At 39.1% G+C, this 144,179-nt stretch overlaps 5 protein-coding genes across 7 annotated transcripts; all 5 read right to left on the bottom strand.

Moving 5' to 3' along the window:
• Positions 1–8,619: 8,619 nt before the first annotated feature.
• On the bottom strand, positions 8,620–36,762 carry LOC143030372 (uncharacterized). Its single transcript, XM_076193522.1, has 6 exons — positions 36,595–36,762; positions 34,872–34,889; positions 28,994–29,141; positions 28,393–28,589; positions 21,160–21,257; positions 8,620–11,445 (listed from the first exon to the last, which is right to left on the bottom strand). Exons 1-6 carry the CDS (start codon positions 36,760–36,762, stop codon positions 10,233–10,235), a joined length of 1,842 nt encoding a protein of 613 aa, XP_076049637.1. The 3' UTR covers positions 8,620–10,232.
• Positions 36,763–45,399: 8,637 nt separating this feature from the next.
• LOC143031672 (uncharacterized) lies at positions 45,400–57,617 on the bottom strand. Its single transcript, XM_076195794.1, has 2 exons — positions 57,513–57,617; positions 45,400–49,998 (listed from the first exon to the last, which is right to left on the bottom strand). The coding sequence occupies exon 2, from the start codon at positions 49,893–49,895 to the stop codon at positions 48,783–48,785; it is 1,113 nt and encodes a 370-aa protein (XP_076051909.1). The 5' UTR covers positions 49,896–49,998; positions 57,513–57,617; the 3' UTR covers positions 45,400–48,782.
• Positions 57,618–70,311: 12,694 nt separating this feature from the next.
• On the bottom strand, positions 70,312–85,891 carry LOC143031669 (uncharacterized). 2 transcript variants are annotated; one of them, XM_076195790.1, is made up of 2 exons: positions 85,271–85,891; positions 70,312–73,517 (listed from the first exon to the last, which is right to left on the bottom strand). In XM_076195790.1, exon 2 carries the CDS (start codon positions 73,382–73,384, stop codon positions 71,939–71,941), a length of 1,446 nt encoding a protein of 481 aa, XP_076051905.1. In that variant the 5' UTR covers positions 73,385–73,517; positions 85,271–85,891; the 3' UTR covers positions 70,312–71,938. The 2 variants fall into 2 exon arrangements, with proteins under 2 accessions (XP_076051905.1, XP_076051904.1); XM_076195789.1 differs by having other exon boundaries at positions 85,317–85,891.
• A 16,923-nt stretch (positions 85,892–102,814) lies between these two features.
• On the bottom strand, positions 102,815–104,537 carry LOC143031670 (uncharacterized). Of its 2 annotated transcripts, XM_076195792.1 has the most exons (3): positions 104,406–104,537; positions 104,224–104,266; positions 102,815–103,944 (listed from the first exon to the last, which is right to left on the bottom strand). In XM_076195792.1, exons 1-3 carry the CDS (start codon positions 104,497–104,499, stop codon positions 103,824–103,826), a joined length of 258 nt encoding a protein of 85 aa, XP_076051907.1. In that variant the 5' UTR covers positions 104,500–104,537; the 3' UTR covers positions 102,815–103,823. The 2 variants fall into 2 exon arrangements, with proteins under 2 accessions (XP_076051907.1, XP_076051906.1); XM_076195791.1 differs by having other exon boundaries at positions 102,815–104,266; positions 104,406–104,509.
• Positions 104,538–105,452: 915 nt separating this feature from the next.
• LOC143031671 (uncharacterized) lies at positions 105,453–115,418 on the bottom strand. Its single transcript, XM_076195793.1, has 2 exons — positions 114,603–115,418; positions 105,453–105,582 (listed from the first exon to the last, which is right to left on the bottom strand). The coding sequence occupies exons 1-2, from the start codon at positions 115,220–115,222 to the stop codon at positions 105,555–105,557; spliced, it is 648 nt and encodes a 215-aa protein (XP_076051908.1). The 5' UTR covers positions 115,223–115,418; the 3' UTR covers positions 105,453–105,554.
• Positions 115,419–144,179: the final 28,761 nt, after the last annotated feature.

The following is a 144,179-nucleotide window of genomic DNA, read 5'->3' as shown; positions in this document are numbered from 1 at the left end:
CCCGACCCAGACACACAACCCCTTTCATGTCTATCTGGCTTAAATAACCCCTCTCCAACTAAGAGCTACTCATTCCGTCCACCACCTTATGTCACCTCAAAAGCACTGATGTCTAACACAGTCATCATACCCCCTAGACATTCAATAACAGTTCCACTATACATACCCGGAGCAATAGAACATCAGGATGTCATAATTGACCCAGATACGTCAAGAATAAATAACATAACCCTAGAATCTTCATGGGATGTAGTGTCAGAAAATAAACACACCCTAGCTATGTTAACGAATCTCTCAGACCAACACCGCAAAATTAAAGAGAACACATACATTTGTTCAGTCCACCTCCATAATTCCCCAATCCAGGAACCACTCCCTCAACACATCAACACTGTAAGACAAACACAAACCCTCACCCCTATCCACCCCAACCAAATAACAACATCAGCCAACGGAGAGATGCGTGACAAGCTACTAAACCTCCTACAAAGGAATAGATCGGCTATCGCCTTAGAAGGCGAACTTCTAGGCAAATGTGATATAACTAAACACCACATCCAAATCCCCCCCAACACCCCCCCCCTCATACACCCCCGCTTACCGCATACCCCACAGTAGGAAAACGCAGGTAAACAACAGTGTACATGATATGTTACACCAAGGTGTAATTTCTCACTCAGATTCCCCTTGGAACAGTCCCCTCTTCCTAGTCCCTAAGAAAGACGGAACCCTACGCCCTGTTGTAGATTTTAGGAAAGTAAATCACCTAACTCAATCTGACCCACACCCACTCCCTGCCATGCAGGATGTCTTACAATCTATAGGTAACGGAAACGCAGTATTTTCCACAATTGACCTTAAGTCAGCCTTCTGGCAAGTGGAATTGACTGATGAATCAAAACCCGTAACTGCATTCTCCACAGATAAGGGACATTTCCACTTCGAGCGCATGCCCTTTGGCCTTAAGAATGCCCCCTCAACCCAACAGAGATTAATGAATCGCATTTTCAGCGATATGATAGGAATCTCATTATTCGTCTACTTAGACGACCTCATCATCTATAGCCCCACACAAATTGACCACCTCCATGTACTAGAGATTGTCCTAAAAAGACTCAAAAACACCGGATTGAAAATCCAAATAGGAAAGTGTAAATTTCTACAGACAGAACTCACCTTCCTAGGCCATAAGGTCGATGCCCGAGGCATCCACACAACCACAGACAAAATAAACACAATAACCAATTTCCCAACCCCCAGAAACGCAGATGAAACAAGAAGTTTCGTAGGACTAGCATCATACTATAGACACTTCATAAGAAATTTTGCACACATAGCATCCCCTCTCACCAAATTCACAAGGAAAGGCGAGACCTTTAAATGGTCTGAAGCGGAACAGCAAAGCTTCGACACACTTAAACATGCTCTTACCACAGCCCCTGTCCTAGCCTTTCCTGACATGAAGAAAGAATTCCTTCTTTACACCGACGCCTCCTCTAAAGGAATAGGCGCAGTCTTACAGCAGAAAGACGAAAACGGGAAAGAGCACCCCATAGCCTACGCAAGTAGAGTACTGAATAAGCCTGAAAGTAACTATTCAACTACCCACAAAGAAGGACTTGCATTGGTATGGGGCTTGAAACATTTCAAATATCTTATACTAGGATATAAGATAAATGTTTTCACAGACCACCAACCCTTAGTCTACCTCTTTAATTCAAAAGATCTACATGGCAGAATAGCTAGGTGGAAAACCACCTTATTAATATTTGACCCCAAGATCGCATACTTAGCTGGGAAAGCTAACGTTTTTGCAGACTCACTAAGCAGACAAACTCACGTGTCAACCCTAGCAAAAACAACCTGTATCCCTATGCAAGACCTTAGAGAGGAAACAGACAAAGACCCGACATGGTCTAAAGTAAAACAACATCTACTTTCAAGAACACCCTTACAGTCCCGACCACCTGTCCCTATAGAGGAACTCAAACTGGTCGACGGAATCATAAGGAGAACCACTAACGACAGAGAAGTTACTGTCATCCCCAAAGCCCCAGTTCCCAAGGTCCTACACATATTGCACGACAGCGCAATGGGAGGCCACTCGGGCAGGGATAAGACACTGAATACTGCTAGGCATTCATATTTTTGGATAAATATGAAAAAAGACATAACCACACATATAGACCAATGTTTAATTTGCAGCCAATTCAGAGGACCTGACCCCAAACAACTCAATATCAAAGACATCCCACTCCCTGCTGAACCATGGGAAACACTTGGCATTGACCTACTTAAAATGCCAACGAGCCATCAAGGTTCCAATTATGTACTCACGGCAGTCGACTATCTGTCAAAGTACACAATCCTAGTTCCACTACAGGACAAAACAGCAGAGACTGTGGCCAAAGCATTGGTTAACAACATATTCTGTAGATACAACATCCCCAGGCGAATGCTGTCTGACAATGGTTCAGAGTTCAAGAACGAGGTAATGCGCGAAATAGCACATCTATACAACATAGATCAAACCTTCGCCACTGCCTACCACCCACAAGGGAATGGACTAACAGAACGCACTAATAGAAAAGTGCTCGAAATCCTCAGACCTTTCCAACGATCTTACGGACAGTTGGTACAAGCCAGTTTCAACAGCACAGTCAACTCCGCAACAAAGATGTCCCCATGAGATCGGCCAAAGAATGCGGCTACCCTACCAAATCTTCAACCAGCCACCACCACCCTTATACAACCTAGATAACCTTACCCAATGCTTAAAAAGAGGCATGCAAAGTATATACAAACAAGTCAGAGAAAACCTCAAAGCAGCTCAAGAAAGAACAAAAACAACACAAACGATCATCTCCAGTCATGGTCAGAGATTCTAATAGAACTAACATACTCAAAACCAAGTTCTTTGGCCCCTTCACAGTCACAACCTCACTCCCCAACAATGTTTTCCTACTAACGGACCCTTCCGATCACACAACCGTAACCATACACGGAGAGAAATTGAGGAAAGTTAAACTTAACCTCAACCCAACCCCACCTCCTAACCAGAACCCACCTACCGGACTAACAAATAACACAACCAAGCGCAATTCTCTTATATGATAGTTGAAAATATATATAAATACTGGTGAAACACAACCTTATTCCCCATTTAGAGACACAACATCACATACCCATTATTTCTTGTTCAACATGTCCTCTTGGGACCCTTATAATCAATTCAACCTCACCCCCCCCCTTCTCCACGTATAACCACCTAAAGATTTTGTGTCTCTGACTATATACCTATATATATATATATATATATTATATTTGTTAACCATGTATCATTAGTTACCGGGTGCCACCTAACCCCAGGGGGAGGGCGATGTGTATACATCACTATAACCACATCACCATTTCCACAAATCATGTGAGCGGTGTCACAATCATCACCCAGACATCCTGTCGCCAGACACGTCCGCCCTAACAAGCTGACCTAGCACTTATCGCAGGAAAGCTGACCTAACAGTAATCGAGCACTCGGAACCAAGATACACACACAGACATACGAACGCACACATAAATGCGGTCGATCGCCAATTCCGAATAACACACGATAACACAGTAGTAATCAACCCTTGCCCCCTGGATATATTATACATTATAAAAAGGGATATAAGAGATAATTTATGAACTAACAACAACCATGTAAAGGGCCGGATTTTCCTATTAAAATTGTTTTCAAGGTGACTAAAAAGCACCTCAGAATTCTACAGAGACAGCACTTCCGCCCCACAAAAAGGGAGTGCACAGCTCCAAGAGGGTCGGTCTGAGAGACATGCCCTGTGTAAAGTAGTGTACTGCAAACTCTGTGAAAAACTATGTATAATACTATACTGGAAACTCTGTGAAAAACTATGTATAAGACTATACTGCAAACTCTATGTAAATAAAAGTGTAGTGAACTCCCCTTAGAATTGTGTAATAAAGTGAAGAAACTCAAGATCGTATCTGTAATTCCAAGAAGATATGTAAATAGCTACGAAGGGTAGCTATACGATAGCAACGAGGTGTGTCAGCTCCAATAAAGTTATAGTTACGACTGGTTAAAGAAACGGAAATGGTTACAGAAACGTAATACAATGAATTTAAAAGGGAAACGTAATACGATGAATTGAGAAAACAATGAAATGAAACGAAGAAAATGTAAAATTGAAGGGGGAAACTAAAGAAGATTGTGCTGTCCGGTCTTTATATACACGGCTTACATCATGACCCGTGTTCTTAATTAGCGAGAAGTTAAAGTCGATGGGTAAGTCAGATCCATAATGTTCTTATGCTACTGAGTCACCAAACATAGGCGTGCGTTCCTCAGTGAATCTATTGTCCGTCTCATGTGATCAGGTGAGGCGCTGGTTGAGTCATCGCTGGGACCAATGCTGGTACTGCATGTTAATTCCTCAAGGAAGCTTTGTCTCTCCCGTGGGCCTCAAGGAAACCTTGGTCGATCCGACGCAGCCGGGTGGTGGCAAGGTCGTGGGACGGGCCAGTAGAAGAGGTGAGGAAAGGAGGAAAGAGGATAATCTTCCTAATACTCAAAACCAAGCCCCTATTTGGATTTTACACCATTTATGGTGACCCGCTGTTTTCTATCACTGATCCAAACTCTCATCCATTCAAACACTTTTCCTCCTATGCCATAGGCTTTTACTTTATTTAGTAGTCTCTGGTGGAGCACCTTGTCAAATGTTTTGCTAAAGTCATGGTAAAACATTGTAACTATCATTGTTTTCTGATGACTTGTAGACATTAGTGTAAAAAGATAGATTAGTCACACATGACTTACCCTTGGAGAACCCATGCTATGAGTCACAAATCAAATTTTGTCTTTTGATGTGATCTCTGATTCTATTAGCTATTACTGATTCAAGTATTTTATTTATAGCTGATGTCAAACTGAATGGTCTATAGTTGCATATAGACAATTAATCTCTATATCCAGAATCCCTAGATGTAACCCACCTGGGTTTCATCTAGAGGAGCTTAGGAATGATAAGTGATTCCAGGAGTATGCAGTAGCAATCTCTAATCAGTTTGGAATACTTGACACTCTTGAGAACTCTGATGAACTAGGCTCATCAGAGTTCTCAAGAGTGTCAAGTATTCCAAACTGATTGGAGATTGCTACTGCATACTCCTGGAATCACTTATCATTCCTAAGCTCCTCCAGATGAAAACCAGGTGGGTTACATCTAGGGATTCTGGATATAGAGATCAATTTTCTATATGCAACTATAGACCAATCAGTTTGACATCAGTTAAAATTAAAATCTGAAACCCGCTGAGGAGTGCAGTGAAGAGCACCCAAGATTGAGGTGTGGTGTGGTGTTTCGGGAGAGACTAGGGAGTATAGAGCTCAGCAATGATGCCAGAATGGCTAGGGATCTGGAGTAATACAGGGCTCAGATATGATAGACAAGAGCATTCATGAGGATGGATGAGGAAAGGGATGTCAGGGGAATCACTAAGGATGTCGATGTGTACCCATTATGTATCATAAGATTCTTCTCCTGCATTCCTCTCTGAGCTCTATATGTTATTAAAATATTACTATTCTCCAACTCTTTTCTCCTATTCTTTTCATCCCAATTATGTATTTTCCTCTATTATTATTTCTTCATTTTCATATTTTATAAATTGATATTACTCAGCACAATCTACAACTACAGACTGGTCTCCATTCCAAGCACAATAGCAAAAATTTGTAAAAGAGTTATTAAATGTAGGTGGGTTAAACATCTGGAAGAAAAAATATACTGAATCCAAAACAATTTGAATTTAGATAAGGAAGATCATGTAACAAAAACTTGATTTGCTTCTACTCGAGACTAATAGAAATAATACAAGGAAGGGATGGATGGGTGGACTGTGTTTTTCTAGATCTATAAAAAGCATTTGAGAAAGTATCACAAAAAACTAATATGAAAATTGGAATCAATAGGTAGTATTAAAGGAAAACTATTGGAATGGATGGAAGACTTCTAGATTGGGAGAAAAATGAGGGTAGTAATTAGAGACAAATACTCGACCTGGGGAGATATAAGTGGTGTCCCGCAAGGTTTGGTATTGGCTCCAATCATGTTTGCCATATATATAAATGACATAGATGAAGGTGTGGAATGTTATATGAACTTCGCAGATGATGCAAAAATACTAAAGTACAGAGGAAGATTGTGAATCACTACAGAAAGACCTAGATAAAATCTGGAAATAGTCAAAAGTGGGAAGTGAACTTTATCAATAAAATAGAGAAACCTTCAGCTTACTAAGGTCAATTAGAGGCTTTTGACTAGTTGGATGAGGAAATGGTCAAGAAAATATTAGCTACGCTGATAAGACCAAAATTGGAGTAAGCTGCAACACTATGGATACCCAGTACTAAAAAGAATATAAAGAAATTAGAAAGAATACAAAGAGCAATGACAAAGATGGCACCAACACTCTCCAAATTGACATACAAACAAAGATTGTCCAAACTGAAATGACCAACTCTGGAACAAAGAAAAGAAAGAGGAGATCTACCGACTATTTATAGAATCATGAAAGGAATGAAAATCCTAGAGATGATTTATTAAAGTGGGGCAAGAGAAAAACAAGAGGACATGAAAAGAAACTCAAAAAAGATAATTATAGAAGATATCTGAAAAAGAATAGCTTCCCACACAGAGTGGTGGATATCTGGAATAGATTAGATATGGCAAATTTGTGCAAATACTATTCAAGAATTTTGGAACAAACTTGATGCTGAAAGATACAATGACGGGTCACTACAAGTATAGCTCCTTTCCCGTATAATACAACTAGGTAAATGTAATGGAAATGCATGAAGAATAAACAAAATTTATTATTTTACTGCGGAGTTGCAGGTACCACAGGTTTCAGGAAAATGGCTGAAGCAGATGATGTTTGGGAATACATACATATACTAAGGCCTTTCTCCCCCTTATAAGGGAGGTAGCCAAAGTCAAAAGGCATAATTCCACTCCCACCCATTTCATCACCACTCACTCCACTCCCATCATCACCCTTCCTCTTTTCTTGGCTCCTGAATGACTGGTCATCCCTGCATCTCACCCATTACCCTGGGTCAAGAGCAATGCAGGAAGACACAGGACATCCACAACAAGGTTCCATTTAATTAGTAACTCCCCTCTCCATCCCCTTATACAGAAAAAGAGAAGACGGGGAGAAATTCCTTTGGACTGTGTCAAAATATCATTCACATATTAACCACTCTACCCCCCCCTTTCATACACCTACTTCACTTCATGTATCACAGCATAATCCATACAAAACCATTCTCCACCCATCCCTATCTTCTCCCTTCCTTCCTCGACAGACCTTCAATGCCTCTTTTACCCTATCCATCAATTTCATCCTTGGTTACCCCCTCCTTTTCATTCTATCTACCTCTGCTTTCCAACTTATTCTACATAAAAAAAAATTCTTCACTTATTCATTCCATGTGTCCAAACCATCCCAATATTCTTTCATCAACTTCCAACTCCTTTGCTACCCCACTCTTCTCCCCAACTCCTTGTTTCTCACTCTATCCAGCCTAGTAACCCCTACCATACTTTTCAGGCATTTCATCTCAAACACATTTAGACTCTTCCTCTCTTATGTTCCATGTTTCTGCCCCATACAGTGCTGTCAGCACAATCACCCCTTTATACAATCTCGTCTTAGCATCCATTCCCAAATGTCTATTTTTCATTATACTTTTTAATCCCCCAAGACATTTTCTTGCTTCTCTCAATCTACAATCTACCTCCACCTCCACACTTCCCTTTACCACTATAGGCACCCCCAAGCATCTAAAGCCATCCACTTCTTCCACCCTCTCTACTTTAATACTTCCAAATTGCTGCCATTCTCTCCTCTTGTACATCTCATTGCTTTACTTTTACCTTCAACTTTCTTCTCATACACCTTCCCAAACTCTGTCACTAACTTCTTTAATCCCTCCTCTGATTCTGCTACAAGTGCAGTTTCATCAACAAACAACAACTGTCTTATCTCCCATTTTTCTACATTTTCCTTAAACATCCCCAATCCCTGGCCCACTACCCTTGCATTTACCTCCTGTACCACCCCATCCATTTACACATTGAACAGCCATAGTGACATGACACATCCCTGGTGAAGTCCCATCTTGATCTCAAACCACTCACTCTCTCCATTTTTAAATCTAGCACAGGCTCTACTACTCTCATAAAAATTTTTGACTGATGTTAACAGCTTTCCTCCTACTCCATACATCTTCAAGACCTCCCACAGTGCTTTCCTGTCTACCCTGTCATAAGCCTTTTCCAAATCCATGAAGGCCCAAAAATCACCCTTACCCTTTGCTAAAGCTTTCTCACATATCTGTCTTACCACAAAAATCTGATCTGCGCAACCCCTACCTTTCCTAAACCCACTCTGTTCCTCTCCAGTTACTCCGTTAGTAATTTCAAATTGCAATAGATAAAAAGCAAAAGGATTTTTGTCCAATTCACTTAGCTATAATTGATTTTGGGAGGTACTAAAAACTAATTCCTGTAAAATTTGACACCTTTTATTTACAAAATGGTTACTTTTTAAACATAAAAATGTTATGTATAAATCAGCTATTAAATCAATATATGGAAATACACAAACCAAATATTTGTTACATAAGGTAAAACCATGGCATCTGTTCTGCATAATCTAAAAAAACCATGAGTACAAATAACCCAACTATATTTCCAATTTATCTACAAATACTGTACATGGAAAATGTGCTGACACCTTCAATCTTAATCTAATTAAAACTATAATTTGACCTCATTCATAAATGAACATATATGATGCTAAATTTGCTGATGTAACTCTGCTTCTATGCATGCCATCATCTAGATAGGAGACAGGGGTCAGCATTACAACTTTGATTACTATGTCATAACTAGCAATTGTATCTCAATACATCATAACCCAAGCCATAGCCATTTTATCTCACTCCATCTAGTTATCTCAATCTATATCCTACAGCACAAATAACCACCTCTGCCCAAAGCCTACAGCATCCACAGCTGTCACCACCTATAGCCTACATATGACATACACATTCATTGTGCCTTTTTGACTACAATTGTTTCCATCATAATCAGGGACAAAGCTAATGAGCTTTATTATCTTGTTCTTACTTATCCTACACTACAGTGAATGAAACAGTCACTGTATGAAACAAAACGGATTAGGACAGAAGGGTTTTGGAACATGAATGAAGCACATCCCATCTTATCTCCATGATTGTCATTGAACTGACAATAAGGTAATGATCAAAATCATCAACTTCAGATAAACTTTGGAAATTAAACTTCAGAATGATGTGTCATTCTACAATAAAATAGAATATCTAAAGATATACAGAAAGCAAATGAATTAATGTTATACTTTCTGGCACATCACTACAAATCATCAAACCAAACTACTTCAATTGTTTATCAACAATTTTGCCAGAGTACCTATTACATAAACTATGATACATTCCCAGTACAACCTTTGTGTTGGAAAAAAAAAATAGCAGGTATAAACACAGCTAAAAATAAAACTTTTCTTGAATATGTCACATTTACTTTTGCCTCAAATGTTGTGACTCAAAAAGAGTTTGAATCCAATAACTACATATCTGCTGCTCTTTATCTATGTAGACTGAGCACACAGGGCAATGGTGACCTCTGTTGCAGCTAAACACCTCCTGGTGTAAACACCTTGCCTCACCTTCTTTTCATGTGCCTGTAGAAACAGATAAGGAACCACAATACTTTTTTGAGTTACAACACTTTAACTGTATAACTTCTAAATGTGGAAACATAGTTCAATTTTCTATTACCATATAGCTCTCATGTCTCTAGTATCATATTACCCTTTTGTAAGACAGTGTCACCACACATGTCACAATGCAATGACTCTCTCTTGAGAAACCTTCATCACAAGGGTCAGTGACAAAAATTCTCTCCACTATGGGTCAATACTTGATAGCTGAGAGTAACCTTATCTAGAAAATTTGCATTGTACAGATCATGAAGGAGAGGCCTTTAGAGTAAATAGCATTACACAGATCACCCTTGAATGGATTCTTATAAATGTGGGTAATCATAAGATGTTCGAGATCATTCTTTTGTTAAGAAAGATGCATCAGATAGATTACAATGTTAAGATTCCTCTCCTGTGTGAGTTACTAAATGTTTTTTGAGATTACCTGTTTGCGTGAAAGCTGCATCACATATCCGACAATGAAAAGGCTTCTCCCCAGTGTGGGTCATCACATGATTTTTAAGAGTGCTCATGTGCGAGAAAGCAGTGTCACAAACACCACAATGGTAAGGTTTCTCTCCTGTGTGGGTCCTTAAATGGGTTTTGAGGTTACCCTTTCGTGCAAAAACCGCATCACACAGATCACACTGGAAAGGCTTCTCTCCAGTGTGGCTAACCATGTGTATTTTGAGATAACTTTTTTGTGAGAAAGCTGCAAAACAGAGTTCACATTGGATAGGCTTCTCTCCAGTATGGGTAACCATGTGACGTTTGAGGGCACTCCCATGAGCAAAAGCTGCAATGCACTGGTCACACTGGAAAGGCTTCACTCTAGTGTGGGTCTTTACATGATATTTGAGAGAACCCTTTCCTGAGAAACCTGCGCCACACACGTCACAATGGTAAGGCTTTTCTTCAGAATGGGTCATCATATGTCTCTTTAGAGTAGCCTTTATTGTGAAAGCCGCATTGCACTGGTCACAATGGTACGGCTTCTCTCCCGTGTGGGTCATCATGTGATGTCGAAGAGTACTTTTTCGTGAGAAGCTTGTACTGCACACATTACAATCGTAAGGCTTCTCTCCTGTGTGGATCCTTACGTGGAGTTTGAGAGCACACTTTTGTGAGAAAGCTTTATCACACAGGTCACACTGGAAAGGCTTCTCTCCAGTGTGGCAAACCATATGTCCTTTTAGATCATACTTTCGTGAGAAAGCTGCATTGCAATGATTGCACTGGAAAGGCTTCTCTCCAGTGTGGGTAAACATGTGCGCTCTCAGATTCTGTTTTCGTGCAAAAGCTGCATTGCAATGGTCACACTGGAAAGGCTTCTCCCCACTGTGGGTGACCATGTGCATTCTCAGACAACGTTTTTGTGAGAAAGCTGCATTGCACTGGTCACACTGGAAGGGCTTCTCTCCATTGTCGGTCATCATGCGATAAGGTGACTTGTGAGAAAGTTGCACCACATTACTCACACTGGAAAGATTAACTTCTACATTATTCATTGTCTGGAACAAGGTATTACACCAAACTAGATTCTCTTCACTATTCAATATGTGCACAGCTTCTACAGATAGTCCTTCAAAGGAAATATTGGTTACCTTTGTTCTGGAAAAAAAAAAGTATTACCATTAACTTTATGAAAACATGTAACAACAAGTGTGTAAGCATATAGTCAAATAATTTCATGCAGAGACCATCTTGTACTTACATATGACACTTCTAACATACAGCAATTAACCTGTAAATTAGGGAAGGAACTAACAGCCATATTACTGCAATGAAAGGTTAGAGAACAGCTGAAAATCACCCAGTAGCTATATAATGCTTTGGTATATTCACACCATCACAACAAATGACTCAAAATTTGTTCCAAGATATCATATTTGTTCATGAATGTAACTCAGCATGTGTGACATCTTGTCACATGCATACCAAAATATTACATTCATTTTCTTCTAACTACTACATATGCTCAAGTTCCAAGCTGAGGCACCTTACACTGAAGAAATAATTAATTTCTTAATCATTCTCATTTTCACTGGGATAGGAAAGCATCTTTGTTACTTAAGTGTGTAAACTGAATGAATGAAAGTTTCTGGGGTCATCAAAAATACAGGAAAAACTGTCACTTTCAAATAGTGGGGGAATGGGCCTACTGGTTGCAGTGGCCACATCTTAACCTAACTCTAAAACATTCCACTGGTAGACTTGTAAGACCTAAATCTAAAGATCTCCTGACATAGCAATGTGTTTACCATCCCTACAAACTCAAATTATATGGGAAACCATGTGAGTTCTATCACTTCATCACTTCCCAATAAAGGTAATCATAGAACTGGAAGAAAAAATACAACACATAATAAAGAGAACATTTATAAACTACTAAAAAGCTTACAAGCAAAAGAACTCAGAAGTTATAGAGCTAGAATACTTTGAAATAGACAAATCTCCATCCCTGGAGAAAGCGGTAAATAAAATAGTAACTACCATAAAGAAGGCAAGAAATACATTCCCACAGGCTACAGAAAAATGTAACCCCACCTATCGGACAAATTTTCATAGAATGGAGCAATACTATAGAAAAACGCTATAGGCCACTAAAAATTAAACTAAGAACTCAAATGATAGCTGAAGAAGTACTATCAAAAGGTGAAAGCAAAAAGATGACAAATGAAGATACTAACAAAAAAGAGGCTTTGAAAAGAGAAGTAGAACAACAAATAAAAGCAGTGACTGAGAAAGTTGGTATAGCATAAAGGAGACACATCTTCAAGAAATCAAAAACCAATGAAAGGTGGATCAGGAAAACCAAAAAATAGCTTTTGAAGAAACTGTACAATGACAAGTGGAAGAAAATGCAAAGGAAACAGTTATCAGTAATCAAAGATAAAGAAAATTGAGTCAGGGTCAAAGTAGATAAAAAAAAAGTGTATAGTAGTATATGGTATTAAAGAAAAACAATGTAGCTACTTAAGAGAAAAAGAAGAGAAAGAAATAGTAAAAGAAATTCTGAAAGATATACAAGAGGAGGGGCAAGAGATGGAAAAAGAATTAGAAGTGCATAGAATGGGACTGTACTCTAAAGAAAGAAATAGACCTCTAAAAATCAAATTAAGGTCACAAATGAAAGTGGAGGAAGTATTAGCAAAAACAGCAAAGTCAGAAAAAAGTGAAAGCTACAATAATATATGGATAAAAAAGGAAATGAGCAATGAGGAAGAGGGAGAAAAGACACTAAAAAATGATGCTAATGAAAAAAAAAAAAAACAAGAGACGAATGGAGACTGAAAAGAATGAGTTTTTTCGGAGAGTGCTGGACTTCAGGTTGAGAAAATGCTATATCAAAAGAAAGGAAACACAGGAAACAGAAAACAAGGAGAAAAAAATAAATAAAAGTAACATATACCAGCATAGATGGTCTGATTTCAGGATTAGACAAATATAATGATTGTCTGGTGGAAGAAAAACCAGATATGATGGGAATTGTGGAGACAAAATTAAAAGGACCACTACCACCAAATTGTGTTGGACAATCACTGGATAAAAAATAGAGCGGAAAAACAGGGTGGGGTCATTATTTTGACTAAGAAGGGCTTAAATGTGATGAAGATCACAGGAGATAATAATGTGGAATTGATCATGATAAAAGTTGAAAATAGTGACATGAAAAATAGAAAATTTGTGGTGGTGAAATATGTGCCCCTCAAAAACACATTCTTGGAAAGAGAGTGACCATTCCAAAATGTTGGAAGACACAAGGCATACATTAAATGAAATGCTGAAAGGAGGAAATCTAGTAATCATGGGTGATTATAACTCTAAAGAAATACATTGAGAGATGACAATGAAGGGTGAAAAGAACCTTTGGGGAAATAGACTACTGGACATGACCATTGAATACACAATGATTTAATGGGTAAAACAGAATACCAGATATATAAATAATGAAGAACTGTCAAGAATAGATTTAATATTTACATCAGAGCCTGAAATTGTGGATAAAATGGAATACAAGACACCAATTGGGAAGAGTGACCACATACTACTTGAGCTCGAACTAAAAGAGGGAATAAACTTGGGGAGAAACAAGAAACACAGAAAAGGAAGACTGATGTATAGCAAAACGGATTTTGGGAAACTCAGAAAATTCTTTCAAGAAGCGAGTTGGGAAAAATTCTTTAATAAAGAAACATGGGTGGAAGAGAAATGGATATTATTAAAAGAAATCTATAATGAAGGAGTGGATAAATATATACCAAAACAAAAAACAGGAAAAGGTATTCATTAAGTGCTGGTATAACAAAAAATGTAGAGGCAAAAGATAAGAGACAAAGCTTGGAAAAAATAGAAGAAAAAAAAACCTGGAAAGTGCCAAATATATATCAAACTAAGGAATGAATATGTAAAAATGTGCAGGGAAGAAAAAAGAAACTTAAGAAAAAGACATAACAGACAAATGTAAAGATCAACTTAAATTATTCAATAGATATGTAAATGGTACACTAAAAAGTAAATAGGAAATAGTAAAACTATGTTAAGGGAACATAAAATACACAGAGGATGTAGAAATGGAGGAAATTATGAACAAATATTTCAAATTTGTATTCACAAAAGGAAACATATGCAATTGGGATGAAGAAAGGGGAGAAAAATCTCCAATGAGAGAAATAATTGTGAAGCAGAAAGAACTGTATAGTTTTAGGTACTTGGATGCGAATGTGGCAGGAAAGGGAGGAATGGGGGTGGAGGTAAAATGTAGATTGAGAGAAGCGAGTAAGTGCCTTGGGGGATTAAAAAGTGTAATGAGAAATAGACATCTGGGAATGGATGCTAAGAGGAGGTTATATGAAGGAGTGATTGTGCCAACAGCAATGTACAGGGCAGAAACATGGAACATGAGAGAGGAAGAGAGAAGGAGTTTGAATGTGTTTGAGATGAAATGCCTGAGAAGTATGATAGGGGGTACTAGGTTCGATAGAGTGAGAAATGAGGAGGTGAGGAGGAGAACAGGGGGGAAAGGGAGTTGGGAGATAGGGTTGATGAAAGAGTATTGGGATGGTTTGGACACATGGAAAGAATGAGTGAAGAAAGATTAGTAAAAGAGGTGTGGAAGGCAGAGGTGGAAGGAGTGAACATGAGGGGTCGACCTAGGATGAGATGGATGGATAGGGTAAAAGGGGCATTGGGAAAGAGGGGAATGTCTGTTGAGGAAGGAAAGGCGAGGACAGAAGATAGGGTGAATGGAGAATGGTTGTGTATGGAGGATGATGTGATGCATGAGGTGGAGTGGGTGGGGGATGGGGGGGTGAGGGAGTATGTATGAGAAATAAATTTACGCAGCCTGAAGGGATTTATCCCCATCTCCTTTTATGCATGAGGGGATGGAGAGGGGGGTCACCAAATTAATGAAGCAGCCTTGCTGTGGATGTGCTGTATCTTGCGACACTACTTCTGACACAGGGCAGTGGACAAGATGCAGGGATGACCCGTCATCCAGGTGTCAAGATAAGAGGGAGGGAAGAGGGTAGAGGGGAGCGGAGTATGTAGGGGATGGAATGGGTGGGAATGGTTTCTATGCCTTTGTCTTTTGACTACCTCCCTTGTATGGGGGGAAAAAGCCTTTGGTACATGTATGTATTACGTAGTTGTATTTTACGGTAAGGGGAGCTATGTTCGTGGTGTCCCGCCTTTGTATCTCGCAGTGTCAAGTTTGCTCTTCAATTCGTAAATGTTTTTTGCACACACTACTGTTTCGTCCAGTTTGTTCCAAGTGTCCACCACTCTGTGTGGAAAACTGTTCTTCTTCAGATCTATTTTATAACTATCATTTTTGAGCTTCTTTCCATGTCCTCTTGTGTTTCTCTTGTCCCAATTTAACAAGTCCTCTCTATTGATAATTTCTGTGCCCTTCATGATTCTATAGATGGTCTGTACATTATCTCTCTCTTCTTTGCTCCAAAGTTGATAACTGCAATTTAGCCAGTCTCTCTTCATATGACAATTTTGAAAGTGCTGGAGCCATTTTTGTGGTTGCTCTCTGGATTCTTTCTATTTTCTTTGTATTCTTTTTGGTACTGGGTGACCACAATGTTGCCGCACATATTCCAGTCTAGGCCTTATCAGTGTGACTAATAATATTTTTTTTTTTATAATTTCTTCGTCCAAATGGGTAAATGCCACTTTATTGATCTTAGCAAGTTATAAGATTCTCTGACAATTTTGTTTATTTGTTTATCAGAGGACAAGTTGTTTGAGATAATTACTCCCAGATCTTTTTCAGATCCCACTTTCTTTACCTCCTTAGTTCCAATTTTATATTGTCCTGATATTCTATTTTCACTTTTTCCAAACTCCATTATGCTACACTTCATAATGTTGAAGTCCACTTCCCATTTCTGACTCCACTTCCAACTTTTATTCAGGCCTTCCTGTAGTGATTCGCAATCCATTTCAGTTTTTACTTTCCTCAACAATTTAGCATCCATGTCATTCACATAAATAGCAAACATTATTGGAGCTAATACAGATCCTTGTAGAATTCCACTAATCACCTCCTTACAACCTGAATATTTTTCTCTGAGTACTACTCTCATCTTTCTACCATTTAGGAAGTCCTTCATCCAGTTTAGCAGGTTACCTTGTATCTCTCCTATATTTTCCAATTTTTTTTAAATAATTTTATGCGTGGTGCATTGTCAAAAGCTTTTTGTAAGTCCAAGAAAGCACAATTAGCCTATCCATCCCTTTCTTGTATTATATCTACTAGTCTTGAGTAAAAACAGATTAAATTTATGGTACACAATCTTCCCTGTCTGAACCCAAATTGTCTTGGAATTATATTATTTTCTTCCAGGTGTTTTACCCATCTGTACTTGATCCTTTTCTCACAAATTTTGGCTACAGTGCTTGTTAGTGAGACTGATCTATAATTAGTTGGCTCTTCCTTGTTTCCTCCTTTATATATTGGTACAATGTTGGCATTTTTCCAATCTTTTAGTATTTTTCCTTATTTAAGTAAGCAACTTGTTGTTATATATTTTGTCCATTAATTCTTCTTTGCATTCTTTTAGTATCCAATTTGCAATTCCATCTGGGCCGTGCAATTTCCTAATTTCAAGGTTTGTTAAATGCTCTATTATTTATTTTATTTCATTTATTTATTTATTTATATTTTGCTCATAGGGGGAGATCACACTTCACTTCCTTCATCCCAATACTGTACCTTCTCTCTAGTAAAAACCGGCCTGAAGTGATTATTCATGACTTCGGCCATTTCTAGATCTTTTGTGTACAGTATTCGGTATTTCCTTGGCATAGTTTCACCATTTCCTGTTCATTTTTCAGTTTACCATTCACATATCTATTGAATAGTTTGGGTTACTCTGCATTTTTCTATAATGTCTTTTTCATAGTTCCTTTTTTCCTCTCTTCACAATTTTATATACTCATTCCTATAGTTTATATATATTTGTGTGTGTGTGTGCTGTTGATATAGAGACAAGATATTTGTTTGTGTTCTTTTGTTCAGTTGGTGGGAAGTGTTGTTGTAGATTTGGCTGGGGCAATTTTGAGTTTGTAATGAACCATGAGTTGAGTGTATCAAGGTATTATGGTTGTATCATTTCTGCAGCTTTGTCTGTGTTACAATGTGTGCATGTGATTGTTATGTCGTCTGTGTAGGAGGAGATTTGTATTTCTGAGGTGCCTGGTGTGGGTATATCACCCATGTATAGATTAAAGAGTGTGGAGGATAGAAGTGAGCCCTGTGGTGCTTCATTCTTAATGTTTCTGGTGTTTCTGGGATTGTTTGCAATGCAGATGAATGGAGACTCTTCATTGACAGCTCCGCCAAAATCCTGAAAGCTGTCCTTCTGCACAATGGAAACAAGTATTCATCTCTGCCTCTTGCTCATTCTGTGCATCTTAAGGAGGACTACAGCAGTGTAAAGCTCCTACTGGAAAATTTAAAATACAAAAAGTATGGCTGGGAAGTTATTGAAAACTTCAAGATGGCATTTTTTTATGGGACTGCAAGGAGGTTTTACCAAGAATCCCTGTTTTCTTTGCCTTTGCAACAGTAGAGATAGAGCAGCACATTACCAGAGAAAGCACTGGCCTCCAAGGACCAACACTACAGTGGGAGAATACAATATCAAACATGAGCCATTTGTGAATCCTCAAAATATTTTGTTTCCTCCACTACACGTTGGGCTTCATGAAACAGTTTGTTACAGCTCTTGGTAAGGAGTCTTCAAATATCCTCATGACTTCTTTCCTAAGCTTTCAGAGGCAAATGTGAAAGCTGGTACCTTCATTGGAACACAAGTAAGGGAAATTATGGAGTGCTCAGATTTTATACACAAGCTCACAGTAAAGGAGCAAAAAGCTTGGGAGTGTTTCATTGCTGTACACGGATTTCTTGGTAACACGGCTGATAAATATATGGAACTGGATGAAGCTTAAGTGAAAAGCTATGGTGAGTTGGGCTGCAGAACGTCCTTGAAGGTTCATATCCTAGATGCCCACCTTAACAACTTCAAGGAGAATATGGAAGCATATTCAGAGGAACAAAGGGAGTGCTTACACCAAGATATAATAAACTTTAAACAATGATATCTGGGATCCTTCAATGAAAACATGATGGAACACTAAATTTGGGGGCTCATATGGGAGTGATTTATAGTATTCATGCAAATCAAGAAAAATTGTTCATTTTCAATCCTAAAATTTAGTTTCAGAAATTTCATAATAATTTTTTGTCATTTAATTTTTTCTTTCTTTTTTTTTCTGTACAACAATAGTGAAAATTGTGAGATTTAGTAATCTTAGGGAAAAAAAATCCTTCTAAAAGCCACAAAAACAAAGTTTGACAGGAGTAATGGGAATTTTCTGCTATTTTGTAATGAAAAGAGTTGGAAAATAACACTTACTTGTCAAAGACAAAAATCATGTTACATAGTGTGCAATCTAACACTGAAAACTAATAAGAAAATAAGCATCCTAAAATAACTCACATGTATGGACTTTGGACACCAGTAGGAAACTAATCAATCTGTAAACAGTTCTTGAGAATCACAATAATAAGGAATAGAAACAGAAACACTATACAAATTACAGAATGAAGTGTTGGGAACAATAACAGAGCCCACCAAAACCACTCCAATAATACACACACAAACCAAAACCCTATCCAAAAAACATTACATGAGGATGATAGATATACATTTCTATACAAGAACCCTCAACCTTTTCCACCAATCTCATTACATCTCACAAGTGCAACCAATTGTATAAAAAAAAAGCAACATCACTCAATAATCTAAAATTTTCAATCTACACCACATAACATACAAAAACATATTTATTCACACTAGAAAACAGGCACCCCAAGAAACATTTCCAAATATTAGCCCCACAGACAGATCCCTCCAAATAGAAACAAGAATCACCTGCATGAGAGCATTCAGGTCACCATCCAGCACTAAGTTAATACCAGCACATAAAAGGCCTGCCATAGAGAAACCGCTCCAGATCCAACCTTCATACAGAGCATGCACAATGCCTTATATTATAATGCCTTGCCCTAGCTTTGGCAAAACAACACAATATTTGAGTAAAAGCAGCAATGACTGCAACAGCTCTGTAGGGAAGAGGCCAAACGCAGAGTATGGGAGTCCAATATATTTGACGTTTCGCCCAGCAGGGCTTCTTCAGAAATAACATCGATGAAAAACATTTTACTCCTTACATAGCCCGAGCCTTGCGGGGAGAAACAAATTCAGAATAGTGGATTTTTTACAATAAACAAACCATTGGCAATTTTAATTACAAGTAACAAGCAATTTGTGCAAATTTTGTGTACACCATTTTAATGTTTGTTTCTCCCCACAAGGCTCGGGCTATATAAGGAGTAAAATGATTTTCATTGATGTTATTTCTGAAGAAGCCCTGCTGGGCGAAACGTCAAATATATTGGACTCCCATACTCTGCGTTTGGCCTCTTCTCAACACAATATTTCTTCTTTGAGTAACTCATGGGCCAATCTGGAAGATGTTGTTGGTTACCTAGGAGCTGTGAGTCCCCTACAAAAGAGACTTGGGTTAATGGAATGAAGGAAATATTCCCCCTATTTTACTACTCAATGCCTTACATCTATGACCTGCATGTCAGGTACTGGTAAAGGTCTTGAGGGTGCATTCCAGGTCTTAGAACCCACTCTCATCAAACTGACACTGATTGGACTGGACAGATAACACAAACATAGCATCTGGAATCTCTTGTTGCAGCTCTATTCAGTAGTGTATTTTTAGATGTTGTTTTTTCTGCCAAGAAACACATATATCATTTTGATGTATTTTAATTTACCAAAATCAATATTCAATTTTGTATTGATATATTATGTTGGTGTGTACCACCTGAATAATACCATGGAACATTTTGGAAATACCCAATATTCAACTGAAGTTATCATAATCTAACCTAATCTGACATGATCAAAACACCACTTAATCATAACCTACCCCTAAACCATCAAATTCAGTTATACATGATAATAATGTGGTGCAATACAATCACCACATGGTGAGGCAACCAGCACTTCAAATATTTTGCAATTTGTGTAACAAGGAATTAATCCCCACCCCCCCTTTCCTGGAGGAATTCCTGACAGTACCCTGACCAATATGTAAAAAAAATATAACTTAAAAAAGATAATTTAGGTTAGGTTAGTGTGAATTAAGGTCATCATACCTAAGTAGGGCAGATAGGTTTCCTGTAGCCTAATCAAATGCAACACTACCGTATTTCTGAAACTTGTAATATATTTCCTAATATTTTGGGGGTGTAGATATTGAGAAACTAGGTTTGTATCGTATTTTGAGCATTCCAGCTCCTACACCCACCCCCATTTCCATGTGCAAATAACCTTTCTAACCCATGAATATAGTGGGCTTAGGGACGTCACGATGTGATCAATAAATTGGTGGTTGTATGCATTCTATGAGAATTTGTAACACATATAAAGATTATTCCATTAAAAGAACCTTTTTGTTCACTCAAATGCTTTAATCAGGCATTATTCTATGCAGCTGGAACTCGTACAAAACTAGTCAAAATAAAACAAGATATTGATATAGCTTTTGTTAATCTTGAGGACCACAATAGAAATAAGCTTACAAGCTTTTTTTGTGTTATCCTCGGCAATTACAATTGTTATTTCAAACTATGTGTTCTTGTCATTATCTGCACCTCATGTATATTGATTCTTTGCCAAATAAACATTATTATTATTATTATAAATTCACGTGGTTGAGGAATACCTAAGCTTAACGCCTCCTGTTTGGGGTTGCCAGATTCTGAACACAACATTACCGTTCAGGGATCTCAAAATTATTGGTTTCACGACAAAATGATTGTACTGTTATTAGAGAAATATCGTACTATTTATCGTACATTTTGAGGTCTAATGTCTATCCTTGAGATAAATAGAATGTACACACTGCATCGTTTCTAAATTTTATTAATATTGAGAAATTCAAATAAATGATCTTTCACAAATTAGTTGTCCCGAAATGCCTGGACAGTGGAAAGAGGAGGGGGTGGTTGAGGGGCATGAGAATTCTCTTACATTGGGAAATTGGCGAAGGAGGATAGCTGCAATAGGAGCCAATGTCCAGGAAATTTGGGACGCAGTCACGCAGGCCGGGACCGCGCACTCTCCTTTCAAATTCGTGCATGTAATCAAGGAGGGGAGCAAACTCACGTAAATCACTGCCCTAGGCTGATTAAACAGAACATACTACACTGATTTCATTATGATTCAAATTAATTTCACAGTCAATGGCATGCAACTGAGTCATACGTTTTATCTTCAATATTATGAACCTTTACAATAATTCACTAATCAACTAACTAGGCAAGATACACACTTATGCATTTGTTTATCCCACCTGGCTAGCCCTGCGCGTTCTAATTCCTATCTAAATGAAACAAAAATACCTTCAGTTATCTATATGGCCTCTCCGTTAATAGTGCACTGACTGGTAATGTCTTCAAATGAGTGGATGTCCTCGGTTGCACAGGATGCTACCGATATTAGCGGATCCACGCGTTGTGCGGAAGGCGGCGGGAACCATGCCTATCCTTTGTCGTTGGCACTTCACGTGGTGGGGGGGGGGAAGTTTCCTTTCCCCTGTCTTCCCCTTCACGCTCTAACTGTTCCTGAATACGAATTGAATCAATGGAGTGGGGGTTCGGCAATGAACTCCGATTGAACTTATACAGTAGATGCTGATTTCAGGGCATGTCACGAAACACCTTTGTGGGCACTGATGCATGATTAGCGGTGACCAAACGAGTCATTATGAAAAGAAAGTTCCTCGGTAGCACGCTGATGCCACATTCTTATCTAGCTTATTTTTGAACTGACGTAAAAGGATGTTTTCAATATATTATTAGTATATTATTTAAATAAAGTATATTGTATACATTTAAGTAATCGATACAATCATATTTATATTCTAAAACTCAAAATGCATTAGTTAATAGATTAGATTTGTCACTGCTGCATTCAATGAAGCGACGCCCCCAAAGGACTCCTTACGCTGGTTTGACTATAGCAGTAGCAGCAAGGTAAACGCGTCTCGGCTTGGTGGTACTGACGGGCCCAGTGTCCCGCTAATTTACCGGTAAACTTTTACCATTATGCGAGTATGTACCGCTGAGGTCTCGGCAAATGCTTCACCACTCTCGCTGTCCCGACACCGACAGTCACATATACGTACAGCTTACACTTGGATTTTTTTTTTTATTTTTTATTTTTTATTTTTTTTTTGTCTTGCCTATGGCGCCAGGAAGCACCAGTTATTGTTCAGTTTTAGATATGTGAAGAAGCCATGCTCCATGTTAACTAGTTCCCATTTAAAACCGTTTTTTCGGCACTTTCTTTAATTTCTAAAAAAAAAAATCATGTTATTTCTGTAATCCGCATACGAAACTATATTAATTGTGAAAGATTCATCGAAAAGTTCCGTGTGTCGCCAAACGGAAAAGACACACACACATATATATATATATATATATATATATATATATATATATATATATATTCACGAAGAACCAGTTTTTTATACAGAAATTCGGTTGCAGCATGGGTTCTAATCTATCTCCTGTTCTGGCCAACTTGTACATGGAGTACTTCGAGTGCACTCTGTTACCCACCATCAAACCACCTGAGATGATTTGGTTCCGTTGCGTGGATGACATTTTCTCAGCGTGGGATGATAGGTGGTATAGGGGTATCTCTGGACAAGTTAAACCATTTATCCCCAAACATCAAATTCAAGACAGAATGGGAAGAATGTCATCGGATCCCTTTCCTAGACATTTTAATTAGAAGGATTGAAGGAGAATTATTTCTTAAAGTCTATAGAAAACCCACCCATTCAGGTAGTTATCTTCACCTTTTTAGCAACCATCCCGACAAAGTCAAGAAGAGCGTTGCCTCCGGCCTTTTCTTGAGAGCTCATATGATTTGCAGTCCTAGTTTTCTTGGACCAGGAAATCAAGCTCATCAAAAGGCAACTTTTGAATTTGACATACCCGTCCTGGTTCTTGGATCAAGCCCTCAGCAAGGCTAGAGCCAGCCACTTTAAAAATTCAGTTCCCACCACACAACCCTCTTTCAAAGATGTTTTAAAAATTCCATATTGTAACTCCATCAGTTCTTCTTTTAGATTAATTCCCAACAAGCGTCTCACAGTTGCCTATCATTATCCTAACACGGTTCACAAACAAATTGTTAATGTTCATCAAAGGTTGAAGGGAAATGAGTCCCCAGGAGTGTATAGCCTTCCTTGTAAAGATTGTGATTTGATGTACCTTGGTCAGACCGGAAGGGATCTTAACACCAGGTTAATGGAGCACAAAAGATCCATTAGGTATGCCCAAGAAAATTCCGCCGTGTTCCAACACGTCAGTACCAAAAATCACAGTCTTGACTGGGACAAGGCCAAAATTCTGTTCAAGTCCAACTGCAGTTTTAGAAGAAAAATTGTTGAATCAGCCTTAATCGAAGAATGTCCGAACTTGAACATCTCCAAAGGTCAATGGTCCCCGGACATTATCTCACGGCTAGCTGTGAGCCGCTTGGTGAAGAAGTATCACCCTCCTCACTCTTCTTCCCGCCCTTTCCCATGACCTCACACCTCCACCCACACATCCCCTCACCTCTGACTCCGCCCTGCGTGACGGGTCATCCTGTTTTAACTCTGCGTGTTCCCCTTCTTCTCATACTCGTATCTCATTGTACTTATGTCTCTACAAAATCTTGTAATCTGTATTTTCCTGAAGAGGGCCATATAACAGCTATTAGCCGAAATATAGAAGTTACACATTCTTCTAAAGTTTCCTTTTTATTCCGACTGTGGGTTCTTCGTGAATATTAATTACATATGTGCCGCAACATTTTGTCAAAGTGATATATATATATATATATATATATATATATATATATATATATATATATATATATATATATATACACACACACATATATATATATAATGAAAACGACAATACGAAATGAATATTGCTGGTAAATCCAGTGAATCCCAAAGAATTATATAGTTACATTAGAGATAAAAAGGTTATTAGGAATCATATCGACCCACTATCATCTGTTGACGGTCAACTTGAATATTCAAATAAAGGAATGTGTGATATTTTAAACAACTGTTTTAGCTCAGTATTCGTAAACGAAACCAAACTGAAACCTGTGAAAAGTCTAATGAGAAAATTTACAATGGTATGTATGATAAAAGAAAAAATTAAAAGGTGATAAAAACTCAAAGTCAATCAAACACCATGGCCTGGCGGTTGACATCGAAGAATCTTAAAGGAAATTAAAAATGAGATTGCTTCATTACATTTTATTTTCAAGCAATCAGTCATATCTGGAGATGTCCCAAGAGGATGAAAGCTAGCTAACGTTATTCCCATATTTAAAAAAGGTGACGAAAAGAAACCAAATAACTACAGGCCTATAAGCTTGACTTCAATCGTAGCAAAAATTTATGGAAACTATCACCAGAGAGGCCATCGAACATCATTTAGAGCCAGCTTGGATACAGACGGAAACGTTCTTGCGTGACTAACTTACTCGAATTCTACAACACAGTCATCTCGAATTATGACAAAAGAAATAATATAGATTTAATATATCTAGACTTTGCAAAAGATTTTGATACCGTCCCTCATGAAAGACTACTTACTAAATTAGCTTCACACGGAGTAAGTGGTAGCCTATTAAGTTGGACTAGTAATTGGTTGAATGATCGAAAACAGAGTTGTTCTAAATGGCAAAACTTCTAGATGGAAAAATGTTACGAGTGGAGTTCCTCAGGGTTCCGTTCTTGATCCACTTCTATTCATATTATATATAAATGATGTAGACCACGGACTAAAATCTATTGTCTCCAAATTTGCTGATGATACACAACTGTGTGGAATGGCAAATGATCACTTCAATCAATTAGATATTCAAGAAGATTTAGATAAACTACACCAATGGTCTGAATACTGGCTAATCAAATTTAACACAAGTAAATGCAAGATTATGCACATAGGTAAAATAACAGTAAGTACAATTACAAGTTATTTGGAAATTCGTTAACAAAAGTGGATGATGAAAAGGATCTCGGGGTAATTATCAGTAACGATCTCAATCCATCTACGTAGTGTATTTCAGCCTCTGAGAAAGCAAATAAGATTCTAAGACTAATTGCGCGATCTTTTTATTTCAAAAGTCTATCTCATTAACAAGCTATATAAATCGTTAGTTCGTCCACATTTGGAATATTTTGTTTCCGTATGGTCACCGAATCTCATTAAAGACATTGACAGATTAGAAAAAGTACAACGGCGAGCCACAAAACTGATTCCAAATATCAAAAATAAATCATACGAAAATCGAATAAAACATATGAATCTGTTTTCTAAAAAAAAAAAAAAAATGTGGTGAATGTGGCGCGCAGAAGGGTGAATGCAGGCGCAACGGTATGTGTGGCAGTACATAGCCAAGCCTACGGATGTGCGGATATGTGTGTGTGCGTGGGGGAACGAGGGAAACCCACAAAGGGGGTTGTGTTAGAAGTTGGACGGTAGGGAAACTAGTATAAGGATCGTGCTGTGTATATCAGAGGAGGGTTAAAGGCTGACCGAGAAGCAACCCCACGGACGGGATTTCAGCGGAAAAACAAGTAAGCAAAGCACCTTTCCCAAGCACAAAAGCGTAGACTCAGAGGTGACTTGATACAGGTCTTTAAGATTCTAAAGGGAATTGACAACATCAAAAGTGACAACATTTTCACACTGAATGAGAATCCGACAAGAAATAATGGTCTCAAACTGTCCGGAAATAGATTCGATTTGGAAGTGGGTAGTTATAGTTATAATATAACAACTTCGCCAACCGTGTACTTTATGAATGAAATAAACTTCCTGCAGAGGCAGTGCTTTAAGATTCGTTTAGATAAACACCTAAGCATGATGCTGTAATGCCTGCCATTTATTTTATATTATTTGTTTATTTGTTTGTTATTATTTGTCTGTTTATTATTACTTGCTTGATTTTCATTTATGAATATTTATCTGTCAATTTATTATTATTTGTTATTTACCTGTTTGTTTATTTAACTATACGTATGTATTTACTTATTTTATTTTTTATTTATTTATTTATTTATTTATTTATTTATTTATGTATTCATTAATTTATTTATTCATTTATCATTGTTATGATTTTTTCGCATCCGACCTAGTTATGGACCAAAAGGTCTCCTGTCGGCATGCTCCACCTTTGTTTGTAATTCTGTATTCGAATGGGGTAGGCTAAGAACAGAGAGTGCAAACTGTGAAAGGTCGGTTAAGTTTGGTTTATCATGCAGCCCATAACTTATCACTGTCCTCTGTATTCAAGGCTTAGTTGTCACACTCCAGTGGCAATATTTGCCATTGATTACCCAGTCTTTGCAATAATGAGCGGTCTTCTGGAGGTACAAGAAGGGGCAATGCAGTTACTAAGGGTACCAAAAAAGGAACTGACTTCCTAAAACTCAATGATAAAGCATTAGTTGGAGTCAGACAATTCAGTTTTGAGATGACATTGTCGCTGAAATCATACATAAGAACATAAGAATGAAGGAGACTGCAAGAGACCATAAAGCTTACACTAGGCAGCTCTGTATCCATCACCACTTGTCATCCCAATCCATAAAGTTGTCTAATCGTTTCTTAAAACAAATGATAGTTTCAGCGCTTACTACATGGTTACTAAGTTTATTCCATTCGTCGACCACCCTATTAGTAAACCATTCTTGCCTATTTCCTTCTTAAATCTAATTTTGATCAGTTTAAATCCATTACTGCGAGTCCTGCCCTGTTGTTTTAATATGATAACCTTGTCTGCATCACCCTCGTTAAAGCCTTTGATCCACTTGAACACCTCAATTAGATCACCCCACATTCTGCGTCTTTCCAGAGAGTGTAAGTTAAGGTGCCTAAGCCTCTCTTCGTAAGGCAAATTTCTGAGTCCATGCATCTTTTTAATTTCACAGCAAGAGACAGACATAAAGTTGCGGCAGCGGTGGAAAAAATCCTGCAACTCAGATTTTCTTGCTGTTACACAGGAGTCTTGCAGTTCCTGTAACACTTTTACACCTAGATATATTTCTGTGTCACTGAGATGTTTATCGTTTCTATTTTGATCTATCAAACAAAGTTCTTTTTTCTTTACAAAGGATTATAAAGGATTACAAAGGCGGAGCATGCCGACAGGAGACCTTTTGATCCATATCTAGGTCGGATGCAAAAAAACAAAAACAAAAAAAAACAAAAAAAATCATATTAGTAATACAATAATAAATAAAAACTATAATAATGTAAATATCAAATAAAATACATAAATAAATGCATAGGTATAGTTAAAATGATAAACAAACAGGTAAATACTCTCTCCATGAATGAAAGAAGAATATCCTTAAAAAGAACACTTACTTTTTCATGGAACACTTATCACTGGCTTATCTGACTGAAAATACTTATTAAAAGTAGTGAACTTTGGCAAAATCGAATCTAGGAAGTAGTAGTACAACTTAATGAAAGGGTCATGTAGAGAGTTGAAAATTAGCTCAGGAGCAACTAGCTTCTCAGACAACCACATCTCTGAGAAAAACACCCGAAGAGCTTCCCATTGTTCCAAGATCCTCTGAACAACAGTAACCAATGACAACCACCTCGTCTGGGATGGGTGTAGCATCTTGTGGGGGCTTCAAGTGAGGGAAAGACTAGAATTGTACAAACTCACTCTGGCGCTTGCTACTACACTTAAAGAAATCGTACACCTCTCTTGTCAAATCCTCACACCTTCTAGGTAAAGTCTTACAAGCCTCGCTGGCACAGAGGTGAGAGGAAAGGCAAAAACGTTTGATTACAAAAAGACCAGGGCATTCATTACGGAAGCGACTTGCAACTGAATTGTGAGCCCCCATCATTACACTACACCCATCAGCCCCAAAACCTATCCTTTGTGTAACTGGGATTTCATGTTTCTCAAATGTTTTCACCACTCCCTCATAGAGATTACTAGCAGTGGCTCCTTTTCCGACACTTTCAGGGTTGGCTGTATTGTAAACTTCACACAGCTCCCAGAATTGACTCTCAGCACACTCAGTATCATGATCAAAGAATCTTACTATAACACAAGATGTTTTTATGGAACCAACGTCAGTAGATTCGTCCGTAAGAACGCTGAATTTTGTTTCTCTTAGTTTGTGAGCAAGTTGTTATTTGTGGGACTTTTCTATGGCATTAATTACAACTGCAGTTACTTTAGTTCTTTTCATAGCAAATTTGCTATCTTGGAGTCACTGAAAATATATCTCAAGACCTCTGACAAGTGATCCATTACCTTAAAGGGTACTTTATTTGCAGCCAGAACACTTGCCAGCTTTATATATTTTTTTTTTTTAAAGAAGGTTTATACGGGCACCTGCTTGTCCATTGTTCCCTTGAAATATGAACAGTGTTTTTTGCATTTTGCATGATTTTTTTTTAGCACTGTTAGCTCTGCAATCATAGTAACGTTACAAATTTTACACCTAGTTTTATACTGTTCAGGTGTTTCCTGTAGCCACGGCTTGAATGCAGGGTCTGTTTCCCATCCCTCCCTTCCTATATCGTTGCTGACGTTGAGACTGAGAGCCTGAGGTAGATGCCTCAGCCTGTCTAGAAGGGCCAGCAGGTGCTGCCTGAGTAGAGTATTATACACATATGTCGTATTTCATTGCTTGAACTCACGATGCTACAAATAATAACATTTCCCTCTTTTAAATGAACACTCTAAGTTATCACTCACTTTACTAATCTTAAATAGCCACTATGATATCTAACATTTCTGTCTGATATAACCTTGCCTAGTTGCCTCTTCTCATTAGCTACACAGAAACAGAAGTACAGTCATGAAATTATTTTGTAACCAGTTTCTCTTTTTGGATCCTGAAGATGAGACCATACTGAATGAAGGTTCATCTATTATAGTCAGCGCAACGAGAAGTGACCGTTAAGGCGGGGTTAGGAGATTTCGCGGTGTTACCACATCTCCACAGATAACACGGCCCGCACGGCTCACACTGAATGCAGTGTGAGGGGGGCGGGGCTAGAGAATAGATGTTGCGGCAACGTCGCTCTCTAGTGCTCATATGTCATGTCTGACTCGAGGAAACGAAAACTTTGTATAGAAAACATTGCTTTGATTTTTACCTCAGTGGTGGTGTGTGACAAAAAATTATAATATAATTATATTTGTCAACATTATGAAAATATAAAATAAGATTATAAAATAAAATAGAATTATAGGATAAATATATGTGGCAACACAGGGGGACTCCCAGTGCTCCGCCCTAACGGCCATTTCTCAATGCAATGAGTATAGCTGGTGCTGGGCTGTGGGTCATCTGGGTCAGCTCTTGGTGTGGTGGGAGGAGGAGGAGGGGTAACGGTCGGTGTTGTAGGTCGGTTGGTACTAAGGTGGCAGCAGCAGGGGCAATGGTGGGAGTGACTGGTAGAGTTGTGCGTTTCATGAACATTGTAAACTTCGTTTGGATTGATTGTTTTTTTCTTTTCTTTTTTTCCTCATCATAAGTTTCACAATATGGATGCACTGCATCGTTTATCATCGTTTCAATCCTTGTAAAGCGTTTCGAAGTTGGGGTCAATTTCTTCCAACTGTTTAAGGAATCAATTCATTGTAGCGAAGCTCTCTGATAATCCCATTGTGGTGATTTTCCTTACTGGCAACTATTCTTCTTCTTCCTCTCTCTTCAGCCACTTGTTCCTCTTCCAATTAGTTCACCATATAAGCACAGATTCTTAACACTTGTTCCAGTTCCAATTAGTTCACCATATAAGCACCAATTCTTAACACGCATTACCTCACCAGATGGCAGCACTGTGTGCGTACCGACCCCAGCGTTTGGATTTTCCCTGCAACCAGCTGCATGGTTGTGTGCATCATTGTGTGCCTTGGCTCCGAAGCGGGTATGGTACCAGCAGGAGGCAGTATCCTGTCGTGGAGCGGGGCTACGTGGTGGTTGATGCCTTCCCTTCTCGGCTAAAAACTGGTTGAGCAAAGTCTTCTTGTCGGCGACTTCCTGCCGTAGCTGCTCCACACTTTGGTTGAGCAGCGATTGATAGATAAAGAAAAATATTAAACAACTAATAAATGATAAAATAATAATGATGAAAAAATTCAAATAACTAAGAACAAAGAGAAAGAGAGGAAGAAAAGAAGGAGAAATAATTAATTTTGAATTTTAGGTTAATCGTTGGTCGTCCTTGGGTTTGTTGTCTTTTGCGCATGCGTCATGACGTCATGGGCAGAGACTGATAGATAAAAAATAAAAACAAATAAAAAAATATAAAAATATAAAAAAAAAATAATGAAAGAATTAGTTAATTTTGAAATTTGAATCGTTTATCGTCTTCGGGTTTGTTGCTGTTGTCTTTTGCGCATGCAACGTGACGTCGTGTGCAGCGATTGATAAATAATTTAATAAATAATAAAATAACAAAAATAAATAACAAAACGACAAACAAAGAGAGAAGGAGAGAAAAAAATAAAGGGAAAGAATTAATTTTGAATTTTATAATCGTCTTTGGGTTTGCTGTCTTTTGCGCATGCGCCGTGACGTCATGGGCAGGGACTGGTAGATAAAAAAAATAGATAACGAAAAAGAGAGAAAGAAATATAAAGGAAAGTAGAAAGGAAGGGGAAAGAAATCTATGTTGATTTTAAATTTAACTTTAAATTTTTGGTTAATCGTTGGTCGTCTTCGGGTTTGTTGTCTTTTGCGCATGCGATGTGACGTCATGAGCAGCGGCTGATTCATATATACAGTATATATATTTTTTTAATAATGAAAAATCAAAGAACTAAGAAAAGTGAGAAAGAAAAGAAGGAGAAATGTTTATTTTTGAATTTTAGGTCAATCGTTGGTCGTCTTTGGGTTTAAAAAATAAAGATAATAAAAAGATAAGATAAAAAAATAATGAAAAAAAGAAAGACGGAGAGAAAAAGAATTAGTTAATTTTGAATTTTTAAATCGTTTGTCGTCTTCGGTTTGTTGTTGTTGTCTTTTGCGCATGCAACGTGACGTCACGGGCAGCGATTGATAGATAAAAACGATAAATAAATAAATAGATAATAAAATAACAAAAATAAATAACAAAATAACAAACAAAGAGAGAAAGAGAAGAAGAAAGAAGGAGAAAGAATTAATTTTGAATTTTATAATCGTCTTCGGGTTTGTTGTCTTTCGTGCATGCGCCGTGACGTCATGGGCAGACACTGGTAGATAAAAAAAAAAGAAAAACAAATTAAATAACGAAAAAAGAGAAAAATAAATTTAAAGGAAAGTAGAAAGAAAGGAGAAAGAAATTTAAATTTGAAACAATGTTATTTTTAAATTTTTGGCTAATCGTTGGTCGTCTGCGGGTTTGTTGTCTTTTGCGCATGCAATGTGACGTCATGAGCAGCGGCTGATAGATAAAACAATATCAAACAACTAATTGAAAATAATGAAAAATCAAATAACTAAGAAAAGAGAGAAAGTGAGAAGGAAAAGAAGGAGAAATGATTAATTTTGAATTTTAGGTTACTCATTGGTCGTCTTTGGGTTTGTTGTCTTTTGCGCATGCGTCATGACGTCATGGGCAGAGATTGATAGATAAAAAAATAAAAATAAATAAAAAAGATAAAAAGATAAATAATGAATAATAAATAATGAAGAAAAGAGAAAGACAGAAAGAGAAACCAGAAAAATATGACGTCATCAGTCCTCCTCGAGGAGGACTGATGACGTCATATTTTTCTGGTGCTGTTTGATCATCAAACATTTTGTTGTTTTATTATGATTTTTTGTTTTATTTGACCAAATGACAAGACATCTTGTCATCGGAGTTGAATGGGTTAACGAACTTTGAACCCCTGGTAACCTTTCGGCCAGTAAAGCTGCACACTTGCTGCCTACAAGTGGCATATGTGCGGCGGCTATGGAATACCCTTGGCTGAGCGGAACAATAGACTCTACGTATGGTCTTGGCATTGGCAGCAAATGAAGAAGATGACATAGATAATAATCCATTCGGGAAGAGGAAAGAACGGCAACAAGAACGAAGCAAGGATGGCTTCCAACCGGAGGAGAATACTATTGAAAGTTATGGGTACATGAGAGCTTAGAAAAACACTTAACTGTTTATTGTCCTTCAAAGGTACAATGCACATGACACACATAAGTTTATGTTAAGAAAAAAGAAAAAAAATTGTTAAGAACAGTTTTGGCAAATCCAGATTGATTGATGAAGATTTTATCATTATTTTGTGCAATTTTTACACCTAGAAAGTAGCTCAATTCTCCTAAGTCCTTCATCAAGTATCGCTCACAAGGCGAATTCTTAGTCTCAGTAATAATATCAAAGGACTTACAAGCTAAAATGACATCATCAAGATATATGGCAATGGGACCTTTCGCAGTGAGCAAATTGATACCAGACACCGCCAGATTTTGTCATTCTTGCCGGAAAATATACATATTTTTTGGCAAGTTTTATAAGCTTACAGAGGTGTATCGTTGTACATTATTGTGTCTGAAATTTAAGTCAATTAATTTCATGATTGCAAACGGCATATAGCATTGTTTAAGCCTCTATTTATAATCACAGATGATATTCGTAAAACAGCCTATAATTGTATCAAGCCAAACAATTTGTCATTTTCTACTGACTTCAATGGACGTATACTGATATATACTTTCATTTGAATGCACCAAGCAGTAGGCAAATCCATGTAATGTATTGAAAATATAATTTTGCATCGAAGACTTAATTTTTTCGGTACGATAAACTTTGTCTTAAGTTATATATATTTTTTAATCTGACGTGCAGTTTGCCACGGCACACGTAAAATTAGTCATATTTGTTTGAAAATAGCTTCCAGCAGATCTAAGAGGCTATTCTTTACAAAAATGTCGTTAACTTCGTACGTCCGCCACCACTGTTTTATTTTTTATATCACTGATTATCTTCATATACAGGACGTGACAGTGATATCCATTATTTTTCAAAACTCTCAGATAAAATGCACAAACCGAAATCAACATCATCTTATTTTTACTGCTCATAGTTACTTCAGTAAAAATAATGACCTATTTTCAGTTTTACCTTATAATTAAATTTAAAAAAAGCCTTATCACACACCAGTAAGTAAAAATTATAACATTTGAGTCATGTTTTTAATTTTAAATACATTTATGCAGCAATTTATGGCGTATCTTTTTTTTAAATATCGGTTTCCAAATGAGCTAAATCACCCCTTTGCCTCTTGAAATCCGAGACAATTGAAAATTCTAGCGCTAATAGGAATCTACGAGCCTGACTGCGAAAGGTCCCATTATACACAAATCATTATCATACATGCGAGTGTGAACACGTGAATCACTAGGACTTTGTCCAAAATGCAAGTCTTTAAGAAATTTGTCAAAATTTTCATTCCAACATTTGAGGCCGCAAATGGCCTTGTTTAGTTTGCATACTAACTCTTCTTTTCCAGACTCATGGAAAGATTCGGATTGAGTTAAGTAAATATCTTCACGCAGTTCTCCATTGACATATAGGAGGCATATAAGGGAACCTACTAAAATGGATGGAGGACTTCCTGATTGGTAGAAAGATGAGAGTAGTACTCAGAGAAAAATATTCAGGTTGGAAAGAGCTGATCAGTGGAGTTCCCCAAGGATCTGTATTGGCTCCAATAATGTTTGCTATTTATGTGAATGACATGGATGACGATGTGCAATGTTACATGAGCTTCTTTGCAGACAATGCTAAATTGTCAAGGACAGCAAAAACCGAAACGGATTGCGAATCACTACAGGAAGACCTGAATAAGGCATAGAACTGGAGTCAGAAATGGGAAATGGACTTCGATATTAAGAAGTGTAGCATAATGGAGTTTGGAAAAAAGTAAAAATAGAATATCAGGACAATACGAAATTGGAACTAAGGAGGTAAAGAAAGTGGGATCTGAAAAAAGATTTGCGAGTAATTATCTATAACGACCTACAAATAAAAAAAATTGTCGGAGAATCCTATAACTTGCTATGATCAATAAGAGTGGCAGTTACATATTTGGACGAAGAAATTATTAAGAAATATTAGTCACACTGATAAGGTCTAGACTAGAATATGCGGCGACATTGTGGTCACCCAGTACCAAAAAGAATATAGAGAAAATCGAAAGAATCCAGAGAGCAGCCACAAAAATGGCTCCTGCACTTTCAAACTTGTCATATAAGGAGAGACTGGCTAAATTGGAGTTACCTACTCTGGGCTAAAGAAGAGAGAGAGAGGTGACCTACTGACCATCTATAGAATCATGAAGGGCACGAAAGAAACACAAGACATGGCTATTACCACTTACTTTGGAGCCACAGGTTTTCTGTAAGAAAGAGCATGGGCAAGAAATAATTTACTGCATTCAAGCTTGTATTACAAATCCCCAACAATAGTACTCTTTAGTCCTGAACCTTACGTATTAAAGAGTAACCACCAAACCTAGGTACAAGTTTGCATTTCTTTTATGGAACATTATTTTCATGAGAGCCATGCTGAAAACAAATATCTTATCACAAATTTTAGAGACTTTTTGAAGAAAATATTTGTCTGCTAAATTGCATTCTCAAATACATCTTACAGTGCTATTTCTTTATATTAGTTAGAACATAAAAACATAAGATGATTGCTAAAGCCTAGACTACCTCCCACTTTTACGTTGGTCATTACTAGTTAAAAGTCCAGAGTATTTTCTCCCCTCGTAGGATCGGTAATCACTTGTTTTAGGAAATTATCCTGCACCACATCTAGGAATTTCTTCGTTTCCTGATCTCCTATTAAAGTTTCCCAGTCAATGTTTCTATAATTAAAATCTCCCATGATTACAACGTTTTCGTACTGGGACGCTCTGTGAATTTCATGAATCAGGGGATCAGTCTGCTCAATGCTGAGGTCGGGTCTATACAAGATGTCAATAATAACTTTCTTATTCTTGCCTATAATCTCTAGCCAAATAGATTCCGCACAGTCCTCTTCCTTAATCGAATTGTTGACAATACAGTTTATTGTATTTTTTACGAAAAGTGCTACACCTCCCCCACTCCTGCCAACCTATCCTTGTGAAAAAATGTATATCCTTCTATTTCGATTTCCGGAAGGAAATGTTTATCAGCCATATTGATCCAGGATTCAGTAAAAGCTATTATATCGAAATTGTCTACGCGTGCTTTACCGCGCAGCAAATCAATTTTGTTAATTATGTTTCTGCTATTTGTAAACTTTATGTTTATCTTCCCTCCACCTGCTTTGGCGATTCTTTTCACAGTCCCTCTCTAAGTTGTTTCTATTGCCTAAACTATATTCCGATACCCCCCACCCCCCTCCTACATCCACGTAACCTTTCCGAAAAAACCCTGTAGGATGCCTCCCTCTCGCTCAAGGGATTCAGCAAGGAACCGAAATCCTTTGGGCGACAAGTGCACCCCGTCCCTTGTATATAGATGATTCTTACTGTAAAAGCTTTCCCAGTTGTCAACAAATGCCCATCCATTGGCCTTATAATGTTTTGCCAGCCTGCAATTCATTGCAATAGCCCTGGAATGCCACATGCCTCCAACTCTATGCCTCAGAAGGATTCCACATACAACAGGAACACCTCTCTTATTTCTAATCTTGTCTAGCACATCCCGGAACCACGCAAACAATTCCTCGCCAGGGAAAAACACCCTGCATCCTATGTTTCCTATCTTTATTGCAGAAAGCCGTAAGTACCTCACTTGACTGTCTCCTACATCCAAAATCTTACCTGTGGGCAGGGATCCAGCGTCTGCCCTTCCCTTCGTCTCTTGAATTTCATTTGTTTCTTCTTCCTGCAGATACGCTAGTGCGTGAAACGAGTTTTTGCAATCAAGCGGGGCTGGTGAGGAATTTTTTCCACTTTTCCGCGTATTATTTTTTGCCTTTTTCCATCCAGGCTCATAGCTAGTTTTGTCTTCCGTATTTTGGGCTTTCGAGCGGAGAACTCGATTCTCCTCTTTAAGGCACTTTACAGCATCCTCCAAGGCTTCAATTCTACTAAGTAGAGATTGTACCTCATTGGTGCTGAAGACGGTAACACAACCATTCGCCATATCATTAATTGAAGCAGCTACTCGGTTGACCTGACCTGAGTGACGACTACTGCTCAACATGACTTGTATACTAAGACAAGTGTCCAGAAGCAAAACAGACAATGCCTTCAGCAATATTGAGTTTTTCATTGTCTTTTGAGAGTTGTCTTAACTTCCTAAATATCTCTGATTACAGGCAAGATGTGTGGACAGACTGCATAGTTATGGGCTATCAATTTGAACTGGAATATCTCTTTGCAGAAGCTTTCATATTGGTTCTGCAATGCTGTCTCTGAGCACTCAAAAAATCAGGGGTATGTGACACATTCAATATTTCTACAATGTGCTACACAAAATCATGCAGCACATTTACACTACACCTCCTGGATTCAACAAGTTTTGTGGTACTCCCCCAGGTAGGCGTAGCTCCTCCTTGGGGATCGGTGCCATCTGCGTAGAGCTGATGGCCAGGGGTGGTTGCTGCTGATTGGCCCCCAACTCTTGGGGTTGGGGGGTGGTCCCACGACGTAGACGTTGCAGCTCCAGGACCTTGTATACACAGACTCAATTCGACTCATTGACTATCATGAACAACACGCATAATCATACACATATCCCATACCAAGCCCTCTACACTCCCTCCTCTCCTGATATCACCTTTTGCTCCCCCTGCCTAACCCCAACAACATCATGGAGAGTGGTCGGAGCCCTTGGCTCTGACCACCTTCCAATCATCATCACCACCAAAACAAGATGCACCCCAGCTGGCCACAGACACACTTACACCAATTACAAGAGAGCTAACTGGGAAGCCTTTACTGAAGAGACAGAACAACATTTTGAAACACTTAACAGTACACCAATCACAAACATAAACAATGCTGTGCACGCTTTTAATACAATCATACAGAATGCAGACAAGAGATACATCCCTAGAGGCAACAGAAAATCACACAACCCCAACTTCACACCAGAAATCCAAGGCCTCATCAGACAACGTGACACACTTAAACACGATACCCCCACACCTATCCCTCAAAACATAGCAGACCAAATACAAACACTAAACACTGTGATTGCCAATAAAATACATGAACAAAAAACACAAAATTGGCAAAACTTTATCAATACACTTGATCACAAAACAAACACCAGCAAATTGTACAAAACACTCAACAGCATCACACTATCCAACACTAACACTACACGCTCTCACGCAGCAATAATCACAACAACAGATAATCTACCCTCAAACAGACAACAAGCAAACGCACTCATACGTCATTTTGCACAGACGAGCCATCTTACATCTCACCCTGACGACCGACGCACCATTCGACGTAAGAAAGACTTCCCCACAGACTCAGACTATACACCCTTCATAGACAGTCAGACAAAACTCATAATGCATAATCTCAAGCACTCATCTGCCTGTGGCCCTGATAACATAAGCAACATCCACCTAAAACACATTGGACCACAAGGTATACACGCACTCACAAACATTGCAAACTACAGCTATTCACGCAACACTATACCCGACATCTGGAAGCATGGTAAAATAATCACCATTCCAAAACCGAACGAAGACCCAACAATCCCAACATCGCACCGCCCAATCACACTTCTCTGCACCCCCTCTAAAGTCATTGAACGCCTAATACTTAAACTTGTCACACCATATATTCCCCTTGCTGACTCACAACACGGTTTTAGGCCACTACACTCCACAAACACTCTTCTGACAAACCTCACACAAAGAATTTTAGATGGCATCAATTCAGATAGGCCCCACCACAGAACATATCTTATAACATTGGACATTAGTAAAGCTTTTGATGCTATCCCCCGCCACAACCTAACAAATAAAATATATAACACAGACATGCACAATAACACCAAAAGATGGCTGGCCAATTATCTGGCAGGCAGGAATGCTCATGTGTCATATAATGGCCAATCATCGCACATCAGAAACATTAAGAACGGAGTACCACAGGGCTCAGTTCTATCCCCCACATTATTTAATCTATACATGCATGACTTACCCACGCCAGACACCTCAGAAATACAAATCTCTTCCTACGCAGACGACATAACAATCACATGCACACATCGTAACACAGACAAAGCTGCAGAAATAATCCAGCCTTACCTTGACACACTCAACACATGGTTCATCACAAACAGACTCAAAATAGCTCCAACCAAATCTACAGCAACACTTCTCACCAACTGGACAAAAGAACACAAATACATACCTCATCTCTACATCAACAACACTCTAATACCACACACAAACACACCGAAAATTCTTGGTGTAACATACGATACATCCATGTCTTTCGAACAACACCTCACAAACATAAAAAACAAATGCACACCTAGACTTAACACACTTAAGTCAATCACTGGAACAACATTTGGACAAAACAAAGAAACTAATATAACAATATACAAACAATGCATACGCTCAGTGATGAATTATGCGAGTCCTGCATGGGCTCCTAATCTCAGTGAGACACACCACAACACCCTTCAAATCATACAAAACAAAGCCCTAAAAACAATTACAGGCTGCACAAATACATCACCTACAGACCATTTACACCATGAAACAAAAATCCTCAAAGTCAAGGACCACCTCGACATGAGAGGCACACAAACACTTGCTGCAGCCACCACAAACACATCACACCCGCTACACTACATAGCAGAACACCCACACACACCAAGAAACATTAAAACTACACCCAAAGACCTTTATTATGCACAGATACTCTCTTCTCTTCCTCCACAACCACCAAATACCAGCCTCCGGAAACATATTCATAATCATATCACTCACCGCTCCATTAACACACTGAAAGACAACACACTGCTGCATGCCAGACCCCCTGATATCCACCCTTCTGAATCCTCTCTCCCACGAAAGGACTGAGTCCACTTGGCCAGACTGCGATGCGGTCACCACCCAGCACTTCTAAGCTACCAGAAGAGGCTGGACGACCGTGTTGTGAACAGCTGCCCAGGATGTAACACTTCACCCCATACCATACAACACATAATGGAAGACTGCATTATACACAATCATGCACGCAAACAACACAACATACACTCTATAAAGGATTTGTGGGAAAACCCAGTTTCGGCTGTGGCCTTCCTTGGGGAGACGGGACTGCTCGGACAGACAGTCTAGGGAACGACAACAACAACAACAACAAGTTTTGTAAACAATGATTTCTACAATGTAATCCACTGGGGTCTCAAAATTAGACAGGGTTAGAACTGTTTTCAAGGTGTCAAAAATCACCCTATCCCTGTTGAATTTTAAAACCCTAGGGTATAGATATTTTCTAATCTTAGCCCTAGTGTGCCTGTAAAAAGGTTATGGTGATTTGTTTCTACCAGATTTTTTTTTACACAAGTTACATTATTTTAGTTTTTTACAATGTTTAAAAAACGAATGCTTAACTACAAGTAATCCAATTTGTTCCAGCAAATGACAAGAGTTTTTTGCATGTATTTCTGTACTGCACACCTCTATTTAGCCAGATACTAAAATGTGATTATAAAGAGCACATCATAAAACTGAAATTAAGTTCCAGTATAGGTCTATTAAAAAAAATGCTTCTATATATTGTTTAATAAGTACCATTTCTCTGAATTCAGAAAAATCATTTATGCAGTTTAAAAAATTAGAATGTTAAACTATTCATGTCTGTCTGTACAAGAAGTTTGTTTTATGTAACTTGAATTACATGATTATCAGTAATGCCAAAAGCCCTGATTTTGTTGATGCATTGACCTTGTTCCAACACCCTGGCTTCCTATGTAATCTACTTTGGTTTGCTTTTATTTTTCCTATTGTTATACTTATTCTATGTAATTTCTGTTATTCACTTATCATTTCTCTTGGTTTTATTTTCCTAAGCTTCTCTGATAAGTTTAATCCAGATTTCCAAATTAACTTGCTTTGCACATGTTTAAAAAACAGGTAATTAAGTTTTTTTTCTAAGAGACTCTAGCTCCATCATTTAGCTCCCCATGTATGTTCTGTATGTGAATAGGATTGTTGCTGGGCAGTTATCATAAGTTTCTTTTCCTGCCTTCCTGAGTTCTATATGTTATTAATATACAGTATTACTATTCTCCTACTCTTTTCTATTCTGTTCATCCCAATTATGCATTATCCTCAATAATCATTTCTTCATTTTCATATTTCCTAAATTTGATATTAGCACAATCACCATTCATCAAACACAAGGAAGAGGAAATGGTGAAGAAAACACTAGTTACACTGATAAGACTACAATTAGAGTATGCAGTATCGCTATGGACACCCAGTACAAAAAAAGAAAAAACATAAAGAAACTAGAAAAAATTCAAAGAGCACTAACAAAGATGGCACCAACACTTAGCATGATGACATACAAACAAAGATTGATCAAACTAAACCTATTAATATTAAAGCAAAGAAGAGAAAGAGATGACTTGATAACCATCAATAGAATTATGAAAGGGATGGAAATCCTTGACAGGGATGATCTACTTAAATGGGACAGAAGAAATACAAGGGGACACAAGAAGAAACTTATGAAGGATAGTTAGAGAAGAGATCTGAAAAAGAATAGCTTTCCACACAGAGTGATAGATACATGGAATAAATTGAAAGAGAAAACAGTGAGTGCTAAAGCTATACATGACTTTAACAAAGAACTGGATGCGGAAAGATGCAACTGTGGGTCTCTATGAGCATAGCTCTTCTTCCACAAAATACAACTAGGGAAATACATACAATGGAGTTCAGAAAAAGTAAAAATAAAATATCAGAATACAAAATTGGAACTAAGGAGGTAAAGAAAGTGGGATCTGACAAAAATCTGGAAGTAATTAAATTATCTCAAATGACTTGTCCTATGATAAATAAACAAAATTGTTGGAGAATCCTATAATTTGCTAAGCTCAATAAAAGTGGATGAAGAAATTATTTAAAAAACATCAATCACACTAATAAGGCCTAGACTGGAATATGTGGCAACATTATGGTCACCCAGTACCACAAAAAATATAAAGAAAATTGAAAGAATCCAGAGCAACCACAAAAATGGCTCCAGCACTTTCAAACTTGTCATATGAAGAGAGATTGGCTAAATTGGAGTTACCGACTTAGAAGCAAAGAAGAAAGGCAACCTACTGACCATCTATAGAATCATGAAGGGCATGGAAATACTCAATAGAGAGGACTTGTTAAATTGGGACAAGGGAAACACAAGAGGACATGGAAAGAAACTAAAAAAAGATAGTTATAGAAGAGACCAGAAGAAGAACAGTTTTCCACACAGATCAGTGGACGCTTGGAATAAACTGGATGAAACAATAGTGTGTGCAAAAACCATACATGAATTTAAGAGCAAACTAGACACTGCGAGATACAAAGACAGAACACCATGAGTGTCGCTCCCCTTCCTGTAAGATAAAACTAGATAGATACAACTAGGTAGATGCAATGGCAATGCATGAAGAAAAAACAAAAATTATTATGTCACTGTGGAATTGCAGATGTCACAGGTAGGTTTTAGGAAAATGGCTTAAGCAGATGTTTGCGAATACATACATAGATTAACTAAGGCCCTTCTCCCCCTTATAAGAGAGGTAGCCAAAGTCAAAATGCATAATTACGCTCCCACCCACTCCACCACCATTCACTACCCTCCCTCTTTTCTTGGCTCCTAAATGATGGGACATCCCTGCATCTTGCCCAGTACCCTGGGTCAGGAGCAATGCAGGAAGACACAGTACATCCACAGCAAGGTCATTCCACTTGATTGGCAACCCCCCTTTCCTTCCCCTCATATATAGAAAGAGAATACGGGGAGAAATCCCTCTGGGCTGTGTCGCAATATCATTCACACATAATCATGCCTTAACCCCCCTTCCCAAACCTACTCCCTTCCATGCACTCACAGCATCATCCATACACAACCATTCTCCACTCATCCCTATCTTCTGTTTTTTCAATGCCCTTTTTACCCTATTAATTTCATCCTTGGTTGCCCCCTCCTATTCATTCTATCCACCTCTGCCTTCCACACTTCTTCTACATATCTTTCTTCACCCATTCTTTCCAGACCATCTCAATACTCTTTCATCAATCCCTCCAAACTCCTTTTCCACCCCCACTCCTTGTTTCTCACTCTATCCAGCCTAGTAACCCCTACCATACTTCTCAGACATTTCATCTCAAACACATTTAAACTCTCCCTTTCTTATGTTCCATGTTTCTGCCCCATACAGTGTTGTCAGCACAATCACCCCTTTATACAATCTCCTCTTAGCATACACTCCCAAATGACTAGTTTCAATTACACTCTTTAATACCCCAAGACATTTTCTTGCTTCTCTCAATCTACAATCTACCTCAACTCTTCCCTTTACCACCACATGCACCCCCAAGTATCTAAAGCCACCCACTTCATCCTCTCTTCTTTCATACTCACTTCCAAATTGCTGCCATTCTCTCCCTTTGTACACCTCATTGTCTTAATTTTACCCACAATTATTTTCAACTTTCTCCTCTCATACACCTTCCCAAACTCTGTCACTAACTTCTTTAATCCCTCCTCTGATCCAAAACAACTGGCTTATCTCCCATTTTTCTCAATTTTCTTTAACCATCTCCAATCTCTGGCCCATTACCCTAGCATTTACCTCCTGCACCACCCCATCCATTTACATATTGAACAGCCACAACATGACACATTCCTGGCAAAATCCCATCTTTACCTCAAACCACTCACTCTCTCCATTTTTAAATCTAACACAGGCTCTACTACTCTCATGAAAAATCTTGACTGCTAACAGTTTTCCTCCTACTCCATACATCTTCAAAACCTCCCACAGTGCCTTCCTGTATACCTTGTCATAAGCCTTTTTGAAATCCATAACGGCCCAAAAAACATCCTTACCTTTTGCTAAAGCTTTCTCACATATTTGTCATACCACAAAAATCTGACCTGCACAAACCCTACCTTTCCTTAAGGCACTCTGTTCCCCACTAATTACTCTCTCTGTTAGTCATTTCAAATTGCAATAGATAAAAAGCAAAAGGGTTTTTGTGTAATTTATTTAGCTTTAATTGACTTTGGGAAGTACTAAAAACTAATTCCAGTAAAATTAGTCACCTTTTATTTACAAAATGGTTACTTTTCAAACACAAAAATATTTTGTATACATCCACTATTAAATCAATACATGGAAATACACAAACCAAATATTTGTTACATAAGGTAAAAACCATGGCATCTGTTTTGCATAAGCTAAAACCATGAGTACAAATAACCTAACTATATTTCCAACTGATCTACAAATACTCTACCACATGGAAAATGTACTGACACCTTTGATCTTAATCTAATTAAAACTATGATTTGACCTCATTCATAAATGAACACATATGATCTACATTTGCTTATGTAACTTTGCTTCTATGCATGCCACCATCTAGAAAGGAGACAGAGGTCAGCATTACAATTTTGATTACTATGTCATAGATAGCAGTTTCATCTCAATAACACAAACATGAACCACTGTCTGGAACGGATGTCTAGAATGAGCTCTGGAGTACAGTGCTTTTTTGCTAAATTGGTGGAAATTCCTAGTCTGGTATTGTATGGGAATGGGGGAGAGGTTCGCTTAACGAGTGCCCGGAATTATTTATCAGAGTAAATTCACTGAGTGGAAAAGAATTTAAAATGGAGGATGGTGAAGGCAGACAAATATATGGTGAACCAACTAAAAGAAGACTAGATGTGAGCAGGGTTGAATCACTGTTAGGTATCATAAAAAAAAGGTGTAATATTGAAACACCACTACATAACCAAAGGTATGATGATGAGAATATTGGTTTTTCCAGGTTTGCAAAAGAAGGTAGAAGACTAGGTAAAGGTATAGATTTAAAAAGGGAGATAGGGTATAAAAATATTCCATGAAATCAAGAGATTATAGAACTAATGAATGAAATTATATATCTAAAGCAGAATGCAGGGCAATGTACTGTATAGAGAAATGAACGAGTTAAAAAGACAGAATGCTAAGACCAACAGAGAGCTTAATGATCTAAAAAAAAATTAAACATAGTTAAAAATGAAAAGGAAAGGATGAAAAATGAGATACTATCAAAGATGAGGCTTTGAAAAGAGAAGTAAAAGAACAAATACAAGCCGTGACCGAGAAAGTTAAAGATACCATAATGGAGACAGATCTTCAAGAAATAAAAAATCAATGGAAAGTAGATCAGGAAAACCAAAACATAGCTTTTAAAGAAATTGCACAAGTGGAAGAAAATGAAAATGAAACAGTTATTAAAGTAATTAAAAGGAAATTGGGTCAGGGATACAGTAGATAACAAAAGTGTATAGTAGTATATGATATTAAAGAAAAACACAATGTAGCCAGATACTTAAGAGAAAAAGAGAGAAATAGCAAAACTTCTGAAAGAGATACAAGAGGAGGGGCAAGAGATGGAAAAAAAAATAGGGAAAGTGCATAGAATAGGACTATACTCTAAAGAAAGATATAGACCTCTAAAAATTAAACCAAGGTCTCAAATGATGGTGGAAGAAGTAATAACAAAAACAGCAAAGTTGGCAAACAGTGAAAATTACAAAAATATGTGGATCTAAAAGGAAATGAGTGATGAGGAAAAAGAGAAGACATTAAAAATGAAGCTGAAAAAAAAAAAATAAATAAATAAATAAATAATGGAGACCAATAAGAACATTTATTTTTTAGTGGACTGGAGGCTCAGAAAATGGTACAATAAAGGAAACAGAAACAAGGAGGACAAAATAAAATAAAAGTAACATATACCAACATAGATGGCATGATTTCAGGATTAAATGAATTAAATGATTATCTGGAGGAAGAAAAACCAGATATAATGGGAATTGTGGAGACTAAATCAAAAGATCCATTACCACCAAATATTGTTGGACAAGGTTTATATAATCACTGGATTATAAATAGAAAGGAAGAACAGGGTGGAGGAGTCATGTTTTTGACTATGAAAGGCTTAAATGTGACAAAGATTACAGAAGGAAATAATGTGGAACTAATTATGATAAAAGTTGAAAATAGTGACATGAAAGGTAGAAAACTTGTGGTGATATATGTGCCTGCAAAAACACATTCTTCAAGAGTGACCATTCCAAAATGTTGGAAGACACAAGGCATACATTAAATGAAATAATGAAAGGAGGAAACTTAGTAATTATGGGTGACTTTATCACTAAAGAATTTTTTTGGGAGATGACAATTAAAGGTGGAGAGGACCTTTGGGGAAATATACTACTGGACATGACCATTGAATACACAATGACTCAATGGGTAAAAGAGAACACCAGATATAGAAATAATGAAGAACTATCAAGACTAGACTTAATATTTATGTCAGAGCCTGAAATTGTGGATAAAATGGAGTACAAGACACCAATTGGGAAGAGTGACCACATACTACTTAAGCTCAAACTAAAAGAGGAAATATATCTCAGAAGAAATGAGAAACACAGAAAAGGAAGATTGATGTATAACAAAACAGATTTTGAGAAACTCAGAAAATTCTTTCAAAAAGCGAGTTGGGAAAACTTTTTTAATGAAGAAACACAAGTGGAAGAGAAATGGATGATATTAATTGAAATCTATAAAAAAAAAGTGGATAAATACATACCAAAATAAAAACAGGAAAAGGTGTACATTAAGTGCTGGTACAACAAAAAATGTAGTGAGGCAAAATATAATAGAGAGAAATCTTGGAAAAGATAGAAAAAAAAATAAAATGGGTAAGTGGCAAATATATATCAAACTAAGGAAACTAAAATGTAAAAATACACAGGGAAGAAAAAAGAAACCATGAAAAAAAACATAACAGACAAATGCAAAGATCAACCTAAATTATTCTACAGATATGTAAATGGTAAATTGAATAATAAAAACGAAATAGTGAAACTACATCAAGGGAATATGAAATATATAGAAGATATTGAATTATGATACATGAACTTCTTTGCAGACGACACAAAACTACTAAAGAAAGTACAGAAAAAGACTGAATCGCTACAAAGAGACCTGGACAAAATCTGGGAATGGAGTCAAAAGTGAGAAGTGAACTTCAACATTAAGAAATGTAGTATAATGGAATTTGGAGAAAAAGCATACAAATAAAGAATACCAAGACAATATAAAATTGGTCCAAAGTAAAGAAAGTTGGTTCCAAAAAGGACCTAGGAGTAATTATCACCAGAGACATGTCCCCAGACAAGCATATATACAAAATAGTCAGAGAAACCTACAATTTACTAAAATCAATAAAGGTGGCTTTTAATTTCTTGGATGAGGTAATGGTAAAAAAAAAAAAAAATACTAGTCACACTGATAAGACCAAAATTAGAGTACACTGCAACACTATGGACACCCAGTATAAAAAAGAATATAAGGAAAATAGAAAGAATTCAAAGAGCAATGACAAAGATGGCCCCAACACTTTCAAAATTGACATATGAACAAAGATTATCTAAACTGGAACTACCAACCCTGGAACAAAGAAGAGAAAGAGGCTATCTATTGGCCATTTACAAAATCATGAAAGGCATGGATGTCCTTGACAAAGAAGACTTATTAAGGTGGTATAAAAGAAAAACAAGGGGACATGAAAAGAAACTCAAAAATGATAGCTACAGAAGGGATCTGAAACACAGAGTGGTGGATGTCTGGAACAAATTGGACAAAACAGTATGTGCAAACAACATACAAGAATTTAAGAACTAGATGTTGCAAGATACAGACAGGTCACTACAAGTATAGCTTCCCTTCCCATATAATACAACTAGGTAAATATATCATTATGCAAGCCATAGCCATTTTATCCCACTCCATCTAGTCATCTCAACCTATATCATACAGCATAAATTAACATCTCCACCCAAAGCCTGCAGCATCCACAGCTGTTACCACCTATAGCCTACATGTGACATGCACATTCATTTTGCCTTGTTACCTACAACTGTTTCTTTCCATCATAATCAGGGTCAAAGCTAATAAACTTTATTACCTTGTTCTTACCTATCCTACACTACAGTGAATGAAATAAACTCTGTATGAATCAAAATGGACTGGGACAGAAGGGTTTTGGAATTCAAATGAAGCACATCCCATCTTATTTCCATGATTGTCCCAGAACTGGCAATAAGATAATGATCAAAATCATCAACTTCAGATAAACTTTGTAAATTAGATTTCAGAATGATGTGTCATTCTAAAGTAAAATAGAATCTTTTAAGATATACATAAGGCAAATGAATTAATGTTATATTTCCTGGTGCATCCCTATAAATCATCAAATGCAACTACTTCAATTGTCTATCAACAATTTTATCCGAGTACCTATTACATAAAATATGATACATTCCCAGTACAACCTTTGTGCTGAAAAAACAAAAAACAAAAAAACAGTAGAAGGTATAAAAACAGCTCAAAAGAAAACTTTTTGAATATGTCAAATTTATCTTTGCCTCAAATGGTGACTCAGAAGAGTTTGAACCAATAACTACATATCTGCTGCTCTTTATCTCTGTAGACTGAGCACACAGGGCAATGGTGACCTCTGTTGCAGCAAAACACCTCCTGGTGTAAGCACTTTGCCTCACCTTTTCATGTGCTTATAGAAACAGACAAGGAACCACAATACTTTTTTGAGTTACAACACATTAATTGTATGACTTCTAAATGTGGACACATAGTTTAATTTTTACAACACATTAATTGTATGACTTCTAAATGTGGACACATAGTTTAATTTTCTATACAGTGTTACCACACATGTCACAATGCAATGACTCTCTCCTGTGTGGGTCATCATATGCCATTTGATATCAATCTTTCTTGAGAAACCTTCATCACAAGGGTCAGTGACAAAAATTCTCTCCACTGTGGGTCAATACCTGATAGTTGAGAATAACCTTATCTAGAAAATTTGTATTGTACAGATCATAAAGGGCCAATTGAGTAAACAGTAGTACACAGATCACCCTTGATTGGATTCTTTTAAATGTAGGTAGGCTAACCATGTGATGTTGGAGATCATTCTTTTGTTAAGATGTATCAGATACATTACATTATTCAGATTCCTCTCCTGTGTGAGTTATTAAATGTTTTTTGAGCTGACCTTTTTGTATAAAAGCTGCATCACACATTTGACAATGAAAAGGCTTCTCCCCAGTGTGGGTCATGACGTGATCTTTGAGAGTACCCACGTGTGAGAAAGCAGTGTCACAAAGACCACAATGGTAAGGTTTCTCTCCTGTGTGGGTCCTTAAATGGGTTTTGAGCTGATCCTTTCGTGCAAAAGCCGCATCACACAGGTCACACTGGAAAGGCTTCTCCCCAGTGTGGCTAACCATGTGCATTTTGAGATGACTCTTTTGCGAGAAAGCTGCATCACAGAGTTCACATTGGAAAGGCTTCTCTCCAGTATGGGTAACCATGTGACGTTTGAGAGCACTCTTTTGTGCAAAAGCTCCATTGCACTGCTCACACTGGAAAGGCAAATCTCCGGTGTGGGTCTTCACATGATATTTGAGAGCACCCTTTCCTGAGAAAGCTGCACCACACACATCACAATGGTAAGGCTTTTCTTCAGAATGGGTCATCACGTGTCTCTTTAGAGTACCCTTTTGTGAGAAAGCTGCACTGCACTGGTCACACTGGTAAGGCTTCTCTCCTGTGTGGGTCATCATGTGACGCCTGAGAAGACTTTTTCGTGAGAAACTTGTATTGCACATATTACAATGGTAAGGTCTCTCTCCTGTGTGGGTCCTTACATGGATTTTGAGATAACTCTTTCGTGAGAAAGCTGCATCACACAGGTCACACTGGAAAGGCTTCTCTCCAGTGTGGCAAACCATATGTATTTTTAGATAATAGTTTCGTGAGAAAGTTGCATTGCAATGGTCACACTGGAAAGGTTTCTCCCCACTGTGGGTAACCATGTGCACTCTCAGATATTGTTTTCGTGAGAAAGTTGCATTGCAATGGTCGCACTGGAAAGGCTTCTCTCCACTGTGGGTGACCATGTGCATTCTCAGAGAACGTTTTTGTGAGAAAGCTGCATTGCACTGGTCACACTGGAAGGGCTTCTCTTCATTGTCGGTCATCATGCGATAAGGTGACTTGCGAGAAAGTTGCACCACATTACTCACACTGGAAAGATTAACTTCTACATTATTCATTGTCTGGAACAAGGTATTACACCAAACTAGATTCTCTTCACTATTCAATATATGCACAGCTTCTACAGATAGTCCTTCAAAGGAAATATTGGTTACCTTTGTTCTGGAAAAAAAAAAAAATATTCCCATTAATTTGATGAGAACATGTCACAACAAGTGTAAGCATATAGTCAAATAATTTCATGCAGAGATCATCTTATACCTACATAAGACACTTCTAACATACACTTAACCTGTAAATTAGGGAACAAACTAACAGCCATATTACTGCAATGAAATGTTAGAGAACAGCTGAAAATCACCCAGTAGCTATAAAATGCTTTGGTATATTCACACCATCACAACAAATGACTTCAAATTTGTTCCAAGATATCTGTTCATGAGTGTAACTCAGCATGTTTGACATCTTGTCACGTGTACACCATAATATTACACTCATTTTCTTCTAACTGCTACATATGGTCAAGTTCCAAGCTGAGGCCTCCTCACACTGTGAAGAAATAATCAATTTCTTAATATTTCTCTTCTTCACTGGGAAAGGAAAGCATCTTTGTTACTGAAGTATGTAAATTGAATATATGAAAAATTCTGGGGTCATCATCCTACGGGTGTGATTTCTGAATTGTGATGTTCTATTGGGATGGTTGTAGTGCATCTTGCTATTATTTTCAAAAGTTTATTTCATACTGTTTTTAAAATGTCTTTGTTCTGCTGATTGTTAGGAACCAAGCTGAGGAGGTGTAATCAAGTGTGGTTTAAACTGTTTATAGACTGATTATAGTCCATCAACAACACAAACAAAATTTCACTTTTGTCTTGTCTTTGGCCCCAAACCATAATCTTAGTTATTTCCATCCAAACAAAATAGAAAAAAGTTATTTTGATCCTAAAGCTTTGCTTTGATGGTTAGAACAATGAATTTACAATTTTGCCTTATTTCATTATAGTATGGGTTACTATTGGTTTTCATGTCAAGTAAAGACCTTTGCAAAATCTCAATTGCTAATCTCATTGCTTTTGAAATATTGCAAATAAGTTAAAACAATTAAAGAAAGAATAGAAACTGTTCTAAAGATCTTTAATTTTAACAAGATCATTCTTGAACTGACCAAATCTAGCAAGAAATATCTCATATTTAAAAGAATTTGCTCACACTTCAGAAATCTCAAATGTTCCAGAATGTTATACTTTTTTCAGAAGTTTCTAGAAAATCTTAAGAACATTCTATTGAATGTAATAATTTCCAGAATATTCTAGAAATTTCTAAAATAGTAGAAATATGTAGAATACTCAACAATTTTCTAGAATCTACAATTATTTTCTAGAATTTTTCACAATATTCTAAAGTAGGTTCAAGAATATTCTAGAGATTGAGAACATTCTGGAACACATTGTATGAGGGTTGTTCCAAAAGTAATGCCTCCTATTTTTATATTCTGCCCGAAGGGATCCAAGAGGATTGTAAATTGCATTGTTATGATGACTGAACTTATGCACTCATGACCTGAAAGTTTCATCTCTCTGTTGCAGATATTGATGGTGTGACACTCTTTCTCTTGGTTTGAAATTTGATACAGGTATTAAAAAGTACAACTATGTGGAACAAGTGTGCCATAATTACAGATGGACTGACAAAGACAAAGAGAAAGATTTTATTCAAGGTGTGGTAGCGTGTTGCCTAGCAGCAGCAGACCTAGTGATCACACAAGCGCTCAAAGGTGAGGGAATTGTCGTTATGGATAAAACCAATTATAACAGGAAAATGTTAGATCTACTCAAAGATGAGGATACTTACAAAAAACAAGATAATAGATTTGCAAAAGAAAAGGTGATGGAATTTAATAAGGCAGTGAGGTGCATCTTAAACAAAACTACAAAAGGTAAGAAATTAATAAGCTTGTTAAAAGAAACACTGCGACCCCCCCACACATGGGAGGCCTACCCAAAACACACAAACCATAACATTGGGAATAGGATCAGCTCCACATGGACTTGCCAAAATATTAGCGAAACCCCTTACGAAAACATTAGGTACCATCAGTGATGCACATCTTAAAAACTCCCCTGATTTATTAAGTAGACTTAGAGGTATGGACCTGACAAAAAAATAGCCAGCTTTGATATTCAAGATTTATTTACAAATGTATCCACAAAAGAAGCATTAAAGGCAGTTAAAAAAGTTGTTAAAAATCTGAGTGAAAATGAGCTGCCAATAGCCAAGAAAGACTTCATCGATTTGGTTTCTCTATGTGTCAACTTCGGCCCCGTCATGTTCAATGGCATAGAATATTTTCAGCATAGTGGATCCTCATCTACAAGCTGAAGCCACATGTGGTCATGACCCTCCTGCCCTGGCTGCCAGTGTATATCCTCTTCATGTTCATCTGTCACACAGACCACATCAATGACGGCAAGAAGGTGCAATCCCTATTGAACAACACAGTCAACGTGACCAAGTGGATCATCAAGAAGAAACACGAGGACCTCGATTCAATGGTGCTATGGCTCTCCAAGACCCTCAGGGTCCTCCACAACCTGAAGCAGTACTCAGAGAATAAGGCCTTCCAGGCTGAGAACACCCTCAAGCAGAACAAACAAAGCCTCAAGAACACTGACCTCTCCAAGTACAGACAGGTCCTCTCCAACATCGGTATCTGGATATACAATGGTGTCATTAAACTGATGGAGTAGAAGGTGCAGCCACTAATTGTGCCACTGATGCTGAGGCACAGTGCCATCGCAGGACTCTCAGGCAACAAGCCAGGAGGCATGAGAGGTCATGCTGAGAGTGTGGTGGGTAAGCATGAGTCTCCAGTGGAGCCACAAAAGGCACTGTACCCCCAGCAGTTCAACATGGTCATCCAATACATCAAGGGAAGTGTAAATATTGGAACTGACCTGATGTCATGACTGCTCGAGAAAGACATGCAAAGTGTGTTGACTGTATTTATTGCTGTGTGATGGTGAGGAACAGTGTGGATTTAGGACGGGTAGAGGTTGTGTAGATCAGATCTTTGTGGTAAGACAGATATGTGAGAAAGCTATAGGAAAGGGGAAGGATGTTTTTTGGGCTTTTATGGATCTGGAAAAGGCTTATGATAGGGTAGACAGAAAGGCACTGTGGGAGGTTATGCAGATATATGGGATAGGAGGAAAGCTTTTGGGAGCTGTCAAGAGTTTTTATGAGAGTAGTAGAGCATGTGTTAGGATTAGAAATGGAGAGAGTGAGTGGTTTGAAGTAAAGGTGGGACTTCGTCAAGGATGCGTTATGTCGCCCTGGCTGTTCAACTTATACATGGATGGGGTGGTGCGAGAGGTGAATGCTAGGGTAGTGAGTCAGGGATTGGAGATGGTTAAAGAAAATGGAGAAAAGTGGGAGGTGAGCCAGCTGTTGTTTGCGGACGACACTGCGCTTGTGGCAGGGTCAGAGGAGGGATTGAGGAAACTGGTGGCAGAGTTTGGGAGAGTATGTGATAGAAGAAAGCTAAAGATAAATGTGGGTAAAAGTAAGGTGATGAGATGTACAAGGGGTGAAAGTGGCAGTAGACTGGAAGTGAACATTAAGGGAGAGCGACTGGAGGAAGTGGATAGTTTTAGATACTTGGGTGCAAGTGTAGCAGGAAAAGGTGGAGTGAAGGTGGAGGTAGAATGTAGATTGAGAGAAGCGAGTAAATGCCTTGGTGGTTTAAAGAGTGTAATGAGGAATAGACATTTGGGAATGGATGCGAAGAGGAGACTGTATGAAGGAGTGATTGTGCCAACAGCACTGTATGGGGCAGAAACGTGGAACATAAGAGAAGAAGAGAGAAGGAGTTTGAATGTGTTTGAGATGAGGTGTCTGAGAAGTATGGTGGGGGTTACTAGGCTGGATAGAGTGAGAAATGAGGAGGTGAGGAGGAGAACAGGGGTGAAAAAGGATTTGGGAGATAGGGTTGATGAAAGAATATTAGGATGGTTTGGACACATGGAAAGAATGAGTGAAGAAAGACTAGTAAAAGAGGTATGGAAGGCAGATGTGGAGGGAGTGAACATGAGGGGACGTCCTAGGATGAGGTGGATGGATGGGGTGAAGGGGGCTTTGGGGAAGAGGGGAATGTCTGTTGAGGAAGGAAGGGAGAGGACGGAAGACAGAGGTGAGTGGAGAATGGTTGTATATGGATGATGTTGTGACTGCATGAGGAGGAATGGGCGGGGGGGTGGGGGGTGGGGTAGTATGTGTGAGTAAATTTGACGCAGCCCGAAGGGATTTCTCCCCGTCCTCGCCTTATATGCAAAGGGGGACGGAGAGGGGGGGTCGCCGATTAAATGAAGCGGCCTTGCTGTGGATGTACTGTGTCTTGCGACACTGCTTCTGACCCAGGGCGGTGGGCAGGGTGCAGGGATGACCCGTCATCCAGGAGGTGCTCAGATGAGAGGAAGGGTGGGAGGGGTGTGGAGTGTATTTAGGGATGAAATGGGTGGGAGTGTTTTTATGCCTTTCCCTTTTTGGCTACCTCCCTTGGAAGGGGGAAAAAGCCTTGGTATATGTATGTATGTATGTAATGTTATATATTGTGTAATTAAATTCAAATTAAATTACATATACTATAGTGTCTGTATGCATTTATTATTGAGGTAATTGGTTAGACATTGTGTGGAGCAATATCTGTGAGGGTGAATGTTACAGGTTCACTTGTGACTCATTTTTTTTTTTTTTGTGGCAGATATTGCAATGGAATTATGTTTATATAATTGATAAACGGTTGGTTAATTGATCAATTAGTTATACTTGGAGAGAGCCAAGTGCATTGGAAAAGTATTTTTGACTTGCGAATTTTCAAGCTCGAAACTCTGAAATTTCAAAACTCTGAAGCACAAGGAGTGAAGGAGGAGAGAAAAAACACATGGACTAGTCGACACACAGAGCTGGAAGAGGTCAAAATAGCTGGAGCTGGAACACATCCTAGCCAGCATATCACTATATCACCCCCGTATAATCTTGACATGCGACACCACAGGACATCTAATTCGTTAGTAGTACACGCTACACAACACGGACATATGCCTAATTGGAACAACACCAAAATCCTACACACCGGTATGAAAAAGACAACAAGAAAAACTATTGAAGCTGCATATATTAATACTTTTAAATCAACCAATCATAGAGAAGGATTTGTAAATTTGGCACACACAACAGCAAGATTAATCATCGAGGGGGCACAAACGGCAGACTCTATCCCAAGGCGACCTGTGAGATGACCTGCTTAGTATATAGACAATGTATTCCAATTTACCTGTACTATTATCTCTCTGAAGAAGACCCTGTCGAAACGTTAGAGAATAAAATACTTCTGCTCCTTCCTGGAATTTACCTATACCACTCTTACCATACATTTGTCTTTTCTCTTAAAAAAAAAAATATATATATTATATATGTATATATATTTATATACATATATACATATATAGATATGTATATCTATATATATATATATATATATATATATATATATGTATATATATATATATATATGTATATTTATATATATGTATACATATATGTATATATATATATATATATATATATATATATATATATGTATATATATAAGCATACGTATATACGCATATTATATATATGTATATATATATATCATATATATATGTGTATATATATACATATATATATATGTATATATATATGTATGTATATATGTAAATATATATATGTATATATATATGTATATATATATATATGTGTGTGTGTAATATATATATATATATATATATATATAGATATAATATATATATATACATACATATGTATATATATGTATAAATACATATATATACACAGACACACACACACACACACACATATATATATATATACATTCATATATATATATATATATCTATATCTATATATATATATATATATACATATGTATATATAATATATACACATATACACATATATATAAAATGCAACATCACTCAATAATCTAAAAAAATTCATCTCCACCACATAACATATCCATACAAAAACATATTTATTCAAACCATAAAACAGGTACTCCAAGAAACATTTCCAAATATTAGCCCCACAGACAAATCCCTCCCAAAAGATACAAGAACCAATTGCATGATGGCATTCAGATCACCACCCAGCATTAAAATATCAGCACACAATAGGTGTAGCCATAGAAACTGCTCCAGATGCAACCTTCATACAGAGCATGCAGAATGCCTTAGCAAAACAACACATTAGTTCTTGCTTGAGTGACTCATGGGCCATTCTGGAAGATGTTGTTGGCTACCTAGGTGCTGCGAGTCCCTTACAAAAGAGACGTGGGCTAATGGAATGAATGATATATTCCCCCTATCTTACTACTCAATGCCTTAGATCTATGACCTGCATGCGAGATACTGGCAAAGGTCTTGAGGGTGTATTCCAGGTCTCAGCACTTACTCTTGTCAAACTGACATTGACAGGACTGCACAGACAACACAAACATAGCATTTGGAATCTCTTGTTGCAGCTCTGTTCAGTAGTGTATTTGCTTTGTTTTTTCTGCCAAGAAAAACATATATTACACTGATGTATTTTAATTTTCCAATTTGATATAAATTTTGTATTGATATATTGTGTTGGTGTGCACAACTTGAATAATATGATGGAACATTCTGGAAATATCCAATATTCGACTAAAGCTATCATAATCTAACCTAATCTGATATGATCAACATACCACTTAATTTTATCCTACCCCTAAACCATTACATTCAGTTGTATCATTATAATAATGTACTACAATACAGTCACCACATGGTGAAGCTATCAGCACTTAAAATATTTTGCAATAAAATTTATGGCAAGGAATTCATTCATTCCCCCCCCACCCCCTTCCTGGATGAATTCCTGACAGTACCCTGACCATTATATAAAAAATAGTTTAAAAAGATAATTTAGGTTAGGTTATTGTGAATTAAGGTCATCATACCTAAGTAGGGCAGACAGGTTTCCTGTAGCCTAATCATGCAACACTATTTCTTTTTGGAACTTGTTATATATTTCCTAATATTTGGGGGGCTATGAATATTGAAAAACTAGGTTTTCATTGTATTTTGAGCATTCCTACCCTTATACCCCCCCCCTTTCCATATGCAAATGACCTTTCTAACCCATGAATATAGGGGGCTTAAGGATGTGATCAATAACTACTGTAGTTGGTTGTATGCATTCTATGAGAATATGTAACACTGAACAAGCGATTTCCATAACAATAACCTTATTTTTTTTTCATTCAAATGCTTTAGTCAGGTTTTGTTCTATATAACTGGTACTCGTATAAACAAGACAAAATAAAACACAGATATTAATATAGCTTATGTGAAACCATATATTCTAGTAGTTGGTTTATGAATACCTAAATTTAACGCCTCCTGTTCAATATTTGTGATTCGTGCACTTACAATTTTCATTACACTTCCTGATTTCATATATGTTCCAAAACTTTCAGTCTCGCTACTACAGCAAGAAAATTTTCCTTCAAAAAATGTTTTCCTTGTGTTTACTCCTGGTCTACAATCTATTAGGAAGCAAATATACAGTATAGTGTATTAAGCTGTCACCTTTCCGAATTTCTTTGTTGCACGAACAATACTTGATTGACTGCTGATTTTTCCTACTGGCGTCCAGAGAGAGAACGCCTATGCTTCTCCAAGAGAGAAGATACATCATAACTGAAATTGTCTTTTTCGATGCTGCATTGAGTGAGAGGTACCGTGAGGAACCAGCCTAATTCGGTGGGGGGATATCAAACGAAGTGCCATTTTATTCGTGTCCATCGTTTGCTATGTTGATGAGAGAAACAATTGATCATCTGGATTTTTTATACACACGTATTGCAATGCCCGCAGTATTACGAATAACTTTCAGCAAGTTCAGGCACGGAAGATATCTGTGGTTGAAGCCAACACTGTGGGACCATTTGAAAATAAGCTAGATAAAATTTGGAGTAATCAACATTTATTGTATGACTACAAAGCCAAAATTGATCATGATAATTTGATCGCCACCACATGAAATGTAACGAACAGCTAGAGCTGGATTCACAGGCATGCCTTTTTCAGTATATAGTACAAATAGCATTTATCACGAAAACTCTCTATTATGCCGTTTTGAATTGTAGTAACAATGTTATTGAACAGAGTGTGCTGCAGTTCTACATGTATTATTTATGTCAAAAGATATGCAACATCTCTATTGTGTGATTCGCACTGTTTACAATGCAAGAAATTTGTAAAAATGGCACTATATTAGGCATGGGGTGGAGGGGAAGACAGCTAAACACACGACAAATACTCATTTTAATGGGAGTGCCATCTACATAAGTTTCTATGTGCGACTGGCTAGGGGTAAGGCCATCCCGTTAGAATTCTTGCTCGCCCGTGCTACCGGTGAGCAAGATAAGACGGGCGAAGGTACCTCAACCAGTCCCAAGTGAGCTTGTGGGTGTGGGGTCCCACGGGGTCACTATTGCAAACGGCGAGTTTACTGGCAGTGAGCCGGGGGTCCTTTGGCGAGTCTTCTGGCCAGTGGGTGCGGCGGGCGATCTGTGGCAGTAGTACTAGGCGAGTGAGCGTGCGGCTAATGGTCATCAGTCGCCACGGCGTCTCCAACTGGGGTGTCGTCGCGCAGATCCTCGTTGGGGACTCCGGGAGATCCACGGTCGGCGCTATAGATGATGTCTTGAAGAAGATAGGTCTGGTCTGGCGGTACAGGACTTATAGACAGAGGGCTTTGGGTCTGGCCCGGCAGCAGCACAGGACTTATAGACAGGGAAGGAGAGGTCAGGCCTGGCGGGAGCTCGTGGACTCACTCACCCAGAGAGGGGGTGTGGGGAGAAGTTGCACGTTGCACGCTCTGAGTCGGGCGCTGATGCTGCGGTCACACAACTGACCCGCACGTCTGCTAGATGAATCATCACTCCGTCACCGTACAGGCACAACTGGAAATGTAGAGGAAAATGTACTACTCTTATAGTTTACAAAAAAAAAAAAAGGAAACCATATATCATTATTGTTCAGGCATAACTTAATAAAATGTGTACACTACACTTCACTACACTGATCACCAGCTATGTTTGTATTAGGTAATACTTTGTATAGGCTGTCATATCTCTCAATATGTCAATCAACCTGCCGTTACGAGTCCATTTGTGAACACGATGGCTTCTCACGGACCATTCCATAATTCAGACAACTGCGCCAACCTCTGCCAAGTAATTCCTGCAAACTTCTCTATCTCTTCTCTCCTTCCTGGTCTCCATTTTCCATGTCTCCTATCTCCGTGTTCATCTTGTAATATGCTTCTGTTTGGATGTACGGCCGGACAAGCCAAAGAAATGGAACTAAGGCACACAAGATGTAATGTATACATGAATTAAATGTATACTACAGGGCTAGAAGGTCCGGGGTGAGAGCCTATGGGTGTCGTGGGCTAGGAGCGAAGGACCACTTGAAGCCTGGAAATATTGTGCCCGAGGCGATTTACTGGAGAACTGTCTCGGCAAGGCGCTGTCCTTTTAAAGGAGGCTGTCGACTCAGAGAGGTCCCCGGAGAGCTTTCCCGAGTTTCTGATTGGCTGCTGGCTGGGGCTAGTCGAGACGTCTTGCTAACTTCGGCGAGTATATAGGCCTAGCTCGAGTTGTGTGACGGCCAGTCTGGTTTTGACCAGCGCCGCGTCACCACAATACTCCCCCCCCCTTTTCTTAGGGAGCGAGCGACGCGGAGGGTAGGGCGAGACGCGAGTGATGTAGCAGAATCGGGCCGGCCTTTTAAACACCCGACCGGAACGGGTGATTGCGCCGTCAGATGGCATCTCCGGAGAGGACGGCCTGAATGATGGAGAATACGGCGGCAGCGTGCTGTAGGCGTAGTCGCTGTGTTGACGAGGGGGGCCTGGCTGAGCATGGAGCTGTGGAGATATACGGTTAGGTGAGAATGGTTGCAGTGAAGGGGAGAGTGTGTTCGGGGGCGGGGGGGGGGGGCTGGGGGAACACTTGTGGTGGGATGCAGGGGCCTGGGTTAAGGAGGAGACGGGTGCGGCGTACTCGTAGGCGTGGTCGATGTCTGGCGAGGATCTTGACTGAGCCTGGCGGTGTGGGTTTGGGTGATCAGGTGGGAAGGGTTAGCCTGAAGAGACGAGTGGTCCAGGGGGAGGGGTAGGGTCTTGAGGTTCGGGGGGAACACTCGATATGGGGTGCAGAGGTTGCATAGATTGACGTTGCCCAGTGGTGGGGATGAGGTCAGGGCCATGTTGTAAGAGGAATTGGAGGGGATGGGGAGGGTTGGTAGGGGAAGAAAGGGGAAGGTAAGCTGGTTTGGATGAATCTATGATAATAATTGACGATCCTTAGGAATTGGCGCAGCATTTTGACGGATGTTGGCTGTGGGAAGTCTATGATGGTGTCCATCTTTTGAGGGAGAGGGTACAGGCCTGCTGTTGAGATGTGATGTCCAAGGAAGTCGAGCGATGACACTCCTAGGAGGCACTTAGACGGGTGGATCCGGAGGCCACAATCTTGCATTCGGCGGAAGAGAAGCCGGAGGTGTTGGCGGTGTTGGTCGTGGTTGTCAGAGGCCACCAATATATCGTCGATGTAGGTGGTGACGAAGTCGAAGCCTCTGAGGACGTGGTCCATAAACCGCTGGAATATTTGGGCAGCATTACGCAGGCTAAACATAATTTTCCACACGAAAAGGCTGAACAGAGTGACGATGGCTGTCTTCTGGATGTCCTCTGGTGCCACAGGAATCTGGCGGAATGCTCTAACAAGGTAAATATTGGAGAAAACTTGCTTCCCGTAGAGCTTGAAATGGAAGTCTTGGGAGCGCGAGATGAGGTAGCAGTCAGCCTTGGTGATGCGGTTAAGTTGGCGATAGTCACCGTAGGCCCGCCACTGGTTGGGTGGTGGAGATGTTTTGGGGACCATGTGGAGCGGCGATGCCCAAGCACTCTCCGATGGGCGGATGATGTCTTGGTCAAAAAGTTATTGAAATTCTTATTTGACGACGGCCAACTTCTCTGGGGAGAGGCGCAGACCGGCGGGCCAGTTGCTTGGATGTGATGCACATTGTTGTGGGGGCGGGTAGTGGTGGCCTTGTATGGAGACGTCAGCTAGGGAAGATCTTGCAGGATGCGTGTGTATTCGTCAGTTGGGTGAAGGGAAGATACTCTAGGAGAAGTGGCGTTGGTGGTAGTTCCTGGTATGCGTCTTGTTGCATGGTACAAGTAGTTATCCTTGGCGCTGACTGCCGTTTTGTAAAATTGCAGGAAGTCGTAGCCAAGAATGGGTTGACGGACATCTGTGATAACAAAGGTCCAAGGGAACTTGCCATTCTGGAAGTCCAGGATGCTGTAGTGGCTGCCGTGGGTGGCGATGGGTGTACCGTTGGCTGCAAGCAGGTCGGACGACAGAAAGCCTGTACCTTGGCTCGGGTCTTCTGTCGGAGGCATGATGCTGACAGCTGAGCCCGTATCCACCAAGAAGAATAGTCCAGTATGGTTATCACGCACTAAGAGGAGGGTGTGGGCGTGGTTAGCGGGGGTGGTAGTGCTTACCGAACCCGGCGTCTGGAGTTTCCCCGACCAGCTGCAAGGTTGTGTACACTTGAGCGCTTTGTTGCCGAAACGGGTATGGTACCAGCAGTGGCCACCATCCTGTCCCAGAACAGAGCTTCGTGGTGTTTGATGGCGTTCCTTCTCCCCCAAAAACTGACTCAGCAATTTCTTCATGTCGGTGATTTCCTTTCGTAGCTGCTGCACACTTTGATCCTTGGCAGTGTACGACGAAAGAGTGGTTTTGCTCACTGCACTAATGTCTGAGGAACAGCTGGTTGGGGGGGGGGGGGTTGTAACCGTGAATCCCGCGATCACTAACACCTAGGTTCTTACTGCACACGATGTTCCTTGCAGAGAGCGTGGTGTGTGTCGAAGCTTGTAAGGACCTATGGCGCTAGTACATCCTGTCGGCGATGGAGCAGTAGGTGTCGTCATCCTTGTCGGCAGCTAGGGCTTCCAGATTTAACTGGAGGGCGTCCGGCATCTTGGCGAGGTGTAATGACTGGAGAAGTTCCTTGGGCAACTTCACCTTTGCCGTGCGTTAAGAGTGGCAATTCTCCAAAAGAGTTGTGATGGTCGGTCGTCTCCGAATTCGCTGTGCTGGATTTCCTTGTGCAGCTCGTTATTGGGCGTGGCGTAGTGTTTCCTCAAGGCAGTCTTGAGGGCGGCACACTTGTTTTCCCTCGGTGGTGAACTGACGACGTCACGGACGAGAGCAATGACGCCCGTCGGTAGTGCGGCAATATACGCTTCGAAGGCTTGGTGGTCCGGCACGTCACTCCGGAGTCACCAAGTCGGCGTGAACTAGCCAGCTCTCCAAGTCATGGGAAAAATTGGGAAGTTTAACCTGTGAGCCTGCCATCTTCCTGGCTGTGGATGTACGGCCGAACAAGCCAGGGAAATTAAACTAAGGCACAAGATATAATGTATACATGAATTAAATGTATATAGGGCTAGAAGATCTGGGGTGACAGCCTATGAGTTTCGTGGGCTGGGAGCAAAAGGCCACTTGAAGCCTGGAGATGTCGCGCCCGAGGCGACTTGCTGGAGAACTGACTGTCTCGGCAAGGCGCTGTCCTTTTAAAGGAGGCTGTCGGCTCAGAGAGGTCCACGGAGATCTTTCCCGAGTTTATGATTGGCTGCTGGCCGGCGCTAGTTGAGACGTCTTGCTAACTTCGGCGAGTATATAGGCCTAGCTCGAGTTGTGTGACGGTCAGTCTGGTTTTGACCAGCGCCGCGTCACCACACTTCGTCGCCCATTCTTTAGCGCCAACTTCCCAATACAATTCCACTTCCTCACTTTTACCACCTCCACAATATTTTCACGCCAGTCTGCTCTCTCACCCAACTTGCACTTTTTTTTTTAATTTTTCAACGATATTCCCAACACTGATCCCATTCTTCTCTGTGCGCTACTTATATTTGTCTCCATCGTCTTTATCAATTTCCAAGTCTCATATACTTGAATTACACTGGCCAGCAAAATTATTTTTTTATCCCCAAAAATAAAGTGAATTTAATGGTATTTATTGTGTGAAATTTAAACACGTTTTCAGAATTTGTCTATTAGGCATGTTTTTTTTTGTGATATAGTTTAATCTTGTAACATATGTATGTCTTTAATGGGACCTTGGCAGTCAGGCTCGTAGATTCCTATTAGCGCTAGAATTTTCAATTGTCTCGGATTTCACTTGGCAAAGGGGTGACTTAGCTAATTTGGAAACCGATATTAAAAAAAAAAAGTCATAAATTGCTGCATAAGTGTATTCAAAATTAAAAGCATGACTCTTAATGTAATAACTTTTACTTACTGGTGTGATAAGGCTTTGTTGATTTAATTAGAAGATAAAACTAAAAATAGGTAATTATTTTTACTGAAGTAAGTATGGGCAGTAAAAATAAGAGGATGTTGATTTCGGTTTGTGCATTTTATCTGGGTGTTGAAAAATAATGGATATCACTGTCACGTCCTGTATATGAAGATAATCAGTGAGATAAAAAATAACAACAGTGGTGGCAGACGTACGAAGTGAGCGACGTTTGTGTAAACAATAGCCTCTTAGATCTGCTGGGAGCTATTTTTAAACAAATATGACTAATTTTACGTGTGCCGTGGCAGACTGCACGTCAGATTCAAGAAAAAGTAGGAGAACGACAAACCGTAATCATACCGGAAAAATTGTGTCTTCGATGCAAAATTATATTTTCTATACATTACATGGATTTGCCTATTGCTTGGTGCCTTCAAATGAAAGTATATATCAGTATACGTCCATTGAAGTCGGTAGAAAATAACAAATTGCTTGGCTTGATACAATTATAGACTGTTTTACGAATATCTTCTGTAATTATAAATAGAGGCTCAAACAATGCTATATGCCGTTTGTAATCATGAAATTAATTGACTTAAATTTCAGACACAATAATGTACAACGATACACCTCTGTAAGCTTATAAAACTTGCCCGAAAAAGTATTTATTTTCCTGCAAGAATTACAAAATCTGGCGGTGTCTGGTATCAAATCGCTCACTGCGAAAGGTCCCATTAATATATCAGATTGATCATACTAATGTACTAACCTTTTAAATGTAGCGATATTAGCTTTACGGCTGTATTTGGCTTCTGGAACGTTTCTTCTAAATGTTCAACAGTAATCAGCTAGCAAAGAAGGGTTCCACTTTCCATAGCACCGATTTTCCATATTCAAAATGTCCTGGTGAAATCTTTCGCCGTGCTTGTCAATTGACTGCACCAAGTGAAAGTCCAAGAAGTGGATTTATAGGCTCATATTATATCCCGGGTTTTTGTATGAAGTTTATGCTTTTTTTTTTTTAAATGATAGCTATGCAGCCTTTTCGACATCAGTAAACACTTCATCGAACTTTTGATCTTACATCAGTTACCTAATCTGTAGCCCTATGAAAATACTTTCTTTGATTTTGGCGTCACTTACTGTGGGGAATATATTTCTCAAATATTTGAATCCCCTGCCAGTTTTATCTATACCTTTGATAAAACTTTTTCATTAACCTCAGCTTGATATACAAAGGCAGATTATTTTTTCTCAGAATCAACAAGTGGAGTACTAATGACATGTTTCTTTTATGGAATCAGTTATAACTTTGGCCGCACTTTCTGGCTGTTCCACTCACAAAGAAAGCAACAAAACTTAGTGTAACCATCTGCACTCCAAGTAAAAGTACCAATACCTTTGGTCAACAGATATTCCATTTTAATTCTTCATACTATATTTTATATTTGTTGTTGTTGTTGTTATTATTATTATTATTATTATTATCCTTATTATTATTATTATTATTATTATTATTATTATTATTGTTATCATTATTATTATCATTATTACTATTATTAATATTACTATCATTATTACTATCATTATTATTATTATTATTATTAATTATTATTATTATTATTATTATCACTATTATTCTTATTTATTTATTTTTGCAAAGCTTCATACTCTTATGTTTCCTTCCTATTAGCTGCATTAGTCCGAGGAACAGAGGGAAACTTCTTTCCATTAGTAGGACTGCCTTCAAGCTTAATTTGGAAGAGTCAATAAACAAGTGCCACTCAATTGTGTTATACTCACGATCAAGGTCTTCCATAAAGACTGGGCATCATTGCAGAATAGCAGACCATCCTCAAGTGAGAAAATTTCTTGGAAACACAATGATCACAATAGAAAACATTAAAGAGGTGTACTGGAACACACACACACAAAAAAGTAATAATAATAATAATAATAAATAAAAACTACACTGATCAACAAAGAATTTGTCTCAAAAGGGCTCCTCTTTTCCATGTATTTCCGCATTCTAAATTCAAAAAAATTCAATTTTTTTCCAATACACTTTAATCTTTTTTATTGTGATCATCATTGTGTCTCCAAACCATCCTCAATTTGGGATTTTTTAAACACAATGATGATCACAATAGAAAAAAATTAAAGAAATGTGTTGGAACTCAAAACACTTTGGGTGATAAAACTTTTTTTTATTAATGTTTTGGATTTAGAATGCGAAAATACCTGGAAAAGAGGTAACCCCCCCCCTCTCTTAGGATAAATTCTTTGTTGACCAGTCATTGTAAACTTTGCATTTCAAACATAGCTTCTCATTATCTTATATTCAACAAACATTTCCAGCCAATTATGACACGCTTTTTCATTTCACTCTGCATGAAATTGCCAGTTGCCGACATGTCTGTCAAAGCAAACACCATGTGAGGCCGGAACCTTTATTAGAGTGACTTTTTTTTTCTTTTTCTTCCTTACTTTGCGGGGCTAGTACCCTCTCGGTCCTCAATCTTGCAGATGGCTCGGAACAGTTCATATACAATATTTGTCCATGCGATGCCACTGTTAACGCGATACCATTGTTATTATCATGGGCACTCTGATCTCAAGGGATGGGAGGGGGTACCCCTTAGCCACAGGCGGCGCATGGGGGAGGGTGTGTCCACAACAAGCTGAGGGTTGTCTCGGAAGGGGAGATGGTGAAGTGCCGTACCACCCTTGCCGCTGTGAGTGGCGGGCTGAGTCCTGGGTGATGGGTGCCCCGTGGCTCTACTCTCTAGCAGGCAGTGGTGGAGGGGCTGTTGTACCTCGGCCCCACAGACTTTGCAGTGCTCGTGATTGTCTCTTCCCGCGCGTAGCACTTGCCACCCACAGTGATATCTTAGGCGGACCCTGTGGGCGGTAGATTTCACCCTTCTACAATGAGGCAGGTGGTCTGCCTCGTACCTGGTAACGAGGTTGTACCACAGCACTGATTCTGAAGTATGAAAGTGACTGCTGTGGTTTGTCCTGGTCATTAGTCTGGCCTTCTTGATGGTGACGCCCTTGATCTGTGTGATCGTGGGTGCCAGGAGCAGAGTGATTTTCCTGAACCTCGCCACTGCTTTGACAGTATCATCCGCAATATTGTTCCCTGGAATCCCGGTGTGACTGGGGATCCAGTGATATGTTGCGACCTTCCATGCTGGTCCGAAGGTGTAGCAAGTATTGGACTGATGTCGCTAAGTAGACGTCATCCGTTGTTTATGCGGACCTGATGACGTCAATAACGCCCCTTGAGTCTGTGTGGATCACGACTGCTCCCTGCCCAGCAGAAAGAGCGTGGTCCAGGGCCTCGGAGATGGTAGCAAGCTCCGTATGAAGAGCAAAGTTTCTGTCACTCATTCTCCATAGCGCAGTCACTCCCATCAGCTGTTGTAAAAGCAGCGCCACACCTTTCCGGGAGGGGGTCCATAGAGCCGCCCGTGTAGTACGACAAACTCGCTGGGCGGGGGTGGGGTATGTGATAGGCCTTATGGCCTCAAGGATCGTGGGTCACAGCCTTGCCGGGTCGTAGTCTGCCTTCCTTCCACAGAAGTGAAAGAGTTGAAAGTTGGCGCAGAGAGATTGCCATGGGGAAAGGGGGACAAAATCTGGATCGGGGTCGTCTAGAGCATGTCGCCGAACCAATTCCCCGAGTTTAAAGGCGCGGACCACATGGAGTGACAGGTGGGGTCTCCCTCGGGTTCTAGGTCACTCGTTTCGCTTGTTACAACTTTATCAATTACATGGTCGTGATATACATAACTGATACCACATCGATTTTTTTTCCAGTCCACAGTTTTCCAAGATGGATTGATGAATGCCAGTCCTGCCAGCTTCCCAGCTGGTCTTGTACGGGTACCATGTAACCTATTACTACCTGCCGCATGGTCGCATTGCTGGCGACTAAACTGGCTCCCCCATTGGTCACCAACCAGTGAGAAAGGTGCGATGGACACGAAAATGGAGGGGAAATAAAACAATAAAAAAAGTAGATGAACTCTTTGGGTCAACGGCCACCCAACCCCGTTATGGATCACTAACTCACGTGTTTGCCGTGTGTGGCATCTCTGCTGGGATTGGAGACGGTATTCCTTGAAGCTGGTTCATGTCCCAGTGCTATTGTTGTACTGAGGTGTCACCTTGGGACTAGAGACACTCATCGGTCCTCTATTCAAGCCAGGTTGGGTGGCTCCTCTTGCCCCAGGCTGGGCTGCCTGACTTCAGTCTTTAGTTTAGGCTGTCAATGACTACCGTCTAGGCTGACATCGCACGGACCGTGGCCGTCTCCACCTAATGTCAAGGTAATAGGTATCTATACTTTCCCATGACCCCTAGGACTTTCTTTCTCACCTTTCTCACCAGACGCCAGGTAGTTGATTTCAACTGTTAGTCGTCGGCCTCGTCATCAGATGCCTCCACTCATCTCGATCCTCGTAAATTTCTTGTTCGTTTACTTCTTCCAACGTTAAATTTCTTCCTTCCAAGTTCTTTTTCACACAATCCATCCACCCTTTCCTGGGTCTTCCAACCGGCCTCCTTCCTCTAGGCTGCCATTCCAAATACTTCTTTGGATATCTACTTTCCTCCATTCTCTTCATATGACCAAACCATCTCAAGTTGTTTCTTTCTATGATTCCCACAATCGGCTCAACTTTTAGGTGCTCTCTTATTTTCTCGTTTTTAAACCCGTCTCATCTGGTGATCCCCATAATTATTCTCAATACCCTCATTTCTACAGCTCCAATCTTCGACTCTATCTTCCTTGGCATACTCCAAGTTTCTGGCTCATTTAGTAAAACTGGTCTTAGTATGGTCGTGTACATTATCGTTTTTCATTTCAGTAGCACATTCTTATCTTTGAGCAGAGGGTACAGCAGGTTCACATTTACATTGAATTTTTTAATTCGTCTAGTAATCTCGCTCTCCTGGATGTTATCTTGCATAAACAAAACTCCTAAATAATTAAAGTTATTCACCTGTTTTAGCTGTTTTTAACTTATGCTGATATTACATTCCTCTCTATTTCTCCTTACACACATTACCTCACTTTTGTTCTCATTTATCTTCAATATATCTAATCCTAGTCTCACCTCATTGGGGTCGGTCATGGGTGGGGGCGTGGGAGGGCGAATCGTAGATATATGTACACGACAGCCATATTTGACAACTGTGGTGAGGGCTAGCTTGCAACATACCCTTGTCAAAAACTTCAAGCGCGCTGTGCGGGTTACTAGGGTGTTGGAAACAAGACAAAAACACGTCAAGCCAGGCCCGGTATTAACTAACTCCGGCGGCCTATCCGTGTGGGCGCTAGGGACATTCTCTCTCCTAGGACGATCGACTGCCGTTTTTAATCGGCGGAGCTCAGGAGGCTTAGGTTGGATATAGTGGCTCTCTCAGAGGTGAGAGAAACAGGGAGTGGCGAGGTCTGTAGTGAGGGCTACACCTACTTTTGGTCGGGCCAAACCGATAGGGTCCACTCTTATTGCAGTATATGCCACGAGACCTACTTTTTATCTTGGGCGACTTCAATGCTGTTACTGGTACAGGAAGTATGTATTGATTCCATGGTTCTGGAACCAGGATATTCAACAGTTCTCTTCTTATGAACTTTGCAAAGTCCAAAAGTCTAGGGATTGCTGGTTCCTTGCTCTAGAAACGAAAGCCACACAGATGGACATGTTGTAATGCTGGAGTAGTGGCAGAGGTGATTGAGCACATTTTTGCTAGGACTCGATGGAAGATCCTATAGAAATGCGGGGTTGATTCTTTGGAACTAATCATAGACTGGTGTTCGCAACATTCAGACTGCATATCATATCATGGGAACATAATGAAGGAGACTGCAAGGTCTAAACTAGGCAGTTCCATGCCCATTTCCACCTGTCATCCCATCCATAAATTTGTCTAGCCGTTTCTTTGAGCAAATAATAGTTTCAGCGCTATTTACATGGTTACCGTGTTTATTCCTATCGTTGACCACTCTATTAGTAAATAATTTCTTGCCTATTTCCTTCTTAAGTCTAAATTTGTCCAATTCATATCCATTACTGTGAGTCCTGCCCTGTTGTCTTAATATGATGATCTTAATTGCATCACCTTTGTTAAAGCCTTTGATCCACTTGAGCACCTCTATTAGAACACCCTGCATTTTCAAGAGTGTAAATTAAGGTGTCTAAGCCTGTCATCGTAAGGTAAACTTCTAAGCCCATGTATCATTTTGGTCATTCCCTTCTGTACTGATTTTAGTGAATTGATATCCATTCTATAGGACCGAAGTTAAACAAATTGAAAGGAACTGGCAATGCACATAAGGCCACAAATGAAAAATTATAAATCTCAGAGAACAACACAAATTATCACCAAATTACTTTTGGTCACTTATAACTTGGTTACAAATTTTGTTGATGATGAATTTATCTAATTCATAAATGCCACTACTGATATTAAGATTAGAACCTTCAGAATATCTTAAAATACTACTTTCTATAATGTTTCTATTGACAACTGAACTACAAGAAAAAATGGAGGAAGTATTCATCCAACTGATACAATGATTAAAATATTTCATCACTGTACTAATTGGACTAATGCTTCCAGCAAAATTAAAAAAAAATTTAAACCACCCTTTGTGAGCATTTTGCCCGCAGACATTTGGGCCAGCATTTTCAACCTTTCCCAGTTTTCAATCCCCTTCTCTTCCTTCCCCCCTACTTCTTTTCTCTCCCTGTTCCCTCCATTCCTCTTATTTAATCTCAAGCATATGTATCTCAACTTGTACTTGAAAAAGCTGTAATAAACGAAACGTCATACAAATAAGGGCTCTGTCCTCATATGGTGTTTAACTCACCAATTACTCCCTTTATAATTTTAGATTGCAAAAGATAAAAAGCAAAAGGGTTTTTATGCAATTTAGTTATAATTGACTTTGGGAAGTACTAAAAACTAAATCCTGTGAAATTAGACACCTTTTATTTACAAAATGGTTATTCTTTAAACCTAACAAATATTTTGTAAAAATCCACTATTAAATCAATACACAAACCAAACATTTGTTACATGAAGTAAAACCATGGCATCTGTTCTGCATAATCTAAAAAACCCGAAGTACAAATAACCCAACTATATTTCCAATTTATCTACAAATACATGGAAAATGTGCTGACACTTTCAATCTTAATCTAATTGAAACTATAATTTGACCTCATTCATAAATGAACACATATGATGCTACATTTGCTGATTACCTCTGCTTCTATGCATGACATCATCTTGAAAGGAGACAGAGGGCATTACAGCTTTGATTACTATGTCATAGTTAGTATTTTTATCTCAATACATCATTGTGCAAGTCACGGCCATTTTATTTCACTCCGTCTAGTCATCTCAGCATACATAGCCATCTCCAACCAAAGTCTATAGCATCCACAGTTGTCACCACTTATAGCCTACATGTGACATGCACAATCATCTTGTCCTGTTGACTACAATTGTTTCTTTCCATCATAATCAGGGACAAAGCTAATGAGCTTTATTATTTCATTCTTACTTATCCTACACTACAGTGAATGAAACACTGTATGAAACAAAATGGACAGGGACAGAAGGGTTTTGGAACTCATATGAAGCACATCCCATTTTATCTCCATGATTATCACAGAACTGACAATAAGATAATGACCAAAATCATCAACTTCAGATAAACTTTGTAAATTAAATTTCAGAATGATGTGTCATTCTAAAGTAAAATAAAATCTTGATATATATATAGCAAATGAATTAATGTTATATTTTCTAGTGCATCCCTATAAATCATTAAATGAAACTACTTCAATTGTCAATCAGCAATTTTACCAGAGTATCTATTACATAAACTATGATACATTCCCAGTACAACCTTTGTGTTGAAGAAGAAAAAGAAAGAAAAAAAAAACAGTAGTATAAAATTAGCTAAGCTGAAAACTGATTTTTTTAATATGTCACATTCATCTTTGCCTTGAATGGTGTGACTCAGAAGAGTATGAACCCAATAACTACATATCTGCTGCTCTTTGTCTCAGCAGATTAAGCACACAGGGCAGTGGTGACTTCCTCTGTTGTAGCTAAACACATCCTGGTCTAAGCACCTTGCCTCACCTATAGAAACAGTCAAGGAACCACAATATTTTTTTTGAGGAGTTACAACACATTAATTGTATAACTTCTAAATATGGAAACATAGTTTAATTTTCTATTACCATACAGTTCATGTCTCTTGTATCATATTACTCTTTTGTATGACAGTTTCATCGCACAGGTCACAATGCAGACTCTCTACTATGTGGGTCATCATATGCCATTTGATACCAATTTTTCTTGAGAAACCTTCGTTACAAAGGTCACTGGCAAAAGTTCTCTCTACTGTGGGTCAATACTTGATAGTTGAGAGTAACCTTACCTAAGAAATTTGTATTGTACAGGTAATAAGGGAGAGGCCTTTTGAATAAACAGCATTACACAGACCACCCTTGAAAGGATTCTTTTAAATGTGGGTAACCATGTGATGTTTGAGATCATTCTAAGAAAGATGCATCAGATAGATTACAATGTTAAGATTCCTCTCCTGTGTGAGTTAATAAATGTTTTTTGAGTTGACCTTTTCGTAAGAAAGCTGCATCACACATTTGACAATGAAAAGACTTCTCCCCAGTGTGGGTCAGCACATGATATTTGAGAGCACCCATGTGTGAGAAAGCAGTATCACAAAGATCACAATGGTATGGTTTCTCTCCTGTGTGGGTCCTTAAATGGGTTTTGAGATAACCCTTTTGTGCAAAAGCTGCCTCACACAGGTCACACTGGAAAGGCTTTACCCCAGTGTGGCTAACCATATGCATTTTGAGAGAATTCCTATGTGAGAAAGCTGCAACACAGAGTTTACATTGGAAAGGCTTCTCTCCAGTATGGGTAACCATGTGACGTTTGAGATCACTCTTTTGTGCAAAAGCCGTAATGCATTGGTCACACTGAAAAGGCTTCTCTCCAGTGTGGGTCCTCATGTGATATTTGAGAGTACCCTTTTCTGAGAAAGCTGCATTGCACAGGTCACAATGGTGCGGCTTTTCTCCAGTGTGGGTCAGCACATGATTTTTGAGAGTACCCTTTTGTGAGAAAGCTGCACTGCAAAAGTCACAATGATAAGGCTTCTCTCCCGTGTGGGTCATCATGTGACGTGTGAGAAGATTTTTTCGTGAGAAATTTGTATTGCACAGATTACAATGGTAAGGCTTCTCTCCTGTGTGGGTCCTGACATGGATTTTGAGATGACTCTTTTGTGAGAAAGCTGCATCACACAGGTCACACTGGAAAGGCCTCTCCCCAGTGTGGGTAACCATATGCGCTTTTAGGTAATGTTTTCGTGCAAAAGTTGTATTGCAATGGTCACACTGGAAAGGTTTCTTCCCAGTGTGGGTCACCATGTGCACTCTCAGATAACGTCTTTGTGAAAAAGCTGCATTGCACTGGTCACACTGGAAATGCTTCTCTCCAGAGTGGACGGCCATGTGCATTTTCAGAGAACGTTTTCGTGAGAAAGCTGCATTGCATTGGTCACACTGGAAAGGTTTCTCTCCTGTGTGGGTAAACATGTGCATTTTGAGATCGCTCTTTTGTGCAAAAGCTGCAACGCACAGGGCACACTGAAAAGGCCGCTCTCCAGTGTGGGTCTTTATGTGATATCTGAGAGTACCCTTTTCTGAGAAAGCTGCACCACACATGTCACAATGGTGAGGCTTTTCTCCAGTGTGGGTCAGCACATGATTTTTGAGTGTACCGCTTTGTGAGAAAGCTGCATTGCACAAGCCACAATGGTAAGGCTTCTCTCCAGTGTGTGTCATCATGTGTCGTTTGAGACTATCCTTTCGTGAAAAAGTTACATTGCACTGATCACACTGGATAACCTTCTCTCCTTTGTGGGTCATCATGTAATATGGTGACTCGAGAGAAAGTTGCACCACATTCTTCACGCCGGAAGGTTTCTCTTCTACGTTAGTCATTGTATGGAATAGGGTATTGTCCTACTCGCACCAAACTAGATTCTCTTCACTATTCAACATATATAATCTATAGACAGTTCCTCAAAAGGAATACTGATGATTAGATGTTAAACCATATCATCACCTTTTCATTCTGGAAAAAAAAATATATATAACATGAAACTTTTTATATGTCACAATAAGTGTGTAAAAATAGACACAAATCATTTCATGTACAGGTCATCTTGTACCTACATAGGACACTTCTTATATACAATACTTGACAAGTCAATTTGGGGAGGAACCAATAGGTATATTGCTCCATTATACTGCATTAAAATGTTATAGAATAGTTGAAAATCACACAGTAGCTATATGTTTTAGTATATTCACACCACCACCACAAGAAATTACTCAGAATTTGCTCCAAGGTATTACATTTGTTCATGAGTGTAACTCTGAGCATGTTTGACATCTTGTCACATTCACACCAAAATATAACGCTCAGTTCCCTCTAACTGCCATATATGATCTAGTTCCAAGCTGAGGCACCTTACACAGTGAAGAATTAATTGATTTCTTAATCATTCTCATTTCCACTGGGATGGAAATTCACTTTTGTTACTGAAGTGTGTAAAATGAATGAAAAAGCCAAGGGGCATCCAAAATTCAGGCAAAACTGTCACTCCCTTCAGAAAGGTGTATGTAACTATTGGTCACAGTGGCCACATTATCATATAACTCCATAACATTCTGCTGTTGAACTAATAAGACCTAAATCTAAAGATGACTGATTATGGTGATGTAGACTGGAGTTATCTCTGTCATAAATCAATCAATTTGCAGGAGACGCATGACTCCCATGTAACCAGCTATCAACCACCAGGCAGGCCCACTGTCACTCGGGGAAAAAACATTGGGTTGTTGTCTAGGGACTTTTCTTGTGGGACAATGTAAGATGAGGAACTCAGTGTCTCCTGTATGGTGGTTGCATCTTGGGCAGTTTGATTCTTGGATCTTTGGGGTGTTTTACTCAAATATTGATTTTGGTGGCCAATCTTAAAGAGCTTATTTAGCAATGCAGGTGTGAATGCCTTTTAATATGGTTGTTGTGCTGTACAGGTGGTAGGTTGTAACTGAATGAGTAGTAAGCTCCCTTGTTTAGGTTTAATTGGTAGTGCTTGTGTGATATAATGAGATGGATGACTGGGGTTCAGGGACCTAACACAGAACTATAATTTTCATATGATATTCTATGGAGAGAATTTTGGTCTCTGTGCAAGGTTCTATTGGAGTGGCTTTGGTGCCTCTTGCTTTTACTCTCATCTCTATTATCTGATTCAAATAACTGGTGTGAGCAACATTATTTTTATGGTATATTAATAATTGGTGCTATACCACAAATCACACTAAAATTTGAGGTGATTCACACCATAAAAAATACACTGACAATAAATGTTATACCACATCTCAGCAGGCAAAAATCTCAACCCAGCATTATTCAATACACCTGATATTTTAATAACCAATATAAAATTAATCTAACAATTTGGAAAATGTCAATCTATATTTCTTCTTATCACAGCATAATACTCTCATCTATTAGGTAAAATGGGCAATATGTATATAAGAAATTCCTAGTAACAAATTTCAGCATTCACGACATACTAGAGTACAAACTACTATCAAAAAAGCTACCCCATAAGTGTGAAGTAGGGAGACAAGGTATAATGGGAGAACTAGTCATTTAAATTTTTGCCCCACAAAATCTTGTTCACAAAGGTGAAAATTAGTGTTACTGTATAATCTTCATTGAAAAAGGGTTTTGGAACTCCTTAAAACTCGACCTCTGGGCATAGGCAAACCTATTGTTTGTACTGTACAGGGTTATCACAGAATTTGTGGCACCTCTAAACAAGTTTCTAAAACTGGACAATATAAATGAAGTATCTAAGATAGTTTTTAATTTACCTAAGGGGTGAATGTTTGGGGTGGCCTTATTGTTGGCTGCATCAACGAGTTTGAGCAGAAACATGTGGTAGTTGGGTCTAACTAGGTCTTTGTGTTTGCTTATTTCACTGAGGTTGTCTGTGAAGAATGTGAACATTTCTAGTTCATGAAGTCAGGAGGTCTGAGTGAGAGAATATTCATGAAATTGTGCAAAATGTTCTAAGAAAGCATTAACTGAACTTAAATTTTGTGAGTTTTGGGAGTTCAATAGGAGAAGTTTTCCCATATTTTGAGGTCGGGAAGCCATTGTGTCGATGTGTTGTACATTTTCTATATCATCTTCTGTGGCAATGCCAAATAAGGACTTAGAAATAGAACCCATGAAATTCATGAGTCCTCTCTTTTGTCTGAAGGAGGCAGGGTAGCATTCTGTGTCATGGTTTGTCATCATGTTTCCCTGTTCAATTGCTGAGAGTTAGAGGAGTATCATGTTTATTGTGTAATTTAAAAGAACATGCAGTCTCTGGATTATGAAGAATTTGTTGTGGGGCTGTGATGTTTGAAGTTGGTTATGAAATGTTTTGCTTTTGTGTCTATATTTACAGATAGAATCTAGATTTGTGTGAGGTTTTGTGATGTCCAAGTTCATCTTGACTGCTATTGTATCATGAATTACCAGAAATGTGCCTATGGGGTTTATGATTGTGTCTGGGACCATTCTTGATGGGGTGTCACCAGAGAAGCCTGTGACGACACATATGAGGAGAGGTAGAGGTGTACCCAGTGTGAGAGTGTGGTTAGGTGTTTTACTTCTGAATGTATTTTGGTTTTATTTGTGAGTATATGGAAGTATGTATGGGTATATGATTCTGCCATGGTGAACATGATCTGAAGTAGAGGTGGGAATGAGTTTGGTAAATAGGGATTGTGATAATTTTCACTTAGTTAAGCATGACATCTGCAAACTAAGAGAGGAAGAATCTGGTTTTGTTATAGAGAATTACTGTCTGGAGCGTAGTGACATGTGAAAAGTAGGGTGTTGAGTAGGGGTGTGCCGATTACTCAGCATCAGCAAGAATCAGCACTTTTGGTGAATTGGCACTGGTATTGGCGAGAATTGGCATTTTTTGTTTAGAAAGGGATTTGGCATTGGTATCGGAAACACTTTGCCGATGCCAATGCGACTTCAGTAATTCACCTATTATTCATTGTTCTGGTGGTTATATAGAGCCATGCAGCATATTACGTGCTATATGAAATACCACTACCAAATAATCACTGCTTTACCTTATTTTCACATAGCATCACAATCATAGGGAATGAGGTGGCTAGGAATATACTGTGGTAGTGGTAAACTTACACTGCCATCTAGTGCCATAAAACAAATTTCGAAAATATTATGCAGAGGTGATAAAGTCTGCAGAGACGAGGATGTATGACTGGAGAAACTTTTAGAGTAGCAGCACAAGTTGGAGTAAATGTTAGAGCAAATTACATTAACCTTTAATTTTTTGTATTTCTTATATAAAACTATATATATATATATATACATATTGCAGTAATTCATAAGGCACACGTGAAAATAATTTACAGAAAAAACACTGGGAAATAAGAAACTTAGTCCGAATGTCTTCGTAAGACATTATCAAGGAATACAAAGTGACACAGACATAGGTCCATGTATATACATAAAGTAGTAGACAAGCTAGGAAACATGGAAAGGACACAAAAGATGCTTCATAACCAGGTTGAGAAGTGTTTACATTTAAGGACATTTGATCATATGATATTCCATCCCCCGCCCTGGTAACACTTGGAGCATTTTTTTTTTCTTTTACAATTTTCTTAATAATAAAATCATGAAGTTTATACAAACCTAAACTTAAATTAACATTTTGATCAAAGGTATGCTTAATATGACTGGACAGAAATAAGGAAATACTTTCTAGTAGGTCTTTATTAGAAAGAAACATTATCGAATCCAGTCATATTAAGCATGTTTCCTAGCTTGTCTGCTACTTTATGTATATATATGCACCTATGTCTCTGTCAATTTGTATTCCTTGATAATGTTTTATGAAGACGTCTGGACTAAGTTTCTTATTTCCCAGTGTTTTTTCTGCAAATATATATATATATACATATATATATATATGTATATATATATATATATATATATTACATATATATATATACTGTATATATAAACAGAAAAGTCTCTACAACAGAAATTAAGGGAGAGTAATATGGGAGTAAATTGTCTCGGTATCCATGGACTCGGTCAGTTTAACCCAGTTATAAGTACAAAAAATCACCAGACAGATTTACTCCCACTTATTCTGCAGTAATTTATAGCCAAATGAATCATTCATAAAGAATTTTTATATATTTTGATAAGTAAATACATAACAATACATCTTTATGCTTTTTGACAATGACAGCTATGACTTTGACTCACGTTTAGATGATCTGCTGTCAAATTCATAATCACACGAGTCAAATTTGGACAAAATGAAACTTAAAAAAAAAAAAAAAAAAAATTAAGATCTTCCTCTGTTCTAACACTACAAAGTGAAGTTGATAAATTTTGCTCTCTCCCACTGGAACCACGTGACTCGGATTCCTTGAGTTGGTGGAGAGACTACCACAACTCATATCCTGAACTTGGAAAAGTTGCCAACAAAATGCTGTGCTCTCCACCATCTTCAGTGGAGAGTGAATGAACGCCTCTTCGGCATTGGTGGTAATGCCTACACCCCACACTGTAACTGCTTGACTCCAGAAACAAGGGAGAAATCGATGCTGTTGAACTTTAATTTGCATATGTTTAACTTTGACTATTAACCCATGGAATGTGGCAGTACTCGGGTGAGTCTGCATATTGAAAATTATAAAATATAAAGTTTCATTGCATTTTTTGTTCCTTTTTGGATTTTATGCCCAGACACAACTTTTTTTGAGGGAAAAAAAAAAAAAAAAAAAAAAAAAAAACCACTTCCCACATTCCATGGGTCAAACATTAGATAGTAGAGACCAAGTTAGGTTTAGGTTTTACTATTTAGTTAAGATTAAGATATTGATTAATAAATTTTATACTCTGCACATGTGTTTTATTAAAGCCATGCATTAAATTATTCAAGTTATTTGAAGTTAGCAGTTACATCAAAATCTATGAAAGAGGTAATTTTTAACCTCTTTTTCAACAGATAGAAAATAATACAATCATACATTGATAATCACAAAGTGGTCAATCAATAAGCACTTCATTAAGTTCATTCAATCATTAGCACCCAACAGCTCAAGAACTGGTGTGTATAAATCTACATAGATTATAAAGCAAGTAAAAATCATAGTTTAATTACTTTATATTAAAAACTGATATACTGCAATTATATGAAGTGGAATTGGCATCACCATTGGTATCGGCAACTAAGAGTGAATAGGAATCAGCATTGGCATTGACGAAAAAAAAAAAAAAAAGCACACCCCATGTAATGAGGTTTCTTGATTGTGGATGAGTGATGTTGGGTGGTAGGTGGAGGTTGATTTGGTAAAAAATTGAGTCTGTCTAGGATGGTACTGGTATCAAGTGATGATTTGATTGGTTTTAGTTTCTCTCCATGTATGAGGGTGCCATCGGACGGGTCTATAAGGTGGTGGTTGTTGTTGGCTAGGGTTTCTGCTACCACAAGGGGGCCTAAGAGGGATTTACACGGTCTAACAGCTCATCAAATGTGGTTCGACAGACACGTGTTTAAAGTGATGCGTGAACGGGGTATCTGGTTGTCGAACACGTTGTTTGACAACCAAATACCCCGTTCACACATCACTTTAAACACGTGTCTGTTGAACCTCGTTCGACGAACCGTTATACTGTCCTCCCCTCTAAGAACTTTGGTGTAAGTTTGGTCTGTTGTGGTGTTTAAGCATGACAACATCACCTGGGGTGAGAGTTAAGGATCAAGAGTGTTTATGTTGTCTCATCAATGTCAGTTTTTCTTGTTTGAGAGTTTTTTGACTTCTTTGTGGATAAAGTGCATAGTGAGTTTTACATGCTTTGCATAATCTTCTATAGTGTATAGGGGAAAGGGGGTTTCTCTAGTGTGTCATAAGGCATATGAAGGGGTTGTCCAAAGATTATGAAGTGAGGGATTTCTTTGTTGTTGAGTTAATAGAGCTATTAATGCTGGCCTGTACTTGTGGAAGCCAGTCCTCCCATGTGTTGCAAAGACACTCTTGTAAGGGACAGAGGACTTAGAGGATTTTTCTGTTTGTTCTCTCTACAAGTCCTTGTGGGTGATATAATGTAGCATATATCCTGTTGATGTGGTACAGTTTGGCTTTGTTTTGGAGAACCTTATTTCGAAATTCCGTGCCACTCCCTGAGAGTATCTGATGAGAATACTGTGTTCTCTTTTCCTAGGGACTGGAGTATGTCTGCCATAATGGGCATTGGTATGTGGTCAGGGATGGTGTGTATGTATTGACCTTATGGAAAACTATTATGGGTCAGAAGGACCCATTTTTTTTTTTTTAACTAGGAAAAATGGTGAGTTCCAAGGGGAATGAGAATGTCTAATGATATTTTGGTCTAGCATGTCATCTCTATGGTTTGAGATGAGAACCTGCCTATTCTAGGGAATCCTATAGGCAAAGGTTCATCTAAGGCAATTGCCTTACAATGGGACTGTAGAAGATTCCTAAGCCTGTTTTAGGCTTCTTGGAAGTCTATGACCAGGATATCATCAAGAGGGATTTTTTTTTTTTATTATTGTCATGGTGGTGGTGTTGATAGGTGTGGTGTGTGCTTCCTCAATGAGGTTTATGTATGGTATTCAATGGTGAGGCACCCCACTGACAGATTAAAATGGAGAGATAGGGACTACACAACAATTTATACAGTGAGTCCTCCTCATACGGTAATTCTTTATCCAGTAAATTCACAGTTACGGTATTTGGTAATTACTACCCTCGATTCTATTTATGGTACGAAAAATTCACAGATACGGTATCTGCTCATGTTTTGTTTACACCGTACCGTAGCCCCACCATGCCATGCAGCCACCACAACAATCAGTCTCTTCCTGCGTTCATTATATGGTAATTTCAATTTGTGGTAAGGTTTTCAGGAACACATATGTACTGTATAGCGAGGACTCACTGTATCTGAACATAGGAAAGTAGGGATCCCCAAGTATCATATGTGTCCAAAAAAAAGTTTATAAATGCAAGAGATTGTGGATGAGAGTTGCCTCCTCCTCCCAACAATAAATTGGTGGATTTGTAAAGTTAGAGGATAAACAGGAATTCCTCTAAGTGTTGAGATGTGGGGATATCATGGGACAGAAGAAAAATCAGTGATTATTACGTGGAAAATAGGGTTCAGTGATTTATATGTGAAGAAATGGAGTGATACTTAGAAACAACATGTCATCCAATAAAGCTGATTAAGGTGATTGGAAAGCTTAGTGATGTAAACCCATGTTTCAATTGCACAGTCAAGAGTGTCAAATACTTACCTCCATGCTACCTCTGCATTCGTGAGTTATTCTTGTCTTGTAGCTCATTGTAAAGATTTTGCATACACTGGCCCTAAATATATATATATATATATGTATGTATATATATGGGTAAGGTCACATGAAGAATTGTCACCCCAGAATGTTCACATGAAGAATTGTCACCCCATGAGATCCTACCTGAAGAATCGTCACCCCATGAAGAATTGTCACCCCAGTACAGCACATATCAACAGTGGAACAAAGACTAGGTTAGGTTAGGTTGAATGAGAGTTATGCTTATTGTCATCAACTTATAAAAAGAATGGTAAATCCAGGATGGCCCACATGAAGAATTGGCACCCTAGGATAGCCTACATGAAGAATTGTCACCCTGTCGAAGTCTGGGGTGACGATTCTTCATGTGATCCATATATATATATATATATATATATGATGGAAAAGGTGAGAGATAAATAGAGGGGAGAGAAAAATAGACATATATACATATGATGGTGGAAAGGGTGAGAAATATGGCAGAGGAGAGATAAAGAGATATGGTGGATGGGGAAAAAAAAAAGAGAGAGAGAGAGAAGGGGAAGGATAGAGAAAGAGAGATGGGGTGAGGAATAGAGAGAAATATGGCGAGGGAGGTGGAGGGATAGAGAGGGAGAGATATGACATATTTCTCTACCTCTATCCTTACCCCTTCCCCCTCTTTTCCTTCCCATTCACCATGTCTCTCTTTCTATCACTCCCCTCTGCTATCTGTATCTCTCACCCATCATATATATATATATATATATATATATATATATATATATATATATACATATATATATACATATATATATATATATATATATATATATATATATATTTATGGACACCTCCCTTGTAAGGGGGGAAAAGCCACTGGTATATGTATATATATATATATATATATTATATATATATATATATAATATAGATATATATGAAATTTTTCTTCCTTTCTCTCTCTCCCCCCACCACCTGCCACTTCTCTCTTCCTGCCATTTCTCTTTTTCTCTCTACTCCTACTCCCTCCACCATATGTATCTCTCTGTCCCTCCACCCCACCATCAAAAAAGTAAATAAGCATTCTAAAATAAATCACATGTATGGGCTTTGGAAAGTAGAAGGAAATTATTCACAATTTGTAAACAGTTCTTGAGAATTACACACAACTATGCTTCTATAGCATGCTTCCCAATAAAAAGGAAATGAAACAAGAGACAATTTACATACATATACGTACATGTACTGTATGTACAATGTCCAGCAATACATGTATCTTTATTTTTGTGTATTTTCCCTCTTTTATACAGTACATTAAAGATTTATTTACTGTTTATTTACGGTGGTTAGGTTCTTGAAATTACCGTATATGACCAAATCCGTGTATGCTGACATTCCATATTGAATATCGGGGTATTTTTTTAGTTTCGACCATGGGCGCAATATAGCAATAGAAAATTAATTAGCAATTTTGTAAATTAAAATGTATCAACGTAATATGCAATTTTGTGGGCGGAAATGAAAGTAAAAAATACCATGCTACAAGAAAATATGCTAATGAATGAAGTCGGTAGCATAGGATTGGGACGCCATCTTGTCGTCTGCCAACGTCTCTCACAACGACAACAACGAGGACGAGCCGGGTGACATTTAATTTGCAGGTAATGATTTATCAAACACAGGTCAGATTAGTTTAGTTTAGGTTAGACGAATTCATCATCCTTTTATTTCTTCGACATCGGCATCTATCATAAACATGGTGTACCATTCGTCCGACATGACTTCGTTACTTACGAAATTTGTTTTAGCACCTTTTTTTTTCAGCTCACAAAATTGCATATTACTTTGATACATTATAATTTACAAAATTAATCATTAATTTTCTATTGCTATATTGCGCCCATGGTCGAAACTAAAAATTTACCACTACCAGTATATACTGTACCCCAGGTAGTTTTTGCAGCTTGCAGGATGGTAATGTAGACCTAAGCTTCAGAACACTTTACCTCACAGCTAATATCCACCGTACAAGTTCAATTATAACATCATACAAATTTGCCTCAGCCAACTTAATTATCGTACACGACGTCGTAACTTCGGGAGATTTACATTAAACGTCTGTCATAAAGCCCGTCGTAACTCCGCGTCGTCGCTAACCGAGTAGGTTGTTAAACGAGGAGTACCTGTACTACAAAATGAAGCACTGAGGATAATAACAGAGTCTAATCCACCAAAACCACTCCAATAAGACACACAAACCAAAATCCTACCCAAAAAACATTATATGAGGATGAAAGGTACACAGTTCTATATAAGAACCCTAAATTTTTTCCACCCATCTCATTACATGTCACAAGTGCAGCCAACTGAAAAAATACATATTACTCAATAATCTAAAACTCATTTACACTACACAACATATCCATACAAAAACATATTCATTTGAACCATATAAAAGGCACTCCAAGAAACATAGACAAACAAAAGCCCCAAAGAAAAATCCCTCCTAACAGAAGCACGAAGCCACCGTCATGATAGCACTCAGATCCCCATTCAGCACTAAAATAATATCAGCACTGAATAGGCCTGGCCACAGAAACAAACTGCTCCAAACACAACTTTCATACAAACCATGGGTATTACTCCAGAAGTGCACGCGTAAGCAATATATTAGTAAAAAATATATATTAATTTTGTAAATTAAAATTTATCAACATGTTTTAGTGGTAGAAATTGAAAAAAAAAAAAAAAAAAAAAAATGCTAAAAGCAATACACTAGCTACAACTCGGATATTGGCAAGGTTCAAAATGCCATGTTTGTTGAACCAGGGCAGTGGACAAGATGTAGGGATGGTCCATCATCAAGGAGGAACCAAGATAAGGAGAAGGGAGGGGGGTGAATGAGAGTAGAGTAAGTGGGGATGGAATGGGTGGGAGTGGATTTTATTCCTTTGTTTTTAGGAACCTCCCTTGTAATCAGGTGAAAGCTGTTGGTATGTGTATGTATGTCAAAGACAGACTAATGGAAATCTAATAAATTAGTCTAGTCTAGTCTGATGTCCTCTAGGGATGCTAAATGCATACCCCATGGAAGGTTAGTTTAGGTATGACTAGACCAATTTTATTAGACCTCCCTTAGTTCATCTTCAACAAGAAACAAAAACAAACATGGCTTCCTGAAGCTCATGAATATCTAAGTTGTAGCTAGTATATTACTTTCAGCAACTTTTGTTATTGATTTCTGCCACTAAAAATATATATTACATTGATGTATTATAATCTTTAAAATATTTTATTTTCTATTTCTATTTTGCTTAGATGTGCACTACTGTAGATTTACCAGAGCATGTATGTCTTATATTATGATACCTTAGCAAAACAGTACAGTATTTCTTCCTTGTGTGATCAATGGGCCAATCTGGGAGATGTTTTTGACTACCTAGGAGCTGAGAGTCCCTATGAAAGAGACCCGACTACCTAAGAGCTGCAAATCCCCTACATGAAGAGACCTGGGCTAATTGAATGAAAAATTCCTATCTTACTACTCAATGGCTTTGCTATACAATCTGCTTAAGAAAGATATACACCATGCTTACTTTGGTCAAGATCAGTCTTTCATTGGATGTGTGTTTCTATTCATAAAATGTGAACTATCTTAGAAATTCTACTCATTAGTCAAAACCTATCATAATGTAATCTGACATGATCAACCTGCCACTCAATCTTGCTAACCCCCCAAACCATTAAATTCTGCTATGCCATGAAAATATTATGTTACGCTATGATCACTACATGGAGAAGCTACTTCAAAATATTGCAATTAACTTTATGTGACATATAACCCCTCCCCCCCCTGGGGGGATGATTTCCTGACAATGCCCTAACAATTCTTACCAGTACATAAGAAAAGAATAATAATAATAAATAGATATTTTAGTTTACAATTCTTTCCAGTACACAAGAAAAAAATAGGTTAGGTTATGGTGAATTAAGTTCATCACACATAACTAGGTTAGTTATGGTTCCTGTAGCCAGATGCAACACTATTCCTGGAGCATTTAATTATTTCATAATTAATATTTTGGGGGGATATAAGTATTATGAAACAGGGTTTTCATTGTATTTTGATAATTCCATTCCCTATAATCCCATCTCCATTAACAAATTATCTTTGAAATTAAAAAATATAGTGAGATATGCGATCAATAAATTGTATTAGTTGATGCCTTCTATGAGAAAATAGAACACTGAACGAGTATTTTCTGTTACAATAACCTTCAGTTAATTCAAATACTTTGGTCAGGTTTCATTCTGTATGATTAAAAATCTTTTAAAACTTGGCAACATAGAGCACTTAACAGATAATTTTAATACACAGTTTTCGTCAAACCATAAATTCAGTTAGTTCGTTCGAGGGTACCTATAATTAATGTTACTTGTCCATAACTTGTGTGACCCTCTTCTACCTGCAATCTTCATTTCACTTCCAGATTTCATTGTTGTCCTAAAACTTTCAATCTCGTAACTACCGAGAGAAAAATTTCCGTCAAATAATGTACTCCTGTATTTACTTCTGGCGTGAGAAAACGTAACCCACAATCTACAGGAGAAAATTTAGGTATACGGTTTATTAAGGGGTAACTTTTCTGAATTTCCTCATACCGCGAACACTACTGTATTTGATGGACGGCTGTTGTTGTCCTATCCAAGAGTTGACACCTTGACGTGGTGGATAGGCTTGAGAATATTGATGATTACAAAAGCTATGTTGGTAGAGAGGAAATCTCTGCAGGGTCGCCCATATCGAACAGATTTTGTAGGGAAGATGAGACAAAGAGCAGCTCGCACACACAGTCGCAGGACCCACTGCTAACTGGCACGTCCCTGATGGCGAACAGGGAAATTCCTCATGGATATATATGGTACCGTCATAATGACAGTGTGGACCATTGGGCACCCTATAGATATATAGGGCTCCACCATATAGAATGAATGAGGTGGCACCAGAGAAATATCTTACCAGAAACTAGTTAGCACGGATGTGAGATTAATGTAAAAAAAAAAAAAAAAAAAAAAAAAAAAAATATATATATATATATATATATATATATATATATATATATAATATATATATATATATATATATACATATATAGCAACCATGAACGGTACAACCAAAATAAAACCGGGTGTTCCTGTTGGATCATCGTCTCATAAAGGTCCAACCGAATTGCCTTGTGTGCTTACGGGCAGTGTGCCATCGAATGTGAGTAAGCACTGTCCAAGCAGATCCAAGTTTTGGACATTAAACAACATGAAGAAAATGAAGACCTATACTCACAACGTAAGAATTCAGAAGACCACAGGCTGGAGAGTTTAATTGAAGAACTAGATAACATCAAGTGGGACTAAGCAAAGAACAGAAGAGTGGAAGAAAAGCTGATACAATTACAAGCGGTGTCACTAATTTCAGAGAAAACAGAGAAACAGAGAAAATGCAAAAAAAGGACGGGTTTTGCTCAAATGCACACTTCTATATATGTATGGTTGCATATAGTTGAATTATTTAAACTTTTTTTCTTTAAAATGTGTGATTTCCATGTAATTTCACCAAAGAGAAGTTATGTTTTAGTCTCTGCAGTATGACCGACCACAGCTACATATACCGTAACAAATTAGCATATGGTTGCATTATTTGAACTATTTTCTTTAAAAGGTGTGATTTTCATGTAATTTGACCAAAGAGAAGTAACGTTTTTAATCCTCTGCAAAATTACCGACCCCAGCTACGATTCGTGGTTACGATTCGTGGTTACCGCTAGCCTGCCATCTATGTTCCGCGAATGCAGATCATCACTGAGCGTCAGAGTTGCCAGATTGGCGTTTTCAATGCCAAATTTTGTATCTTTGGAATGTTTTTACCGTGTTTGGCAGGAAAATTTGTTGGGTGGCATTTTTGGGGGGCGTTTTTAAATACCCGGTCGTGATTAGAGATCACTTTTACTTATATCAAGAATTAAATGATGATGTATATGAATTATATAAATTTATCTTGGTTATATCATGCGGGAAATGTTGCAAAGATTTTGTGCCTAGCCAAAGGATGTTTCAGCTCTTCTTTAGTGAAAATATGTAAGAACGGAGTAGCTCATCAAACATTTCTAAATCTGATGATGCTTTTGATTATATTTAGACACAATAGAAAAGTCACATGTATTTTTATTCATGTTGAAAGTAGATTTATTTCAGAGGATGGTGGTTTATTACAGTACCACTAGAATTAAATGATGGTGTACATGAGTGATATAAATTGATCTTGGTCATATCATGTGACATTGTTTTATATTGGCTAGTCAACAGTAAAAATTATTGTTATATTGTAATTGTAGTTATACACATTATTTTTAACTACTTGATCTTGGTTATATCATGTGGTATTGTTTTATATTGGCTAGTCAACCGTAAAAAATAGTTTTCATGTAATTGTAGTTATACACATTAATTTTAACTACACATGTAAAACCAAAATGCAAAAAAGAAAAAATCTTAGACAATGTAATGGTTGGCATTTTGGGGCATGTTTTAAAAACAATTTGGCAGCATTTTGTCAGAAGTTGGTATTTTTCCTGGTAGAAAACCTGGCAACCCTGCTAAGCGTGGTTGATGGAGTTGGCCAAAAACATAATACTTTTAGAATTTCTTGTGAGGTTCGAACATGTGGGGCATATTTGCATACTAACTTGAATAAATGTAGAGTGATTTTTTTTTTTGTTAACTATTGTTGTTTATTTCTTTATAATACAAAGGTTGCTTAATATTCCATGCAATTAAATAAAAAAAAAATCATTAAATTTTATTTGAAATGCGCTATACAAAATTTATATTCTATGAAATATGACATTGCATACATGGTATTATGCAAAGTAGACCACTTGAAAAAAGAAACTAACGAAGCAGAGCGCTTTCGTATATCACATATTCAATACAAAAAGTACATAGTTGAATAGAAATACATATTTTGTATATACATGAAAAAGGAATACAAAAACTCCATTAAATATTGACGTCAACTTCGCCGTGTTCCATCATGCCAACCAAGAAGACCACAGAATGGACTGGGATAACGCACCAGTTATATTCAAATCCCATTGTAGCTTTCAAAGTGGTACCATCGCAAATGCCAAGATATTCCGCAAACTACGTTCCAAGAACTCGGTGAGATGTCCCTTGGGTACTGGTGCAACTCTTGCGTAACGAACGGGTGCTTCGAGGATAAACTGTTGCTTTTTTGTATAACCATAGTAGTTTGTTGCAGGAAGCACAAAAAGGGAACAAATATTTTTGCACAATACACCAAGTACATCAACACCTATAACCTTGGGCAAGTTTGAATTTAAGATTTGTTATATTCTTGGGGGTGTTTCTCGGCGTGTTTCAAGTATCGGTTATCGCTTATCGCCCCCCCCCCCAATAACAATCCTGGATCCGTGCCTGGGTGGTATGGATCAAACTTCACTCTATTTAGAAACACTATTGTGTTTTTAGTGTAATAGACTGCATATAGTTGAATTATTTTCTTTAAAAGGTGTAATTTCCATATAATATGATCAAAGAGAAGTTACGTTTTTATCCGCAGAGATATGATAGATTCTGAATGGAGAACATTCACACTCGATTGCTCATCACATCAATTACGCCCTGTCATTTACCCTAGTCCCTATCTCTGATTGACGTGCTAACCACACCGCAATTACCGAAAGTACTGCTACCCGAGACTTCCCCCTTCTTGAGAAATCTCGCCCTGGCAGGATTATGTCCCGGTCTCACGCGGGCCTCGTGTTCTATAATTGTTGCGAGATTACAAAGGCGGAGCATGCCGACAGGAGACCTTTTGGCCCATATCTAGGACGGATGCGAGAAAAAATCATAATAGTACAAAATAAATAAATAAAAACTATAATAATGTAGATAACAAATAGAATACATAAATAAATGCAAAGGTATAGTTAGATAATAAACAGGTTTCGTGCGTTAAGCGACTTATTTGGCACCAAAAGGATTTTTTTATGTTCATTCATCCATCCATCCATAAATAAATAAATAAAGGTAAATAAAGTATAAATAAAGAATGGCCAAAGTAGTTATGTTGGTGCTCAAAAAATAATAATGGCATTTTGGTGTTCTAAATTTTAAGTAAACAAAGAAACGAGTTAAGCGTAAACATGTCCAGCTTCAGAATAAACTAAATACTTTGCGAGCAGCATCGCGATGGCATATCAGATGCCAATGATTTCCTTCGTCGTGTTTGAAGAAGTCTGCGATCATGAACTAAAAGTTTCAATAAACTGTGTTTCTCATGATGATATCTGTGCTAGAACGTTGACAAATACCCGTAATTCTACTCGTCTTACATAATTGTAAACTTATTAAAGTGAATGATTATATTACATTGTATTGAAAAATGTATATCATATGTAAAGAATTACATAGTAAAGAATTATCTATACATAAATTTCAATCGTTCTTGAATGATTGTATTACATTGTATTGAAAATAATGCATATCATATGTGCCTATAAATAATAAAGAATTGTATAGACATGAATTTCAATCTATCTTTTTTTCTTAATATAGATATTTTAAGCTGATTATCCTATTATAACTTGAAGATGAGGACTAATTGTCCAGAAGACTAAATGCCTGAAGACCAGTTATTTTGCAAAGGAAGACCAATTGTCCGAAGACTAAATGTCCGAAGACTAAATGTCCAAATACTAAATTTTAGTCCGAAGACTAAATTTTAGTCCGAAGACTAAATTTTAGTCCGAAGACTAAATTTTAGCCCGAAGACTAAATTTTAGCCCGAAGACTAAATTTTAGCCCGAAGACTAAATTTTAGTCCGAAGACTAAATTTTAGTCCGAAGACTAAATTTTAGTCCGAAGACTAAATTTTAGTCCGAAGACTAAATTTTAGTCCGAAGACTAAATTTTAGTCCGAAGACTAAATTTTAGTCCGAAGACTAAATTTTAGTCCGAAGACTAAATTTTAGTCCGAAGACTAAATTTTAGTCCGAAGACTAAATTTTAGTCCGAAGACTAAATTTTAGTCCGAAGACTAAATTTTAGTCCGAAGACTAAATTTTAGTCCGAAGACTAAATTTTAGTCCGAAGACTAAATTTTAGTCCGAAGACTAAATTTTAGTCCGAAGACTAAATTTTAGTCCGAAGACTAAATTTTAGTCCGAAGACTAAATTTTAGTCCGAAGACTAAATGTCCGAAGACTAAATGTCCGAAGACTAAATGTCCGAAGGCTAAATGTCCGAAGACTAAATGTCCAAAGACTAAATGTGACAATGGTTAATCAATTAATAAAGGTTTATTGTATAAATTATGTACATGGATATATAAATTTATATACAATGCGGGTAACAGCACGCCAGTGGGGGAGTTATCGTGCCCTAGTGGGTGGAAGGTGAGTGCGTGGGCTGTAAAGGGCCACTTGTCCACGGATCCATGACAAATTACCTCCTAAACCACCCATAATACCTCCATACGGAAACAGCATATTCTATATGTGGACGAACTAACCCAAAAAGTGAAATACCTACAGTCAAGCAGAAATTCGGGTGAAGCCCTTCTGGTAAGATTACAAAGGATTACAAAGGCGGAGCATGCCGACAGGAGACCTTTTGGTCCATATCTAGGCGGGTACGGACAGTTGCTCACTGGATAATTGCTCACCGGACAATCGCTCACCGGAGAAGTGACAAATAGGACACTTGCTCACCAAAGATTTTTTTTTACTTCTCTTGAACTTAATAACAAACAATATACAGGATTTTTTGTTATATTTAGGTTTATTACAGCAATAATACAAACTTTCATATTTTAGTTTTTAATAATTATAAAATTCAATACAAATTTCTCCCATCAATATATATTTACCGCCAGGTGTATGTTATCCCATGTACATTCAAAATCCCACAAAACAAAATCCCATAAGTCAAAATCCCACATTCAATATCCCATTGTTCAAAATCCCACACTTCATGGTCAAAATCCCACATGTATTTTAATTCAATGTTTTATGACATGTAGAACAAATTCCATATGGAAATGTGTCTAAATTTCAGTTCACCGGTGCAAGTCTATATCTATTTTGTTATAGTTATTATTATATATTAATTATAATATTGAGTCAATATAAAATGTTAATTGAAGAATTAGGATTAATTAATTGACAGGAAAATTAGTGAGTGTTGTATCGATTTCAGTTTACATGTACAAGTTATTGATCAATACGTGGTGTTAATTGTTATCACCATTAGTCGCGTTTGATCAAAAAACATAAGTGAAAAGGACATTGATTTCAGTTCACAGCCTAAATCTAAATAAGTTTTTTGTTATTTTTTTACACAAAGAAACAATATTGTGATAATGTGCATCAGAATCCCCAATCATCACCACCACTAAACAACTCTTTACTGAATCCCCAGTCCCAAGTGAACACCCCCCATCCTCATGTCGTTGATATACTGTGGGTACTGTTTGGACCTTTCCTTGCCAAAATAATTAAAAATTATTTGTTTTATTTATTAATATTTTATTGATTATTACATGCAAACTTTATAAACCTCAATCATATTATCACAGCACTTAATCGTACAGATTGCATAAAGAATTCAAATAATTCATAAGCATCGTACATATTAGCATTCATGTCATATCACAACAAAATCCATACATTGAAATCATAGCGACAAGTAAACTATACTAGAAAATCATACATATGCATTCAAAATTTAGTACAGAATCATACATAGGATTAAACATCATATTGTACTCAAGATTGTACATAAGCACTCACATCAGAGGGCAATATAATTGAAAATATATTCAAATCAGTCATTCAGATAGAATACTGAAGGTAGTTAACATAACCGGCGCATATTACATGAAATCCCCTCTAGATGGAATAAGATGGAATTGTGTGAAGAGTCGATTAATGATAAATGATCAAAGAGTAACTGATTAGTGATTGGTAACTTATTTGTGAATGTGAACTGAATTCAATGAACTCAAGTTAGTTGCCTTGTTGTGCCATACCCTTTAATCTATCTAATTTGTTGAATTCCAACAAATTAACAATAATTTCTAAAAGCCCAGCTACCTGAAGTCAATTTTAATTAATTGTTTCCAATTCTTTGATGTTATTAACATACCTACAAAACATTGATCGGTTCCACATCTATATCCAACTATATGACAATAATATAAAACATTTTTTGATATTATAGTTATGTATGATAAGATAGTATGGGATTTTGATCAATGATATATGGGATTATGAATTATGGGATTTTGATTGTAGGTTTTCGACATGTGGGATTTTGTAACTGTGGGATTATGACATGGATTCATGTTATCCGTGCACCACTGGGATCCAGTGCTGTTTCATGCGTGTATGCTCTTCTTTCGGCTAAGCATCAGTCTGTCTATGGATATTGTTTGTGTATTATTGCTGTAATAAACCTAAATATAACTAAAAAATCCTGTATATTGTTTGTTATCAAGTTCAAGAAAAGTAAAAAAAAATCTTTGGTGAGCAAGTGTCCTATTTGTCACTTCTCCGGTGAGCGATTGTCCGGTGAGCAATTATCCGGTGAGCAACTATCCGGTGAGCAACTATCCAGTGAGCAACTGTCCTACACCCATATCTAGGTCGGATGCGAAAAATAATAATAATAATAAATTAATAAATAAAAACTATAATAATGTAAACAACAAATAAAATACATAAATAAATGCATAGGTATAGTTAAGTAATAAACAAACAGGTAAATAGTAAATGATAATAAATTAACATATAACTAATGATAAATGAAAATCAAACAAACAAATGATGACAAAACAAAAACAAATAATATAAAATAAATCATAATCATTACAGCATCTTGCTTAGGTGTTTATCTAAATGATTCTTAAAGCTTCGAACTGAACTACATTGCACTACCTGTGCAGGAAGTTTATTCCATTCATTAATTACACGGTTGGCGAAGTTTTTTCTACCTACTTCCAAATTGAATCTATTTCCGGACAGTTTGAGACCATTGTTTCTTGTCTGATTCTCATTCAATGTGAAAGTTCTGTCACTTTTGATGTTGTCAATTCCCTTTAGAATTTTAAAGGCCTGTATCAAGTCACCTCTGAGTCTACCCTTTTTTAGGGAAAACAGATTTTTTTAAATCAGTTTTGTGGCTCGCCGTTGTACTTTTTCCAGTCTGTCAATGCCTTTAATGAGATTCGGTGACCATACGGAAACAGTATATTCCAAATGTGGACGAACTAACGATTTATATAGCTTATTAATGAGTGATGGACTTTTGAAGTCAAAAGATCGCGCAATCAGTCCTAGAATCTTATTTGCTTTCTCAGAGGCTGAAATACGCTCATTGGTTGATTTGAGATCGTTACTGATAATTACGCCGAGATCTTTTTCACTATCCACTTTTGTTAACGAATTTCCAAATAACTTGTAATCGTTCTCACTGTTATTTTTACCTATGTGCATTACCTTGCATTTACTTGTGTTCATTAGCCATTTTTCAGACCATTGCTGTAATTCATCTAAATCTTCTTGAATATCTAATTGGTTTAAGTGATCATTTGCCATTCCGCACAGTTTTGTATCATCAGCAAATTTGGAAACAGTAGTCCATTGTCTATATCATTTATATATACTATGAATAAAAGTGGCCCAAGAACGGAACCCTGAGGAACTCCACTTGTAATATTTTTCCGTCTAGAAGTTTTTCCATTTAAAACAACTCTCTGTTTTCGATCATTCAACCAATTACTAGATGAAGTCCCTAAACACACCTATGCAAAAACATAAAGTTCGGGTGAAACCCTTCTGTGTGCCCTTTATAATTGTAACACTGATAGTCCTTCATTGTTCTTTGTCTTGGTTATGTGAAACTATCCAAAAATAAATTGATATTCGTATAAAATCATTGATTCTTTGCTTACTTACACAACATTTTTGTAACATTTGTAACATTTTGTAACATTTTAGTTATTTGGATTATTTTTATTTCATCATTATATATTTTTCATTTTTTTTCCTTATTCATAGAGAATCAGAAACAATGCATGTCTGATGCTGTGTGATTCTCATATGTATGTCTGAAAGTAATTTATCATCTTTTTGTATTCGTCACGTGACATAGTAAAACCCAACTAATATAAATTATTCATGCCTAATTTAACATTTTCATGCCTGCTGTTCAAAAGAATCATCTTTTATTATTGTATCTTGGTTTGAGATCGTAATATACAACACGAATTATGATGTGCCCAAATGTCGCACCCAGTACTTTGTGACCAAATGTCGTGTGCCTAAATGTCCTGTGCCCAAATGTCTGGATACCCACGAACATCCCACGTAGAGTCGTTGTTCTTGCCTTTATAGATTGTTGTCCGCACTCGTAAATTCGTGGCTAGGTGCTAATTCCCGCACAGTGCTACCGAAAAAAGAGTTGAACTGGCAATTCCATCCCCGGTTACATGAATCGTTCGGTTCTTCACACCACCACACTTGTCAAGGACTGCAACGGCATTCGTATCAGGTTCCAGATGAGCTTCAAACTTGCCTAAGGTTATAGGTGTTGATGTACTTGGTGTATTACGCAAAAATATTTGTTCCCTTTTTACGCTTCCTGCAACAAACTACTATGGTTATACAAAAAAGCAACAGTTTATCCTCGAAGCACCCGTTCGTTACGCAAGAGTTGCACCAGTACCCAAGGGACATCTCACCGAGTTCTTGGAACGTAGTTTTCGGAATATCTTGGCATTTGCGATGGTACCACTTTGAAAGCTACAATGGGATTTGAATATAATTGGTGCGTTATCCCAGTCCATTCTGTGGTCTTCTTGGTTGGCATGATGGAACACGGCGAAGTTGACGTCAATATTTAATGGAGTTTTTGTATTCCTTTTTTATGTATATATAAAATATGTATTTCTATTCAACTATGTCCTCTTTGCATTGAATATGTAATATACGAAAGCGCTCTGCTTCGTTAGTTTCTTTTTTCAAGTGGTCTACTTTGCGTAATACAATGTACGCAATATCATATTTCATAGCTTATCAATTTTGTATAGCGTATCTTAAATAAAATTCAATGAAAATTTTGTATTTAATTGTATGCAATATTAATGTAATCTTTGTATTGTAAAGAAATAAACAACAGTTTTTAAAATAAAAATGTTCACTCTACCACATGTTCGAACCTCACAAGAAATTCTAAAATTATTATGTTTTTGGCCAACTTCATCAACCACGCTTAGCAGGGTTGCCAGGTTTTCTACCAGGAAAAATGCCAAATTCTGACAAAATGCTGCAAAAATGTTTTTAAAACATGCCCCAAAAATGCCAACCATTACATTTTCTAAGATTTTTTTGTATTTTGGTTTTACATGTGGTTAAAAATAATGTATATAACTACAATTACAATATGAAAAATAGTTTTTACGGTTGACTAGCCAATATAATACAATACCACATGATATAACCAAGATCAACTAGTTAAAGATAATGTGTATAACTACAATTACAATATAAAATATTTTTCTACTGTTGACTAGCCAATGTAAAACAATGTCACATGATATGACCAAGATCAATTTATATCATTCATGTACATCATCATTTAATTCTAGCGGTACTGTAATAAACCACCATCCTCTGAAATAAATCTACTTCAAGACTGTGTGAAAAGGAAAGAAAAATATGAACTTCCAAAATAAAATATATTATACTCCGTATTATGTGAGAAAGAAAAAATACCAATAACTAAAATAAAATGTATTACTCCATACATTACGTTTAAGTTCCTAAGTAAACTTTTTGGTATCCTCTACAATAAATTAAACCAGTTTATTAAACAACCTCCTAGAGACTCAGATGTACATAAATAGAAAATACATTTGTGACTTTTCTATTGTGTCTAAATATAATCAAAAGCATCATCAGATTTAGAAATGTTTGATGCACTACTGCGTTATTACATATTTTCACTAAAGAAGAGCTGAAACATCCTCTGGCTAGGCACAAAATCTTTACATTTCCCACATAACCAAGTTAAATTTATATCATTCACATACATCATCATTTAATTCTTGATACAAGTAAAAGAGTGATCTCTAATCACGCCCCCCAAAAATGCCAAATTCCCAAAAATGCCACCCAACAAAATTTCCTGCCAAACACAGTAAAAACATTCCAAAGATACAAAATTTGGCATTAAAAACGCCAATCTGGCAACTCTGACGCTCAGTGATGATCTGCATTCGCAGAACATAGATGGCAGGCTAGCGGTAACCATGAATCGTAACCACGAATCGTAGCTGGGGTCGGTAATTTTGCAGAGGATAAAAACGTTACTTCTCTTTGATCAAATTACATGAAAATCACACCTTTTAAAGAAAATAGTTCAAACAATGCAACCATATGCTAATTTGTTACGGTATATGTAGCTGTGGTCGGTCATACTGCAGAGACTAAAACATAACTTCTCTTTGGTGAAATTACATAAAAATCCACACATTTTAAAGAAAAGAGTTTAAGTAATTCAACTATATGTAGTCTATTACACTAATAACACAACAATAAGAAACTTAAAAGTGTAGTTTGATCCATACCACCAGTAATCATAGACGGCGGGCTGGACGAGTCGTAGCCGGGGTCGGTAAAATTGCAGATGATAAAAACGTAAGTTCTCTTTGATCATATTACATGGAAATCACACACTTTAAAGAAAATAGTTCAAATAATGCAACCATACATATATAGAAGTGTGCATTTGAGCAAAACCCGTCCTTTTTTGTATTTTCTCTGTTTTCCCTGTTTTCTCTGTTTCTCTGCAATTAGTGAGACCCATTACAAGATGGTCACCACCTGTTCTACTATAGAGGTAAGGACAAAGAAAAATCTAGTGAAGAAGGATTCTTGATCAACCGAGAGGTTGCTGGTAATGTAGTTAAATTCCGTAGTTTGTCAGACAGGATAGCTTGGATTGTGATTAGGCTGTGTATAAGGTACACTAAAAATAGTTCAGGTTTATGCACTAACTTCACAGAGTTCAGACGATGAAATTGAGTCTTTCTATGATGATAAAATGGGAGATGAGATATGCATTGGGAAGTTTGGAGTCGGTGAAAGAAATGACAGAGGTGAGATGTTAGTAAATTTTGCAGAGAACTACAACATGAGAATAATGAACTCTTTCTTCCAAAAGCGTGTAGATCGTAAATACACATGGGGAAGTCCCTATGGAGCAACAAAGAACGAAACAGACTTCATATTAGGAGATAAGAGCAAAAGCGTTAGCAATGTTACGGTGATAAGGAAAAATAGGTAGTGACCATAGAATGGTAGGTTGCACAGTTAAATTCAATTTCATTGCCGAGAGAAATAAACTAGTTTTAAGAAAGAAAACAAGCCTTGCTAAGGTTAAGGATAATAATAAGAAATTTCAGTTAGAAATTAAAAATGGATTTGAAACCCTAAGAACTAACGAAGACACCGTGGAAGATATGCATTTGAATTTAGTGAATATCGTTAGGGAATCGGCAGAGAAAGTAAGAATTACAAAATCAGTAGAGGAAACAAACACTCCAAAGCTACAAATGACCTAACTAAAAGGTGGAGGGTCATGTAGATTAAAAGCAGGAGAGGTGAAATAGAAAGAGTAGAACTAAACAAGTTTATCAACAAAAGGCAGAGATCAGAGAAAAGAAAGAGAAACATGGATGAAATAGAGGAAACTATTCGATAGCTCAGTTGTACACTCCGTGTTTACGTCAAGAAAGCGTTCCTGATGCATAGTGCAATGCTATAGTGGTTTTGTTTCATAAAAAAGGAGACCAGAAGGATCTTAGTAACTATCGATCATTAGCTTGCTATCAAATGTATATAAAGTATTCTCCAAGATCCTTACAAACAGACTAAGTCAAGTTTTAGATGGAAATCAACCGAGAGAACAGGTAGGCTTTAGGAGCGGATATTCGACTCTAGACCATTTGCAGGCGGTAAACCAACCAATCGAGAAAATGACAAAATACAATATACCATTCTGTTTAGCTTTTGTAGATTACGAGGCTTTTGACTAGGTAGAATATATAGCAATACTAAACTCGCTACGCAAGCAGGGTACAAACGAAAAGATCATAAAGGATTTAGAAAAGTTTTATGTAAAAGGTACCACTATAATTCGACTACACAAAGATACAGAAACTATCAAGATTGAGAAAGGAGTACGGCAAGGCGAAACCATTTCACCCAAATTATTTACAGCTTGCTTGGAAGATATTTTCAAAATGTTGAATTGAGAAAAAGAAAGGTTTAAAGACTAATGTCTAATATTTGAACCTCGTAAGATTTGCGGATGATATTATTCTTATTTCAGAGAGAGCAGAAGACTTGCAAGATAGAATGAGTGATCTAAACAAGGAAAGTCTCAAAATAGGTTTAAAAATTGATCAGAGTAAAACCAAAGTATTGTTCAACACGAAAGTTCAAAGTAAAGAGATTACAATCGATGGTAAGAGTCTTGAAGAAGTTGAAGAGTATAATTATTTAGGCCAGATGGTGAAAGTGACGAAAGATCATGATAATGAAATAAAAAAAATACGTATTGCAATTGTTTGGAAAGTGTTTGGTAAATATAGTAAAATCCTGGGAGGCTCTCTACCTTTATGTTTGAAACGTAAAGTTTACAATCAATGCATTTTACCAGCGGGTACGGGTGTGAGACTTGGAAACTGACGAGGCGATGGAAACAAAACTAAGGACTGTACAGAGGAGAATGGAGAGATCAATAATGGGAATAACGCTGAGAGACCGAAAGAGAGTAAGTTGGGTGAGAGAGCAGACTAGAGTGAAAGATATTGTGGAGGCGGTAAAAGAGAGGAAGTGGAATTGGGCAGGTAAGTTAGTGCGAACGACTGATGAGCGATGGAGCAAGTGTGTTACTGAGGTGACACCGCGAGATGGGAGGCGTGGAAGAGGGAGACCAGACAGAAGGTGGAGATACGAGATCGTGAAGTTTGCAGGAGTGACGTGGCGTGGTCGTTTGAATCATGGAATGCTATGAAGGAGGCCTTTATTCTGCGGTGGACTCAGGATGGCTGATTTGATTGATTGATTGATTGATTGATGTTGTTTTATTCATGCGGACTGACTATTTCCTGAGGTAGGAACCGTTAACCAAAAGGTTAATTTCGTTAATCGTTACTCCTTTAATTTAAAAAGAATGTAACGGAAGTTACCGTTAACCCGTTACGCCACTGGCAGTAACCGTGATGATAAAAGACTCTCCACTGGTTTGCTGGGGTGCTTTTCTGGGAGATAAGAGTGAAAATGAGCTCAACGAAGTGCAGCGAAAAGAACCTGACTTCATCCTCTTCTCAAACTGTACGAACTTAGTAGTGTGGATTTTCTTCGTGTGTGCTGTTTGGGATTGTTCAAATTTGACATGTTCCTCTTGATTAGAATAGACTTGGGTAGGCACACCTTGCAGATGAAAATTAACTTCTCTTCCTTAAGAAAAAAGTCGTCCTCCAACTGCGTTTCGAATCTTTTGTTGCTGAGGTCGAGTAATACGGACATTTTTGACGGAATCAAATTCTTGAAATAATATAATGAATATCGGACTAGGGGCGACGTAACGTATATATAGTACAACATTGTCTCAAGACCCACAGTTTCAAGACACAACTTGGCCACTGAGTCCAGAACAGAACGTACTTTTATGCGATAGCAAGGCCCAATCAGAGTATCTTACATAAAATGTTTTTCCTTTTGATGTCTTGAATCTTAATCAATCACAGGAGGCGATACTATTTAAGACTGATTTTACCCGGATTTGTAACGGCCTCTAGCGAATGAATATAACTAGTCTAGATATTCAACTAATTTCCAAGTAGTCCTGATTATGTGACTGAAAATAGATTATATTTCTAACGCGCACGGACATTTTTGTCTAGTTTCGACACTGGTCGGTGTCTCAGCACTCTTCTACTCTTTAAAAAAAAAAAAAAAAAACACGATTTAATTCGACTTGCTAGGGGTCCTCGCATTGCGTTTTTTTTTTTTTTTTTTATATAGCTTTTCAACAACCATATGTATTCTAAAATGGGTACATTTTCAGATTTACATGGCAAAAATCTACCAAACTTGCTCAAAAAGTTCTTAAGGTATTATAGATGTTTTCTAACCTAAGTAATACTCAGTAGTTGCGGGATTTTTGTACCTGTGATACGTCATGACGTGTGAATCTGTACACAGAGAAAAAGTCCATGTACGCATTTTTGTTAATAATAATGATAATAATAATAATAATAATAATAATAATAATAATAATAATAATAATAATAATAATAATAATAATAATAATAATAATAATAATAATAACTATAATGATAGTAATAACAATAATAATAATAATAATAATAATAATAATAATAATAATAATAATAATAATAATAATAATAATAATAATAATAATAATAATAATAATAATAATAATAATAAGCTGATATAACAGCTGACAGTAAGAGGAAGGTGGGCAGAGTATTTTAGGGAGTTGCTAAATGTAAAGGAGGATAGGGAGGGAAAGGTAGTTGCAGTGGGAAGCACTAGAAAATGACAGTGATGAGTGAGGAAAATTTAGAAATAAAGATGAAGTGAAGGCAGTTGTTAAGATGTTGAGATCAGGGAAGGCATCTGGATTGGATGGGTGTCATGCGGAATGTCTTAAAAAAAGGAGGTACAGTGATGGTGGACTAACTGGTGAGGTTATTTGATGTTTGTTTAAGAGAGGGTAGAGTGCCAGAGGACTGGAGGAGTGCATGTAGTTCCACTTTACAAGGGGGACAAGTATGAGTGTAGCAGTTTCAGAGGGATCGGTTCAGTGGTGGCGCCAGGAATTTTTAGTTGGGAAGGCTAAGGGGGGGGCTGAGCAAATTTTTGGGGAGGCTAATAGTAATATGATAATACACATATATTATCCTCATTTCAGAAGGGGAGGGGGTTAATGGTAGGGCTAGCACTGATGGCTGACAAATCTTTAGCCCTGGCAATTAAAAATTCCACTTAATAAGATTATTTCAATGAGTGTTTTAAATTTTCAATTTGCTCATTTCAGTTGGGGGGGCTAGTGGGGAGGCTGGCCACTTTTTGGGGGGGCTAAAGCCCCCCCCCCATGGCGCTGCCACTGCATTTTCCTCACTCATCACATTCATTTTCTTAGCATTTCCCATTGCAGCTATCTTTCCCTCCCTATCCTCCTTCACATTTAGCAACTCCCTAAAATATTCTGCCCATCTTCCCCTTACTACCTTCTCTTCCATTATCATCTCTCCATCTGCACCTTTTACCTTTTCTTCTCTACTTGATTCGCCTCCTCTTCCTCTCTTAATTTCTTTCCAAAACATCTTTTTATTACTTTCAAAATTTTCTGTCATACTCTTACCCCATTTCACATCTGCTCTCCTCTTTACATCCATTACCTTTTGCTTTACTTCTCTTTTCTTTTCTTTGTACCTCTCATATGACTCCCTCGTCCTATTTTGTAACCAATCTATGAAAGCTCACTTCTTCTCTTCTATAACCTTCTTTGTTTCCTCATCCCACCATTCACTACCCTTCCTTCTATTTCCCCCTGTCCTTCTTGTTCCACACACCATCCTTGCACATTTTATGACTCCCTCCTTGAACCATCCCCATTCCTCCTCCACACCCAGCTCTACTCTATCCTTTACTCCATCCCACTCCTCCTTCAGCTTCTTTCCGTACTCCTTCTCCTTTTCATTCAAAGAGTTCACTCTAAGAACCTCCCTACTTTTTGTCCCTTTCCTCTTTCTCCATCTATCCTCCACTCTCAATTTACCTTCCACCAAAAAATTATCTGATACCCCACCCTCTCCCCTTAGCACATATACATCCTTAACTCTTCCTATCATAATCCTATCTACCACTACATAATCCATTAGTGCTCTATCTACCACCCTCTCCCATGTGTACTTATGCTTGACTTTCTTCTGAAACACTGTATTTGCTATCATCAACTCTCTTTCTAGACACATTTCCACCATCAACTCTCCACTACGATTCTTTCCTGGAACTCCACATTTCCCAACCACTCCATCGATTGGACCATTTCCTACCCTAGCATTAAGGTCTCCCAGTACTATTACATTGACATTTCTTCCTAAATCCTCTATGCACTCATTTAAATCTATCCAAAAGGCCTCCCTTTCTTCTACACTCTTCTCACTGCCAGGCCCATATGCACTTACAAAGACCCACATCTCCTTTCCCAGTTTCACCTTCATCCACATTATCCTTGAGGAAACCTCCTTCCACTCCACTACCCGTTTACATATCTCTTCACTTACTAGAATAGCCACACCTTCCCTCCCTCGCCCTCTCTTCACTCCTGATAACCTCCCACTTACACTCCCAAACTTACACTCACCCTTCCCTTTCAACTTAGTTTCACTCAAAGCCAACACATCCATCTTTCTTCTCACAAACATACTACCTATCTCTTCCCTTTTACTCTCATCTGTACCACATCCACGCACATTAAAAGACCCAAACCTTAGGGTGCTGGTCCGAAAACTCCCAGACCCCCTTATGTATATATACATACATATATATATATATGTATATAAGGGTGTGACAGTTGCCCCAACTTATTCCTTCAATGGTGTTCAAAATTTTGGTGTTGCATATTGACCAAAGAGATACCTTGGTCAAATATTTCAGAGATTCTTACATATTTGAGTTAGCACCAACAATTTAAAGAATTAGGGATTTTATGCATTTGGCAAGTTGCTTATTGGTAGTTTATATAACTACTTTTGTAAGGGATATTAACACAGACAATTTGTTTTTCTTGAATTTATTAATACAAACAGAAATTACAATTCTTTCAAGGTATACATTATGATATTTTATCACATATCCACATTCACGTAGTTCTGAGCAGCAAGAAACCATGATTTTTCTTCAGAGCCAGATGATCCTTTACGCTGATTGGAACACAGTGTCTGTCATTTTGAACTACTTGAAGACCTTGTCGAAAAAGCCTCTCATCTCTAGCAAGATTGACAAAGTCATGCCATAGCTTTACACCTCGCTCTGCTGCTTCATTGACAACTTGAAACTTGTTCACAATCTGAGCTATGTTTAGATAATCGTCATGATCTGTCCATTCACTGGCTGGTTTATGGAGAAACTGACAAGGCATACTAAAGAACCAGCTTGAATCAGGTCCTACTAGATCTACCAAGTTAGCATTACTTTCTGGGGCAGGGGGAAGACGTGGCTTACCATAGCCACTATGATCAAGTCCCACTCTCTTTGTAACTTCAGTACGTTCCTGAGAGGGAAGGGCCTTTCTCATCTCTTCTTTTGTCTCGTCTTGTATTTGTGATGAGAACAAAGACAATGGAACCAACTTTTCGGTCAGGCACCAAGTGTGTCTACTGAGTGCCACCCGTGCTGCTGCATTATCAACTAGTATGGCGTCATGTGGGGCAAATTCAGCCAAGGTTTCTAATAGATGCAAATCATTTAGTGGAGCAGAGGCAGGCAGGAACTGGGCAAACAAGCCACCATGGGACATATTCTGCGACTGAAGACAGCAAAACATTCCAACTTGCTGATTTGAGTTTCAGTTGCAATCTCGGCTCTAGGAAACTGCTCTTGAATCATAACTGACAAAAGAACGATTTTGAGGGTATACTATGAGCAACCTGGCCATCCACCTTGCTTTATGAAGTGCACCAGGCCTGACCATTGTAAACTTCACAGGTTCAGATCCTTTGGTCACAAACAACAGGAGGCAAAGCTCTACCAACTCCTTGCAGTCGCCCTGAGCAAATGGTTTGGATAGAGATTTACCAAAGAAATTGGCCATCTCCTGCTGGCTGGCGCTCCTTAAACACTCCAGGCATTGTAGGGTAGTAGTATTTATTTTTGTCATTGTAGCCTACCAATTTGGAGAAGTGGTTCTTGTATCTGGATATGAATGAGAGCAATTATAGAATGTTCACTAATTTGAGTAGTTTTTTGCCTATCATTTCCGAATCTATTCACATGATAATTTGAATGAATAACTTTGCTCCATTGTCATGCACTCAACCAAGTACATTCAAGGTTCCTGTTCCTATTGTAAAGCAAGCTTGAAAAAGCATTATGGTTGGACCTGAAGAACCTTCCACTTTGAGAGAATCCCAACAAGCACTTTGGATGATTTCACCTACATGCCTTCGACAAGCGAACCAGAAATGAGCTCACCCAAATTCCTTTTGCAGAGAGATGCAGGCACCAGCTTTCTGTCCTGAAGGTGTATGAGAATAGTATTTAATTAAATAATTCCAATTCTAGAAAAGGTTCTTATAATTTTGTATGGTTATTTATATATATATAATTCATCCTCATGATGTTAATATTTACAGAGCAGTTTCTGATGGGCTTACCTGTATTTGATGAAGTTGTGTCAAAAAACATCCCCACAACATTCTCTTCACACTTCCAATCCATCAAAAGTTGCTTTGTTGCTGTTGACATCATATCTCCTTTGTTTGGACCACCTTTCTGATTTGAATGTGGAAGTAAAGCTTTGTGCCATTATCACCAGACACAAGAATGGGCAGGCAATCATCGGTGCTTTTAGAATCAAATGTATCCATTAATTTTCCATCCCAGTGAACTAGTACTTTGTCTAATGGGTGCCAATCATCCTTGATTTTCAAACTTAATTCTGACATGATCGAAGCTCGGTATCTGTGGGCTGCTCCTGCATTCAAATACAATTTTGATGCATCTCCGCCACATGCAGATACAAAGGAATATACAATTGCACTCAACTGGGTTGGTGAGATATTATTTCTAACACTGCATGAAACAAGTTCCTTTGACTTTGAAATATCACGGGACACAAAAATTGAAACCCCTTCATTCACTATTCTCCTGTGTTTTCTTTTTGGCCCAGCAATGATGAATTCATCAGCGTTATTATCCTCATCAGTACTAATAGGAGAATAATTATCAGCCTCAACATTTTCTTGATCTTGCCGCACCTTTTCTCAAATCTGTCTCTCCTGTCATTTCTTAATGCTTCTGGCTAGTACCTTGTTCACACCAGAGTAGGTAGCTGTTCTGTCAGTCAGCATGCTTTTCATGAACAGTATGTTATGATCGATTGCATCTTGTTCGGCTTGAGTTTTCCCCTTCTTTGCAGCTGCCATATCTTTCAACACGGTATTCCTGTAAACTTGCATTGTTTGATCTAGTTCTGATTTAAACTTGATTATACCAGGATCGTCTGCCTGTTTTCTATCCACATTCTTTTTCATAAGTATCATGAAAACTTTGTCATAGTAATCCTTAATCACTCGGCCAATGTTATTCCTCCCAGAAATGGTTCGAACCCCGCTCTCTGGTAGTGCACAAGCACATTGTCAATGGTGGCAGATAAAGCTTGATCCCAATGCATATCTCGAAGGTTTGCTAGAAGACATAGTAGAGCCTGCCTATTCAATGAAAGTTTACTACTTCTTTTTCCTTTTCTTCATCCTGAGGAACACCCAGTAGCATTCTAATATATTCCTGATCATGCCGTGTTTTCAAGGTAGAACTGATGATATACCCGACCTGCAACAGAAAAGAAAATATGGTAAAATTTTATAAGTCCCCCAGGAAATGTAGCACAATAAATGTGTTATGAAAAATAAAATCAAGTTTGCGGATGACGATACATTTCAATATTCAATACCCTATCAACGTACTCCTGACTTATTCATGAACAAATGCTACTATTGATAAGACCTAATATTACATCAGACACATCCAGAAAAATAAAACTCACGCCAAAATTCAGCCGTGTCTCGCCTGCCATAAACAACAAAACCCAGCTAATTTTTCCAATTTTCTGTTAATGCAAGATCATTAACAGAAAATGCAATATCACAAGGAAACTGTTCTAAATATATATATTTAAGGCCCTGGGAGCATTTGTAAGTTAAATACCATACATATGTACTATAGCAAACCTGAGATTCATTTGTGCCAACCTGAGTTTCAGTTTTGCCAACTTGATTTTCAGTTTTGCCAACCTAATTCATATCTTTGCCAAACTGACTTGCAAATGATATAGATTGACTTTTACAAAGAATATAAGGTAAAATAACCTATTTTGGTATATCTTGATATGCTAGTGCTACCACATGTGTGCTTCAATTTCCAGGAAAATTTATGTGAGTGTTACTTACATAGACCCACAGCACTAAAACTTTGAACAGAATCGTAGGACCAGTTTTACATTTTTGGGGGGCAACAGTCACACCCTAATATACATGTATGTATATATACATATATATATATGTATATATATATATATATGTATATATATATATATATATATACACACACACACATAATATACATACATACATATATATACACATATATATATATATATATATATATATATATATATATAAATACATATTACCTGTACTGTACTGGGATACTGACTGTTGTATGTTATGAGGTCGAATGGGGCTAATGAAAGTAAGATGCACAATACTTGTTCATTATGCATTAGTACAAGGACCAAGGGGTCTTGGCATGGTATATGCACATGCCCAAATCCTAGGGTTTTGTTGGTTACATTTTATACATCATAATGTCCAAATGTACATACCTTTAACACTCAGTATTGTATCAGCTCTGTACTTAGCAAAGCATTTGATCAGGTGATACTTAGGCAGTGAAGCTCTTTTAACTTTGGAATGTCTTGTCTGAGTGTGGGAAGACAATCATGAGACTCATAAATAAAATGCAAATTACAATAATACAGTGTACTGTATAGTAATATGCAGTCAACACTTTAGAAAGTTTTTTGGGCCATCCCTACAGACCAGAATCATATATTATTTGTCTAGATTAGAATTTCAAATCCCTATTCTTAAAGAAATGATGATACTTTTGTGCTACTGCTGTCCATCCTCTATGTTGTTCCCTTGAACCTGTCCTTTACCTCTTCTATGACTCTTCATGATGCCATTGTGGTATTGATGGTGATGGTATGTGTGTGTGGGGTGCATGAAAAAATTCTGCCATAATGTTCACATGTATGTTAAAAAAGATGATTAAATGGGAAAGAGGGGGCCAGGGTTCCTGCACTCTCTTTTCCAAGAAATGTCAATGCATAAGAAGATCTGGGAGGACTCCAACAAGAACCCTAGTAACTGGGTCATTAACTGTGCGTAAATGTATTACAGATGAGAGTAAAAGGGAGGAGGTTGACAGTATATTTGTAAGAACAAATATAGGTATGTTAGCATTAAGAGAAACTATGTTGAAAGGAAAGGGTGAATTTGAGTGTGGGAGTGTGGTGGGTAGGGTATCAGGAATAACGAGGGGGCAAGGGAGGGAACTGGCAGTGCTGGTAAATTATGAGATAGGTCAGTGCATGGTGGAGTGGAGAAAAGTATATTTGAGGATGATGTGGACAAAGGTGAAATTGGAATGACATGTTTTTTTTCTCTCTCTCTTTCGAGGCATATAGGCTTGGTTGTGTGGAAAGTAAAGAAGGGAGAGAATTTGTTTTTGATTATATAAATGAGTCTATAGAGTTTTAGGAAAGTTTATGTAGGGACGTTAAGGGACCTCCATACTAGAGTAGAACATAAGCCAATAGATGAAGTAATAGGGAGGTGTGAGATGTTTAAATAGGGAGATAATTATAGCACACAGAGTGATGAGACAAGCATATGTGGGAAAGGGTGGTGGATAGGTGGGTAGCTGAGGGGGCATTCACCATACAGCAATATTCAATCAATCACTGCCTCAAATTTCACTAAGCAGATAACCTATAGACAAGCATAAGTATGTGTGCGAAAGGGTGGTAGATGGGTGGGTGGGTGGTTGAGGGAGCATTAACCACTTTGGATTATATAAATGAGTCTATAGAGTTTTAGGAAAGTTTATGTAGGGATGTTAAGGGACCTCCATACTAGAGTAGAACATAAGCCAATAGATGAAGTAATAGGGAGGTGTGAGATGTTTAAATAGGGAGTTAATTATAGCACACAGAGTGATGAGACAAGCATATGTGGGAAAGGGTGGTGGATAGGTGGGTAGCTGAGGGGGCATACACCATACAGCAATATTCAATCAATCACTGCCTCAAATTTCACTAAGCAGATAACCTATAGACAAGCATAAGTATGTGTGGGAAAGGGTGGTAGATGGGTGGGTGGGTGGTTGAGGGAGCATTAAGCACTTTGGAATGATGATGCCTATGTAGGCATAATGAGGCACAAGTGGGTACACGAGGATGCTGGTGTTGGTGCCTTGAATATACAGTACAGACGCTCCTCAACTTACGTTTTAGTTACGTTCCGAACGGCCGAACGTAAGTTGAAAATGAACGTAAGTTGTTACTGTACCATACATCCATAAATTCTATTACCGTATCTTATAAAACACCCCTAAATCATTAATTATACACATAACATTGTAAAATATTAACATTAATTTCAAATAAATTAAATTCAAGCAACATAAATTGAGATGGTGGAGGAGGAGGGGGAGGAGGAGGATGAGGATGAGGCAAGGCATGTTCAGTTTGTCGTTTGTGCAATGTAAACAATGGACGCAGCGTTATGCACAAGTATCATTTTTTTTTTACAGTCAGTTCAAATGTAAAATAAAAAAACGTAAAATGAATTAACGTAAGTAGAGGAGCGTCTGTATATTTTTTGTAGTTGTACGTGAGTTATCCCCAGATTCTGTGAACTGGTTTGATCACATTTTCTGTGTTTATTATTAATTGGCATAAAAGAGAACAAGTAATACACCAGCAGTCACTTTATATTTTATAATGGTGATGCAAATTACATATGGTAGCCGAAGCTGTGCATGAAAATTTGAGTCATACTGAAGTGGTCAATGGACCATGTAGTGATATTCGATCAATTGTTGTCTTGAATTTTCCTAAGCAGATAACCCACAGCCCCATGGTGGCTGGCTGGCTGGCAATGTTCCTCAAAATGTCCCACAGATCTCTTTGGGAAGAAACTTTGGACTGCTGTCTGCTGTGTTGCATGTGGCGGGGAGAGAAGAGCAGTCACCAGTTGTCATCAGCTCTCCATACATTAAAAAGTGTAAGAAATACATCTGAAGTTAACAGATCTTGCGCCCAGTCCAAAGACGACAGAGTGTTCTTTCCTTCAGGGATACACTTCTTGATGGATATGAAGGGGTTAATGGGTTTTGAAAAATGGGTTACTTTGCTGTCTGTCTTGCAGGACCTCCACATGCAGGCAGGTGTCTGTCATTGATCGATGTAGTGATATTCAAAGGAAGGACTGACAGAGTTCTGGATGTAAATGTTTTCAGGGGAGAGAGCAAGGGATTGTCAGCTCATTATCTTTTAGAAAAGAAATTGAGAGTGGAGGAAAAAAAAAAAGAGGGATGGGAAGCCGTTAGGGACACATGCATATACCAAGGGCTTTTTCCCCCTTACAAGGGGGGTAGCTAAAGTCAAAGGCATAAATACACCCCCACCCATTTTGTCCCCATATACTCCACTTCCATTCACCAGATTTCCCTCCCTCTTTTCTTGAGTCCTTCTGGATGATGAACCATCCATCCCTGCATCTCGCCCACTGCCCTGGATCTGAAGTAATGCAGCAAGACACAGTGCATCCACAGCAAGGCTGCTTCGTTTAATTGGCACCCTCCCTTCTCTGTCCCCTCATGCAGAAAAAAGGAAACAGGGAGAAATTTCTTCAGGCTGCTGCATCAAATTATCATTCACACATACTCCCTAACCCCCTTCTCCCATCAACCCACCCACTTCCTTCCATGCATCACATCATCATCATCCACACACAACCATTCTCCACTCATTCCTATCTTCTGTCTGTCTTCTCCTCTCCTTCCTCAACAGACATTCTCCTCCTCTTTCCCAATGCCCCTTTCACCCCATCCATCCATCCACCTACCTCATCCTAGGTTGCCCTCTCCTGTTCACTCACTCCATCCACCTCTGCCTTCCACACATTAACCTTCCTTTTTCCACTCATTCTTCTTTCCATGTGTTCAAACCATCCCAATACTCTTTCATCAACCCTGTCTCCCAACTTCTTTTCCACCCCCTGCTATCCTTCTCAAATCGTTTCTCACTCTATCCAGCATCGTAACCCCTACCATACTTCTCAGACATTTCATCTCCAACACATTTAAACTTTTTCTCTCTTCTTTTATGTTCTATGTTTCTGCCCCATACAGTGCTGTTGGCACAATCACCTCTTCATACAATCTCCCTCTTAGCATCCATTCCCAAATGTCTACTTCTTTTTATTTTTTAATCCCCCAAGGCACTTACATGCTTCTCTCAATCTACATTCTATCTCCACCTCCACTACATTCTACCTCCACCTCTACTCCTCCCTTTCCTGCCACATTTGCCCCCCAAGTACCTAAAGCTATCCATTTCCTCCAGTCCCTCTCTCCCTTAATACTCACTTCCAATTTACTGCCATCTTCTCCCCTTGTATATCTCATCACATTTTACCCACGTTTATCTTCAACTTCCTTCTTTCGCACACTTTCCCAAACTCCGTCACTAATTTCCATAATCCCTCCTCTGATCCTGCCACAAATGTAGTGTTGTCAACAAACAACAATTGGCTTATATCCCATTTTTCTCTATTTTCTTTAACCATCTCCAATCCCCAGCCCATTACCCTTTGCATTTACTTATTGCACCACCCAATCCATGTATAAACTGAATAGCCATGGTGACATGACACATCCCTGGCAAAGTCCCATCTTTACCTCAAACCACTTGCTCTCTCCATTTCTAATTCTAACACAGGCTCTACTACTGTAAAAAGTCTTGAATGCTCTTCATAGCTTTCCTCCTATCCCATATATCTACAATAACTCCCATACTGCCTTCCTGTCTACCCTATCATAAGACTTTTCCAAATCCATAAAGGTCCAAAAAACATCCTTACTTTTTCCTACAGCTTTCTCACATATCTACCTTACCACGAAAATCTGATCCTAAGCCCACTCTGTTCCTCACCAATTACTCCCTCTGTTCCTCTCCTAATCCTCTTAATCAAAACCCTTCCGTAAGCCTTCCCAACTACACCCAATAAACTGATCCCTCTGAAATATCCCCATTCCTCCTCTACTCCTAGTTCTACTTTGTCCTTTAATCCTTTTCACTCTTCTCTCAGCTTCTTGTACTCCCTTTCCATTTCTTTTTAATTTAAGTAGTTTACTCTAGGGCACCTCCCTACCTTTTGTCCTTTTCCTCTTTCTCCTTTCTCCACTCTCAACTTACCTTCCACCAGAAAATGATCTGATATTCCCCAACTCTCTCTAAGAACATGCACATTCTATCTACCACCCTCTCCCATATGTACTTATGCTTGACCTTTTTCCTAAACACTGTGTTATCTATCATTAACTCTCTTTCTAGACACATCTTCACCATCAAGTTTCCACAATGTTATTTCTTTTTCCTTGGAACTCCACACTTCCCAACCACTCTGTCTATTGGTTCATCGCTTACTCTAGCATTGAGATCTCCCAATACCATTACATTTACATTTCTCCCTAAACCTTCTATGCACTCATTTAAATCTATCCAAAAAGGCTTCCTGTCCTCTACACTCTTCTCACTACTAGGCCCATATGCACTTACAAAGACCCACATTTTTCTTCCCAATTTCACCTTCATCCACATTATTCTTGGAGAAAATTGCTTCAATTCCACCATATGCTAACCTATCTCTTCACTTACTAATAAAGTCACTCCTCCTCTCCCTCATCCTCTCTTCACTCCTGACACCCTCCCAAACTCAAACTTGCCCCTCCCTTTCAACTCAGTTTCACTCAATGCCAATGCCTCCATCTTTCTTCTCACAAACATACTGCCTATCTTTTCTCTTGTTCTCTCATCTGTACCAAACCTATGCACATTAAAAGATCCAAACCTAAGGGTTCTGGTTGAAAAACTCCTGCTAGACCCTTTTATGCCTTTGCTTTTCCTTTAGGGCTACAGAGAGTTGGATGCCAAGTCTTATCCCTGTCCCATTTTTGTTGCCTCTCATGGCTCAAGTGGGAACACTCAATGGCAGTATTCTCATCCCCTACCACAGGGTTCGGTGAAAAAGGAAATGTATATTCAGAGAAGTGATATAGGACAGTATTAAGAGTAGGGGGACAGCATAACAGAGGGACAGTCACAATATAATAAGTGGCATCATTTTTCTATGGATAGAGATTTCCTCTATCATAGACAAAATGATGTGTAGCTCTGGTCCATCCATAGGGGCACCTCATCTAGACCCTAAAGTATCAGCTCCATGATGCTGAGCAGATTTTAACCTCACAATAATGTGTAGCAAATACCCTAGATGGGTATGAAAAAAAAAAAGGATAAAAAGAGGAGAGAGAAAAAATAAAACAGGAGTAGAGGAAGAATGTGTATGCTTCAAGGAGGAAGTGATGAAGTGTGCAAATAGGGTATGTAGGATATGGATATAAGGGAACAGATGAAAAGGCAGTGAATGGCAGGATAAGAAGCTAAAGGCAAAGGTGGAAGAAGAGAAAACAACAACAAATTTACAAGGATTGGTTGCAAAGTAAGGAAGTTTATGAGAGGCACAAGAAGAGAAGCAAAAGACAACGTGATGGATGCAAAGAGGAGAGCAGATGTTAAGTGAGTGTGGGATTCAAACACATAAAAAAATTACTGCAATACCGGCACATTTCCAATTATGCCATCAGCACACTATGTAGGGAGTAGTATATGAGAAAAAGTGAGCATATGCAGCCTGGTTGCAAGGTAGAATTTGGGAAGCTTATAAAGGGTACAAGAAGAAAGAAGAAACAAAACATAAAATGAGGGACAAAAAGAGGGGAGGAGGTGTAAAATGAGGTTGGAGAATGAAAGGAATAAAAAGATGTTTTGAAAGGAAGGTGAGAGTGAGGGGTGAGTCAGGTAGAAAGGAAAAGGTAGAAAGTGAAGATGGACAGATTTTTAATGGAAGTTAAGGTAGCAAGGGGAAGTTGGGTAGAGTATATCAGAGAATCGTTGAATGTGGAGGAGGTTAGGGGAGGGATTTATTATGGTAGTGAGAGTAGCTAGGAAAATAACTGTAATGGAAACAGAAAATGACAGACATATAGGAAGAGATGAGGTACATAGAGCATTGAAAATGATAAAAGCTGGTAAGGCATCTGTACTGGATATGTGTCACTATGTGCCTGACAAAGGCAGGATCAGTTATTGTCGATTGGTAATTGAGGCTGTTCACTGTGTGCCTATGGGAGAGGAGGGTGCTGAAGTGAGGAAGGAGTGCATGTATAGTTCCACTTGACAAAGGAAATGGGGACAGATAAAAATTTAGTAATTTTAGAGTGCAGTTGGAAAGGCATACAGATGTTAATTGAGAGGAAAAATGTGGGTTTAGGAAAGGTAGGTGAATGGATCAAGTTTTTGTGGTATGACAGATTTGTAAGAAGTTTTTGGCAAAAGGTAAGAATGTTCTTTGAGTCTTTATGAATTAGAAATGGTTTATGACAGGGCAGACAAGAAGGCACTGTGGGAGGTATTGCAGATACATGGGATAGAGGGAGAGCTGTCAAGGGCAGTCAAAAGCTTTTACGTACATGAGTAGTAAAGCCTGTGTTAGGGTTGGAAAAGGTGAGAGTGAGCGGTTCAGGTGAAGGGGCTGTGCCAGCCAGCCAGGATTGTGTTACATCACCATGCTTTGCTTTCAATCTGTACATGGATGGGGTGCTACAAGAGGTGGATGTAAGGAACAAAAGGGTAAAGGAAGGAGATGGGCACTTGTTAATGGAAGTGAAAGCTGTGACACCAAGAATGGTAGAGTATTTCAAGTATTGTTGAATATAGAAGAGGGTAGGTAGGTAGGGAAGTTTTAATTGTGGCAATAGGGAGTGCCAGGAAAATAGCTGTGATGGGAAAAGAAAATGGAATAGCAGCAAAAGATAGACTCAAGTAGCATTGAAAAAGATAAAGGCTGGAAAGGCACAACACAAACATGAATAAGACTGACTACCTCTAGATACAAACCCAAAACAGAAAGCCTTCTTCAGATATTCAATAATATTACACTCGTTTGCCTATGATTGGATCAGAACCCAACACTAAAATGGTATCAATATGTAAATGGCCCAGCTCCAGACAGAATAAGTCTTACATGTATAACCAACAGACAACACAGATGATGTGCTCTTACACTCATCATCAATTAGGGGCATATGCCAGGGAATACACTGCTTCGCTCATATGCTGGTGCCAGCCAGTCCCCACGTGGGTCTCTCCAAGCAAGCACCCATGCAGCCACCCTTCCTTCCCACTCCAAACATATCTTAACAGGTTCAATCAACTTGTCCAAGCCATGAATTCTATGGCGAGTTGTCTCTTAAACATTTTGGTACAAGAATAGTCATTGAACAGATTGAACTTAATATCTGATGTTCCACTGTGTATATATACATATATATAGTGTGTGTGTATGAATATATAATTCCTGTGTGTGTACCACAATGGAAATTTATAGATCCAGATTAAAAAATATATAATATACAATCAACTTATCAAAGTATTTTTTCACCTGTGAATTCGAAGGTGCCTGTTCAGTGTCCCAGATGTAGAAAAAGAAGATTGACACAATGAACACTCGTACGGTTTTTCCCCTGTGTGCGATCGTTGGTGCCTTTTTAGACTTCCTGATTCCGAAAAAGAAGAACCACAAAGCGAGCATCTGAAAGGTTTGTCACCTGTATGTGTTCGAAGGTGATTTTTCAGATGACCAGATGTATAAAAAGAAGACGTACAATGAGAGCAGCTGTAAGGCTTTTCGCCGGTATGTGTCCGCACATGCACTTTCAGAGCTCCAGAGTCTGAAAAACGAGAATAACAGAGTGAACACTTAAACGGCTTTTCCCCAGTGTGCGTCCGTAAATGTCTCTTCAGTGCGTCTGGTCTGGAGAAAGAAGACTCGCAAATTGAGCATTTGTGAGGTCTTTTGCCAGTGTGGGTCAGAAGGTGTCCTTTCAAATGTGCCGACTGAGAGAAAGTGGATTCGCAAATCGAACATCTGTACGGCTTTTCGCCAGTGTGGGTCCGAAGGTGATTCTTCAGGGCAGAGGCAGAAGAAAAATCATTTACACAAAGTGAGCATGTGTGGTGTTTTTTTTGACATGTGCTCGTCATCTTGTAGCATTCTTCCATTTCTCTTTACTATGACAAACCTATAGCATTTCAGCTTGTGCCTACTGTCATACAATCTACAATTCCATGCTCTGCAAGCACGTTTACTGTTCTGTGGCTGATCTGACTTTTCAAATCACATTTCTATCTTTTCTTTTTTTTCAATCACAGGCAGTTTCTTGTCTACAGACACCTACACCATCTTCTTCAGCACTGCATGCTCTGAAAAAATGAAGAGAGCCAAGTTGTAACTGCAGCAGGACATGAAAATATGCTTTCCCTACAATATCAAATAGATACAACAGGAATTATTAAATGTAATACACTGACTGGAAACCAGCAACTCTACAGTGGTCAACAAATGTCTTTGCACTTTCCCACTAAAATTCTCTGGGGAGAAACTGTTATGTATTTTGTTAGTCCAGATCTGTTTCCATGGTTCTGGCATGGAGGAGAAGGGGAGTAGCCAGTTGTCAACTCTCCTTATATAGAAAAATAAATAAATAAATGAATAAATAAATAAAGGAAAAGTACTGGTACATGCAAATGACAATGTGATCTTGGGTGCATTACAGAGAACAAGGACAGTCCCATAAGTCTGCACTTCTAGATGGAGGTAAGGATGTTGATGGGTTCTGATAATGGGAAATTGATGGATGATTGTCTCCAATGTCCATTTTACAGGACCACCACTTGCATGTACCACCTTTAGTCACATAAACTATAATATTGTAATATATATATACATATATATATATATATATAAAATTTGTGCAGTCTCTATAACATGCCCTCCAGGAAAAGAAAAAAATACATCCTTCAAACAACACAAAATAAAGCCATAAGAATAGTAATTCTCTTAGTTCTTATGAGACGACACTGCTGGCCAACAGATGCCACCAGTGTTTATTTATCTAGTTTTATTTTATGGGGTTGGATCTGTATTTACTTAATGGTATTTACCAAATTGTAGTATACAGGCAAAGAGCAACATTCATTGGGTCTTATCTAATACTCTCCAATTTCATCCTACCTAGCTTCAAATTCATGTAGAGTTTTGAATTTGACTGTCTCCCTGATTTCCAATTGTCATATTTAGATTCTAGCTCATGTACTGTTCCAGCTTGGGTTATATCACCAAATTTATTGCAAATATTTATGTTAAAAAATCTCTATGGAAAACTGTATTTCTTCACATCCTTTGGACATGTGGCCTTTTTTCATTTAGTCCCATCATCTTTTAAAGCCCTCCCATCCTTAATCAAAAAAATCTGTTTGTCAATACAATCTATCCCCTTTAGTGACCTGAACACTGCAATCATATCAATCACTTCTTACTTTTCAATCTTTCAAGGTTGCCAGACCCAGTACTCATAAGGTTTATCTGCTGCCAGGAGGCTGGGAACCAGCTTGGTTGATGGCCTTTGTAATTTCTCAATCTTGCTTATATCCTTCACTCTGTGTGGGAACCATACTACTGATGCATATTCCAGTCTTGGATGTATCAGGGTTTCATATTTTTCTCTAGGGTGAATCAGTCATTCCTGATTTTCTTTACTCTCGTCTTATCCATAAAGTGGTAATTCACTTTTATGATCATCAATGGCATGCACATTTCACCCACAATTTAGCTATGATAAGTTATCTGCATTAACTGAACTGTATTTACCTGATTATAGTATACTGGAAAGGAGCAATGTTTGTTGGGTCCAGTCTCCTAATCTCCAATTTCATCATAAGCCTTGAATGCATGTATAGTTACAACTTATCCTATACCCTTGATTTCCAGTTATTATATTTAGATTTGAATTTAGGTATTGCTCCAGCTTGGGCTGTATCACCTTCTAAGTTATTCTAAGTATTTATGCATCTATAGGGAAAACTGTATTTCTTCACATCCCTTGGACATGAAGTCTTTCTCAATTTGTTCCTTTGACCTCTTAAAGCCCTCCCATCCTTAATCAACAGATCTCCTGTCAATGTAATTTATCCCCTTTAGTGATCTGAACACTGTAATCATGTCACCTCTTTCTCTTCAACCTTTCAAAGTTGGCAGACCCATCGTTTTTGGTCTCTCCTCGTATGGTATATCTGCCAGACTGTAACTAGCATTCCCACATCTTCCTCTTCTTTTACTTTTGTAGTAACTGATTCTTTTGCCAGTGAACAAGTTGGTAATGGTCTTCTTAAGATTTTATCCATTTCCAATAATCTAAGGTGTCTGGTATCAAAAACTTTTTATTCATGCTCAGCTCCATGAATGACCCAAACCTTGTATATTTTTTCCTCCTTTTTCTCATGACTGCATTTTTAGCAACCATCTCAGCATAACTACCTATGTCATAAAAAACTCTCACATCCTAGATGTCTCCTTTGGTTGCTGTGTAGTTTTGGGGTTACACTTCAATTAGTATGGCAATTTACAGAATGTAAGTTTGTAATAAGAACGTGCAATAGTGAAAAAGTATGACATTTAACTGAAACTTAAGCAAAATGCACATGGGATATCTATTCCATAAAGAATTGTAACTTTTTATCTTAAATTTATCAGTATTCCAAATATAATTTTTTTTTTTTTTTCAGTTTGTCATTATCATAACTCACATGTGATACAACTTTCACCATGCAGGGATTTCTGGACTGTTCCCCTACTTTCACTGCTCAGCAATCATAGTTTGTCTAGTTTCTTTAGTTAATATAGTTTCCTATTACTAATTGTAGAACCTTTTCTTGAACTGCCTGGGTGGGTTAAAATGAGATTTGAATTAATCAACTTCAACTGGGACTGTGAATAATTTCTCCGCCACCATAGCAATTTCTGATAGAAAATCTGCATCTTTATCATTAATCTGGGCCATAGCCTCTGGGGAGGCATGGGGAGCAACTTCCTCCCCCCAGAATTGGACAATTATTTAGCTTCCACATTTTCTAGTAATTACCCCACCAATACACTCCTCCCACAAACTGCAGGTCCTTTCACTGGGTACTACTAGATCAATGCATTTGGAAGAAAATGTATATTATATTGATGTATTATAATTCACAAAATATTTAATATCCTAATGCTATATTCCATAGCTGCACACTTCTAGAAAAATACCTAGTCAGAATCCTCGTGAAACCACTGTACTAAATTACTTTTTTTTTCTTTTTTTGTGAGATAAGCCCCTAGACCCCCTAGCTTTTGCAACAGAAAGGACCCCTCTCTTGCATTTATCTCCTGTTGCACATTTATGTATGCACAATGGATAACAGACAACTTTGCAATATGTTACATCATCACTGGAATGGATTGAAATACTTTGGAATTCCCATCCAATCAGGCGAAACAACCACACCTGACTTATCTCTAAAATGCTTATAACAATCAACACAATATCACACATAGTCCTTTTTCAAGTAAATTGTCGTGCGGTGAATATAGCATATCGCCCCGTTTACCTAACGGTGAAAATAGTAAAATCCTTTACATATACAACTTCAAGGGTCGTTTCAAAGCTTTCAAGAGTACGCCATTCATGATTAAAGAAATGTAAACATGTTATAGCCATTGGTTTTTCAGTATTTGAAGGAAACCCATGCTTGTTTTTACCAGTGCCTAACATTAACTCGAGCTGTCGTATCGATGACCTCCTTTTGCTTGTTGTTGTTGTTGTTGTTGTGAGGCAATGTTGCCGCTCAGGCCGCATACCATTCTCTAATTTTGCCAAGGGTAATGAAAGAAAACTGCGGATATGACCGTGTCGATGAGTGACATACGGTAGGTATCTAGTCTAGTCTATAAAATTTGGGAGAGAGGCTCCCACGGGCTTTAGGTGTGAGCCCGTTTGGTGGGTGATTGCACATACAAGTGTGTGTGGGCCCAGCCACACACATACATTCACAAGATGTGCACACGTATAAGAATGCGCATGCACATCTCCGTGAATGCGCCCTTCTCAATATAACTGTATATGATGGTAGGTGGTGACATCTTGGTGTATATAATGTAAGAAAGGGGGGGGTGATCCAATGTATGAGTGTGTGTGACCTTGGCCACACACACTCATACATACATTAGATGTGCATACATATGCAATATACGTATGCACATCACCATGAATACACCCTTCCGGACAATAAACATATATATTGAAATTAAAGGGGGGGGGGTGATTCAATGTATGAGCGTGTGTGGCCTTGGTCACACACACTCATACATACATTAGATGTGCATACGTATGCAATATACGTATGCACATCGCCATGAATTCACCCTTCCGGACAGAGACATGTATATATAAAAATTAAAGGGGGGCTGACTCTCCACCAGCCGACGCAGTTCAAACGTACTTAAGTGGCTGCATAGGCGGCGCACAAGACCCTCAGATGTTGTCGGAGGCCCTCTCCTCAGAAAAGCAGTTGCGGGGCAATGCTTGAGGTAGTGGTCAAGGGTGGCTTCAGGGTGGCGGCAATGATGGCATCTTCTTTCTTCTGATGTGGGGTTGGTCTTGATTTGCCAGAAACAACGGTCCTCCAGCCGCAGACGGAAGAGCAGAGTTTCCACTTTTCTAGGTGTGGAGCGAGGAAGTACAAGGGGCTCGTAGTCTGTGACTGCCCTGTACCACCTCGCCCTCTCTGACACCTCTGCCTCCAGTCTGTGCTCGAGGAACCGTTGTACCTGGTTAAGAGCCCTGGTGCGTAGGCGCAACTGATTTCTGCTGAGAGGGACAACAACATCGACTTCAGGTCTTTTGCGCGCCGCTTCTGCTGCGGCGTCGGCTAACTCATTACCTGGGACACCTACGTGGCTTGGCACCCAGTTGAGCGTAACACTCCTGCCTTGCTGATGCAGCTTCAGCAGGAGTGCTAGGATGGAGGTCAGTAGGCGTACATTGTCGCTGGGCTGTATCGATTCTAAGCTGCCTAGCAAAGACTGTGAGTCCGTGTGGATCACCACAGGACCAGCTCGAGATATTAGAGCATGCTCTAACGCTCCTTGGACCGCTATGGCCTCAGCTTGAAGAGTGGACGCATGATCAGATACTCTCCTGCCGTAGGTCAAACCATCCGTCACAAAAGCAGCCCCCGCACTGCGAGGCCTGTTGGGGTCTACGGAGCCATCCGTGTAATAGACCGCCGTTCCAGGTCTCGACAGTGCGCGGACGCCTTGTAGGGCCTGCGCTCGTACTCTTTCCTGGTCGTAATAACTTCTTCTTACTGGGAAGCTTTGTGACAACGAAAGTTGCAGGTATCGACAGCCATGGTGGTGGGGGCTTGAACTCTGGATGTGGAGAGTCCCTACCTTTCTCAAGGAGAGTGCTGGTGAGCTTGAAGGAGTCCAGGATCCCTGCCGCCTGTGCCAGCCAGGTATCGGAGTGGATAAAAGTACCCAACCGTCCCAGAGCTGTCACAAGGCTATGACTCAGTTCAGTTATCCTGGGGCTCTGGACCAACTTGGCAAGAAAGTCGACCTCCAGCCTTCTGACCCGTGATGTTAATGAAGGCAACGAAGCCTCCATTCGGAGGTTAACGATCTTAGTCCAAGGTTGAGCTCCTAGGATAATCCTTGCTGCGGCATTTTGGCAAGGCTCCAGGTCTTCAAGCTTGGCAGTCGCCACATTTATGAGAGCTGGGGCAGCGTAGTCCACCAGACTGCGGACTGCGTGCACATAGAATGTGCGAAGGACCCGATGCGTGGCACCGAGTGCCTTCCCCGTCATTGCTCTCATAACTGTGGTTCTTGCCTTCAGTCTCTCCTTGAGATAGGTAAGTTCCCTCTGAAAGGTGAGCCTCTCACCAATCCAGACCCCCAGGTACTGATACTGGTGAACCCAGTCCAGCCTAAGGTCCTGGATGGTGAGGTGCTTCCCCTCTGTCCTGAGTCCCAGTGCCATAGCTTTCGACTTTGTAGGGGAGATCTTTAACCGTTTCCCAGTAATTAAGAGCGCAATGTCATCTGCATAGCAGATGACCTTGCACCCCTGTGGTAGAGGTAGTTCCAGAATGTTGGAGACGAGCACATTGAACAGAGTGGGGCTGAGGACCCCCCCCCTGTGGAGTGCCATTCTCCAACATTCTGGCCTCTGATATGTGACCTTGAAAGCGTACTTTCGCAGACCGGTGACTGAGATAGTCAGCAATCCAAGAAAGCAGCTTGCCTTTTACGCCCTTGCGAGCAAGGGTGTCTAATATCACAAGTGGACTGGCCAGCTCAAACGCCTTTTCCAAATCCAAAAAGACCACGATGGACGGTGTTCCACTGACAGCATTGAGGAGTGTTGCTATACTGTTTGCTGTGCCAGTGCCTTTGCAGTAAGCATGGATATGCTCATGCAATGGGCCCAGTTTCCACAGCAGCCTGTTTAGCACCATCCTCTCTGCTGTCTTCCCCATGCAGCTTGTCAGGCTGATGGGGCGGTAAGCACTAGGTTCCTTTGGCTTTGGAATTGGCGTTATGATTGCCGTCTTCCAGGCTGTTGGTAGCTTGCCAGTCCTCCAAGACGCGTTTATCACCCTTAGAAGTGCCTCGTCACCCGCTGGCCCAAGGTGGGCCAGCATGGAATAGGTGATGAGGTCCTCTCCAGGTGCCGTGTCTGAGCTGGTCTTGTGCGTGACCCGTAGCTCCTGAAGCGTAAAGCTAGCGTCAGTATCATCCGACCGACTCACCATGTCCTCAACACCATGGCTCCTCACTCCTTGGAGGTCCTGCAATGTGTCTTGAACACACTGCGGGAGTGAGGTGCTGCTGGAGTGAGAGACAAACACCAGCCGCTTCGCCTCAGCATCAGGGGCATGATGAGTGCGTCGTGGTTGAGTCCTGCCAGTAGCCCTACGGAGCTTAGACCACAGCTCTGCTAGGGAGGTGTGAGCAGTAAAGCCCTCACACCATTCAAGAAATTTGCACTTCTGGCATCTGCAGCTATGACGTGAGCGTCATGTACTGCAGCGCGCAAGTTGGCCAAATTAGTCTGAGTTCGGCGCCGTCGGAAAACACGCCTAAGCATGTTCACCCGATGGTTGGCCTCTCTCACCTCGGGGGTATAATACCAGCTGTTCTTATGTTCTCTGGGGAACTGGCGAGTCTTTGGGATGGCTCTGTTGGCAGCCACCTGAATAGCTGCAGAAAAGTCAGCTTCCAACGTTTCCACGTCCTGTGGTGGGACGTAGGACGCTGCCCATTCTTCAACAGACTTCTCAAACACTGGCCAGTTTGCCAAAGCTGTCTTCCACCTGGGAACAGGTAATACAGCTGGTATGGGTGGTGAATCCCGTATGTGCACCGAGACACCGAAGTGATCGCTAGTGACAATAGGATGCACCTCCCAGGTTACCCTAGGGAGGAGAGTGGCCGTCGCCAAGGTCAGATCAAGTCGTCCACCTTGCACGTGCGTCGGATTTCCATCATTCAACAACGCAATGTCAGGGCATTCATCTAATACTGAATTTAAGTGGTGCCCAGCGACATTGGGCCCATGGGACGACATCAAAATATCATGGTGGGCGTTGAAGTCCCCTCCTATGATGAGGAGCCTGTCCGCAGCAAGAGTACATACTTCTCCAAGGTCCAGTTCCGCTCTCAGGCCCCTGTATATGTTGTAGATGGTGTACGTTTCGTGGGCCCGATGATGTCGAACCGCAAGAACTTCTACACCATCCCCACATGATACAGGGTCCGTGATTTCACTGCAGGGGATGGATGATTTGACTAAGATCATGCACCCCCTAGCAGTGAGTGAACGAGGGAGGGAAAAGATGCGATATCCCGGAAATCGCACCTCGTCGCTCACCAATGTCTCTTGGAGAAGCATGATATCGTAATCATGCTCTTGCGCAAGCGCAAGGAGATACGAACTTTTACTGCGGAACCCGTTAAGGTTCCACTGTAGCAACCTCAAGTGATTATTGAACAGGGCGATGTTCTTCCCTGTCAGTTTCCATGACGGTCTCATCTTGTTCTCCCCGGTTAGAGGACAAGATGGGTTGCGACTTTGAAACAGTGGACGCCTTTTCCTCCTCATCAGAAGAGGAGTCTTCAAGCCTCAATGCGAATTGGCGTTGGGGCCTAGCAGAAGACACTCTCCTGGGCTTAGATGAAGTGGGCGTGTCTTTCCCAATGGTGAAGGCGGGTGTGGCAGGCTTGGGGGAAGTGGAAGGGGAGGAGGAGGAGGAGGAGGTTGAGGAAGAGGAAGAAGTGGTGGAAGAGGCAGGGGAGGAGGCAGGAGAGGAGGAGGTAGAGGGGGAGGGAGTCCTCTCCTTTCGCCTAGGGTTCCTCTTCTCTTTTAGGAGCTTGAGCACATTCTTAACAGACCTGTTCACCAGCTCCAGCATTTTGCCTGTGTCATCCTCGCCAAAAGTCGTGGCGACAGCAGACACGACGCCAGTCACTATCAGCTCGATGTCATCCTCCCTGAGGGGGATGATATCGGACGGATATTCAGGTGGAGAGGACCGTCGGTCCTGTGCTCGTGGGTTTGGCTTTGGATTTAGGGGTGGGATTAGAGGCAGGTGTGGATTTGGAGATGGGTGCAGGTTTGGAGGTGGGCACGGGTTTGGAGGTGGGAGCGGCCTTTTTGGGAGCTGGTTGTGTCTGTGTGGGAGCTGTCTTCAATGTTGGGAAGTGCGCCTGATTGTTCAAATCAGGAGCACTGTGTGTAGGTGGTGGTGGTGCAGTGGCAGGAGAGTGTTTCCTGCTGCCCCATACAAATGTTCCTGGGGGGGCAGGTATGAAGTCCTGTCGCTTCTCAGTCCTCTCCTTTGAGGCAATGGCCTGCACCTGACGCACTGAGCACCCGGTATTCCAGGCGTGGTGCTTCTTGCTACAATTAGGGCACTTGGCAACAGTCTCAGTACCAGCCGTAAACTTGTTGAGACAAGTTTCGGTGGCGTGAGGCATGCTGCAAATACCACACTTAGGTTGTTTCGCAGAGCACCTCGCCTGGTGGTGACCATAGCGCTGACACCTGAAGCAACGGAGAGGATCTGGGATGTACGTTCGTACATCATGCCTGCCATACCAACCCAGGTCAATCGAATTGAAAGGTTCGCCTTTCACAGTGATAAGGACCTGGCGTGTCGGACGCTTGTCCCACCGTCGCATTCTCGTGGCCGCGATTACTTGAGGATGGTCCTCAATAACCTCGGTCTCGAAAGAGGTGTGGAAATCGTGCACCACGAGACGATGCGTTCGGTCTTCCGGGTTAAGCCGCTCTAGGTTCAACGGCTTGCCATCGAGTGACTTGATCCTCTCCAACTCCTCGACGACGTCATAACTGCTCGGTAGCAAGAGCACGTTACCGTCGCCAAGGGGTCGAAGGGACAAGAGCTGACCGCGGAGAGGGCCCTTCTCGAGCGCTCTTACCACCTCAAACGCGGTGTCGTACCCCGCCGAGGGTACAACCTTGAAGGTGGGGAGCTTGCCACCCTTCGAGCTAATCGGGCCATCACCACAGCAGCTTCGCCACTCGGTGGAACCGGTGAACCCGGAGCACAGCGTCTCTTCTTAGACACGCAGGTCCAAGATTCAGTGTCCGCCATGGCGGCACTGATAACGAGAAAACCTAACTTGAAAACCTATAATCCTCAACAACTTAGAGAAGAAGAAGAAAAAAAAATTAATCTAAGGGGCAGGGGTTCGCGGGCGTAAGCTAGCGCGTTCGTACTGTCTTCTCCTGTCTACCTGGTAAGCAGTCAATCGAATAACGAGGCTCGGTTGCGCGAGGGTGCGCGAGACCGGGCTAAATGCTTGAAGAAGGGTCCCCCCTCTCCCGCCGTGAAAGCGATTTTTAACAGAACCTCAAGGGCTACGCTAACCGTGCAGGGAGAGTTATGTGGGGCATAATCCTGCCAGAGCGAGATTCCTCGGATAAGGGGGAATTAGCTCGGGTAGCAGTACTTTCGTTATAATAATCGTTAGCACACGATCAGAGCTAGCGACTAGGGTAATCGTGGCTAAATCAGTCGAGTTCAAGGCGATGAAGATACGCAGCGAGGATGGCCTGTCCATTCAGAATCAGTCTTGCGAGTGTACGGTAGGTAAATGGTGTGCTGTATTATATTGTAGGCTACATGTACAGTGCGCGCTATATTATGAGAATAATCACCAACTGTTATATAGGTCACATACATACTACACAGTTGTGTCAGATATCAACCATCATATCTATTTACATTCCATCATGTTGCACCTTGTGAATAAGGTCCTGTTTTGGGGAAATGCAACATATATCCACCCTCTTCTCTTGGAGTACCCGATGATACGAGAAAGGTAGCCTGTGTTTGTGATGAGAGTTTATTTCTAACTTTGATTTTGTTAAAGTTCACATTAAAAAAAAATCAGCATCTGCGTTACTTCTTGGGCATGACAAAACCCTAAGGGCAAATACAATAAAGATGGGTTCTATCGTCATTTTTGAAGTTGAATAAGCATTTGAAAACCACTCCAGAATTATTTTCTTTCCACACCAATAACCCATCTGGGGTATTGGTTGCATGTTATTATGCGGTATAAATTGTGCAGTAGCATGCAATCAATACTTTAAGAGCTACATGGGGCGCCCCTACAGGTGAGTATAAAATGCTGATGATTCTGCTGATGAATTTGCTGATCTCAAACACTATTTTCATTATTTTCTCATTTCTTTATTTTTCAGTATTTTAAAATGAAATTTTAGTATATTGTTCTTTGAAACCTTACCTTTCCATTGATATCAAATATTTTGAAAAAGTCTCATGTTGAGGTGAGTGTTTTTGATTAAATATTCGAAGCCGTTTTTGCGCATTTTTAACGGCCATTTTGGATTTTGCTGATCCTTTTTCCTAAAGTATTTTTAATATCATTTGATCTCAATGAGTTGTACTTACCAAAAGAAACACCACCAACCTTTGATCTCCCATGAGTTGTATTCACACAAAAATAAACACAACCAACCTTTGATCTCAATAAGCTGTCTTCGAATACTTGCATATTTTTTTTTTAAATGCTTTAGTTATTTTAATGATGTTTTTCTACAGGAATCTTATACTTAAATTTCATTTTAAAATACTGAAAAATAAAGAAATGAGAAAAGAATGAAAATAGTGTTTAAGGTCAGCAAATTCATTAGCAGAATCATCAGCATTTTACACCCACCCCGCCCCTACGGACCAGAGAATCATATAATTTTGTCTGTGTTAGAGGAAATCTCTAAGCACAGAGAAATTGTGCTACTTTATTGTACTGCGACTGTCCCCCCTGATACTGTCATGTACCACTTCTTTGAGTATATATTCCCTTTTTCGCCTCTCCCCTGTGGTGGTGGTTGGGGGGGGGAGAATACTGCCACAGAGTCTTCCCATTCGGGTCGTAAAGACAGCTAAAATGGGTAGGAGTGGGGGACTAGGCATCTTGATCTATGTAACTCTATGGTACATTCCTATGCGAAGGCAAGACATAAGTGGTCTGGGAGAAGTTTTCCAAGTAGAACCCCTAAGGTTTGGGTCTTTTAATGTGCGTGGGTGTAGTACAGATGAGATTAAAAGCGAAGAGATAGCAGTATGTTTGTGAGAAAGAAGATATATTGGCATTAAGTGAAGCTAACTTGAAAGGGAAGGGTGATTTTGAGTTTGAGAGTGTAGTGGAGAGGGTGTCGGGAGTGAGGAGAGGACCAGGAAGGGAAGGGGTGACACTACTAATAAGTGAGGGGATATGTAAGCGTGTGGTGGAGGGGAAGGAGGTTTATTCAAGGTTAATGTGGATAAAGGTGAAAATGGGAAGGGAGATGTGGGTCTTTGTAAGCGCATATGGGCCTAGTAATGAGAAGAGTGTAGAGGAAAGGGATTTTTTTTTTTTTTTGACAAGTTTAGATGACTACGTAGAGAGTTTTGGGAGGGGTGTCAATGTAGTAGTATTGGGTGCCTTGAATGCTAGAGTAGGGAATGAACCAATAGATGGAATTGTTGGGAAGTGTGAAACAGGTAAAATCATAATGGAGAGTTAATGGTTGAGATGTGTTTAGAGAGTTGATGATAGCTAACACAGTGTTTAGGAAAACAGTCAAGCAGAAGTACACATGGGAGAGGATGGTGGGTGGAAGGGTGATTGATAAGGCATTAATGTAATGGTATCCAAGAGAAAAATAGGAGGAGTTATCTATACTCTTAGGGGAGAGAGTGGGGGGATTTTTTTTTTTTTTTTTTTTTTTTTGTGAAAGGTATGCTGAGAGTGGAGGAAGAGGAAAAGGGCAGAAGGTAGAGAGGTGCTTAGAGTGAGCTGCTTAAATGGAAAGGAAAAGGAATAGGAGTACAAGAAGCTGAGAGAGGTGTGGGGGGTGGTGAAGGATAAAGTAGAGATAGAAATGGAGGAGGAGGAATGGAGGCATTCCAAGGAGGAAGTGATAAGGTGTGTAAAGATGATATGTGAAACAAATAGGATGGAAGGGAATAGAAGGAAGGGTATGGAGTAATGAGATGATAAAGTAAAGAAGTTAGTAGAAGAGAAGAAGCAAACATTCACAGACTGGTTGCAAAGTAGGATGAGAGAAACATGAGAGGTATACATAAAGAAAAAGGAGAGAACCAAAACAAAAGATAAAGGAGGCAAAAAGGCGAGCAGATGTAAAATGGGAGGGGGAGTATGACAGAAAATTTCGAGAGCAATAAAAATCACTTTGGAAGAAAATCAAAAGAGGAAGGTAAGGTGAGTCAACTAGAGAAGAAAGGGTAAAAGGCACGGATGGACAGATCTTAACGGAATAGGGGTGACAAGGGAAAGATGGGCGGAGTATTTTAGAGAGCTGTTGAGTGTGGAGGAAGACAGGGAGGAAGTGATGGTAGCAGTGGGAGGCGCTAAGAAAATGACGGTGATAGGAGAGAAAAATGGAGGGGAAACAAGAAAAGATAAAGTGCAAGTAGCTCTGAAAATGAAGGGAACAAGTAAGCCACCTAGGTCAGATGGGTATCATGCAGAATGTCTGAGGAAGGGAGGTACAGTATCAGTGGAGTGGCTAATGAGGTTGTTTAATGTGTGTCTAAGGGAGGGTAAAGTACCAGAGGAATAGAGGAGTGATTGTATAGTTCTGCTTTACAAGGGAAAAGGGAATAAATGTGAGTGTAATAGTTTTAGAGGGATCAGTCTGTTGAGTGTAGTTGGGAAGGCTTATGGGAGGGTTTTAATTGAGAGGATTAGGAGAGGTACAGAGGGATTAATTGGTGAGGAACAGTGTGGGTTTAGGAAAGGCAGGGGTTGTGTGGATCAGATTTTTGAGGTAAAGGAGATATGCGAGAAAGTTTTAGCAAAAGGTTATTATTTTTTTTCCTTTGTGAATTTGGAAAAGGCTTATAACAGGGTAGACAGAAAGGCATTATGGGAGGTTTTAAATATATTGGGATTAGGGGAAATTTGTTGAGGGAAGTCGAGAGTTTTTACGAGAGTAGTAGAGCCTGTATTAGAACGGAAAACGGAGAGAGCAAGAGTGGTTTTAGGTAAAGACAGGACTGCGTCAGGGATGTGTCATGTTACCGTGGTTGTTCAATGTGTAGGATGAGGTGGTGCAGGAGGTAAAGACGAAGGTAATGGGCAGGGGAGTAGAGATGGTTAAATAAAACGGAGAGAAGTGGGAGGTGAGACAGTTGTTGTTTGCTGACGACACTGCGCCTGTGGCAGGATCAGAAGGGGGTTAAGGAAGTTAATGACAAAGTTTGGGAAGGTATGCAACAGGAGGAGGTTGAAAGTAAATGTGGGTAAAAGCAAGGTGATGAGATGTACAAGGGGAGAGGATGGCAGTGATTTGGAAGTAATTCTTGAAGGAGAGAGTTTGGAGAAAGAAGATTGCTTTAGGTATTTAGGGTAGCATTAGGCAGGAAAGGGAGGAGTGGAGGTGGAGGTAAATTGTAGATTGAGGGGAGCAAGTAAATGCCGCGGGAGGGGGGATTGTAAAGTGCCATGAGAAATAGGCATCTGGGAATGGATGCAGAGAGGAGATTGTATGAAGGGGTGATTGCACCAACGGCTTTGTATAGGGCAGAGATATGGAAATTAACCCATTAAACTCCGATGACAATATTCTTGTCATTTGGTCAAATAAAACAAAATCGTAAAACACCAAAATGTTTGATCAAACAGCACCAGAAAAATATGATGTCAGTCCTCGCTTCGCTCGCGAGCTCGCGAGCGAAGCGAGGACTACTGACGTCATATTTTTTTGGTGCTGTTTGATCAAACATTTTGGTGTTTTACGATTTTGTTTTATTTGACCAAATTACAAGAATATTGTCATCGGAGTTTAATGGGTTAAGAGAGGGAGAGAGGAAAATTATAAATGTGCTTGAGTTGAAATATCTAAGAAGTATGTTAGAATTGACTAGGCTGGGTGGACTGGGAGAAATCTGTCCTGAGGGCTGAGAGTTCAGAAGGAAAATGGTGGAATCCATATTAATTGAATATCTGCCGACGATGAATGTTTCCAAGGGCCAATGGACCACAGACATTATATCAGGCCAATTCATCACCAAACAAATTGTCAACAAGCTTCCTTCCCTTCACCCCTGACCCGACCTCATGCCATCCTCAGGTCACATAAGGTTGGGGTAGTGACATTTATTATTTTCCAAGTTCCCTTTCTTTTGTAAGAGGTTGCTATTTAAGATAGCATCCTCCTTCCACTGTGTACTACTGATGAGGATTGCAGTTACCAATAGAAATATATAGTTTCGCTTACGCAACTCTTTCTTTCGTGTGGTGTTAGTTCATATATATATATGTATATATATATATATATATATATATATATATAGATATATATATATATAATATATACGGTATATATATACATATACATACGTATATATATATATATATATGTGTGTGTGTGTGTGTGTGTGTATATATATGTATATATATATATGAGTGGATGGGTGGTGAGATAAACACAGGGAACCGTTTAGGGATTTATTCTGACGTTTCGTCCTTACCAGGACTTCTTCAGAGTACATGCACATTCAAATCATTCACCCCCTAAATACCCGCCGAATCTATCCGCGTTCCACCATGATCGACCTGACCTCTCGTCCTCCTACGCTCTGCCTCGCGAAGTACCAAGCGGCTCGCCGTCTTTGTTAATTTAATAAACCCATCGCGGTGGTTGTTGTTTGGATGGGAAGCGATGTAAGCTGCTTCAGTTATTTTCCTTCTTTTCTTAGGAAGTCCTTTCTGCAGCACCTCTACTTTGTTCCAGTCTGGTAAGTGGCCGTGAGTATCCACATGAACCACTAGCGAGTTTGATACTCGGTGTGCCTTGATGTCATTCCTGTGCTCAATTGTCCGTTTCTTAATACCTCGGCTGGTTTCCCCGTAGTAGCTCACAGGACAGTTTCCACACGGTATCTTGTAGACGACACTGTTTTCTTCCCCGTTGGCCACGACTTTATTCTGGTTCTTAACAATGTCTCCTATTTTCGTTCCCGTGCTGATCGCAATCTTGATGCCGGCTCTAGTGAGCAACTGTCCTAACGCGCCTGAGTGGCTCGAGTTTGGCACGGACAAATAATCCCTGCTACCATTTTCAGTCACATCTCCTCTGTTCCTTATGCTTCTTTTTGCTATCTTTAAAGCCTTTTCTCTAAGTCGGTACAACAGCCCTTCCGGATAACAGAGTTTGGTGAAAACGTGTAAGGTGTAATTACATGCTTCCACGCCTTAGCCAGATCTAACCAGTGTACCATACCAAAAAGATACAGATTAGCCTTGGAGGAGCTTGGGAAAGATGACAACCTGATAATCACGAGTGCTGACAAACGTGGAGGAGTTGTTGTCATGAGCAAAAAGGACTACAATGACAAAATGTTAGATCTGCTAAGTGATACTACTACGTATGAAAGGAAATATCAAGGTCACGCTGCAATGGAAGGGGAAAATTTTAAGAAAGAGGCCAGGAAGATACTCTTGAAGACCCAAAGGGGCAAAAAACTGATAGGACTGCTGGAGGAAGCCTTGTATGCGCGGGCTCCCGAAAACCCACAAGCCCAACATCCCGATGAGACCCATCACTTCAGGCATACGTCCAACAGACTGGGATTAATAAGTAGCGCCCACCTGAAAAATTCCAGTGACCTCATTCACAGATTAAAGGATATGGACATTTCGGGAAAAAATATGGCTTCGTATGATGTCACAGCCTTATTCACAAATGTTTGCGTGGAAGAGGCTTTAAAAGCAGCAAGAGAGGTAGTTAGAGATATGGATGACGAGGCTCTACCCATAGGAAAGGCAGATTTCTTAAAACTTATATCGCTATGTGTGAGATTTGGTCCCTTCGTTTTCAACGGAGAGGAATACAGCCAGTGTAGAGGCCTTGCGATGGGGAGCCCCCTCAGTGCTGTTTTAGCCACCCTCTATATGGAAGTTTTAGAGAGGGATCATTTTGTAAAAATAATGGGTCGAAACACCTCCTGGTTTCGATATGTGGATGATGTCTTAGTCGTGGCCCCCAAGAACACCAATTTGGACAACAAATTGAGGAGATTAAATAATGTCGAACGAAACATCCAGTTCACTGTTGAACACGAGACAGATAACAAATTGGCCTTCCTCGACACCGTCATCTGGAGGAAAGAGAACAAGACCGCATTCTCGGTTCATAGAAAAAGTACAAATAAAGACGACATCATTCACTACTACTCCGGCCACAACGAGAGAATAAAGAGTGGAGTAGTAATAGGATTCTTCCTGAGAGCATACCGCATTTGTAGTGAAGAATTTATTAAAGATGAAATGGATTACATTTTCAACGTTTTCACCAAACTCTGTTATCCGGAAGGGCTGTTGTACCGACTTAGAGAAAAGGCTTTAAAGATAGCAAAAAGAAGCATAAGGAACAGAGGAGATGTGACTGAAAATGGTAGCAGGGATTATTTGTCCGTGCCAAACTCGAGCCACTCAGGCGCGTTAGGACAGTTGCTCACTAGAGCCGGCATCAAGATTGCGATCAGCACGGGAACGAAAATAGGAGACATTGTTAAGAACCAGAATAAAGTCGTGGCCAACGGGGAAGAAAACAGTGTCGTCTACAAGATACCGTGTGGAAACTGTCCTGTGAGCTACTACGGGGAAACCAGCCGAGGTATTAAGAAACGGACAATTGAGCACAGGAATGACATCAAGGCACACCGAGTATCAAACTCGCTAGTGGTTCATGTGGATACTCACGGCCACTTACCAGACTGGAACAAAGTAGAGGTGCTGCAGAAAGGACTTCCTAAGAAAAGAAGGAAAATAACTGAAGCAGCTTACATCGCTTCCCATCCAAACAACAACCACCGCGATGGGTTTATTAAATTAACAAAGACGGCGAGCCGCTTGGTACTTCGCGAGGCAGAGCGTAGGAGGACGAGAGGTCAGGTCGATCATGGTGGAACGCGGATAGATTCGGCGGGTATTTAGGGGGTGAATGATTTGAATGTGCATGTACTCTGAAGAAGTCCTGGTAAGGACGAAACGTCAGAATAAATCCCTAAACGGTTCCCTGTGTTTATCTCACCACCCATCCACTCATCTGTCTTACATATTTCAATATGTATATGTATGGGTATATGTATATATATATATATATATATATATATATATATATATATATATATATATATATATATATGTGTGTGTGTGTGTGTGTGTGTGTGTGTGTGTGTGTGTGTGTGTGTGTATTCACCTCGGATCTGCTGCAGTCTCTGTCGAGACAGCCAGACACCACCCTACGGCAGTGAGCTCAGAGCTCATTATTTGCCGATCTCTGGGTAGGTCTGAGACCACTCACACACCACACACCGGGACAGCAAGGTCACAACTCCCTGACTAACGTCCCGTACCTACTCACTGCTAGGTGAACAGGGGTTACACGTGAAAGGAGACAAACCCAACTTATCTCCTGTGTGTGTGTGTGTGTGTGTGTGTGTGTGTGTGTGTGTGTGTGTGTGTGTGTGTGTGTGTGTGTGTGTGTGTGTGTGTGTGTGTGTAATCAAATCATTACATCCTCACGCAATGCTTGTCCGGCAATAGAATAGCCCACCTGCTATTAACACGGAAATTGACGATTAACCCCTTTTCTTAAAACTATGTCCTAATGAGTCCTCTAGATCAATTTTTTATCAACTCTTGTTTGGTTGAATGCATATTCTTGTATGGGTAGCAAGAACCTTTACATTATTTGAAATTTGGTATTAGGATACTGCAAGTGTTGAAAATCAACAATAAACTGGAAGTTATATTCACTATTTTCTTGTGATATAACATTACTACAGTATAACACAAATACTACTTATTCACATAATTTTGTACAAGTTTGTTAAACAATAAAATATATGTTAATGAAGTGAAATGCTTATGAATGTTTCTTTAACTTGAAAATATTTTAATTTGAAAATAAATGTATTTGTACTTTATTTTTATCATAATTTCACTATTTATATTAAAATTGTATTATGCTAATTTCAAGATGAGGGTTGCAAATTAGACTGAGCATGACTTTGCTAGAAAATGTGTAGTAGTATTTGGTTCGGAACAACGGCAGGACAAATGAAAATCAACACAAACTATCTAATCTCTTTCTTTTGATAAATAGCCACAAGGTGTGACACTAGAAGTGTCACATGAGAAATATAGGTGAAGCTCGGACTAAGGCCACTGCTTAGTGGAGCTTATGGGTGTAGCTGGAAGTGGAGCCTACCGTCAACGAGGCGGTAGCAGATGATGACGGCGAGGCTCGATGGGACGGCTAAAAGGCTGGACGAAGAGATGTTGTTGTGTGTGCTGATAGTCACAGTTCTGGTCAACTCGGCGAAACGCCGACCTTTTAAAGGAGGCTGGCGAGAACTTGAGGAGCTTTGCAAGTTCCTGATTGGCTGACCGCTGGCTGGTCGGGACGTCCTTGCGACTTCCGCTTGCCAACTATGTGTGTGACGGGTCGTGGGATGCGTCACGTCACTACATCACTCCCCCCGCTCTTCGAAAGCGGGCGTCGAGGAGGATAGGGAGCGACACGCGCGACGTACTTGAACCGGTCTGGCCTTCGGATCAATCGCCCCGAACGAGTGGTCATGCCGTCAGGGGGCATGTCTGGCGAGGAGGGCCTTGATGGAGGGGGGCTCGAGTGCAGGGTGGTGTTGTCGAGGTCGGAGGCCTGGTGATGGGAGGTCGGTTGAGTATGGAGCTGTGGAGACATAAGGTTGGGTGAGAATTGTTGCATTGCATGGTAGAGCGGGGGCGTGGGGTGGGGAGGATCTTGAGGGGTGCCGGGAACAGTTGTAGAAGGGTGTGGTTGTGGGATAGGAGAAGGATAAGGGTTCGCCGTCGCGTACGCGTGATCTGTGTGAGTTTGGGGGGGCTGCTGCAGGGGCTGTGGTGGTGGGGAGTTAGGGGCAGGAAAGGAGTATTGGTTTGGAGGGGAGAGTTTTTGAGGGGGTGGGGAATGACTTGGTTCGGTGGTGAGGATGGGGTTAGGACCATGTTGTAAGATGTATTGTAGTGGCCCTGGAGGTTTGGTAGGGGGAGTGGTGGGGAGGTGGGCCGGCTTGAGCCTGTCAATGGAGACACGATCCGGTTTGGCATCTCGGTTGATCACGAAGTGTTTTGTTGATCTGGTGAGGACTCGGAAGGGGCCATCGTATGGGCGTTGGAGAGGAGTTCGTTTGGAGTCTCGCCTGAGGAAGACGTAGTCACTTGTAGACAGGGCTGGGGGAAGGTGCTCCGGTTGAGGTTGTGGTGGGCGAGGGGGGGTTGGACGGGTGTTGGCGAATGTCTCCTTGATAAGTTGGAGGGTCAGAATCGCCGACGGCAGGCGTGGCAATTTCCCCAGGGAGGCGAAGGTTCTCAGCGTAAAGTAGCTGAGATGGGGAAATGTCGTTGTCGACCTTTGGTGTGACGCGGATCGTGAGAAGCACCAGGGGAAGGGCGTCGACCCAGTCGCATGAGGGTTGTGCCTTCAGCGACTCCTTCAGTTGGCGGTGGAACCGTTCCACGAGTCCATTGGCTTGGGGGTGGTAAGCGGTAGTCCGGTTGCGTTTGGTGCCAAGGAACTTGAGGAGGCTGGACCATAGGTCAGATTCGAATTGAGGGCCCCGATCGGTAACGATGATGTGAGGTGCGCCGAATCTGGATACCCAACCGGAGAGGAAAGCACGGGCGGTCGTCTCGGCGAAACGCCGACCTTTTAAAGGAGGCTGGCGGGAACGTGAAGAGCTTTGCAATTTCCTGATTGGCTGACCGCTGGCTGGTCGGAACGTCCTTGCGACTTACGCTTGCCAACTATGTGTGTGACGGGTCGTGGGATGCGTCACGTCACTACAAATGAGAAAGACAGCAGAAGATTCGGTGAAAGTAATACTTATTATTTTCATCTTGATCACTGACTTTTGACTCGGCCAGAAATTTCCCCAACAGATACCGAACAATTTCTTGTGTGCTTGTCCGGCAGGAGAGTAATTGACCTGCATTTAGACGGAAGTGGCCAATTAAACACTTTTCTTGATCAAGTCCTTAGCCCTTTAGACAATTCTTTGTCAACGCTTGTTATTGCGTTTGAATATACAGTATCTGATATAGGTACATCGTATTTAAAAAATGTATGCGATTTGTATAAATAGGCTACTAGTTTGGTAGTTAGAGGGCAGGATAGACAAGATGGGGAGAGGGAGGAAGGGGGAATTTGGGGGTAAGTGGAAGGAGAGAATGATATGGATGGAAGTTAGATTTATAATTGGTGTGGAGCAGCCCACTAACTCGGCTGTTGTTATAAATTGAAGGTAACTAAAAGTAAACAAGAAGATACTCACTATCTTCTTGTGATTTTTATTTTTTAATACAATATAACATAAAAACTACTTATCTACATAATTTTATACAAACCCATTAAATATTTTAATATATGCTTATAATTCTAAAGATCTTTCAATATTTGTATTAATTAAAAAATATTATAATTTGAAAATAAATGTATTTGTACATTTTATTTAGGAGTAACTTTAATTTTTCATACAATTTTGATTTACATAAAAATTGTATTATACCTATTTCAAAATGAGGGTTGCAAATTAGACTGAATACGACTTTGCTAGAAAATAAGAAAAACAGCACAAGCTTCGGTGAAAGTAATATTTATATTTTCAACTTGATCACACACTTTTAACTCGGCCAGAAGTACCCCTACCAGATACCGGACAATTTCCTTTGGTATTACAGCCCCACACTATTTATAATTTTCCAGTTATCATGCAATTCCAGTGTTTGTCTTGTTTTCATAGCTCTTCCATGTATATTTTGTTTTTGCTTGTGTGTTCACAATGTTGATACCCGTTTGCAAGTTTGGTCGTTTACCCTGTCATATAAAATGTGTCCACCACCTCTTTTTTAGATTTTGTCCCTGTGCTTTTGTTTTTGTTTTTCTTTCTGCCGTACTTATTTTTATGGTTTATATATACAAGCACCCGGCTGACGCCGGCCATGGCTCCGCCATGGGTGCTTGCCCTGCGGCGCTGCTCGGTTCGCTCACGGGGCGCTTCGCGCCCCAGGGCTCCGCCCTTATTGTTTTAATGTATGATTGGTCGGTTTGGTTTAGATAATAAAAGAGAGGAACCCATGCAGGTTTTTTATTTAGTACCGGTAATAACAACATCTTTGGACGCTTTAGGTCGTTTACGTGGTAGAGTCCTAACTTCGTCTTCCGAATCATCATTGCCGTCATCGTCACTCCATCTCTTTACCGCCTTCACGATGAAGTCCTTCATTTCTTCTTGCTCCTTCTTCATTTCTTCTTACCCCTTCTTCACTTTCTTCATTTCTTCTTTCATTTTTTTCTAATAATTACTCTAAATCTTTCTTAGAGGCCAATTCAGACTCATCGTGCTACAAAATTTAATACTATAAGATCAACATACCTTTACATTAATACGAAGACGCGGGTGTCCGCGATTTACCATATAAGTGCTAGGCACTGGGCGACCACCTAGTCGTATAACTGTCAAAATCGTCAAAACCGTCACAGTTTATTTTTTATAGTACATAGACTAGCCAAATTACCCGCGCGTTGTTGCGGGCAAATGATGATCGTTTTAATTTTGAAAGAATATATATATGTATATTTTAAGTTAACTCAATGGAAAATGTAAAAAAAAAAAAAAAAAAAAAAAAAAAAATTAAGAAAAATAAAATCAATTTGAGGAGGGAGACGCCCTTTGGAAATAAAATATACTTTTAATAAGAGAAATGGACTTCCCACTAGGTATCAAAATAGTCCATTTCTCTTATTAAATCAATCCGCAATGCCTTGCAGAAGAGTCCCTTTTAAACATAATGAATTTTTGTCATAGTTGGTATTAGCTAGGAACTTATCAAAACCTACGAGAAAGTCCATAGCATGATGCTTCTCTGGTTTAAAGGCAAAATTCAATCCAAGACCTAAGACTTCTAATCGTGATTTTGTGAAAACAACACTCGAAAGATTAACAACATTGTCTAAAATGGCATACTTTGCCCATGCACTGTAATTATAAAGCCTAATAAGTTTTTTGTTTAAGATAACAACTATGACAAAAATTTATTATGTTTAAAAGGGGCTCTTCTACAAGGTATTGCGGATTGTTTTAATAAGAGAAATGGACTTCCCACTAGGTATCAAAATAGTTTGGAAGCAATCAGGAGCATGGATAACATTATTATTACGAAGGCAGACAAGGGTAGCAAAATAGTTATTCGACCACGACAGCTACGTAGATAATGCCATGACCCTTCTAAATGACACGTATACATATGAGCAACTTAGTAAAAATCCACTTAAAAACATGTCTGCCACTTTCAACAAGGAAGTTCGTGATATTACCAAAGACGAAGAGGTTTTGAAACCCAAAGTGGTTAATCCCAAGTTGCCTTATTTCTATGGCCTTCCAAAATTGCATAAAACTGATATTCCCCTCAGACCTATTATCTCCAACCGGGGATCTTGTACCAGCAAGCTTTCCAAATGGTTAGCAAATCTTTTATCCCCGTTTGTTGGTACCTTTTCCGATTCCCATTTAAAACACGCAGAGGATATCATCACAAAATTAAAACAGGTGAATTTTTCTAGTAGAAAAATGCTTAGCCTGGATGTAATTTCTCTTTTCACACATGTCTGTATTGATGACGTTCTATCTTTCCTGAAAACCAAGCTACAACCAGTTCAGGACAAATTCCCACTCCCTGTTACAAAAACCATTGCGCTTATTCACCTTTGTGTCACATCAAATGTTTTTTCCTATCAGAATTCTTTTTTTAAGACAAAAATTTGGTTGTAGCATGGGTTCAAATCTCTCTCCTGTACTGGCCAATCTGTATATGGAATACTTTGAGTCTGTTCTTCTGCCAACCATTAAACCCGCAGACATGGTTTGGTTTAGATACGTAGATGACATTTCACACTTTGGGATGAAAATTGGGGTTCATTTGATAACTTTTTTTGCTAATTTAAACTCGTTAGCCTCCAACATTAAGTTTAAAGATTAATGGGAAAACAAGGTAAGCTACCCTTTTTAGATGTTCTCATTGTTCGTGACGGGGACAAGCTTGCTTTTACCATCTATAGAAAAGAAACCCATTCTGGTAGTTATCTTCATTTTTTCAGCAGTCACTCGGACAAAGTAAAAAGTAGCGTCACCTCAGGATTATTTCTTCGAGCTCTTAGAATTTGCAGCCCCCATTTTCTTGAAGGAGAATTAAACATTATTAAATCTCAATTTAGTAAATTAGCTTACCCGGATTGGTTCTTGGTCAAAGCCCTCAGCCGAGCGAGATCCAATTTTTTCAACACCACAGCCATTTTCTCTAATTTTTCATTGGACAAGAGCTCCTTAATCGTTCCCTTTTCCGATTCATTTATTCCTTCGACCAAGTTTCTTCCCAAAGACAAATTAGATTTAATTATTACCCTAACACCATTCATAAAAAGGTGGTAAATGTCCACCAAAAGTTAAAAGAAGAGCATAGTCAAGGGGTATATTCGATTCCATGTAAAGGTTGTGACTTAGTTTATATCGGACAGACTGGAAGAGATTTGAACACTAGGATGATCGAACATAAACGTTCCATTAAATATGGACAAGAGAGCTGTGTTCCAACATGTTAAACAATTTAAACATTGTTTGTGTTCCAACATGTTAAACAATTTAAACATTGTTTAGATTGGGACAAAGCTGAGCTTACTTATAAATCCAGATGTGAGTTCAGGAGAAAAATGGTAGAATCTACTATTGAATACCAGCTCAATATGAATATTTCAAAGGGGCAATGGTCCTCGGATATAATTTCAGGACTTTTTATCACCAACCTATTAAAAACACATTTGCCTCCTGACCTCACATACGGAATGAGCCGAAGGTAGAGACCTCTTCCCATGTTCCCCTTTCTCATGTCAAGGGTGCTACTTAAATAGCAGGCTCTCTCTTAATTGTATCTACTGAAGAGGATTGCAGTTTGCAATCGAAATATATAGATTCCCCGTTTCCGGTCTTTTCTACTCCAACAGTGGTTTTTAACGTGATATATATATATATATATATATATGTATACATATACATATATATATGTATATGTATACATATACATATATATATATATATGTATATATATACATATATATATATGTATTTATGTATATATATGTATATATATATATATATATATATATATATATATATATATATATGTATATATACATATACATATATATCTAAGAATAAAAAAAAAATCACTCCCAGCTGTCTTTTAATGAACCTGGGTGTATGTTTGTCCCCCACTGAACCGGCAAAAAGGGACACGTGTGTAATAAAAGTTTTAACTGTTAAAAAAGGAGGGCAACAAATCTTACGATTAGATCACCAGGAACAATGCCTTTAGAAACCGAAGCCGACAAAAAGAAGCGTCAAAGACATTTTTGGAAGTGGGTTACAGGTACTTAGAAATTTTCAAAAGCCGCTTTACAAAATGATAAGAGTTTGAGTTCCCGACTACGGAATGAACATGCCCAAACTTTTCCAAGGTTATACCAGGCTGTCAAAAATTTTTGTGTTAAGGAATCTGTGCGGGAATTTTATCGAAAGGTGATTAAGTTCCATGATTCTCTACGAAACAACAAAGATTTTCAATATTCCGATGAAATGTTTGACAGTCTTGAACTTTTTGATGGACAAATTGAAGACAGTGTTTCTGAAGGTTTTATGAAGCATTACTTTGTCGGGTAAAACTGGGCGTAGCCCGGGCGCGAAGCGCCCCGCGAGTGAAGCGAAGCGAGCAGCGCCGCAGGCCAAGCACCCACGGCGCAGCCATGGCTGGCGAAGCCAGGTGCTTGTATAAAAAAAAAAAAAAAAAATCCGACAGTTACTCCGGGACTTGTTCCGGGGATTTGCTAAAGCTAGGCCAGAGTTGTAAGTGACCTTAATTTGGAAGTTGACATAATTCGCAAAGAATCTAAGTAGACTGCTACCTGCCGTCCATATTAAATTTTCAGTAGTGAAGCTCTTATCTATCCTTGATGGGCTTTCATCGATGTAAATACTATTAGCTCAGTCGGTAGAACTCCGGCCAAGTCTCAAACAAAGCCTCGGAACGAATCTCGGGGCAACTGTCGGAAATTATTTGGGATGACATACGTCGCTGCTGGCGATTCTATTCAGGTATTTACAACGACAAAAGCTCATCAAGGATTCGTACTAGTTTCACCACTGGCTATGTGATGAACTTGGGTCTCTGAGAAAATTAAATAAGGACGGCATCTATACTTTTAGATTAGTATTTCTGTACATAACTTACTATCATTTCGAAGAACCATTACGAATACTTTGTTTACAAGAAATTTTTATAAAGAAGTTTATTGTTTCTTTGTCTTTCAGTTTTTAATCTCTTTCATTGTTACACTTAAGGGCTTAGCTAGTTTCTTAATTCTATGAACGAAATAATTTTTGTTTATTGACAGGAAACGGATCTGGCAATCCAGAAGATCCAAACTGGATACCTATAATGTTTGAGCATAGGGCAGCAAAATAAATATCCAATGTTGAAAGGCAAATAGAAAAGAAGGTCAGACATAAAACTCTCATAAGAAAAAGAAAGATATTGCAGGCAGTTGCGCGGATGTTGCTCTGATTTCGCTCGGCATTTGCGCGGTTTTTGTGATTTTTTTGCGCTTTTTTTTTTACTGTTTTTAGCCAAAGTTAAACAAAAGTTAAGTAAAATCTACGTAATACCTTGCATTTTTTCTCTCTCTACTTTTCTATTTTTTCCTTTCAATTTTGGCGATTTTTTTTGCCATGGTATGCTCAAACATTGTATGTATGTATTTTGGATCTTCTGGAATGTTAGATCTGTTTCCTATTAATGAATAAAAATAAATTCGTTCAAAGAATTAAGAAACTAGCTATACCCTTAGGTCGTTAAAGATTGAAAAAGGAAAAGACAAAAACAATTAACTAGTTTATGTGTATATGCTGTCCCCCAACCCTTTGTTACTGTCCTGTGCCATTTCTCTGAATATTCATTTCCTTTTTTCGCCGATCCTGAGGTGGGGAAAGATAATGCTACCACCAAGTCTTTCCACTTGAGTCGTAAAAGGCGAGAAAAAAAAAAAAAAAAAACGGGACTGGGGAGTCCTACTACCTGTAGCCCCAAAAGAGGACATTCCTAAAAAAAGAGGTAAAGGCATAAGAGGGTCTGGGAGTTTTCCAACCAGTACCCTAAGGTTTGGGTCTTTTAATGTGCGTGGATGTGGTACAGATGAGAGTAAAAGGGAAGAGATATGCAGTATGTTTGTGAGAAGAAAGATGGATGTGCTGGCTTTGAGTGAAACTAAAATGAAAAGAAAGAGCAACTGTGAGTTTGGGAGTGTAGCTGGGAGGTACTCAGGAGTGAAGAAGGGACGAGGGAGAGAAGAGGTAGCTTATGGGAGGATCTTGATTGAGAGGATTAGGAGAGGAACAGAGGGAGTAAGAAATGTGTAGAAGAGAAGAAGTAGGCATTCATAGATTGGCTACAAATTAGGACGAGGGCTTCGTATGAGAGGTACAAAGTAAAGAGAAGGGAAGTTAAGCATAAGATAATGGAAGCAAAGAGGAGAGCAGATGTGAAATGGGGTAAGAGTATGACAGAAATTTTTGAAAGTAATAAAAAGATGTTTTGGGAGGAAATTAAAAGAGAAAGAGGAAGCGAATAAAGTAGAGAAGAATAGGTAAAAAGTGCAGATGGAGAGATGATAATGGGAGAGAAGGCAGTGAGAGGAAGGTGGGCAGAGTATTTTAGGGAGTTGCTAAATGTGCAGGAAGATAGGGAGGGAAAGGTGATTGCAGTGGGAAGCCCTAAGAAAATGGCCGTGATGAGTGAGGAAAATGGAGGAGAAATAGGGAAGGATGAAGTGAAAGCAGCTATTAAGATGATGAGAGCAGATAAGGCACCTGGTCTGGGTGGATGCCATGCAGAATGTCTGAAAAAATGAGGTACAGTCATGGTATGGTGGACTGGCTGGTGAGGTAATTCAATGTTTATTTGATAGAGGGTAGAGTGCCGGAGGACTGGAGGAGTGCCTGTATAATTCCGCTTTACAAGGGAAAGGGGGACAAGTGTGAGTGTAGTACTGTAGATTCAGAGGGATCAGCTTGTTGAGTGTAGTTGGGAAGGCTTATGGGAGGATCTTGATTGAGAGGATTAGGAGAGGAACAAATTGGTGAGGAACAGTGTGGGTTTAGGACAGGTTGGGGTTGCGTAGATTTGATTTTTGTGGTAAGACAGATATGTGAAAAAGCTATAGAAAAGGGAAAGGATGTTTTTGGGGCTTTATGGATCTGGAAAAGGCTTACGACAGGGTAGATAGGAAGGCACTGTGGGAGGTACTGCAGATATATGGGATAGGAGGAAAGCTGTTAAGAGCAGTCAAGAGTCTTTACGAGAGTAGTAGAGCTTGTGTTAGGATTACAAATGGAGAGAGTGAATGGTATGAGGTAAAGGTGGGACTTCGTCAGGGATGTGTTATGTCGCCCTGGCTGTTCAATCTTTACATGGATGGGGTGGTGCGAGAGATGAATGCAAGGGTTGTGGGTCAGTGGTTGGAGATGATTAAAGAAAATGGAGGAAAGTGGGAGGTGAGCCAGCTGTTGTTTGCTGACGACACTGCGCTTGTAGCAGGATCAGAGGAGGGATTGAGGAAGTTAGTGACAGAGTTTGAGAAGGTGTGTGAAAGAAGGAGGCTGAAGATAAATGTGGGCAAAAGTAAGGTGATGAGATGTACAAGGGGAGAGAGTGACAGCAGGCTGGAAGTGAGCATTAAGGGTGAAAGACTGGAGAAAGTGGATAGTTTTAGATACTTGGGTGCGAATGTGGCAGGAAAGGGAGGAGTAGGGGTGGAGGTAGAATGTAGATTGAAAGAAGCGAGTAAATGCCTTGATGGATTGAAAAGTGTAATGAGAAATAGACATCTGGGAATGGATGCTAAGAGGAGGTTATATGAAGGAGTGATTGTGCCAACAGCGTTGTACGGGGCAGAAACGTGGAACATGAGAGAGGAAGGAAGAAGGAGTTTGAATGTGTTTGAGATGAAATGTCTGAGAAGTATGATAGGGGTTACTAGGCTGGATATAGTGAGAAATGAGGAGGTGAGGAGAACAGGGGTGGAAAGGGAACTGTGAGGTTGATGAAAGAGTATTAGGATGGTTTGGACACATGGAAAGAATGAGTGAAGAAAGATTTGTAAAAGTGTGGAAGGCAGAGGTGGAAGGAGTGAATATGAAGGGACGTCCTAGGTTGAGATGGATGTATGGGGTGAAAGGGATATTACAAAAGAGAGGAATGTCTGTTGAGGAAGGACGGGAGAGGACAGAAGATAGGAGTGAATGGAAAGGGGTTGTGTATAGATGATGCTGTGATGCATGAGGGGGAGTGGGTGGGGGATAGGGGGGGAGGAAGTATGTATGAGAAAAAAATGACGCAGTCCGAAGGGATTTCTCCTCATCTTCTCCTCTT

This window comes from Oratosquilla oratoria, chromosome 12 (assembly GCF_046742065.1).
Source record: "Oratosquilla oratoria isolate Oo_2021 chromosome 12, ASM4674206v1, whole genome shotgun sequence".
NCBI lineage: Eukaryota > Metazoa > Arthropoda > Malacostraca > Stomatopoda > Squillidae > Oratosquilla > Oratosquilla oratoria.
Note: the sequence above shows the minus strand (reverse complement) of the source record. Positions and strands in the feature narration are given on the sequence as shown.

Coding starts and splice junctions, on each gene's coding strand:
- LOC143030372 (XM_076193522.1), bottom strand. CDS start 36,762: ATGAAAAACTCAATATTGCTGAAGGCATTGTCTGTTTTGCTTCTGGAC. Junction 28,590..28,993: donor TGAACAGTATAAAACTAGGT/GTAAAATTTGTA, acceptor CTTGTGTTATAG/TAAGATTCTTTGATCATGAT. Junction 21,258..28,392: donor TTGGGGCTGATGGGTGTAGT/GTAATGATGGGG, acceptor CTCTAATAACAG/TACAATCATTTTGTCGTGAA.
- LOC143031670 (XM_076195791.1), bottom strand. CDS start 103,576: ATGTTTTGCTGTCTTCAGTCGCAGAATATGTCCCATGGTGGCTTGTTT.
- LOC143031671 (XM_076195793.1), bottom strand. CDS start 115,222: ATGGAAGAATGCTACAAGATGACGAGCACATGTCAAAAAAAACACCAC. Junction 105,583..114,602: donor AGGCACCTTCGAATTCACAG/GTGAAAAAATAC, acceptor TTTCTGTTGCAG/GTCGGGTATATCATCAGTTC.
- LOC143031672 (XM_076195794.1), bottom strand. CDS start 49,895: ATGAATAATGTAGAAGTTAATCTTTCCAGTGTGAGTAATGTGGTGCAA.
- LOC143031669 (XM_076195790.1), bottom strand. CDS start 73,384: ATGACTAACGTAGAAGAGAAACCTTCCGGCGTGAAGAATGTGGTGCAA.